Genomic DNA, 137485 nt, shown 5'->3' on the forward strand with positions numbered 1-137485 from the left:
AGCTGAACTAATGTAAGGAATGTACTTTCTACACCAATTATTCATCAAAACAAAATGACTTCTGTTTTTTGACCCATCGTCCCTACACCAGAAAAATACGGGTTGTTATTGAGGAGCCTGGAGCGTGTCAAGGAGAAGAACTTGTCGATGACCTGATGTGGCCATGTCTCCTGTCTTTGGGGACCGTGGTCGTCGTTAAGACATCTCTTATAAGCGCTATTTTCAATCTGTGTCTAGAGCAGAACACATGAGGTGAGGTACCACGGAGGAGTCTCACAGACCAACGCTGGGAACGTATACATAAATGTTGGCAGCAATCTCCAGTAAGCTGTGTATCATTACAACAGATATGAAACATAGATTTCACTTCTACAAATCGTTGGATTGATTATTCATGAAACAAATTGAAATGTTGCAAATCTAATTGGATCTAACTGATAATGCAGCTCAAAACAAGCACTTTAATATTATTAAACATCAACAAGTTACAATTTCACTGCCTGTTACGGAGATTAAAAAGCAGCTGCCTGGAAGCATAATACAACAATTCATCACCATGTTCCGATAAACTGCAATCATTGATTTTGCCCTGGGTTGGGTTCCTCCTCCTTCTTGTGTCCTTTGTTGCCGACTGAAGGATAATGAAATATCGGCAAATCTCAGAACACTGTCGGCCAGAGCAACGGCCAAAACAACAACAAAAAAGCCATCCCGCGGATCCCGGCCAGGATCGTGTCTTCGTGGTTTAAGCGGCTCTCGCAAGAGGTCGCGCATCTTCAGCCTCAGGTTTACTCACTCGGGACTTGCAAACTGAAGGGTGGGCGGGAGGCGTTTTATATACACTATTTTTTTTCCGCAGCTGAAACATTTGCGTGTATTGGCCCTCCTCTAACTGTGTAATCATTGACTTCGAGATACTGAAGATATAATCTGCAAATGTCAGCTCCCGAGGCATAAATCCTGCTGTAGTTGTCGGATTTTGATCAGTGGCAGGAGGAAACATTTACAAACAAGAACAGTTGTCGCGAAGAACTCAGCGAGTCCCGCAGCATCTGTGGAGGCAAAAGGCGCGAGTCGAGGTTTCCGATTAAGATCCCTTATCAGGACTTCTCCGGGATCAGAAGTTTACAATCCAGTTCTTCTTACAAGAAAAGGTTTCTCTCACGTCAAAGATCGACAAACGGACGGTCGTGCTTTCTTTGAACAGTAAGGTGACAGTTACATTCAGAAGTAAAAAGTAACAGGTATCTTCATTGGCAAGATTAAACGACCCCAAACGATTTATTTCAATTATATACAGGGCGGCAGAAATCCAAGGAGCACATCTTATGGGACATCTCCACACTATGAGGATCCTTCTCATTGTGATGTGCCTGGACGCTATCGCTATAGTAAGTAAACCGTTTACTTCTAGATCTAGTACAGGGGTCCCTCGGTTAATGTTTGGGGGGAGCATGGATAAAAAAGGTTAGTACCCCTTGATTTAGAAGTATGTCGAATAGAGGGTGTTCACTAACCTACTTGCATGACTAGAAGATCATGTCGGGAAAGAAAATTGATTTAGTTTCGGAGGATATATTCTTGATCTGAAAGGTTAACTGGTATTTCCTTCCACAGATGCTGCTTGGCTGGCTATTTGCTTCCAGCATTTATTCCTGCCTTTGTTAGCCTGGGCTAAGTGCGCCAAGCCGTGTTGGCGAAGTGCGCCAAGCCGTGTTGGCGAAGTGCGCCTAAGTGTGTACACAGTAATGCTTTAAGTACCGAACGAACACACGCGTGTTCATCCGTTGTGATATTCATTCCATCTGTTGCTTTAGTGCGGGCCATTTCAATTCACTTCGGTTACAACGAGTCCAGTATACGGCGTTACTGGCACAAACTTCACACGGAATTACATAGAGCTTTGCTTTATATATATATATATATATATATATATATATATATAATATTCGTTATACCAGATTAAAGGCTCTAACAGTAACTTTTATTTCCATTTGTTTAGGTGAGAAACAACCCCATACACTGTGATCTCCCGGCTATCCTACGAACAGAGAAGGAGCATTGCCTTGAAATATTGTCAGGCAACCAAATCCATTCTGAATCGCAGAAGCTTGAAGTAGGTAAGACCACATAGAGCAGATAGTATTCCTTGAGGCAGTCCAATATATATGTGTATAATGTGAAATATTTTCTAATGTTCAGAAGAACACTCAGAGACTGGGGAGCAGCTTTGCCATCCGATATCTAAATGGACCCTGCAACCATGAACACTGCCTCACTACTTTTTTATTGCTGTTTTACACTACTTATCTTAACTTAACAATTTGATATACATTTATATAAACTTACTGTTATTTACAGTTTTCCCTATATTATCATGTACTACTGCCACAAAGTTAACACATTTTAGTGACAAATGAAATGTGCAGTTTTGGTCACCGAATTACAGGAAGGATGTTAATAAGTTTGAAAGAGTGCAGAGAAGGTTTACAAGGACGTTGCCAGGACTTGAGAAACTGAGTTACAGAGAAAGGTTGAATAGGTTAGGACTTTATTCCCTGGAGCGTAGAAGAATGAGGGGAGACGATAGAGGTATATAAAATTATGATGGGTATAGATAGAGTGAATGCAAGCAGGCTTTTTCCACTGAGGCTAGGGGAAAAAAACCAGAGGACATGGGTTAAGGGTGAAGGGGGAAAAGTTTAAAGGGAACATTAAGGGGGGGCTTCTTCACACAGACTGGTGGGAGTGTGGAATGAGCTGCCAGATGAAGTGGTGAATGCGGGCTCACTTTTAACATTTAAGAAAAACTTGGACAGGTACATGGATGAGAGGGGTTTGGAGGGATATGGGCCAGGTGCAGGTCAGTGGGACTCGGCAGAAAAATGGTTCAGCACAGCCAGGAAGGGCCAAAACCCTGTTTATGTGCTGTAATGTTCTATGGTTCTAAATGCGGTGACATTAAACCTGATCCTGAATATAATTAGTCATCTTCCAAAACAACTTATCTCCTTTAACTGTGCTGGAACCAAATAACAAAAGATTCAACATACCAGTGAATATGTTCTCATTAATTTTCATTAAAATAGACATTGAAATGCTAGTGTATAAGAATGTATAGATTTGTCTGAAATTCCTCTTTACTATTTTAGTATTAGCACTAACCTGCATATTTCAACCTCTTAACAATTTCAAAGTTCAAAGTTCCAGCGAATTTATGTGCCAGTATCCTATGGCATATCTCCAGTTTTATAATTCTTCAATATTTTAAATGTCAAATAAGCAGAACATAAGATGAAAACAGTCAGTGTATTGTTCATATCTCATAGTGGTTTTGGATAGAGACACTGATCAAACAGATAACATACTTGTTCTGCTATAAATACTTCCTTTGATTTTTTTAAAGAAACAAATCTCAAATAATTAGATTAAATTATTGTTTAAATTAATGAGTATGATTTCATGAGAATTATATATTGTCAATTCCAGTATGGCTCAGGTTACCAAAGCAACATAACGCACTCTTAGAAACATAGAAACAGATAAACTACAGCACAATACAAGCCCTTTGGCTCACAATGCTGTGCCGAACATGTACTTACTTTAGAAATTACCTAGGGGTGCCCATAGCCCATTCTGGTGTTAATTAATAATTTATTATACTTTGTAAGTGGAAATGGAAATACAGATTTACTTAATTAAGTAGATGGACCAAATGGCTTGCTCCTGTGTTGTACTTTTTTATGACACTCTAGTAATAGATGCAGCCAACTTTTTATATTTCATTAATTTTATTAAAAGCATCTGTTTTACTAAAACCAGTTACAAAAAGATTCCAGGTTTCTCTGACTGTATATTATTCAGCAAGTCAGGTCAGTCAATTTCTAATAAGATATTAGACAGAAACTGAGCCAAATGAACTAACTGAAGCCTTGTAGTATAATTAAGTCAATAATTTGTTTCTGAAGTTCAGTAAATTCTGGTTAAATGTGTAAAACTGAAAGATGAATGCAAATGTAAGCGTCAGCTCAGAAACCACAGAATAAGCGAAACAATGGAAGTGCCAAACTATAAAAAATGATAGCGACTAGTGTTGTGTTTCATATAAAAGACCAATGTCAACAGTAGAAATACTCCATAAATATTGTTGGAGTAGATAGAATTGAAACAGAAAATTCATCAACAGTGATCAACATAGATAGATAGATAGATATTTTAATGATCCCAAAGGAAATTACAGTGTCACAGTCACATTACAAGTACACAGATATACAAATAAACAACTATTAGAAGAGAAGTAAGAAAGAATAAAAAATACGTTCGCTCAAACTGTCTGAAAGGAGGAGGTCATCACTTCCCTGGCTATAGGTTGACTCGTTATAGAGCCTAATGGCCGAAAGTAAGAATTACCTCATAGGTGCTCTTTGGAGCAGCACAGTTGACTGAGTCTATTACTAAAATTGTTCTTCTGTTCAGCCAAGGTGGCATGCAGAAGGTGAGAAACATTGTCCTGATGTGCTAGAATTTTCCGTAGGGTCCTTTGTTCTACCACAGCCACCAGTGTGTCCAGTTTGACTCCTATAACAGTGCGAGCCTTTCTAATCAGCCTGTTCTAATCTATTGAGCCTGTTGGCATCACCTGTGTTGATTTCATTGCCCAAGCACACCACTGCATAGAAGATTGTTCAGGCGACACAAACTGGTAGAACATGTGAAGGAGAGGCCTGCATACTCCAAAGGAGCTCAGTCTCCTCAGGAAGTAGAGGCAACTCTGGCCCTTCTTGTAAACAGCCTCTCTGTTGGTGCTCCACTTAACTCTGTCATCAGGTGCACTCCAAGGTACTTGAAGGTCCTCAACACATCCACATCCTCACTATCAATAGTAACAGGGAGCAGTGCAGGCTTCGTCTTCCTCAAGTCCATCACCATCTCCTTTGTCTTACTAATGTTGAGCTGTAGATGATTCAGCTTGCACCATTTGACGAAGTCCTCCACTAGGGCCCTGTATTCATCTCCTGACCTCCCTTTATGCATCCAACTATTGCTAATTCTTCAGATCCTTTCTGCAGATGACATGACTCAGTGTTGAATCTAAAGTCTAAGGTATACACCATCCAAGCCACTGAAAAGGGAGAGAAAAGGAAATCTACTTCAGTCCTGAAGAAGGGTCTCGGCCCAAAACATTGCCTGTTCTCTATTGATGCTGCTGAGTACCTCAAATATTTTGTGTGTGAGTTGCTTTGAATTTCTAGCATCTGCAGATTTTCTTGTGTTCCAGATATTGTTGTAGGTCAATATTCAAAGAGAAAAAAGGCCATGCTTATAAAATAATAGAATTCATTTTTATAATCCTGTTAGCAAGGGAAAATGCTATGTTGCTGCTGCCATCTAGTGGTTTATATGGATACTATTAAATATCAGTAAATACTGACTGACAGCATAGAATAAACTTCTAAAAAAACTCAATCAAACCAATTAGGTAATTTATGTTATATTGCATGTTGTATTGCCATTGAGTAGTAGGTTATGCTTGGTGATATCATCTTATAACACATATACTGCCCCCACTGCTGGCCTGCAGGTCACCCAAGGGAGAGGTTTAGCACCTGATCAGCATCTCGTGAAGCCATGGGAGCAGGTGGTGCATATCATAGGTCCTGGTTTCACAACCACTGATGCCATGCAGACAATCTCTGAAGAGTATTGATAATGGCTGGGGGCGGGGAGAAGGGAGGTCACCCACCTTCTAAGACACTGCCCAGAAGAAAGCTTCGGTAGAAAAATTTGGCAAGAACAATCATGGTCACCTACGTCATACAAAATGACCCATAATGATGATGGGTCCTAAAACAAAGTAAATTCTGAAAATCATTCAGTGTTTTCTTCAAGTGAAGATCTGTTTTGGGAGTAGAAGTGGTACGTGCATAGTTTTGTAATTTAAAAATTAATTCACAGTCATGTTTAGAAACTTGTCAACTGAACAGGATGCATGGATCATTCACTTTCATTTCATGCAATTAGTTTACTATATTGACATATTTGTGTAAAAATTTGAGTTTTGCTGCATATCCCGTTACTTACTGCCCATTACACCGCTGGTGTTTAGGGCAGCAGTGAAGGTCCTCCATCCCTGTGGTGTTCGTCATGTAGGAAACTTCCTCTCGGTTTTCACTACCGTCAGTCATGCAAGTCCCGGTGGAGACTTGGGAATACCATCACACTCAGATGTAGTGGATTCCTCATTGCTGTTTCCGTAACAATATTGATATACTAGTCAGGGCTGTTAGCCCTGAGCTGAACCCCTGAACCCAGCAGACCGGTGAACCACTCTTAGTCTGTCCACTAGCCTTTGACCTGTTTTCATGGTGACCCTTCCCAAATCCAAGGCATAAAGCTCTGACTCCAGCAAATATAGCTCTCCAGGTCATTGAGGAACACAAGCATGCGAACCTCGACAAGGCTGTGGTCTTCTTGGAGGTTGTTGCATATTTGCTAAGATTATTTTATGTGGAAATAGATATGTTACAAATGTCTTCCTTGGAATTGAAGGCACTAGCTTAGACATTCAATATTTGAAAATAACTTAAGAAGTTCTGAGAAGAAGTAAAATCAGGCAGCAGGAGTGAATTGTTAAGCTAGGTGTACAAGCAGCACACACAAAATGCTGGAGAAACTCAGCAGGCCAGGCTGCATCTATGGAAAAGAGTACAGACAATGTTTCAGGCCGAGACCCTTCAGCAGGACTGGAGAAAAACAGTTGAGGAGTAGATTTAAAAGGTGGGGTGAAGCGAGAGAGAAAGACAAGGTGATAGGTGAAACCTGAAGGGAGAGGGATGAAGTGAAGAGCTGGGAAGTTGATTGGTGAAAGAGATACAGGGCCGGAGGAAGGGGAGTCTGATAGAAGAGGGAGCACAGAAGACCATGGAAGAAAGAAAAAGGGGAGAAGCACCAGGGGGACATAATGGGCAGGCAAGAGATATGGTGAGAGAGAGCAGGAAATAGGGAATGGTGAAGGTGGGGGGGCATTACCAGAAGTTCGAGAAATCCATGTTCATGCCATCAGGTTGGAGGCTATCCAGACGGAATATAAGGCATTGTTCCTGCAACCTGAGTGTGGCCTCATATTGGAATGGGAATGGAAAGTGGAATTGAAATGGGTGACCACTGGGAGATCCTGTGTTTTCTGGCAGGTGGAGTGTAGGTGCTCGACCAAGCAGTCTCCCAATCTACGTCGGGTCTCACCAACATACAGGAGGCCACATTGGGAGCACCAAACACAGTAAATGACTCCAACAGACTCAAAGGTTAAGTGTCACCTCACCTGGAAGGACTATTTTGGACCCTGAATGGTAGTGAGGGAGGAGGTGTAGGGGCAGGTGTAACACTTGTTCCGCGTGCAAGGATAAGTGCCAGGAGAGAGATTATGGGGAGAGACGAATAGACAAGAGAATCACATAGGAAGTGATCCCTGCGGAAAGCAGAAAGTGGGGAAGTGGCGGGGGAGGGAAAGACGTGCTTCGTGGTTGGATATGGCCAAGTGTACAGATCTTTTTGGGATATATCACACCGGCATGAGAAATGTTCACTCCCGTTTTCACTGCTTCTCAGCAGGTGGCATAGGCATGTTGAGACTTGGTCACACATTTATCAGTGGTCCTACAACAGCCATCAATAATCTTGTTTTGACAGTATTTGCAGTAAAACCTTAGGGACCACCTGATTCCTTGTGTATTCTCCATTTACAGAACCCCAGTATATCTTTAGACTGATTGGGGGATCTGATTGCAATAAGATTAACTTGATCTTGAACAACTTTACGGTGTAATAGGCATAAAGTTTACCTGTAGCAGACCTTAGAGGTGCACGTGGAGTCTTATCAACATTATAAATTATTGTAGGCTGAAGAAAAATGATGCTTCTCATTCTTTCAAAATATATCATAGTCTGTGCCACTGATTGCTGAACTTAGTTAAATACACCTTTCAATGCTCACAGAATATTGGAAGTCAAGTACATATGCAAAACTTCCAATCTACATGTTAAAGTATCAATGGTGGCAAAGGTATCATTTGTATTTGTATTTTAATGTGCTACCCTGTGTGGTGGGGTGGAGATGCGTCTCTACTAAAGGGAATGTAAGGTGCTCCTTCCCTCCACTAGCCTGCAAGTCACCCTTGGGCAAGGAGTAGCACCTGCTTAGACCCCGCCCCCATTCCTCCTTCGATCAGGGTCACATGGAAGCTGGTGGTGGATGGGTGTATGAGCAACTAAGCAAATTATAAGTCCTGGTTATGTGACCACTGACGCCAGACAGACAATCTCTGACAATTATTGATAATGGCTGGGGTCACCTGTTTTGTAAAAATACTGCCCAGAAGAAGGTGATGGCCAATCACTTCCGTTGAAAAATGTTGCCAAGTTCAATCACAGTCATGGAAAGACCATGGTTACCCATGTCATATGACACAGCACATACTGATGATAATGATGGCCCAGTGTTGCATATAGGAAATGAGGATTTTGTGGACAGTGAATTCAGGGCGTGCATGGGGATGTGCAGAGTGTCTGGAGCAGCTCTTGTCAGTAGGAATTATGCTGGAAGTTTGCTGAAACATCAGAATAAGATCTAAACTATCAAGTTTGAATCCAAATATCTATTAGGTTGAAACGTCACAGCAAAATAATGCACAGAATTATAGTGTATTGATTTAACATTGATTCATCCATAAGGTTACAGCACTAAATAGTGCTCTCCACCTTTCAATACTGAAGGATAATTAGCCGATAAAATTATTTCACTTAAGGATCTGAGACTTCCATTTATATATTCACTGAACAATTTTGAATGCTAGTATTCATGTATATCAAAATTAATACTGAAAGCTTGTGGTTATTATTAACTTCTATGATTTTCAGACTTATTTAAGTTAGGTGTGTAAAATGAGCTTTTCAATAACATTAAGACATGTTTTTCACTGGACCTCAGTACATATGACAAAACTAAACCAGTTCACCAATTTCCCTGTAAAAATTTGGCACCACGGTATCTTAAATGTTGTTATTACAGTTTGGGGCATTCTGGAATTTGGAGTTCATTTCTGGCACTGTTCTGTTCTGGCAACTCCACAGAAAGTAGAGGCATTGGTGAGCTTTCTTGGTTCTGTAGGAGATGTCTGGTACTATGAGAGGTTGTGAGGGATGTGCACTTCCAGAAGTTTGAAACTATTTGTAGTTCCCACTGCAATGCCGCCGATTTGAAGAGGGGTGTGAGTGGTGACAGTTCTCCTGAAGTTCTCCATTGTCTTGCTGACATTGAGGAAGAGGTTATTTGCCTAGCGCCAGGCCTCGAGCTCTTCCATCTCCTCACTGTAAGCCATCTCATCGTTTGTTGGTGATGAATCTCACCATTGTTGCTTCATCAGTGAACTTGAATGCGATTATTCAGGTGTTTTGCCATGTGGTCATGTGTAAGTAGCACGTACAGCAATGGACTCAGCACACAGCCCTGAGGGTACCCGTGATGAGGATGATGAGAAGGGAGGAGTGGTTGACCTAAAGTCTGTTGATTAGGAAGTCCAACACCCAGTTGTACAATGTTGTACTTAGACTGAGAAGTAGGAATTTGTTCACCAAGGTCCCTGGCACAATAGTGTTGAATGCCGAACTGAAATCCAGAAACAGCATTCTGATATGTATCCTCTCTAGCCACAGGCAATGTCCTGGAAGGCTGGCAAGTAACTAATATAGTTCAATTACTCAAGAAGGGAAATAGGAATAATCTTGTGAGTCTCATGTCAGTGACAGGGAAGCCACTAGGGAGGATTCTCAGGGAATCTTTCATGAAGCATTTGGAAAACAATGGCTTAATTTCTATGTTTCGATGTTTTAATTAAGGACAGTGAACATGACTTTGTTCAGGGCAAATTGTGTCTTACTAACTTGATTGAGTTTTATGAGGAGGTGACAAAGGTGACTGATGAGTGCTGTCTGCATGCATTTTATTCAGGACCTTCTTAGGCAGCTCATCCAGAAGATTAAGATGTGTTGGATCTATGGTGAATTAATTTAGCAGAAATAGCCATTTAGTTCATCAAATCCACTCCACCAGTTCATCATGACTGGTCCATTTCCCTCTCAACCCCAATATTCTGCCTTCTCCTGATATCCCTTTATGTCCTGACTAATCAAGAATCTTTCAGCCTCTGCCTCAAATATACCCAATGATTTAGCTTCCACAGCCACCTTTGGCAATGAATTCCACAGATTTACCACTCTCTGGCTAAAGATATTCCTCCTCATCTCTGTTCTAAATGGATGCTACTCTATTCTGAGGCTGTGTTCTCTGGCCTTAGACACCACCTCTTCACATGCACCCTTTTGAGGTCCTTCACCATTTGATAGGTTTCAGTGAGATCCCCCTTCATTCTTCTGAATTCCAGTGAGTACAAGCTCAGAGTTATTCCAAGCCAAGTTGGCTGTTTGGATTCAGAATTGCTGCTGCCAAAAAAAAGAATTCATGACATATGTGGATAAACCTGATTCTGATATGGGTCTCCGTTATGGACTGAGAGTGGGAAAAGAGCAGGGAGAGGGGATTCGTGGTTGGAAAAGGGAGAAGGGAGAGGAGAGGGAGCAGGAAGCACCAGAGAGACATTCTATAATAATCAATCTGATTCTGATCCTGATTCAATAAACCAATTGTTTGGAATCAAATGACCTTGCCTGGTGTCTCAGGGCTGGGTGTGTCCAATCCCATGCCTGCCCTCCCCCACCTCCCCCCCCCCCCCCGCCCTGGCACTCCTTCTCTGCCACCTGTTCCACACCCCTCCTATGGTGATCCACACTTGCCATTCCCAGCATCCTTTGCTCCAGCCAGATTTACAAACTCGCTCTCTGCTCCACATTGATAAATACAGTACTGTGCAAAAGTCTTAGACACCCTAGCTAAATATATATATATATATATATATATATATATGTATGTATGTATATATGCCTAAGTCTTTAGTATAGTACTGTACCATGATGGTGGGCCATTTTACCTGTGATTGTACAAAATCTGTGACAGCACAAAACCCTAACTTTGTTGTTTTGGAAAGACCCCTGCTAACAGTAAATTCAACAGACATCATTCAAGATAGGTACATACATTTGCCCAGTGAAATGACTAGATCATCCACATAATGCACAATGCATTTCCTTCAGCTGATCAGAAATGAACTCAGTGCCCTGGTTGAGGATGATGAAAATGAGTATCATATCATATTATCTTGTCAAGTACACCATCTGATCTGCCTCTGCTAACTGCAATATCATCAATTATAATTCCAACCAGGGGTTCCCAACCTGGGGTCCACAGACCCATTGGTTAATGGTAGGGGTCTGTGGCATGGAAAAAGGTTGGAAGTCCAGATTCCAGCACTCTCACACAACATGCTGGCAGAAAACTTTTAAGAAATTATGGACCTCAGCTTGAACCTCAGACCTATTAAGTGATTTGGTGCAGCTGCTCATTGCCTGATCCAGCTGAGCTACCAGATATATCCCATAAAACTTATCATTACATTTTATTTACAGCTTATAGTAAGGAGCCAGATATCTGTGCTCTTTCCTTTCGGTGTTTAGTTGACATATTCTCTGATTGTCATTGCAATATCGATGATCTGTGACTTTAAAAGTTCAAAGTAAATTTATTATCAAAGTACATATATGTCACCATATACAACCCTGAGATTCATCTTCTTCCAGACATCATCAATAAATCTACAAAATAATAATCATAGCAAATTCAATGAAAGACCTCACCAACTTGTGTGTTCAACCAGTGTGCAAAAGACAGCAAACTGTGCAAATACAAAAATAAAGAAATAATACTAATAAATAAATAATCAATAACTATTGAGAACATGAGATGGCGTCCTTGAAAATGAGTCCATGGGTTCTAGGAACATTTCAATGATGGGGCAAGTGAAGTTGAGTGAAATTATCCCCTTTGGTTCAAGAGCCTGATGATTAAGGGGTAATGACTGTTCCTGGTGTGTGACTAGTGGTGTGAGCCCTGATGGGAGTAGTGAGAAGAGAGCATGTCCTGGGTGGTGGAGAGGTCCCTGATGATGGATGCTGCTTTCCTGCAACAGCATTTCATGTAGATGTGCTCAGTGGTGGGGAGGGCTTTATCTATGATGGACTGGGCCGTATCCACTACTTTTTGTAGGGCTTTCTGTTCAAGGGCATTGGTGTTTCCATACCAGGCTGTGATGCAACCAGTCAATACACTCTCCACCTGTAGAAGTTTGTCAAAGTTTTAGATGTCATGCCGAATCTCTGCAAACTCCAAAGGAGGTAGAGGTGCTGCCATGCTTTCTGCTTACTGTTAGTGATCGTGTATTTTGACTTTTCTGACACTGCCAGTGAATATCAGAAGACATATCAAAGTTCAAAGTTTAAAGTAAAATTTATTATCAGTAAAATTATATATGTCACCACATATAACCCTGAGATTCAATTTTCTGCAGAGATACTTAGCAAATCAATAGGATAGTAACTATAACAAGATCAATGAAAGATCAACTAGAGTGCAGAAGACAACAAACTGTACAATACAAATATAAATGAATGGGAATAAATAACAACAACATGAGATAATGAGATAAAGATGTTGTGGGAACATCTCAATGAATAGACAAGTGAGTGTAATTATCCCCTTCTGTTCAAGAGCCTGATGGTTGAGGGGTAGTAACTGTTGTTGAACCTGGTCATGTGAGTCCTGAGGCTCTTGTACCTTCTACCTGATGGCAACAGCGAGACAAGAGCACTGGCCTGGGTGATGAGGATCTCTGATGATGGATGCTGCTTTCCTACAACAGTGTTTAGATACGCTCAATGGTTGGGAGGGCTTTACCTATGATGTACTGGGCAGAAAGTTTATGGCACCTGGAACAGGTAGCTTTACAGATCTAAATATGTTTTAAAAAAAGTTTTAGAATAGATTAAGGATCTGCTGAGATAAAATTACCTGAGGAGTGAGAGGTTACGAGAGTACTACCCCTGTAATATCCACCCTTACTACACCACCCAAGTCTCCGGCAATAAACTGATTTGGCATTCAATACTTTAACTTTGTACGATGCTCCCCACCCCCATTCCATTAAAAAAGTGGTGCCTGAACCTTGCCTGCAGTTGGCTAAGTAATTCATAAACAGATGCTATCTAGATACTCTACAATAGCTTAACTGGGAAGATCATTTTTGCAACCACAATAAATGGAGTCAGTGAGTGCACAGAGAGTGTTTGATTGATTAACCTTTTACAACTGGCAACAATGAGTTTATATTGATTTGTGAAGCACTGAACCACATCAATAAAATGATGGAGGATTTTCATGCAAGCTTTAATATAAATGAGCATAGTTTTTTCTATGAAGATAATTTTATACATCCTTAAATCCATAGTTACCATGTTGTGGAATAATTTACTTAATTATATTGAAAAGCAAATAAGCTTTGATCATTATTGATCATATCATTGTGGAAGTGGAAAATACTTGGATTTATTATACAAAGGAGATCCAAAATACAATGTTCTCACAATAGTGGGATAACCCAGCAGAGGAAAGCCATAGTGGTCAGATCCCTGGCACTGAATCTGGCTCAGTGGCTTAGAGAGGAAGTGAGGCGAGGAGACAAACTGTAGTGATCTGGAGGTTCTGTGGGTGAGAACAAGATGGTTTGTTGCCTCCCAAGTACCATGTTTAGTGACATCTCGGATCAAGTCCACAGCATTCTTAAACCGGAGGCTGAGCAACCAGAAGCTGTGGTCTATGTAGGTAGGAAGGGTGACGAGGTCCTGCACAGTGAGTTCAGGGAGTTAGGTGCTAAGTTAAAGGAGAGGACCTCCAAGGTTGTGATCTTTGGATTGCTACCTATCCCACCTGCTAGTAAGACCAGAAAGCTTAACATATGACTAAGGAAGTGGTGCAGGAGGGAGGGCTGTACCACCCTTTGCAATTAAATCCTCAACTTCCTAACTGGAAGAGTACAATCTGCGTGGATTGGTGATAATAGTTCCTCCTCACTGGTGCACCTCTGGGGTGTGTGCTTAACCCACTGCTCTACTCTTCTATACCATGACTATGTGGCTAGATGGCTCAAATGCCATCTATAAATTTGCTGATTCTAACATTGTTGGTAAAATCTAGGATGGAGATGAGGGAGCGTACAGGAGTGAGATATACCAGCTAGTTGCGTGGTGTCGCAGCTACAACCTGGCACTCAATGTCAGTAAGACTAAAGAGCTGATTGTTGACTTTAGGAAGGATAAGATGAGTGAACACAAACCAATCCTCATAGAGGGATCAGAAGTGGAGAGAGTGAGTTATTTCAAGTTGCTGGGTGACACTCTGAGGATCTAACCTGGTTTCAACATATCGATGCAAATATAAAGAAGGCAAGACAGCGGCTATACTTCATTAGGAGTTTGAAGAGATTTGGTGTGTCAACAAATACAATCAAAATCTTCTATAGATGTACCATGGAGAGCATTCTGACAGGTTGCATCACCGTCTGGTATGGGAGGGGCCTCTGCACAGGACCGAAAGAAGGTCGTAAAATTAGTCAACTCCATCTTGAGTACTAGCCTCCATAATATCCAAGACATCTTCAAGCAGCAGTGCCTCAGAAAGGCAACGAGCATTAGAAGGGACCCCCATCTCCCAGGGCAAGCCCTCTTCTCATTGTTACTGTCAGGAAGGAGGTACAGAAGCCGGAAGGCACACACTCAGCGATTCAGGAACACCTTCTTCCCCTCTGCTATAGGATTCCTAAATGGACAGTGAACCCTTGAACACTACCACACCTTGTAAAAAAAATACTGGTTCTGTTTTTGCACTATTTTTAATGCATTCAATATATGTAGATATAATTGCAGAAATTTATTTATTTTTCCTTTCTATATTATCGTGTATTGCATTGAACTGCTGCTAATAAGTTAACAAATTTCATGACACATGCCAGTGATAATAAAACCTGACTCTGATTGTGATTCAGATTCAGATTTTTGGATTACTGGGCTCCCTTGCAGGGAACAGTTTGCACCTGAAATGGAGGGGAACTAATATCCCTGCGGGAGGCTTGGTAGTGCTACATGGGGTGGTGGGTGTTAAAATAGAGATGCAGGGAGATGGGGGCCGGAGTGCCAGAGCAAACAGAGGAGTGGTTGTGGAGAAAGATGATAAGCCTTCATGCAAAGTCAGGAATCGAAAGGTTGAGCATGGTGGGACTAATGTTTTGAGTTGTATAGATGGTGGATTTAGGTTAATTGGGCAGCCACTTATTTGGGACAACTCTGAAAGAACAAAAACTAATGAGAAAATAGTTGGGATTCCCTTTGTTTATTTGGGACACTATGTTGCTTAATTGGTACAGGAGACTGTTGCTGAACAGTTTCTAACTAGCATCAGTCGTGTGCAGTTGTGTGGCCGTTAGGCACTACACAGTGATTGGAGCAAACAGTTATTAAATAATGTCAGTTACATGTTTCTTTGTTCAAAACTCAGTGATTTCTGTTGGCAAGAAATAAGCAATAAGAGAATTCAGAACAGTTTTGCTCACTGCAGTTTCAAGCATTGAGGCTTGGACATGCCAGAAATGGCCAGAAGTGAAAATGAAATTATTTCACTGTTTCAACAAGTTAGGAACTACAAAGAATTTGAAGATATTGATAATCATCTTGAATGATATAATGAAAATGAAGATTTGGAGAATGCACTGGGTGTCAGTGATGATTTTGTTTATTTACAGTACATCGAAGACTCAACTAGAGAGAGTGCGATACTAGATTTCTCATTAGGGAATGAGACAGGGCAGGTGATAGAAGTTTGTGTAGGGGAACACTTTGCATCCAATGACCACAAAACCATATATATGCAAAGACAATGATCTGGTCAGCAGGATGAGGTTCTAAATTGGAGAAAGGCCAATTTTGGTGGTATTAGAAAGGATCTGGTATTTGTGGATTGGGGCAGGCTGTTTTCTAGCAAAGATGTACTTGGTCTTCAAAAGCCTTCAAAAGTGTAATTTTGAGAATACAGAGTTTGTATGTTCCTGTCAGAATGAAAGGCAAGGCTAATAGGTTTATGGAACCTTGGTTTTTGAGAGATATTGAGGCCTTAGTTAAGAAAAAGGAGGTGCCAAGTAGGTATAGGCAGGTAGGAACAAATGAAGCACTTGAAGAGTATAAGAAATGCAAGAGAACACTTAAGAAGGAAACTAGAAGGACTAAAAGAAGGCATGAAGCTGCCCTGGCAGACAAGAATCCTAAGGGCTCCTATAGATATATTAAGTGCAAAAGGATAGCAAGGGACAAAATTGTTCCTCTGGAAGATCACAGTGGTGATGTGTGCATGGAGCCAAATGAGATGGGGAGATATTAAATGGATTTTTTGCTTCTGTATTTACTCAGGAGATGGACACAGTCTAAAGATGTCGGGAAATGCAGCAGCAAGGTCATAGACCATATGCAGATTACACAAGAAGAGGTGTTTGGTGTCTTGAGGCAAATTAGAGTGGATAATTCCCCAGTACCTGGCAAGGTGTTCCTTTGGACACTATTGCAGAAATTACAAGGGCCCTAGCAGAATTTTTTAAAGCATCCTTTGCCACAGGTGAGATGCCGGAGGGTTGGATGATAGCTAATGTTGTTTAAGAAAGGCTCTAAGAATAAGCCAGGAAATGATAGGCTTGTGAACCTGACATCAGTAGTGAGGAAGTTATTGGAAGAATAAACTCTTCTTGGGCTTCCAGCCGGGTACAGGCAGGTTAGGTTTCCTGGATTTTTCATTGGCCCTTCTCAGGGCCCAATTCATTTCCTCCACTTTGTGGCCATTCTGTAGGAACGCCATGTGTAATCACCTTACTTCCTTGTGGAGACTCTCTGGGTCCAGCTATTGCCAATTTCTACATGGACATCTTTGAGGAGAGGGTGCTGAATTCATCATCCTTATGCCCCAAATGCTTCTACAGATAAATCATGACACCTTTGTATTGTGTCCTCATGGACTCCAAGCACTCCAACAGTTCCACGACCATCAGAACAGCATACATCCAAAGATTGCCTCCCATTCCTAGACATTCTAATACAACGTAAACCAAATGGTAGCCTCAGACATTGGAAATCCATTCAAACAAACTTAAACCTCAGCAATAACAGCCACCATCATGCCTCCCAACATAGAACAGTTCTTTCTACTTTGATTAACCCTGAGAAAACTGTTTTGGACTCGGAGAGTCTCAATGAAGAAATAAGAAGATCCTGAAGTTCCTACGTCTTATAAGGTACATGACGTTCTTACAGAATAGCTACAAGGTGAATGAAATCAATCGGACCTTTAGAAAGGGCCGACAAAAAATCCAAGAAATGTAACAAGGAGGAGGAACCTGTCATTACCGCCTGTCTTCACACTGTTTCCACAGTTTCTGGAAGGATTGCCAGGCATTCAAGATGAGGTACTAAATTGAATTAGACATTGGCTTTGTGGGAGATGCCGGACAGCGGTAGCAGATGGTTGCCTCTCTGACTGGAGGCCTGTGACTAGTGGTGTGCTGCAGTGGTTGGTGCTGTTGTTTCTCATCTATATCAATGATCTAGATAATGATATGGTAAACTGGATCAGCCAATTGGTGGATTTGGGGTATAATGGATAGCAAGGAAGACTGTAAAAGCTTGCAGCAGTATCTGGAGCACCTAGAAAAATGAAAAATGGCAAATGGAATTTAAAGCAGTGAAGTATGAGGTTTTACACTTGACAAAGGACCAACCAGGGTAGGTGTTAGAAAGTGATTGCTGGGCACTGAGGAGTGCGGTAGAACAGAGGGATCTGGGAATACAGATCCCATAATTCCCTGAAAGTGGTGTCACAGATAAATAGGGTAGTAATGAAAGCTTTTGGCATATTGTCCTTCATAGATCAGTTTATTGAGTACAGGAGATAGAATGTTATGTTGAAATTGTATAAGACATTGGTGAGGCCCAGTTTGGAGAATTATGTGTAGTTTTGGTCACCTACCTGCAGGAAAGATGTAAATAAAATTGAAGAGTACAGAGAAAATTTACAAGGATATTGCTGGGTCTGGAGGTCCTGAGTTATAAGCAAAGATTGAATAAGTTATGACTTTATTCTCTAGAATGTAGAAGATTGAGGAGAGATTTGATAGAGGTATACAAAATTATGAGGGGTGTATATATATATAAAAAACTGGCTTTTTTTCCAGAAAGGTTGGATGAGACTTGCACTAGAGATCATGGATTAAGGGTGAAAAGTGAAATGTTTAAGGGAAACATGAGAGGGAACTTCTTTACTCAAAGGGTGGAGAACTGCCGATTAAAGTGATGGATGCAGGTTTGATTTCAGCATTTAAGGGAAATTTGGATAGATACATGTATGGGAGAGATATGGAGGGTTATGGCCTGGGTTCAGGTCGATGTGACTAGGGAAAATTGTGCTGTAGTGTTCTGTAACTCTATTATGCGACATTGTGAACAACAAATACATTACAGTGGATTAGAATAAGTACAAAGGAACTGTAAATTCATGAAAAATGTTTATTCAGGTCCTGGATGGTGGGAAGTGTAAAGGTGAAAGCTCAAGTTTTGCATCTTATGGAAGTTACAAGGGATTGGGCTATAGCGTCATTGATAGAGATGGAAGAATGGATCAAGCAGTTATAAATGGAGAGATTCCTTTCAAATTCTGAAAGGACAAGGTGAAGCAATCTTGCTAGAGTTGGTGGAAAGTGAAATGATGTCCCATTGATTTCAGACACTGGTGGGTTGGAAGAAAACAGCCAGGAGATCTCTTCTTACTCTGCTCAAGAGGTGAGGAGTGAGAGCGGAGATGTGGGAAAGGGCTCCGTCCACTAGGGCAGAGGAGAAGTGGAGATCAGGAGGAAGGAAGACATTGAAAAGTAACTGGTGCAGAAAGTCCTATCATCAGAACAAATGCAGCTGGGACAGGGAAACTGGGAGAATGCAATGGGGAATATTGGGTCAGGAGAGGATTTTGATGGCACAGTGATGTGGGCCCCCTATTGTATAGGGATAGACGAATTAGGACCATAGTCATGTTCATGCACCATGGCTACATTGAGCTAAGCTGAACCATTCCACTGCTATTGTAAAGTCTATGGTACTACCTGTCTGTTAATGAGTGATAATGCGAGGGAATGAAGGTAAAATTGTGTCATTTAAAGAAATATCTAATCGTTATGATAATATTTTGAGGTTGTTATATTTGTGATTACAGTTTTAACACTGAAATCAACAACCAAAACAAATCCTTAAGAAATAACTACCTGTGTAAAACCTCTGGCAAATGTAACTTAACTCTTGGTAACTGTTGTGTATTTAATGTTTCAGTGATGTTTGGGTAATATTGTAAGTGTGTTGTTGATTAGGCATTCTTGTTCATTTAAGTTATTCATTATGGGTTATATGTAAAAATAACATGACACAACCACATGATACGTGCGCGCCCCACTTAAAGACAAAGATAGACTCACATTTCAGACTCTCGTGTCTTCCTTTGAATTAGTTTAATGTTTTGAAGCTACAAAATATAACAGTAACCAACATCAATACAAAATTGATTTAAAATTATTACAGTGTGCTGAGAGAAACTATGAGGCTCCATGATTAATTTTAAAACAAGCTTTGAACTGAAGGAAAATGTTCATATGCACATAATCAGGATGGATTTGGAATTTGACCATGGTGTACTTCTCCAAGCTCTTGCAGGGCCAACAAAAAAATCACAAAGGTGGTCGCAGCAAATGTTTTTCTGTCCACTAGCCTTTAAAGTAGGAGTCATCGGAAAAATTTCAGAATGGTGGCAAAATCACACTTTTCCCATTGAAACATTTTTGTTGCCTTAATAATATTTGGAATGAAATTTTTAAATCAATCAGTTCATGGATTTACAGCAAGCAGGCAGGAAGGAGATTGCACAACAAAGGCAGGATTGCAATTATCAAATTGTCAGTACTGTCTGATAAGGAGGACTCAGATGAAACTTAAGCAAATGCAAAAAACTATTAAAAGTACTGGTGCACTGAAAGAAATATGTTAAAATCTATCCGCAGAAGACTATAGATTTACTTCCAAGGACTCATTGTCTCATGATCTTGAACTTATTGCTTATTTATTTATTATTATTTTGTTTTCTTTTGTATTTAGACAGATTGTTGTCTTTTGCACAACAAGACTGTTTGTCCCTATTGTGCAGAAGACAACAAACTGTGCAAATGCAAAAAGAAGAAACAATAATATAAATATATAAGCAATAAAGTTGAAGAACATGAGATGAAAAATCAGTGAAAGTTGAGTCCATAGGTTGAGGGAACATTGGTTTTAAATTCAACATTTCTTGTATTTACTGTGAATGCCTGCAAGCAAGTGAATTTCAGGGTTGTATATGGTGACATGTATGTACTTTGATAGTAAATTTACTTTGAACTTTGCATAATATTTAAATTAATATACTGTTTGCAAGAGAATTGTGACAGGGTGATTGACTGAACAATTAAGGATTGATGAGATCCTTTGGACAATCACTCTGTGTGTGCTTTCAGAGAGGTTCAAAGGCGGGTGTCAAAGGTTTTAAGGTGAGGTTCAAATTGCTGGGTGTCAATATCCCTCACGATCTAACCTGGACCCAACATATTGATACAACCATAAAGAATGCAAGAAAGTGCCTATAGTTCATTAGTAATTTGAGGAGATTTGGCATGGCACCAAAAACACTCACAAATTTCTACAGATGTACCATGGAGAGCATTCTAACTGGCTGGATCACCGTCTGATATGGGGCTGGGCTACAGCACATGATTGAATTAAGCTGCAGACAGTTGTAAACTTAGTCAGCTCCAGCATGGGCACTAGACTCTGTAGCATCCAGACGTCTTCAAGGAGCAATGCCTCAAAAAGGTGGCATCCTTCATCAAGGACCCCCCATCACCCAAGACGTGCCTTGACCTCATCACTACCATCAGGAAGGAGGTGCAGAAACCTGAAGGCACACACTCAATGATTCAGGAACAGCTTCTTCCCCTCTGCCATCTGATTTCTGGATGGACATTGAACCCATGATCACTACCTCACTACTTTTTTTTTGCACTACTTATTTAATTTAACTATTTGATATATATATACTTGCTGTAATTCACATTTTTGCTCTCTATTATGTATTGCATTATACTACTGACACAAAGTTAACAAACTTCATGACATATGATGGCGATATTAAATCTGATTCTGATATGAGTCAAAGTTACAGTTATTGTGAAGAATTAAAACTGTATGATATTGTACATGGCCCCTATTAGTGTATAGAATGTAAGTACTTGAATCTTATGATTTTTGGCAGTTTCTTGTAATATCTTTTAATTTTTCAATGACTTTTCACACTGTAATTTATTTGTGACACATTTTTCAGTCTTTATAAACTTTAAACAAGAGCCTGGGTTGTCCTGCTCTGATATCTCCAATGAGTTTTTATCACATCTAGGTGGATTCAGAGGATAGGTGTGAGGGAAAACTAAATGCACTGAAAAAGATCACGGGGAAATTTCATCTTTTCAAACTCTCTGCTTGAATTATTTGGACTAATTCCTCTGACTTTCATTGTTCACTCAAACACCATAAATCCTGTTTCAGTTCCCAAACTCATTGTGTAAGTAATATCTTCTTAGGGGAAAGAATTATTTTTAATGGGTCAAGACATCAGGTGTTCATAATACAAATTAGAATAATTGGAATGGATAGAAATTTTACAAACATTAAATGTGGAAACAGTTTACTGTAAGCGGACAATCATAGGTGAACTAGATTTATTCTTTAAGATATTAATATGTTTGTAGTGGAGGATAAAAGCTTATTTTAGATGGACAAGCACTGGTGAACTATGTTTATTCTTTAAGAACACCATTTGGTCTAAGCACTTTTTCTCTGTTTCTGTTTATATTACACCAGGGTGTGATGGCATGTGGGACAACATGACATGCTGGCCCTCCTCCTCGTTGGGAAAGACTGTTGCTGTACCTTGTCCCAAGGTGATTTATCTTTTGACTCATAAAGAAGGTAAAAAAACAATGGCAAATAACTTATTTTTTAAACTAAAGTTTCATCCCAAAGTATTAAATGAGAAATCCAATTTATTTTCATATTTTCTTCTGAACAACTACTTTTTCTTTTGAGATAAAGTTTACAATATTCTTATAGTTTCTGTTTCATTACTACACATTAAAAGTGGAACAATATGATTGAATTCCAGCTGATAGTATGAATATCAATTTCTCCTTCTGGTTAAAAAATTCCCTCCCGATCTCCTCTTCTTCTGGCCCCCACTTTGGGTTTCCTCTTCTCACCTGCCTATCACCTCTCCTGGTGCCTCTCCTCCTTCTCTTTCCCCTATAATCCACTCTTCTCTCCCATCAAATTCCTTCCTCTGCAGCCCTTTACCTTTCCCACCCACCTGTCTTCACCTATCACATTCTAGCTGTCCTCCCTCTCCTCACCTACCTTTTTATCCTGATGTCTTCCCCTTTCTCTTTCAATCCTGAAAAAGGGTCTTGGCCCAAGACATTGACTGTTTCATGCTGCCTGACCTACTGAGTTCCTCCAGCATTTTGTGTGTGTTGTCCGGGATTTCCAGCGTCGGCAGAAACTCTTGTGTTTGTGATGGAATACCTCTGAAAACTGCTGTTGACAACAGGTCAAATACAGACAAGAAGTAAAATAGTCAGAAACCAGCAGATTCACTATAACTGATCGAACAACCTGTTCGAATATCTTTTGCAAATCGATCAAAGCTGGAGTCAGTGCTGTCCCTAGTGTTTGCTTGGCAGAAGGCAAGCTGTGTTGTGTTAGCAGATTTCTGCAACATTCATGGACTCAGCATCTTGGATATATTGTTTTGTGTGACTGTATTTCACTGATATATGTGCCTTGTGTTATCTGTTGGTACGTGTGTTGCACCTTGTGTTTGGAGTAACGCTGTTTTGTTTGGCTCTGTTCATGGGTATTCATGTATAGTTGAATGACAATTAAGCTTGAACTTTGAAATATATTGTGTGCTAATGGTAGAAGGAATACTCAAGCAGTCTCTTAAATGGTATTGAATTTCTTGAGGGCTGTTGGAGCTGTACTAACCATACAAATGGTGTGTATTTTATCACTCTCATGACTTGTTCCTTGGTAAACTGGTTCATTATTGCCAGAGATAAAAAAAAATAACTGCTTCTCTAATAAATGTTTATTTAGACAACAAATTTCATGATCTCATGATGATGAGTTCTCAGTCATAGTAGATGGAACCATGGTGTCATGGCAGAACTAACAGTTCCTTGGGAAGACTGGATTGAAGAGGTGTTTGAGTGTAAGAAAGCAAAGTACCAGCAGGAGTTAGAGCAATGCCAGAGACAGGGGTGGGGGTCACGATGCGAGTCTGTGGAGGTGGGGTGTAGGGGTTTTCCTGATGTTTGGTAGAACCTACCCTCTCCTTGGCATTATGGGGTCTGCAAAGAGAAGAGCCAACAGGACCATCACAGAGGCTGCTGAACGAGCCTCCAGATGGCTATGGATCAAGAGGTGTGACCCGTGGACCAATGCTGCTGGGACTCAAGCCAGGGTCTGATCAACCCTGGCTGGGACACCTGGGTGTTGAAACACCCAGTGACCCAAGGTTACATCACTGATAATATGCACCAGCACATCTTACGATGTATCTCAACATCATTAATAGTGGAGCTACTTAATAAGTTTTAGTATTTGGAAACACTTACTATTTTGGAAACATGACAGGCAGTTTGCACATTATGCCAACAAATAACAAACAAATTAATAATAAGATTGATTTTTTCAGATGTTAAATTGAGAGATGAAAGTTGACCAGAACATTGAAAGAATTGACCCTCTTTGGTTCTATTGGACTTTATGTCTATGTGACAGAACAGATGCAACTTCAGTTTAATGTTGTTTCTGAAATGCTCCACTTCCAATATAATGGCACTCCTTCAATTTTATAGTCAAATTCCAGTTTAGATTATGTGCTTGTTTCTTTCTGTGATATGAATACACATTCTGCTTATTTTCAGGCATAAATGCCTTCAACACATCAAAGCTAATTTTAATAATACTGGCAATATTTGATAGATTGTCTGGGGAACGTGGGGAATTAATACATAGAGTTATTGAAAAGTACAGCACTGAAACAGGCCCTTCAGCCCATCTAGTCTGTGCCAAGCCATTTAAACTGCCTACTTCCAACAAACTCCATCAGGACCATAGCCCTCCCATACACCTACCATCCTTGTACCTATCCAAATTTCTCTTAAACATTGAAATCGGGGTTTCCAGTGACGTCATCATCGAGAATGGCAGCTTAAGTCACTAGCTCCTCCGGAAAAACGCATATTAAGCCCCGTTAGCCCATCAAATACAGTATTTTTCAAAAAATATTTGAACTGAAAAGAGGGGCAAGAATGGGGAAAAAAAATGGAAATTAAAAAAGCGACACTGCGGAGCCTGCGGCCGAGAGGAGTGCAGCGAGCGGCTCTCCTACCCGACCGCAGGCTGACGCTGGGCCTCGTTCAGGCGAAGCGGCAAATATGATCAAAATTCTGAAAGAGGTATAGGAGTTCCAGAAAGATATAAAGCAGCAGCCACATGATATTAAGTCAGAGCTCACCAACGTCAATCAAAAAATAGCGGTGGCAGAGGCTAGAATTGAGAAGGTGGAAGATCACATTCAAAACGTGGAACGGATACTGAGTAAGATGATAAAAATATTAAATCACCAAGAAGGTAAACTGCTTGACTTGGAAAGAAGATCACGGCGGAAAAATATCAGAATATACAACGTTCCTGAAGGAGCGGCGGGCTCGTCTATGACGGAGTTTGTCAGAAAGTTGCTGCGGGTCGCGCTGGAGCTTCCCTCAACTATGGAGCTGGAAATCGAGAGAACGCATTGTGTGCTCATGTCGAAGCCTACCTGAGATAGAGCAGATAAGCCATGCTCAATAATAATTAAATTCCATCAGTACAGTACCAAAGCTGAGATTCTACGAAGGGCCTGGGGTAAGAAGAGGGTGTTTTTAGACAATAAATTAATATATTTCTACCAAGATTACACCCCCCCCCCCCGCGGTCCTGCAGAAACGTAAAGAATACTCTGAAGTAAAGCGAGTACTAAAGCAAGAAAGTATTAGATTTCAAACTCCGTACCCTGCTAAACTCGAGTGTTTTATGACGACGGGACGCAGTTGTACCAGACAGTGGAAGAGGCGACTACAGACATGAAGGCCAGAGGGTTGCCCGTCAGCGTGACCAAACCGAGGGAAAGCCTGACTGAGCAATTATCCCGCTCCACTTGGGAAACAGTGCGAGAATCGAGAAGGCAGGAGACGGGAGGAGTCCGAGAGAAGTATATCAGGAAGAGACCAGGAGTTTCCCAAAGACAGTCCTCACCCCCTTCTGAAGAGCCATAAGGTTTGGCTAACTTTAAAAATGTTGAGAAGCTAAACGGAAGCAAAAGTAGACGGTGATATACCTATCTCAAGAAATACTTATTATAATGTGGATTTTATATTACTTAGTTGTTATTCTTTATGCGCTCACTTACTCCTTCTTCCCCACCAAAATGAGAATATATATATATGTGCATATATGTGTATGTATGTAATATGTATATATATATGTGTGTGTGTGTGTGTGTGTGTGTGTGTGTGTGTGTGTATGTGTGTATATATATATATATATATATATATATATATATATAGGAGGAGTACACAGGGAAATATTTTCTGTGTAATGGATTTGTTCACTGACTTTTATGAATACTGCAATGGGGGCCCTCACCTCACAAGTAGGAGGGGTTATCCCCCACAGCTAGACATTTCCTCTAGCTCAATGCAGGGTCATCTACTAGAGACCTCAGCCTTGGAATCACACGTTCATTGTCATTTTTGTTATTATTTGCATTTCTTGGTTCTTATTTGTTCAGGGAATAGATCGATTAAGTTTTATTCTAATTTCAATGATACACTGACAGATAAATACAGATGGCTAAGGACAAAGTAAAATTCATTTCTTTTAATGTCAATATGCTATTGAATCCAATCAAACGTAATAACATTTTATCCAAAATGAAAAAAGAACAAGCCCATGTAGTATATTTACAGGAAACTCATTTAAGTGATAATGAGCATAGAAAACTAAAGAGAATGGGCTTCACTAATTTGTTTTTCTCCTCATATAAATCAGGACATAGGACAGGAGTTGCTATTCTTATCTCCAGTAAGCTAAATTTTGAAAAAGTATTCGAAATGTGAGATAAAGAGGGCAGATATATTCTGGTAAGGGGGAATATAGATGGAAATTCAGTTACCCTATTGAATATATACGCACCCCCGGGAAGTGATATTGCTTTCTTTCAGAAAATTACTGATATTATGGTAGCAGAAACAGAAGGTCTCCTGATATGTGGGGGAGACTTAAATTTACAATTACAACCAAACAGACTCTTTCAATAGAAAAACCTATGAAACAAAATCCTTACATAAGAAAGTTAATACACTTTTTGAGGATGTTGGTTTAATTGATATATGGAGGGACCTTTTCCCCGACAGAAGGGATTACACTCATTATTCTGCTCCCCATTCTGTATATACAAGAATAGACTATTTCATAACATTTGGAAAAGACAAAGACAAAATAAACACCTGTGGAATTGGGACAATAGATGTAAGTGACCATGCACCTATATATTTATCTGTTGATTTTGACCTACAAAATAGGCTGAAGGAACTAGAGAAGAAACACAAATTGAATTTGGCACAGGATACATTAGGGGAAATTAAAAGAATTAGGAATGAAATTAATAGTTTGGCTACGCAAGAAATCAGGAAAAATTTAATGTTTCTGAAACAGAGACATTATGAAAGTGGATCAAAGTCTATGAAAATACTGGCGTGGAAACTGAAAAAAAAAGATAGCAGAAAATACAATTCATAGAATTAGGGTCCCAAGAACGAAAATGATAAAAAAATAAGCTAAGTGAAATTCAAGAAGCTTCTGAAGTGTTTTACAAAACTCTATATTCCAAAGTTCCAGGGGGAACCATAACCCAAATTGACACCTTCTTAAATTCTCTAGAGTTACCCACTTTAAGCGAAGAACAAAATAGAACGATGACTGCTGACATAACTGAAGTTGAATTAAAAGCTGCAATTAGTAGGCTTAAGTTAAGCAAGTCACCAGGATCAGATGGGTATACAGAAAGTGGTACAAAGAATTTAAAAATGAGTTAATTCCTGTTTTACTCCCCACACTGAACTGGGCTCTAAAAAAGGCACAAATGCCACCCAGTTGGAAGGAAGCAATAATCTCAGCTATACCGAAAGAAGGCAAGGATAAAATGGAATGCGGGTCATTTAGACCAATATCCGTTCTTAATGTAGATTATAGATTATTTACCTCCATCATGGCCAAATGATTAGAGGAGTTTCTACCCATACTGATACATAACAATCAGACAGGTTTTATACGACAACGCTAGACACAAGACAATATACGAAAGACACTTCACATTATGGATCATATACAAAAAAATAAAATCCAAGCAATAGTGATAAGCGTGGATGCTGAAAAGGCATATGATACAGTTAATTGGAATTTTCTTTACAGAGTTTTACATAGATTTGGTTTCCAAGACACAATTATTAAAACTATACAGACACTATATGACAACCCTACTGCTAGGATTAAAATCAATGGATATTTATCAAATAGCCTTACCCTAGAAAGGGGCACGAGACAGAGTTGTGCATGGTCACCACTACTCTTCGCATTATATCTGGAACCATTAGCTCAATACATCAGACAAAATGAAGATATCAGGGGAATTACTATTAAAGGGACAGAGCATAAATTGGCTTGTTACGCCGATGACATTTTGATCTATCTAGGGCAACCAACATACTCTTTACCTAAATTGATGCAATCCTTTGAACAATATGGTCAATTATCAGGATACAAGATCAACATAGATAAAACCCAATTATATTCATATTACTATAGCCCACCAAGAGAAATTGAAAGTAGATAACCCTGGGCATGGCACACAGAGTCTTTCAAATATTTGGGCATCATTATGCCAAAAGATTTGGCAAAATCATCAGAATGTAATTATCAGCCTTTATATAAAAATTTAAGGAAGATAGGGCAAGATGGAACCTGATTCCTTTTTTCAGTCTCAGTTCAAGGATTGAGTCTATTAAAATGAATATACTGCCCAGACTGTTATATCTCTTTCAGACCCTACCAATGGAAATTATTCAAAATCAATTCAATGAATGGAACAAGATGTTATCAAGGTATATTTAGCAGGGTAAAAGGCCTAGAGTTCGTATCAAAACTTCGCAATTAGCAAAGGAAAAGGGGGATGGGGCCTACCTTCTCTTAGAGATTATTATTTTGCAGCACAGTTGAGAGCTGTGATATGTTGGTGCAACCCATCATATGACACTCAATGGAAAAACATTGAGGAGCGGGTACTTCCCATCCCCATACAAGCAATTTTGGCTGATAACAACCTGCAAAGGTACATAAATACTATTGATAACCCATAGGTGAAATTGACTCTTAAAATATGGAAAACTACTATAAAAGAATATAATCTAGAGGGAGATATTCCAATTCTTAAATGGTGTGCAAATGACTTGGATTTTACACCAAATAAATTGGATGCTAGATTTAAGGACTGGACAGCTAAAGGAATAACAGTTCTTTGCAACATAATGAAAGAAGGAACACTGTTCAGTTTTGAACTGCTTAAAGCGAAACACTTATTAGAAAAACAAGATTTCTATCGGTATTTACAGATGTGTGAATATGTTAATAAGACGCTTAAAAATGTAACCAAAGCAAGTACATGCTTGATAGAGCTATTTAGAAAAGCATATCATTCAGATAATGGTAGTAGAATCATTTCAAGCATGTATAAGGGGTTGACAAATCTTAAAACACATTTGACTTCATACATTAAAACAAAACGGGAGAAGGAAGGAGGGATAATTATATCTGAGGAAGAATGGACAATAATATGGAGGTATCAATGGAAGTGTACCAGTTCACAGAAATGGGGGGAGTTTGGATGGAAAAACTTGATAAGATATTTTATTACACCCTCTCAGAAATCCCATTATGATAGTAACCTCCCAGTTTGCTGGAGAAATTGTGGAAATTAAAATGCAAATCATTATCATATTTTTGGGGACTGCCCTGTTATCAAAAACTATTGGAGGGGGATACACAATGCCCTACAAGACATCTTTAAATGTGAAATACCCTTAGAGAGTAAGACCATATATTTTGGTTATATACCTCAAGAATGGTTGAAAAGAGATAAATATTTAATGAATATACTGTTGGTGGCTGGTAAAAAGACTCTTACTAGGAAATGGTTATCACAGGAGAGCCCAACTTTAAATGCATGGATGGAAATTACAATGGACATTTACAAAATGAAGAATTTAACAGCATCATAAGCTGGAACTATTTGATTCATACTGGGATAAATGGTTTAACTACATAACACCTCATAGGCCTGATTTTATTCTCACAAATCAATGAATATGTTGTAAAAAAAGATCATTCCCTACTTGTACATAGTTTTTCCTTTTGCTTGTTTTTTCTTTCCGCTCTTTTCTATAAGTGTATACCTCAGATAAGTACTTTGTGGAGATTTGTGATATATATGATTATATGATATATATGTACAATGTCTGAAATACATCTTATGGAAATGTTTGCTTGATGATGAACTTCAATAAAAAAATAAATTACAAAAAAAACATTGAAATCAAGTTTGAATGAACCACTCGTGCTAGTAGCTTGTTCCACACTCTCACAACCCTCTGAATGAACATATTACCCCTCACATCCCCCTTAAACTTTTCACCTTTCACCCTTAACCCATGACCTCTAGTTGTACCCAACCCCAGTGGAAAAAGCCTAGTACTATAATATCTTTCTCCCAAACATGAGGAAAATCTGTGGATGTGAGAAATCCAAAACAACACACACAAAATGCTGGAGGAACTCTGCAAGCCAAGCAGTATCTATGGAAAAGAGTAAACAGTCGATGGTTTGGGCCGAGGCCCTTCATTAGGAATTCATGAGTAAAATGGAATGACCCTTTGGGTAGCCAGTGGCAGATGGTATTTTTGAAAACTTATTTTAAACTCTTGGAAGGCTTGAACTCATAAACACTGCCTCAATTCTTTTTTTTTTGTTTTTTTGCACTACTTATTTGAATTGAACTATTTAATATGCATAGATATACTTACTGTAAATCAGTATTTTTTAATTTATCATGTATTGCATTGTATACTGCTGTAAAGTTAACAAAGCTAACAAATTTGCTGATGATATTAAATCTGATTCTGAGGCTGATTGAGTTCTGTTTACAATTTTCATCAGGCTCCCTTTACCGAAACTGTACAAGTGAAGGTTGGTCAGATACATTCCCTGGATACAAAGCAGCTTGTGGATATGATGCGAATGATACCACAAATGACATCAAGGTGAGATTGCAGAAAGACAAATGCCTGTCTTCTTGTTAGCTACATGCAACAGTCCCTGTTCCAAACCTCATCCTATACTACTCCCCAATTATTTCTCCATTACAATGGCTGCACCTTGCACCTGTACAGAACTCATCAATTTTATCACCTTTACTGCCAACCTCCACCCTGCTCTCAGATTTACGGGACCATTTCTAACACTTCTTTCCCTTTTCTACATCAGGAAACAAGCTATCCACTGATATTTATTATAAACCCACCAACTCCCACAGCTATTTAGACTGTGTCTCCTCCCATCCTTTTTCTTGTAAGACTGTCATTCTTCTCTCTCAGTTTCACCATCTCTGCCACACCTGCTCTTAAGATGAGGCTTTCTATTCCAGGATATCTGAAATGTCCTCCTTTTTCAGGAAGTATAGTTTCCCTTCTTCTGTGATTGATGGAGCCTAATCTCACAACTCTTCTGTTTTCTCATACTTCTGTTCTTACCCTGCCTCCTTCTAAATCAGAGGTTTCCAACCTGGGGTCTATGGACCTCTTGCTTAATGGTATTGGTCCATGGTATTAAAAAAGATTGGGAACCCCTGTTTGAGATAGAAAAGAGAGGTTCTTCATCACTACCGTTCACCCTATCAGTCTCCACATCCAGCATGCCATTCTTTATCATTTACACCTGCTGTAAAGTGATCCCACCACCAGTCACACCTTTCATCACCACCGCTTTCTCCTTCAGCAGGAACCACTCCCTCCATGACACCCTAGTCTATTCATCCCACCAAACCCACAACCCACCTTACCTTCTGCTCTTTTCCCCATCCTCGCGTAGGTATTACACTTGTCCTTGCACCTTCTCCCTCACCACCATTTGGGGATGTAAACAGTCTGTCCAGGTAAGACAAGGATTCACATGCATCTTCTCCAATCTTGCCTACTGCATTCAGTACTCCTGATGTGGCCTCCTCTACATCGGCGAGACCAAGCACAAAACTTGGTGCAACACACACAAAATGCTGGTGGAACGCAGCAGGCCAGGCAGCATCTATAGGGAGATACGCTGTCGACGTTTCAGGCCGAGACCCTTTGTCAGGACAAAACTTGGTGGCTGCTTTGCAGAACAATACTGTATGCTTGGTCCACCGTGGCCATTCCAAGCTCCCAATTGCAGACCATGTCAGCTTTTTTTTCTCAATCCCACATTCTCCTGTCTCCCCTGGCCCTCTCTACTGCTGAAATGAAGCCTAATGCAAACTAGAGGACCATCACGTTATATTCCCTGGGTAGTCTACAACCCAATGACAAAAATATTGAGTTTTCTAGATTTAAGTTTAACCCCACCCCCTCTTATTCCCCCTCCCACCGCACCCTTGCTTCCCTTCTGCCTGTGATCCTCCAGTTGTCCAATTTTTGTCTCTTATTCCACCCTCCTCCCAGCAACCAGGTTTGTCCCCTTCCCTCTCCTGGCTCCAACTACCAACGTCACACACAGGTTTCCCTTCAGCTTCTCCCATCCCTCAGCTGGTTCCAGTAGCAATTCACCTCTCCCTTCTCCTCTACTTTCACCTCTTCTACTTATCTAAATCCAGCTCAAGTAGTGTTTTGTGTTACTGTTTATTGCTGTCCAATAACTCTTTCATCTTCACACACTCCTCTCCTCACCTTGCTCCACCTGCTGATTCTTTCTATTTCCTCTCTCACTTTGTTTGCCTCCATCTATCATTCTCCTGCCTTAGTCTCTATCCATGCCCTGCCTGTCGTCTCCCACCTCTTCTCAGTCCATCAATCAACTCCCTGTCCTTTCTTGCAAGTCCCCTCTCTCTCTCTATGCTGGCCATATTGTGTCTCGATTCTCAGTCTCAATGCAGGGTTTCAACCCAGAGCAGAGACCGTTTCCTTCCTTTCACTGATGCTGTACAACCTGCTGAATTCCTCCAGGAGACTGTGTGTTGGTGCAGAAGAGCAAATATTCCAGAGTGAATGGTTGGAGGAGCTCAGTCAATGTTGCTGGCGTTTACATTTTATTAGTAGAGTTTAAAATTTTGCATGAGTAATGAAGTCAAATATATAGTTAGTTAAATCATTTGAAACATGAGCCAGTTACATTGAACATAAAAGATCACCTTGCACAACATCACAGTGCAGGAGCTGCTCCTTCAGCCTACAATGTCTGTGCAAACCATTATGCTACCGGCAATCCAAACTCAGGTTGGAGGAACAACACCTATATACCGGCTGGGTAGCCTCCAACTTGATGGCATGAACATTAACTTCTTAACTTCCGTTAATGCCCCTCCTCCACTTCTTACCCCATCCCTGACATATTTAGTTGTTTGCCTGTTCTCCATCTCCCTCTGGTGCTTCCCCCCCCTCCTTTCTTTCTCCCGAGGCCTCCCTTCCCATGATCCTTTCCCTTCTCCAGCTCTGTATCACTTTCGCCAATCACCTTTCCAGCTCTTAGCTTCATCCCACCCCCTCCGGTCTTCTCCTAACATTTCGCATTTCCCCCTCCCCCCCACTACTTTCAAATCTCTTACTATCTTTCCTTTCAGTTAGTCCTGATGAAGGGTCTCGGCCCGAAACATCGACAGCGCTTCTCCCTATCGATGCTGCCTGGCCTGCTGTGTTCTACCAACATTTTGTGTGTGTTGTTGCTAATTTAACCTGTACATTGACTTATACGTTGTCTGTACACCTCCATCCCCTGCCTATTCATGCATCTGTTAAATGTGTCTTAAACATTGTCATTGTATTTGCCCCTAGCACATCCCCAGGCAACACAATCTGGGCACCTACCTTTCACTGTTTAAAAAAAACTTAAACTGACTCCCCTCACCTTAAAGCTATATTCTTTAGTATTTGATACTTCTGTGCTTTGAAAAAGACACTGGTTATTACCCCTGTCTTTGTCTCTCATAATTTGATATACTTCTGCCAGGTCACCGCTCAGCCTCCAACACTCCAGAGATAACAATCCGAGTGTGTCCAAACTCTTCTTATAGCTCATAGTCTCGAATCCAGGAAACATCCTCGGTACCCTCTCCAAACGCCTGAACATCATGGCAGCCCTGCACATAATACTCCAAATGCAGCCTAACCAATCTCTTATACAACTACAGTATGACTTTTATATTCAACACCCCGAGCACTGAAGACCAGCGTACCATGGACCATCTTTACCACCCTGTCTATTTGTTTGGGGCCTTTCATGTAGCAGTGCACTTACACCACAATGTCCTTGTGAACATCAGTGTTCCTGAGGGTGCTGCCATCTACAGTATACTTTTCTCTTACATTTGACCTTCCAAATGGCAACACCTCACACCTGTCCAGGTTAAGCTCCATCTCTTTTTTGATTCGGAACAAGAAGGCAGCGGGAGAGCACCTAAGGATTTCCAGCGGGAAGACATTTTGAGTTCTCGGGGGAAGAGAGATGCCAGACTGCACAGGCGCGTGACGTCAGCCAGTTGAGTGCGAACAGTTTAAAAAGAAGGCAGCTATATCCAGCGGGCAGCGTTGGGAGCAGGCAGCAGAGTGAGAGGGCTTTGGCTCCACGGGCTTCGGTGGTAACGGGACGAGGTGAGGCACTTGCTGATTGCAAAAGGAGGTAGTATATGTGTGAGGCCAGTTTTCTGTGGTCAGTGTCAGATGTGGGAGGTCCTGGAGTCTCCCGGCGTCCCGGACGGCCACATCTGCACCCAGTGAATGGAGATGCAACTCCTAAAGGACTGTGTTAGGGAAATGGAGCTGCAGCTCGCTGACCTTCGTCTGGTCAGGGAGAGTGAGGAGGTGATAGAGAGGAGTGACAGACAGGTGGTCACAACATGGAGGGCTGAAGGCCCTGTACTGCGCTGTGGTGTTCCATGGTTCTATGGTTCTAGAATTTCTCTGCCTGCATTTCCACCTGATCTATATCCTGCTGCTTCCTTTGTTAATCTTGCTCACTATCCACTATTCCATCGATCTTTATATCATCTACAAGCTTACTGGTCAAGAAACTTTTCTGAATACAGTCTATAACTTCTGCCCAATCTAAGTTTCTGGCAACAATGGAATCCCAGTCAATCCTGGGGAAATTAAAGTTACTTGCTACAACTACCCTGTGACTTTTAAATCCTTTCATAATATGCCTTCATACCTGTTCCTCTATCTCCCACAGACTATTGTATGATCCCATCATTAGTGATTGCACCTTTCTGAGCACCTGATCTCCACCCATATTACCTCAGAGAATGAGCCCTCAGGATGTCTCCTGTGACATTTAGCCGGATCAATAATGTGACGCCCTCCCCACTTCTTTTTAATTCTCTATCTTGTCTGATGTTAAATATATTTTATAATATTATTTATTTATATTTTTACAAAGACCGCAAACTATATGAATATGAAGATCATGTATACAGTAGGATACAGTACATCCTTAGTATCCTTGTCCATTGCAGTAGCAATTATTGGATTATTGAGGTGAGTATCAATGTTCTGTGTTTACTTGTCTGCAGGAATGTATTGGTGCATGATGATGAATGAGCCAGTGGTTCTGGCTATTTCGATAGACATGAATTTTGTGACTGGTGATGGTTACCTCTCTGACAGTTACTCATGACATTTTGTGAGTTCCTCAGAACAAGGGTAGGTTAAATGGTCATTGCAAATTGTCCCATGATAAAGTTAGGGTTAATAAGGATTGTCAGGGTGCTGGGGTGTTGTTGCTCGAAGGGCCAGGAGGGCTTATTCCTCGCTGTATTTCTAAATAAACATACGAACATACGGTAGAGATATGAATATACGGTAGAGATCGTAAAGAGCACAAAATTTCTCAGTGTTCACCTGACGGAGAATCTCACCTGGTCCTTCAACACCAGCTCCGTAGCAAAGAAATCCCAGCAGCGTCTCTACTTTCTGCGAAGGCTGAGGAAAGACCATCTCCCACCCCCCATCCTCATCACATTCTACAGGGGTTGTATTGAGAGCATCCTGAGCAGCTGCATCACTGCCTGGTTCAGAAATTGCACCATCTCGGATTGCAAGACCCTGCAGCGGATAGTGAGGTCAGCTGAGAAGATCATCGGGGTCTCTTTTCCCGCCATCACGGACATTTACACTACACACTGCATCCGCAAAGAAAACAGTATTATGAAGGACTCCATGCACCCCTCATACAATCTCTTCTCTCTCCTGCCGTCTGGGAAAAGGCTCCGAAGCATTCGGACTCTCACGACCAGACTATATAACAGTTTCTTCCCCCAAGCTATCAGACTCAATACCCAAAGCCTGGACTGACACCTTGCCCTACTGTCCTGTTTATTATTTATTGTAATGCCGGCACTGTTTTTGTGCACTTTATGCAGTCCAGTGTAGGTCTGTAGTCTAGTGTAGCTTTCTCGGTGTTTTTTTTATTACATAGTTCAGTCTAGTTTTTGTACTGTGTCATGTAACACCATGGTCCTGAAAAACGTTGTCTCATTTTTACTATGCTCTGTACCAGCAGTTATGGTCGAAATGACAATAAAAGTAACTTGACTTGACATGACTTGAACCCCACTCATGCAACCTCAAAACTGACATCCAAAATTCAATAAACACAAGGAATTCTGTGGATACTGGAAATTCAGGGAGTAAAAGTCATGACAGAATCAATGAAAGATCACTCCAACTTGGGCGTTCAACCAGTGTGCAAAAGACAACAAAAGGAAATAAATAATAATAATAAATAAATAAGCAATTATTATCAAGAGCATGAGCTGAAGAATACTTGGAAATGCGTCCATATATTGTGGGAACATTTCAAAGATGGGGTTGAGTGAAGTTGAGTGAAGTTAACCTCATTGGTTCAAGACCCTGATGGTTGTGGGGTAATAACTGCTCCTGAACTTGGTGGTGTGGGTCCTGAGGCTCCTGTACCTTCTTCCTGATGGCAGCAGTGAGAAGAGAGCATGACCTGGGTGGTGAGGATCTCTGATGATGGATGCTGCTTTCCTGCGAGAATGCTCCATGTAGATGTGCCCAATGGTGGGGAGGGCTTTACCCATGATGGACTGGGCTATATGCACTACTTTTTATAGGATTTTCTGTTCAAGGGCATTGGTGTTTCTATACCAGGCTGTGCTACAGTCAGTCAATATACTCTCCACCACATATTTGGAGTGTCTTGTAAAAGTATTCAGCCCTCAACTCTTTGTTCACATAAATGAGTTTAACAACTAGGGATTTTGATCAATTTAATTGAGAAATTTTATTTGTGAATCGCATGCTCCTTTTTTCACAGTAAAGCCTAAAACCAGGGAAATTTGTAAAGCATGAAAACTAAAAATTCTAAAAATGAAATGTCAGCAATTCAAAAGAATTCGGCCCCCTTTGCTCAGTAGTTAATTGAACCACCTCTCACCACTATTACAGCCAATAATCTTTTGAATAAGTCTCTATCAGCTTTACACAATGTGATGGGGCATGATTTGCTTATGCCTCCTTGCAAAATTGCTCAAGCTATTCAAGGTTAGTGGCAATGGACAACAATCTTGAGGTCTTGCTAGAAATGTTTGATCAGGTTAAGATCAGGACTCTGACAAGGCTACTCAAGGACATCAATCTTCTTCATCTGAGGCCACTCCATGGTTGTTCGGTCAATGTACTTTGAGTCATCTTCCTGTTTATTTGTTGAGGCCAAGAAGTCCACTTTAGACTGATCTGACCATAAGACCTTCTTCCACACCTTTACAGCATCTTTAACGCTTTGCAAAGTTTTTATGAGCAAGGATATGTTTTTTTTTCTTTAGCCAGGCCTTCTTCCTTGCCGCTCTTCCATCGATACCCATTTTGTGCAAGGGCTTAGAGATTGTGGAGCCATGAACTTCATTTCCAGTTGCAGCCACTGACTTCTGCAGCTCACTGAATAAATGTTGACGTCATGGTAGCCAGTCTTTCAAGTGCATTTCTTCTCTGGCGGCTGAGACAGACTGATCTGGGCAGTGTGGCTGTGGTTTCATTTTTTTTCCCACTTTTCCATGATGGACTGCAGTGAGTTCCGAGGTATGGGATGGTTTTGTACCCTTCCACAGATTTATGCTTCTCTATTATCACTTTCTCTGACATGCTTTGAATGCTGTTTTGTCTTCATTTTGGTTTGGTCTTTTGAAAATCTACCATCCCGTTGGACCTTACAGAGAGAAGGTGTATTTGTTCTTATGAATTCATTTTAAAAAGGTAATTCTCCAGTTTTCTATATCAACAGTAGGTAAGGTATTACAGTATATTGCCCCTGAGGAAAGTTAGCATGGTAATTACAAAGGGGGTGAATACTGTTTCAGCCTCACAATTCTGGTTTTTAATTTTTGATAAATTGTTGACAGGCTTTGGAATTTTTTATTGATTTGATATAATGCACAACATTTTGTAGGTTAGCTCAAAAAATCTTACTTCATTATAGTTTAAATTTAGAAAATGAGTCAGCAAAATGTGAAAACAGTTGTGAGGAATGGATTTTTTTTTAAGGCACAGTAAAACATCCTTAGACATATGTGAAGTGCACAAGTACTGGAGGATAGCTAATGTTGTTCTGTTGTTTCAGAAAGACTCCAAGAATGAGATGGGAAACTGGATGAGCAAATTTGTGGATGATACTAAGACTGGGAGCATAGTCGACAGTGAGGAAGGCTATCAAAGCTTGCAAAGTAATCAGGACCAGCTGGGAAAGTAAGGTGAAAAATGACAGATGGAATTTAATGCAGACAAGTGTGGGGTGCACTTTGGGAGGACTAACCAGCCCTAAGTCTTATTCTGAGAATGATTGGACACTGAGGTGTGTGGTAAAACAAAGGGACCTTTGGAATACAGATCCATAACTCCTTGAAAATTGTGTCATAGGTAGGTAGGGTCATAAAGAGAGCTTTTGGCCTTTTTAAACCAGGAGTTGGTATGTTCTACTGAAGTTGTATAAGACATTGATGAGGCCAGATTTTGAGTATTGTGTGCAGTTCTGGTCAGACGCCTACAGAAAAGATATCAATAAGCTTGAAAGAATGCAGGAAAAAATTTACAAAGATGTCCTGATGAAGGGTCTCGGCCCAAAATGTCAACAGTGCTTCTCCTTATAGATGCTGCCTGGTCTGCTGTGTTCCACCAGCATTTTGTGTGTGTTGTTTGAATTTCCAACATCTGCAGATTTCCTCTTGTTTGCACTTTCGTGTTGTTGGGATTTAAGGACCTGAGTTACAGAGGTAGGTTAAACAGGTTAGGATTTTATTCCTTGGAGTGCAGGAAATTGAAAGTTGATACAAAATTATAAGGGATATGTAGTAGGTAGGGTGAATGCATGCAAGACTTTTCCCCTCAGACAGGGTGAGACTGGAACTGGAGAGTATAGGTTTAGGTTGAAAGAGAAATCTGTAGGGAGCTTCTTCATAGAAAAAAGAACAGTACTGCACAGGAACACGCTCTTTGCTCCATAGTGCTGTGTGAGCCAATTAAGTTAGTGATCAAATGTCTAACTAAGCAAATCCCTTCTGCCTACACAATGTCCATATCCTTCCATTTTCCTCACATTCATCTGTCTATCTAAACAACTCCTAATGTTTCTGCCTCTACCATCACACCGGGCAGCACATTCCAGGCATCCTCAACTCTGTGTAAAAAAACTTGCCCCTCACATCTCCTTTGAAATTACCCCCTCTCACTTTAAATGCATGCCCTCTGGTATTAGACATTTCAAACCATGGAAAAAGATATTGTCTGTCTACTTTATCCATGCCTCTCATAATTTTACAGGCCTCTATCAGATCTCTGCTCAGCTTCTGCCACTCCAGAGAAAACAACTCAAGTTTGTTCAACCTCTTCTTATAGCTCACACCCTCTAATCCAGGCAACATCCTGGTAAACCTCTTCTGCACCTTCTCCAGAGCCTCAACATCCTTCTATAATGGGGCGACCGGAACTGTATGCAATACTCCAGGTGTGGGCTCACTAGAGCTTTATAAAGCAACATAACTTCCTGACTTTTGAACTCAATGCCTCCACTAATAAAGGCAAGCATGCCATATGCCTTCTTCACCACACTATCAACCTATCACCCTTTCAGGGAGTTATGAATTACTCTACTTATCGCTACTGTTAAGAGTCTTGCTGTCAACAGCATGCCTGTACTGTCTTTACATTTGACCTACCAAGGTGTAAGGCTTCACGTTTGGCCAGGTTAAACTCCATATGCCATTTCTTCACCCATATGGGACTAGATAGGCTGAATAGATATGCTCTATACTGTATCTCCAATATTTTCTCTAGTATTTGGCATTTCTACCTTGGGGAAAAGATTCTGAATGTATATCTTGTGTACGCTTCTCAGATTATACTGACTTCAGTGGCTGGTAAAAAGTTTAAGTCCATTGTTAAAGATGAGATTTTGGAGTACTTGGAGGATAAAATAGACCAAAGCCAGCATGGCTTCCTTAAGGGGAAATCTTGCCTGACAAATCTGTTGGAATTCTTAGGAAATATTAGGCAGGATAGACAAGGGAGAGTAAGTAGATGTTGTTTACCTGGATGTTCAGAAGGCCTTTTACAAGGTGCCCCACATGAGACTGCTTAACAAGATAAGAAGAGCTCATGGTATTACAGGACAGATACAAGCATGGACAAAAGATTGACTGACTGGCAGGAGACAAAGAGTGAGACACTGGATGCCGGTGACTAACTTCTTTTCACATTATATGTTAATGATTTGGATGATGGAATTGATGGCTTTGTGGCCAAGTTTGCGGATGATACGAAGACAGGTAGAGGGGCAGATAGTGTTGAGGAAGCAGGGAGTTGCAGAAGGACTAAAACAGTTTGGGAGAATGGGTAAAGGAGTGGCAGATGGAATATGGTGTACAGAAGTGTACAGTCATGCACTTTGATAGAAGAAATAAATTACTTTCTAAACATGGAGAAAATTCAGAATTACAAGGTGCAAAGGGTACTTATCATTATCATTATACTTTATTGTCACCAAACAATTGATACTAGAGCATACAATCATCACAGTGATATTGGTTTCTGCGCTTCGCGCTCCCTGAAGTACAAATCAAAGTACATATAATAAAAATTTAAATTATAAATCATAATTAGAAAATGGAAAAGGGTAAGTACGGTAGTGCAAGTCAGGTCCAGATATTTTGAAGATATGGCCCAGATCCGGGTCAGGATCTGTTCAGCAGTCTTATCACAGTTGGAAAGAAGCTGTTCCTAAATCTGGCCGTACGAATCTTCATGCTCCTGAACCTTCTCCCGGAGGGAAGAGGGACAAAAAGTGTGTTGGCTGAATGGGTCATGTCCTTGATTATCCTGTCAGCACTGCTCCGACAGCGTGTGGTGTAAAGTGAGTCCAAGGATAGAAGATTGGTTTGTGTGATGTGCTGGGCTGTGTTCATGATCTTCTGCAGCTTCTTCTGATCTTGGACAGGACAACTTCCATACCAGGTTGTGATGCACCCTAGAAGAATGCTTTCTATGGTGCACCTATAAAAATTAGTGAGGGTTTCAGGAGACAGGCAAAATTTCTTCAGCTTTCTCAGGAAGTAAAGGTGCTGGTGGGCCTTCTTGGCAGTGGACTCTGCTTGGTTAGACCAAGTCAGGTCATTTGTGATATTCACCCCGAGGAACTTAAAGCTTTTGACCTGTTGCACCTGCGCGCCACCAATGTAGATGGGGTCGTGTGGTCCGCTACTCCTTCTGAAGTCAACAACCAATTCCTTCATCTTGCTGACGTTGAGAGATAGGTTATTGTCTTCGCACCATGCCACCAGGTTCTTAATTTCCTCTCTGTACTCAGACTCATCATTACCCAAGATATGGCCTACAATTGTGGTGTCATCAGCAAACTTATATATTGAGTTTGATGGAAACTTGGCTACACAATCATGGGTGTACAGTGAGTACAGCAGGGGGCTGAGTACACAGCCTTGTGGGGCACCGGTGCTCAGAGTGATTGTAGAGGAGAGCTTGTCCCCTATTTTTACAGCCTGGGTCCTGTCTGTGAGGAAGTTGAAGATCCAGCTGCAGATCTGAGTGCTAAGACCCAGGTTCCGGAGCTTAGGAATCAGTTTATTTGGAATGATGGTATTAAAGGCAGAGCTGTAGTCGATGAAAAGGAGCCTTACATATGCGTCTTTATTCTCCAGGTGTTCTAAGGAGGAATGTAGTGCCAGAGAGATGGCATCTGCTATTGACTTGTTGCTCTGGTAGACGAATTGCAAAGCGTCGAGGTTGACCGGTAGGTTATGGTTGATGTGTGCCATAACCAATCGCTCGAAGCACTTCATAGCAATTGATGTCAGAGCCACAGGTCGGTAGTCATTCAGGCATGCCACCTTACTCTTCTTTGGCACCGGGATTATCATTGCCTTCTTAAAACACAAGGGGATCTTAGACTGAAGCAGGGAACAGTTGAAGATGTCAGCAAATACTCCAGCTAGCTCGCTTGCACAGGCCCAGAGAACCCGTCCCGGGACGCCATCTGGGCCCGTCGCCTTCCTTGGATTTATCTTCAGGAAGGCTCTTCTAATGTCTTCCTTGGTGACGATGAATCTCGATGCCACCAGGTCCGGTTCATCCGGAGGGGGCGGGACGCTCCTCTTCTGTTCGAATCTTGCGTAGAATACGTTAAGTTTGTCGCGAAGAGAAGCGCTACGGTTATTGGGAGTCCTCATGCAGGATTCCCTAAATGTTGACAACAAGTGGAGTTGGTGGTAAGGAAAGCAAATACAATGTTAACAGTCATTTTGAGATGACCAAAATATAAAAGCAAAGGTAAAATGCTGAGGCTTTATGAGGCTTTGTAAGGCATTGGTCAGACCACACTTAAGAGTATAGTAAGCAGTTTTGGACCTGTTATCCAACAAAAGATGTGATTGCATTGAAGAGGGTCCAGGGAAGGTCTGCAAGAATAATTCCAGAAATGGAAGGGTTAACGTGTGAGGAGTGTTAGATAGCTCTGGGCCTGTACTCGTCAGAGTTTAGCAGAATGAGGGGGGGGATCTCATTGAAACTTAATGAATATTGAAAGGCGTAGATAGAGTGGATGTTACACTCGTGTTTACAAATTCATTTTCTTTGCTATCATCAGTGGGGAGTTGAAGGTTAGGTTAGGTTTTTCCCAGCTCCCTCCCTAATTCTGTATTGTGATGACCATTTCAATGTGAAGATAGTAAAAGAACACAGGCATCTCTAACAAGAATTTTGAGACTCCTAAAGAGAGCTTTGCATGTGCAAAGAATATCTCACCTGATCTAGTCCATTTAGTGAGTGCTGTCAACCTTACAGTATTCTTCATGTAACATTGGCATGGAGTGTATACAGTCAGCAAACTGTAGCCTAACCAAAAGTACAAACCCATCCATTATTTTCCTTTCAGTCTCTTCAACTGACCCAAGAAGATTTATGTGCTAGGAAACACTGATGTTCCCTGTCTGCACTCCGCAAAACCATACGTCAAACCTGTCTCTTGACTAGTTTTGAGCTTGAAGCTTTCTGTCCTAGTTCGCCTCACATTCTTTGAGTTGTGGGTACTTCCACCTCCCTCCCCACTCCTATGTGTTAGGGCTGACCAGAATCAGAATCAGATTTAAGCTTGCATATGCGATGTAAGACTTGCTCCACAGCAGCAGTACAGTGCCATAAGTTACAAAAATAAACAGTACAAAAGAAACAATGATGCTTGGTTCTTCGACCATACCGAAACCAATGGTGGGGCACCACTGAATCATTGAGGATCACTGGGGATCTTCAGACCCCTGCATCTCTTCCCTGACATTAGTAATGAAAAGAGGACAAGTGTCGGATGCTGAGAATCCTTAATGATGGATGTTGGTAATGGTATTAGTATATTTGTTTTTCATTCAGGATATTATACACACACACACACACACACACACACACACACACACACACACACACACACACACACACACACACACACACACACACACACACACACACACACCCCTCCCCCCCCCCCCCCCCAATGAAATAGGCCCTTCCAGCCCTTCTGGTCCTTTAAGCCACCCCATCCAGTAACCGTTGATTTAACTCTAACCCAATCCTCAGACAACTTACAATGACCAATTAACCTATTAACTGGTATGTCTTTGGGCTGGGGGAGGAAACCCATGCGGTTACAGGGAGACTGAACAAACTCCTTACAAACAGCGGTGGGAATTGAACCCGGGTCACTTGTACTGTAGAGCGTTATGCTGCTAGGCCCTGCTTTCTGCTGTCTGTTCCTTACTTGCAGGGTGATTTGGAACTGCTTGGGAAACGTACCATTATTTTATAAAATGTATAGAAAGACTGATGTTTAAACCATTTAATTTTGTACTCTGTTGTTTTTGGTATTTTTTTAGGAAACTTCATTGCACCAGGAATTACATTCACATGCATCTCTTTGTGTCACACATGCTCCGTGCAGTTTCCGTCTTCATAAAAGATAGCATCCTGTTTTCCAATAAGGAGGTTGATCATTGCAATGCTTACTCGGTAAATATTATGTAGCTTAACAAAAAATGACATCTCCTTGAAACCATTTGTGAAACTGCTCTCACAGGTCTCTGATGTCAGCAGAATGTCTTTTTAAATAATGAGTGAAAGCAACAAACCAGCACATTTCTACTAGTTCTGTTAATGCCATAGCTTGCAGCTTTATATCCTAGTTTGTCTCAGTAAAGTCACAAATTTCACAGAGAAATCATCTTCAATATGAGCTATTCTAAGGTGTCACAAACACGAGAAAGTCTGCAGATGCTAGAAATCCAGAGCAACACACACAAAATGCTGTAAGAGCACAGCAGGTCAGGCAGCATCTATGGAAATGAGTGAACAATTGACATTTCATCTTCCAAGATGTAACTGAACCAAAAATTGGATGCTAAGCAATCTGAGTTTAGGCCATTGTCTCCAGCATTTAAAATAGAATAGAATAGAATAGAACTTTATTGTCATTGCTCAAGTCAACGAGATTGTGGTGTTACTCCAGTCTGTGCAAAACAGATATTTACAATGCATGCAGTACAGCCTCATTGATAAATTAATAATTAAATACATAAAATCCCTATATTTACATGCAACAAGTGACATTGATAGTCCGTAACACTCAAAGGTCACTGGCAAGCTGGGGAGTGGCATTATTCAACTGCACAACAGCCCTCGGGAAGAAGGTGCATTTCAGTCTGTCTTGGTTGTAGGAATTCCCACTGAAGATCTGAGTAGAAACATGATGAGTGCCCCTGGAGGTTCCTATATCATTGTGGGGTTGGTACATGTTGCTCAATTATCCCATCTTCTAGCCCCACTTAACACAAGCATAATGTAAGGTTAATGGTAGTAGTGAATTCATGTGTTTTCATTCTAGTAGAAGCTAGAATCTTTTAGCCTTGCATCTTAAATCATACCTTCATACTCTGTGGGGCTACATCACACCTGGTGCAAAGATCAAAAAGTGTTAGACTACTTTCACTTCCTGTATGTTACGCCACTGGTGGCTATAGAGATCTTCTATCTCTGGTGTTCAGGACTTCCTTCAACGTGTCAGTATTCCTCTTGGTTTTCACTACTGTCAGTCACGCAAATTCCCAGGTAGAGACTCGGGAATACCGTCACACACAAATTTAGAAGGATTCTTCATTGCTATTTCCATAACAATTATGTTTGCCCAGTTAGCTCTGAGCTGAATCCCCAAACCTGGAGAACTGGTAGACCACACTTGGTCTGGCCACTGACCTTTGAACCATTTGGCATGGGTGACCCTACCGATATCCAAAGCATAAAGCCCTGACTACAGCCAGCTTAGCTCTCCAGGTCATTGGGGCATGCAACTCTCCAAACCACATCAAGGTTGTGGTCCTCTGGGAGGCTACTGTTTTTGCTGCATTGTATTTGGACATTAGATTACTAGTTGATACCCCAAATGTATTGTTATTCTTCCAAGACATAATCTTTTTACTGCATCTTACTTACATTAGTGGTAAAAGAATTACTTACTATGTGTCAGACGAGTGCCATTTGGCCCATAGAATCCCTGTTTGTTCCCAGCAAAACAATCCAATCAGGTTCATTCCCCTGCTCCCAACAGAGCAATCCCATCAGGTTCATTCCCCTGTTCCCAGCAGAGCAATCCCATTAGTTTCAGATTCAGTTTATTGTCATTTAGAAACCACAAATGCAATGCAGTTAAAAAATGAGACAACGTTCCCTCAGAATGATATCACAAAAGCATATGACAAAACAGACTACACCAGAAAATCCATGTAACATTTGGCAATCCCCAATCCAGAGTCCGGAGAGGCTGCTGCGTATTAATATCGCGCTAACGTCTAGCGCGTTCCCCGGAAAGGAGCTTCAAATCCACCAGACAAAACAAGACCAAGAACTAAAGCTACAAGACCTGCACAAAACCACATAATTACAACATATAGTTACAATGGTGCAAACAATAGCATAATTGATATAAAACAGACTATGGGCACAGTAAAAATAGTCCAAGATGTTAAAGGACTGTAAGTTCAAAAGAAATCACCGCAGTTTCCACAAGTCCCCAGGGTCCCGACAGACTCGTCATCCCATGCCGGCGGCAGAAGGGAATACCCCCGCTATGGACTTCAAGGCGCCGCCTGACTCAGCCTCGCAGACGCAGCACACAATGGAAGCTCCGTCGAAACCAGCCTCACAGACGCAGCACACACCGAAAGCGACCTGAGTCCGTCGAACCTCCGAGCCGACGACCATCTCCTCCAGCACAGCTTATCCGAGCACCATCCTCTGCCAAGCGTATTAAGACGGCCCCGCCAACGACCATTGGCAACTCGGCCCCGAGGACTGGGGGCCTGTTCTTCCCAGCAGAGTCATGCACCTCACAGCAGCAGCAGCAATGAAGAAGGTCTTTCTGGAATTTCCTGATGTTTCTCCATGCTTCCATGTCCGTTTTCAATCGATTATGATTGCGCATGGCACCCCACTTCACAAATAACAAATAATCAGTTCCAGAGAGGGCGCTGCAAGCTGCGTCACACCGCCATCTTGGATCAAATATCAGGTTCATTCCCCTGTTCCCAGCAGAGCAATCCCATCAGGTTCATCCATCTTCCTCCAGCAGAGCAATCCCATCAGGTTCATTCCCCTGTTCCCAGCAGAGCAATCCCATCAGGTTCATCCATCTTCCTCCAGCAGAGCAATCCCATCAGGTTCATTCCCCTGTTCCCAGCAGAGCAATCCCATCAGGTTCATCCACCTTCCTCCAGCAGAGCAATCCCATCAGGTTCATTCCCCTGTTCCCAGCAGAGCAATCCCATCAGGTTCATCCATCTTCCTCCAGCAGAGCAATCTCATCAGGTTCATCCACCTTCCTCCAGCAGAGCAATCTCATCAGGTTCATTCTCCTTATTCCCTCTTATTTCCATCTTACTTCCCTGTTTCTCTGCAATTTTTTTCCCACGTGCTCATTGACCCCTTGAATCTTTTCTGCCACTATCTGATATTTGTGGAGCAATACAGAGTAGACAGTTAACCAGAGTGGAGCCCCATGCTATCGTGGGGAGAAGGTGCAAAATCCAGTGAAACAGCACCCAGTGTCAGTATTGAGCCATGTGTCCCATCCGTGAGCCAGCAGCATCAACTACTGATCCATCATGCCGTCCAACTAAATACCGTGCCAACGTGCTGCTCAAAAAAATTAGATTCAAGATTCGAAGATTCAAAGTACATTTATTATCAAAGTATGCATGCGTATACAACCCTGAGATTCATCTTCCCACAGACAGACACGAAACAAAGCAAAACCATGGGACAACACACACAAAATGCTGGTGGAACACAGCAGGCCAGGCAGCATCTATAGGGAGAAGCGCTGTCGACGTTTCGGGCCGAGACCCTTCGTCAGGACTAACCGAAAGGAAAGATAGTAAGAGATTTGAAAGTAGTGGGGGGAGAGGGAAATGCAAAATGATAGGAGAAGACCGGAGGGGGTGGGATGAAGCTAAGAGCTGGAAAGGTGATTGGCGAAAGTGATACAGAGCTGGAGAAGGGAAAGGATCATGGGGACGGGAGGCCTCAGGAGAAAGAAAGAGGGGGAGGGGAAAGCACCAGAGGGAGATGGAGAACAGACAAACAACTAAATATGTCAGGGATGGGGTAAGAAGGGGAGGAGGGGCATTAACGGAAGTTAGAGAAGTCAATGTGCATGCCATCAGGTTGGAGGCTACCCAGCCGGTATATAAGATGTTGTTCCTCCAACCTGAGTTTGGATTCATTTTGACAGTAGAGGAGGCCATGGATAGACATATCAGAATGGGAACGGGATGTGGAATTAAAATGTGAGGCCACTGGGAGATCCTGCATCCTCTGGCGGACCGAGCGTAGGTGTTCAGCGAAACGGTCTCCCAGTCTGCGTCGGGTCTCACCAATATATAAAAGGCCACACCGGGAGCACTGAACGCAGTATACCACACCAGCCGACTCACAGGTGAAGTGTCGCCTCACCTGGAAGGACTGTCTGGGGCCCTGAATGGTGGTGAGGGAGGAAGTGTAAGGGCAGGTGTAGCACTTGTTCTGTTTACAAGGATAAGTGCCAGGAGGGAGATCGGTGGGAAGGGATGGGGGGGACGATTGGACAAGGGAGTCGCGTAGGGAGCGATCCCTGCAAAAAGCAGAAAGAGGGGGGGGCCCCTTTCTTGATCTTTCTGTCTCCATCTCTGGAGAAGGCCTATCTACTGATATCTACTATAAGCCTACAGACTCTCACAGCTACCTGGACTATTCCTCTTCCCACCCTGTCTCTTGCAAAAAGGCTATCCCCTTCTCACAGTTCCTCCATCTCCGCCGCATCTGCTCTCAGGATGAGGCTTTTCATTCCAGAACGAAGGAGATGTCTTCCTATTTTAAACAAAGGGGCTTCCCTTCTTCCACCATCAACTCTGCTCTCAAACGCATCTCTCCCATTTCCCACACATCTGCTCTCACCCCATCCTCCCGCCACCCCACTCGGGATAGGGTTCCCCTTGTCCTCACCTACCACCACACCAGCCTCCAGGTCCAACGTATAATTCTCCGTAACTTCCGCCACCTCCAACGGAATCCCACTACCAAGCACATTTCCCCCCCCTTTCTGCTTTTTGCAGGGATCACCCCTACGCGACTCCCTTGTCCACTCGTCCCCCCCATCCTTTCCCACCGATCTCCCTCCTGGCACTTATCCTTGTAAGCTGAATAAATGCTACACCTGCCCTTACACTTCCTCCCTCACCACCATTCAGGGCCCCAGACAGTCCTTCCAGGTGAGGCGACACTTCACCTGTGAGTCGGTTGGTGTGGAATACTGCGTCCGATGCTCCCGGTGTGGCCATTTATATATTGGTGAGACCGACGCAGACTGGGAGACCGTTTCGCTGAACACCTACGCTCGGTCCGCCAGAGAAAGCAGGATCTCCCAGTGGCCACACATTTTAATTCCACATCCCATTCCCATTCTGATATGTCTATCCATGGCCTCTCTATTGTCAAAATGAATCCACACTCAGGTTGGAGGAACAACAGCTTATATACGGCTGGGTAGTCTCCACCTGATGGCATGAACATTGACTTCTCTAACTTCCGTTAATGCCCCTCCTCCCCTTCTTACCCCATCCCTGACATATTTAGTTGTTTGTCTGTTCTCCATCTCCCTCTGGTGCTTCCCCCCCCCCCCCTTTTCTTTCTCCTGAGGCCTCCCGTCCCATGATCCTTTCCCTTCTCCAGCTCTGTATCACTTTCGCCAATCACCTTTCCAGCTCTTAGCTTCACCCCACCCCCCTCCGGTCTTCTCCTATCATTTTGCATTTCCCACCACTTTCAGATCTCTTACTATCTTTCCTTTCAGTTAGTCCTGACGAAGGGTCTCGGCCCGAAACGTCGACAGTGCTTCTCCCTATAGATGCTGCCTGGCCTGCTGTGTTCCACCAGCACTTTGTGTGTGTTGTTGTTTGAATTTCCAGCATCTGCAGATTTCCTCTTGTTTGATCCTATACTCAATGCTCTGATTTATAAAGGCCAACATACCAAAAGCTTTCTTCACCACCCTATCCACATGAGATTCCACCTTCAGGGAACAATGCACCATTATTCCTAGATCACTCTGTTCTACTGCATTCTTCAATGCCCTACCATTTACCATGTATGTCCTATTTGGATTATTCCTACCAAAATGTAGCACCTCACGGGGATCAGCATTAAATTCCATCTGCCAACGTTCAGCCCACTCTTCTAACTGGCCTAAATCTCTCTGCAAACTTTGAAAACCTACTTCATTATCCACAATGCCACCTACCTTAGTATCATCTGCATACTTACTAATCCAATTTACCACCCCATCATCCAGATCATTAATGTATATGACAAACAACATTGGACCCAATACAGATCCCTGAGGCACACCACTAGTCACCGGCCTCCAACCTGACAAACAGTTATCCACCACTACTCTCTGGCATCTCCCATCCAGCCACTGTTGAATCCATTTTACTACTTCAATATTAATACCTAACAATTGAACCTTCCTAACTAACCTTCCATGCGGAACCTTGTCAAAGGCCTTACTGAAGTCCATATAGACAACATCCACTGCTTTACCCTCATCAACTTTCCTCATAGCCTCTTCAAAAAATTCAATAAGATTTGTCAAACATGACCTTCCACGCACAAATCCATGTTGACTGTTCCTAATCAGACCCTGTCTATCCAGATAATTATGTAAACCATCTCTAAGAATACTTTCCATTAATTTACCCGCCACTGACATCAAACTGACAGGCCTATAATTGCTAGGTTTACTCTTAGAACCCTTTTTAAACAATGGAACCACATGAGCAATACGCCAATCCTCCGGCACCATCCCCGTTTCTAATGACATCTGAAATATTTCTGTCAGAGCCCCTGCTATTTCTACACTAACCTCCCTCAAGGTCTTGGGGAATATCCTGTCAGGACCCGGAGATTTATCCACTTTTATATTCCTGAAAAGCGCCAGTACTTCCTCCTCTTTGGTTGTGATACAAATAGATACTTTGATTATAAAGAGCAATGCAGACACTGTGCTGGAGGGGCTCAGCAGGTCAGGCAGCACCTGTGCGTGGGAATGAACAGTCGATATTTCAGGCCAAGATCCTTCATCAGGACATAATAGATGTTCTTTGAACTTTTAATTGCTCTGTGAATGAAAATCAAAAACTGAAAGCATTAACAAATCAGAAGATGCTAAAAAAAATCAGTCAAGAGGTCAGCTAGCATCCGGAGAAAGAGAAACAGGGTGAACATTTCAGGTTAAAATCCCTCATCAGGCACCAGGTTAACTCAGGAATTAACTTGCGATTTACTCTGTTTTCTGTTTGCTCCATTTCCAGGTTGAATGCAAATTTGCGATCATTTTCTTTCAATGCTGTACTATGGCTAACTTTAGCTGGTTGCTTGTGGAAGCACTGTTTCTGCACACACTCTTGGTGGTATCTGCATATCCGCAGAAGTATTTCAGGCTGTTCATTATTCTAGGATGGGGTAAGTTACCCTTTAAGAACTAAATTAAATTTTTGTGTTCACTTGCACTGTTTTTTTTTGGAATATCTTGTCCATTTTTCCTGAATCCAATGACGCTATTTGATCTGTTGATTCTTTTATCATCTCATCTTCAGGTGCCCCACCACTTTTCATTCTACCTTGGGCAATTATGAGAAGGTTTTATGAAAACATTGGGTAAGCTCTGTTTCCATGATAAATAAAAAGCTATCCTTGAAGAACAAATATTGCAGGAAATTTCAAAGCTTTTATTAGATGGCACAAATGGATGATATTGTTGTAAATATTAGACATGACTAAGAAAAAATTAGGGTAAATGATGTGTTAAACCTTCAAATGTATCAAAAGCTGTAATGTCATTTATTAATTATTAACATTATAGTTGTTGTCCGTCACGTCCTATGCAGGAGAATGTTTAAAGTGGAAAAACAGTTGCATTGGGCAGTCCCACTCTCTTGACCGTAGTAGTCCAGGTTCAGTAGTACAAAGAAGCATCATAAACCGGGGTCTTCCTTGGTTGTAGTGGATGACCATGACATCTTCTATACCTTGTCATGCCTCTCGCTCTCCGTAGAGCGTTGCAGAACCACTTCCTTAGCCATTGGACCTCACAGTAGATCTCATCCACTCAGTCCACCAGACCTGATTTCACATGCTAGGAGGAGCATGTCCCTAACTCTGTAGGATAAGAGGTCTGCTGGTCTACCCTCACCTGGTTCAGCTCGCCTGTTAACGCAGTGTAACAGGGTGTGGTCACTGTCGCAAGCAAAACAGTTACAGGTGAGAGCTGAATATCTGGTGGGGACCAAAGGTGAGTGAGCTGCCCTAGAATGAGCATGACAAGCCCCTTCACCAGAGATGCTACCCCTCCCTGGACACCCAGTACATCCCAAATATTAAGTACGTAGTGCTATATATCCACTGCCCCCACAGTGCTTATGTTCAAAGCTATGCAGTGAGTTAAACACCTTCTCAGAAATCACCCATGAAGGGCTACAGGGATAAAGCTGGGGCTGTGAGGGGAAATAGATCAGCCATGATGAAATGACGGAGCAGACTCGATGCTCAATACCCTCACTTGGAGTACTGTGCTCAGTTCTGGCCACCTCACCACAGGAAGGATGTGTAAACCATAGAAAGGGTGCAGAGGAGATTTACAAGGATGTTGCCTGGATTGGGGAGCATGCCTTATGAGAATAGGTTGAATGAACTTGGCCTTTTCTCCTTGGTGCGATGGAGGATGAGAGGTGACCTGATAGAGGTGTACAAGATGCTGAGAGGCATTGATCGTGTGGATAGTCAGAGACTTCTCCCCAGGGCTGAAATGTTTGCCACAAGAGGACACAAGTTTAGGGTGCTGGGGAGTAGGTACAGAGGAGATGTCAGGGGTAGGTTTTTTACGCAGAAAGTGGGGAGTGTGTGGAATGGTCTGCCGACGACAGTGGTGGAGGCGGATACGATAGGGTCCTTTAAGAGACTCTTAGATAGGTACATGGAGCTTAGAAAAATAGAGGGCTATGGGTAAGCCTAGTAATTTCTAAGGTAGGGACATGTTTGGCACAACTTTGTGGGCCGAAGGGCCTGTATTGTGCTGTGGGTTTTCTATGTTTCTATGTGTCAATGGGCCAAATGGCCTATTTCTGCTCCTATATCTTATGGTATATGGCGTACTCTCCAGGCCACTAGTAATGAAAATCTGCTGTTCTGGCCCATTTCGACAATTGTTCTTTAGTGCCTTCAGAAAACATAATTCTGTTTATATAATTTAGTTTTGAAAATATCTTATCCAGCTTTGTGTGTGTTGTGTGGCAATTACTAAGGAGACCAAAAGTAAAGTGAAATCTAATCATATGTAAATTTAACATGACTGTAGGTGTGGTACTTAATCCAGTAGTTTATTCTAAGTCACATACATTGTTCATCTATTTTTTTCATGAGAAGCAACACTATGTTAAAACATTTTTGCTTAATCCACAGCTGCTGGGATATTAATTCAAATGAATTCATATGGTGGATTATTAAGGGACCTATAATTTTATCTATTTTTGTAAGTATTCTCCAATTTAAAAAAAAATATTCTGAGTTGGGGTAAAATACTAGTTGAAATAACATATTTTAAACTTAAGTAACATTCAGCAATTTGCTGTCTAGTGTGGGCTGGAGCAGCTCACTTTCAAGCTCAGTTACACAGTCGAAGGGCAATTAGGGATGGGTAATGAATGCCACCTTGCCAGTGGCACCCAGACACCGGGGGAACTACAGTGGGACAGCTGGTAGAGCTGCTTCCTCGCGGTGACAGGGGCCCAGTTTCAATTCTGACCCTGGATGCAGTTCATGTGGAGTTTGCAGGTTATCCCTGTGACCACGTGAGGATGCTCCGGTTTTCTCCACACATCCTAAAGACTTGTGGGTTGATAGGTTAATTGTCAAATCAAATCAAATCAAGTTAAATTACGGATAGAGCCGAATGAAATAGGGCCAAGATGCAAAACGTACACAGCGCTTTCAAAATGGTGAACAAAAAAAAATCAAGTAAACAAAAACACATATATAGTGCAAGACCTTAAGCGATATGTTCCTCAAATTGATGGTATAGTAACCAGGTACCCAGAAGTGTGAAGGAGCACGTAACCCAGCCTGTCATTCCACCGATTGAGCACTAGAGGGCAGCACAGATGGTTTTCCACGGTGAATTGCCCTCATGTTGTATAGGTGAGTGATAGAATATGGGGGAAAAGTGGGGGGGGGGGGGGGGGGGGAGGAGATTTGATTAAATGTGGACAGAAGAAAATGGGATTACTGTAGATTTAGTGGAAATGGATGATTCATAGTCAATGCCCATTCAGTCCATGAGTGATGTTTACTTTTTTTTCCTGTCTTGCAGATCAGCTTTGTGCTCTTTGTTCACATCATTAGCATATTAATAAAAAAGCTAAAAGCACCTGAAGTTGTGAGGAATGAGTTTAACCAATACAAGTAAGCCTCTTTATGGTAAATGCAAAATTTCCCCTGTCTGTGGGAAGTCACGAATACTCCCCAACAGTGTGAGAAGATCTATACCACAGCATCGTCCTATCTCTGATTTAATATGTTACTTTGTTTCATAACCTGTATCATGGTCTCTGAAGTGATGAAATATATAGATAGATAGATAGATAGATAGATAGATAGATACTTTATTCATCCCCATGGGGAAATTCAACATTTTTTCCAATGTCCCATATAAAGATTGGGAGGTAGGGTGGAGATACATCTCTACCAAAGGAGGTGTAAGGTGCTCCTTCCCTCCGCTAGCCTGCGGGTGAGGTGTTGCATCTGTTTAGCCCTCCCCACCCCACCCCCCCCCCCACCCCCGACCCCCAGATCAGGATCATGTGAAGCCATGAGAGCAGATGGTGGATGGCCATATGTGCAGCTGGCACATATCACAAGTCCTGGTAATACCACCACTGATGCCTGGCAGACAATCTCTGAAAAGTATTGATAATGGCTGGGGTCACCCATCTTGTAAAGACACTGCCCAGAAGACAATGGCAAACCTCTTCTGTAGAAAAATTTACCAAAAAAAGTCATTGTCATGGAAAAACCACAGTCATTTCTCCAGTGCATTACAGTGGAGTAAAGGGAACTACAGAGGCATGAGAGAGGAGCTGGCCAGTTGATTGGAAGAGAACATTAGCAGAGACGATGGCAGAACATCAATGGCTGGAGTTTCTGACAGCAATTCAGAAGGTGCAGCAAAATTGATGAAATATTCTAAGAACAGGATCACAACCATAGCTGACAAGGGTAGTTAAAGGCAACATAAAAGCAAAAGAGAGGGCATATGATAAAGCAAAAATTAGTGGGAAGGAATTGGGAAACTTCTAATAAACAACACAAGGTGTCGAAAAAAGCCATAATGAGAGAAAAGTTGAAATCTGAAGGTAAGCTATCCAATAATATAAAAGAGGATACAAAATATATGAAGAGTAAAAGAGAGACTAGAGTGGGTATCGGACCACTGGAAAATGATGTTGGAGAGTAGTAATGGGGACAAAGAAATGGGGGAAGAGCTTATTGAGTGGTTTGGATCAGGATCAGGATCAGGAATATCAGAAATGTGAGAGTGTGGGGGGGCAGAAGTGAGTGCCATCACTATTACAGGGGGCAGAAGTGAGTGCCATCACTTACCGAGGAGAAGGTGCTTGGGAAGCTGAAAGATCTGAAGGTAGATAAGTCATCTGGACCAGGTGGACTACACCCCAGGGTTCTGAAAGAGGTGGGTGGAGAGATGTGTAGGTGTTAGCAATGGTCTTTCAAGAAACACTAGGTTCTGGAATGGTTGCTGAGGACTGGAACATTGCAAATGTCATTCACTCTTCAAGAAGGGAAAGAGGCAGAAGAAATGAAATTATAGGCCAGTTAGCCGGGCCTCAGAGTTGGCAAAAATATTGCAATTTATTATTAAAGGAAGAATTTTTGGGGTACTTGGAGCCATATAATAAAATAGGCTAAAGTCAGCATGGTTTTCTAAAGAGGAAATATTGCCTGATAGATCTTTTGGAATTCTTAGAGGAAATAACAGGCAGGAGAGTCAGTGGATGTTGTTTGTTTGGATTTTCAGAAGACTTTTGACAAAGTGCCACACATGAGGCTGCTTAAAAAATGTTATGGGAAAGGTACTAAAATGGGTAGAAGATTGGCTGATTGGCAGGAGGGAAAGAGTCAGAATAAAGGGGCCTTTTTGGTTAGCTGCTGCTGACTAATGTTGTGCTGCAGGTGTTGGTGATAAGACTGCTTCTTTTCTGGTTGTAAGTCGATGATGTGGAAGAAGGAACTAATGGCTCTGTGGTCAAGTTTGCAGATGGTACGAAGATAAGTGGAGGTACAGGTAGTTTTGAGGAAGTAAAAAGGATATAAAAGGACTTCAACAGATTAGAAGAATGGGCAAAGAATTGGCAGATGGATTATAGTGTAGGGAAGTGTATGATCATACACTTTGGCAGGAGTAATGGCATGGACTATTTTCTAAACAGGGAGAAAATCCAAAAATCAGAGGTACAAAAGGACTTGGGAGTCCTCGTGAAAATTTCCCTAAAGGTTAACTTGCAGGTTGAGTCAGTGCTAAGGAAAGCAAATGCAATGTTAACATTCATTTCGAGAGGACTAGAATACAAAAACAACAATGTAATGCTGAGGCTTAATAAGGCATTGGTTGGACTGCATTTGGAGTATTGTGAACAGTTTGGGATCCCTTATCCAAGAAAAGATGTGCTGGCATTGAAGAAAGTCCAGAAGACGTTCACAAGAATGATCTGAGGAAAGAAAGGATTGACATATGAGGATTGTTTGATTGCTCTGGGCTGTACGCGCTGGAGTTTAGAAGAATGGGAGGGAACTCACTGAAACCTATTGAATATTGAAAGGTCTGGATAAGAGTGGATGTGGAGAGGATGTTTCCTATAGAGGGGGACTCTAGGACCAGAGGGAACAGCCTCAGAATAGAGGGACATCCATTTAGAACAGAGATGAGGAAAATTTTCTTTAGCCTGAGGGTGGTAAATCTCTGGAATTCATTGCCACAAACAGCTGTGCAGGCCAAGTCATTGATTATACTTAAAATGGAGGTTGATAGATTCTTGATTAATTAGGATGTCAAAGGTTATGGGGAGAAGACAGGAGAATGGAGTTGGAAGGGATAATAAATCAGCCAAGATGGAATGGCATAGCAGGACTTGATGGGCTGAATGGCTCATTCTGCTCCTAGGTCCGGATCATTTTATTCATGTTTGCATTTCACTGTGAACGTGGATAATCTTTATAAAGAATGATGAAAATAATGATGTAATTAACGAAGTAATAGCAGGAAGAGACAACCAGCTCTTATCTCCTCTTCTAGATCAGTTCCCTATTGCCCTGAACCACCCCCTCCCCCGGATCTTACAAAAATCTATCTACTTCCTTTTTAAATACTATCAACAATCTAGAGTCCACTGCCCTCTGGGACAGAGGATTCCCAAAGTACATCATTGTCTGCAAGAAGTTCTTGCATGCATCAGTTTTAAATCTCTCACTTTTTCTTAAACATATCGAAAGAATTACAAAGTGCATTGAAATAAAGTTAGCACTGGGGTCATCAATAATCAGAAAGATTATTTTGCACAGAAGAGTGTCTTGTTTCACTTGCTGTTTCTATAGTGTGCTTATTAGCAGTCTTTTTCCAGAAGCATGATGTATGATGCAAAATCGATGTACTAGACATTATAGAATGGAAGAAACATTCAGGCTTCCATGCACAAACTATATTTCTATTACACTTGCAAACTTACTTCTTTTCCTATTCTCTATATTGTTGATTATTTTGACTGATGCTAAAAGTGCGGAGTAGTACACGTTTACTATATAATTATCTCCTTGTTCTTGTATCCCTTGTATTTATCTGAAAAGCAGTAATCATGTACTTCCTCTTTCAGCTTCATTAGCTTACCTACCTAAATCCCTAGATGTCTCCTCTTCTCCTTCTCAAACAGCAGAGTTAGGGTCTATCATATTACGAGCACTGTCTTCAGGGTTCCTTTACCTAACGCTTCCTAATCAAATCTGGGTCATTACATAACACCGAGTCCGGGATTACCTTTCCCCTAATGTGGTCAACCACAAGCTGCTTTAAAGCCATTTCACTGGCATTCTACACATTCACTCTCTTGAGATCCAGCACCAACCTGATTTTCCCAATCTAGCTCCATAATGAAATCCCAATGACTATCATACCATTGTCCTTTGACATGCCTTTTGTATCTCCCGTTGTAATCTGTGGTCCACATGTGGTTACTTTTGGGGGCATGAATATAACTCCCATCGGGGTCTGTTTCCTTTGTTTCTTAAAACTTTACCTGCAAGGACTCTATATCTTCAGATCCTGTGTCACCTCTTTTGTAATGATTTGATTTCATATTTTGCCAACAGAGTAATGCTGCCCCCTCTGCCTATTTGCCCGTCCTTTCGATGCACTGTGTTGCTTGGGTGTTAAACTCCCAGCTACGATCTTCTTTCAGCCAGGACTCAGAGATACCCACAACATCACACCTGCCAATCTCCAACAACACTACAAAACCAGCTACTGTAGTCCCTGGACTGCGTGCATTCAAATGGAACACCTTCAGTCCCTTTCTGACTGTAGATCTCTGTTGTACTTCACCTCATCCCACTGACTGCAGTTTCGCCTGCCCTTCCTCTCAGTCTCACTTCACATTGCAACTGCCCTATCACTCCAGTTCCTATCCCCCGCAAAATTAGTTTAAACACCCCTCAACAGCTCTAACAAACCTGTTCGCAAGGATATTCATCCCCCATGGATTCAGGTGTAAACCAACCTTCTTGTACAGGTCATACTTTCCAGAGAATAGATCCCAATGATCCAGAAACATGGGACCTGGATCCTTGCAGCAACTCTTGAACCACATCTTAATTTGCCAAACCATCCTATTCTTACCCTCACTGGCACACGGCGCAGGCAGCCATCCGGAGATTGCCAACCTGGAGGCCCTGCTTTTCAGCTTCCTACCTAACTCCTTATATTCTCTCTTTAGGACCTCCTCCCTTTTCCTGCCTACAGTATATCATTAGTACCAATCTGTACCATGATGTCCAACTGTTCACCCTCCCCCATTAGCAAGCCATGGACCTGACCTTGGCACCTGCGAGGTAGCATATCATCCGGGTTTCCCTTGCATTTCCACAGAATCTGCTTTCTGTTCCTCTAACTATGGAATCCCCCATCATTACTGAGTCACAGAGCCAGACTCAGTGCCAGAGACCTGGACACTGTGTGGCTTCCCCCTTTGTAGGTTATTCCACCCAAAAAAATTCTCCAAAGCAATATACTCATTATTGAGGGGAGCGGCCGCAGGGCTACTCTGCACTGACTGCCTATTCGCTTTTTCTTGCCTGACAATCCCCAGGAACGAGCCTCCTGTAAATAAGGGGTGACCATTTCCCTATAGCTCTTATCTATACCCTCCTCATTTTCCCACGTGAGCTGAAGGTCATTGAGCTACAGCTGTAGTTCCTTAACACAGTCTAAGGAGCTGAACTCAATGCACTTCACGTAGATATAGTTATCAGGGGGATTGGACGTGTCCCAAAGTTCCCATATCTTACACAGGGAACATAACACTACCTCCACATCCATTCTCAGCACTAACAGAAAAGAAAAACTTGCTAGAAGCTTTCTTACTTACTTACTTAGAAAGTAACCACCTGTACTTGCCTAAGTCTGTTCTCACCAAAACCAGACCACTCTAACAATGCCCCAGACGCACAACGGCTTTTTATTGACCCATGGCTGATTGCCGCCACCAAGAAAAAAGCTGAACAGCACCAAGGCTCTTTCTAAACCTCTCGCATCATCATCGACGAGTGACCTCACACGCTGATCTCCACATGCCGAGAAAATAACATCATAATCCAAGTCATTTCTGAAAATTATAGTAAGATATTCAAGTACAAATGATCAAGGTAACATTCTTTTCCCAATTCCTATTTGATGGAATTGACACCATAAGGGCTAAGTTGCCTCACAATGTTAGGAAATTAACAGAGGTGTGCAAAAAAATTACTACATCTGTTACTTGAATCATTCAGGTTTTCCACTTAGAAGTGAAAAACCATTCAGAAATATAAGAATCAGTTGTATTTTAACACATTTTGTATGTTGCATTTGTTATTTCTAGGAGACTTGCAAAGTCAACTTTCTTGTTAATCCCCTTGTTTGGAATCCACTATATAATTTTTGCGTTTTTCCCGGATAAGGAAAGCAACTTTGCAACAGATACACAAATAGGCTTCGATCTCTTTTTTGGATCATTTCAGGTATTTACTTGAATAAACCTTGGAATTAGTGGTTAATCATTTAATATATTATTATTCCAGTGGAATAATATTTTGTAACAATAATTTTTGCACACAAGCTGATGATTCTCAAAGTGCAATAACATAGAGACAGAGAGCACTACAGCTCAGAAACAGGTTCTTCAGCCCATCTAGTCCATCGTGGCTGTTATTCTGCCTAGTCCCTTCTACCCATACCTGGACCATAGCCCTCCATGCCCCTCCCATCCCTGTAATTATCCAAACTTCTCTTAAGTATTGCAGTCAAACTAGCAACCACACTTCTGCTGGCAGTTTGTTTCCCACTTTCACCACCCTCTGAGTGAAGAAACTCCCCCTCATTTCCCCTTAAATATTTTACCTATCACCCTAAACCTGTGACCCCTAGTTCTAGTCTCACCCAACCTGAGGGGAAAAGGTCTGCATAAACTTAGCCTTCATAATTTAGTGTACCTCTATCAAAACTCCCTTTATTATCCTCCCCTCCAGGGGAAAACGAGTCAGGATCAGAATCAGCTTTAATATCATCTGCATACATTGCAGCAGTACAAATGCAATACATAATAATAAAAAACACAAATTATATTAAGAAATATATAAAGAAACTAGATTAAATAGTGCAAAAGAGCAAAGAAAAGGAAAAGCAGTGAAGTAGTGTACATAGTGTCCATTCAAAAATCTGTTGGTGGTGGGGAAGAAGCTGTTGCTAAAATATTGAGTGTGTGTCTTCAGGCTCCTATGCCTCCTCCTTGATTGTAGCAATGAGAAGAGGGCATGTCCTGGGTGATGGATCTCCTTAGTAATGGATGCCACCTTTCTGAGGCATCACCTTTTGACATTGTCCTTGATCAGGAGGAGGCCAGTGTCCATGATTGAGCTGGCTGAGTTACCAACTTTTTGCAGCTTTTTCCAATCCTGTGCAGTGGACCCTCCATAACAATGATCCAACGAATTAGAATGCTCTCTACGGTATTTCTGTAAAGATTTACAAGAGTCTGGTATGGAGGGACCGCTGCACAGGATTGGAATAAGCTGCAGAAATTTATAAACTCAGTCAGCTCTATCACGAGCTCCAAGTTCAAAATTCAATGTAAATTTATTATCAAAATATATATACAGTGCCTAAAAAAAGAATTCCCCACCTTGGAAGTTTTCACGTTTTATTGTTTTACAACTTTGAATCTCAGGAGATTTAATTTGGCTTTTTTGACACTGATCAACAGAAAAAGCCCCTTCCATGTCAACATGAAAACAGATCTCTACAAAGTGATCTAAATTAATTACAAATATAAAGCACAAAATAATTGTTTGCATAAGTATTCACCCCCTTCAAGTCAGTATTCAGTAGATGCACTTTTGGTAGCAATTACAGCCTTGAGTCTGTGTGGATAGGTCTCTGATCAGCTTTGCACATCTGGACACTGCAATTTTTCCCCATTCTTCTTTACAAAACTGCTCAAGCTCTGTCAGATTGCATGGGGATCGTGTGTGAACAGCCCTTTTCAAGCCCAGCCATAAATTCTCAATTGGATTGAAGTCTGGACTCCGACTTGGCCACTGAGGACATTAACTTTGTTGTTTTTAAGCCATTCCTGTGTAGCTTTGGCTTTATGCTTGGGGATATTTTCTTGCTGGAAAACAAATCTCATAAATTTCAGTTCTCTTGCAGACTGCATCAGGTTTTCCTCCCTGTATTTTGCTGCATTCATTTTACCCTCTACCTTCACAGGCCTTCCATTGCCTGCTGCAGTGATGCACCCTCCACAGCATGATGCAGCCACCACCATACTTCACACTAGGGATGGTGTGTTTTTGATGACTTGCAGTGTTTGGCTTATGCCAAACACAGCATTTAGCCTGATGGCTAAAAAGCTTAATTTTGGTTTCATCAGACCATAGAACCTTCTTCCAGCTGACTTCAGAGTCTCCCACAAGCCTTCTGGCAAACTCTAGCTGAGATTTCATGTGAGTGTTTTTTAACAGTGACTTTCTCTTTGCCACTCTCCCATAACGCTGTGACTGGTGAAGCACCCGGGCAACAGTTGTTGTATGTGCAGTCTCTCCCATCTCAGCCACTGAAGCTTGTAACACCTCCAGAGTTGTCATAGGCTTCTTGCTGGCCTCCCTCACTAGTCCCCTTCTTGCAAAGTCACTCAGTGTTTGAGGATGGCCTGCATTAGGCAGATTTACAGCTGTGCCATATTCTTTCCATTTCTTGATGATTGACTTAACTGCACTCCAAGTGATGTTCAGTGACTTGGAAATTTTCTTGTATCAATCCCCTGACTTGTGGTTTTCAATAAGCTTTTCGTGAAGTTGCTTGGAGTGTTCTTTTGTCTTCATAGTGTAGATTTTGCCAGGCTATTCACTCACCAGCAGTTGGGCCTTCCAGATACAGGTGTATTCTTACTACAATCAATTGAAACACCTTGACTGTGCAGAGGTGTCCAAAAACACATCTCCTTGAAACTAATTATGTGACTTCTAAAACCAAATGGCTGCACTATTGATGATTTGGTGTGCCATATTAAAGGGGTGGGTGGGGAATACTTATGCAAACAATTATTTTGCGTTTTATATTTATAATTAACTTAGATCATTTTCTAGAGATCTGTTTTCACTTTGACACAAGAGTCTTTTTCTGCTGATTGGTGACAAAAAAGTCAAATTAAATCCACTGTGATTAGACGTTGTAAAACAATAAAACATGAAATCTTCCAAGGGCGGGTGAATACTTTCTATAGGCACTGTATGTCACCATATAGTGTACTACCCTGAGATTCATTTCCTTGTGACGTTCACAGTAAATAAAAAAACACAATAAAATCAATGACAAACTGCACACAACAGGACAGACAAAAAAGCCAGTGTGCAAAGAACAACAAACTGTGCAAATATAAAAAGAAAAATAAATAAATAAATTGCCACTTGACATATGAGATGGCTTTCTGGAGATCATACCAGGAGCTCGTGTATTTTACTTGGTCACCAGACCAGACTGGCCATCAAAGATTGCAGATCTCATGGTTCATACAGGGCTTCTGGTTGGGGAAAGGCTCTGAATACTGTAATATTGTGGGGACACACTCCTCTGCAGCATGTTTTTTTTTATAAAGTCCATGACAACTGTGATGTATTGGTTCAGATTCCCCGGTGAGTTTTTGGGCACAGCCCAGTCCACCAACTCAAAGCGATCCCAGAACTGCTCCTCTGCTTCCCATGACCACATCTTTGTTGTCTTTATCTCTGGAGCCTTGCCCTTTAGACACTACCTGGTTGCAGGTAGTAAGAGGACAGCCAAGTGATCAGATTTCCTGTTTCTGAAGTAGCTTCATTGACTCACATATTTTGGTCTTGCCCTTATTTGCAAAATTATTGGAAAGATATTTTCGGTATTATTTCAACAGTTCTGAATATCAAATTGCAACCGTATCCTATTACTGCAATTTTCGGTTTACCAATGGTGGATAATATTTGTTTATCCCCCTCAGCTTGACGGATGATTGCATTTGTTACATTAATGGCTAGATGATCTATCCTATTGAACTGGAAAGAAATTAATCCTCCAACTATATTTCAGTGGTTTTCTCAAACTATCTCCTGTTTGAGCTTAGAAAAAATTAGAAGTGTTGTCTTTGATTCTTCAGTTAAATTTGAAGAAACTTGGAGACCATTTATCCAACATTTTCATATCAGTTAAACTGACTTTTCCTAAACCCTGCTTATATTATCCTTAATTATGATGGAGGTGCGGAGTCATTGACGCTACTGTGAACATTCAACAGAATGCAATGGCCCATGTTGGTTAGGTTTTTTTTTTCTTTTTTGGGTTTTTTTTTCTTTTTATTTGCTCTCTTTTTTTGTAATTACTATGAGTTTGGGAGGTTATTATATATGGATTATCATTTATCTGAATGTACACTTAACCTATTAATTATGTACTTTCAAACTCTCTGTATTCATGTTTCATTTATGTTTGTTTAAAATTAATAAAAAGATTTTTTAAAAAGATTTCCCGAAATGTGGTCTAGACATAGAATGGAAGGCATTCCTTAACATAGTATTGCCAACCCTTTAACGTGGTTATTCCTTAACGTAGTATTGCAGTCCCTTTTATGTGGTCATCCTTCAGTTCTACCCATATAGCTTCAATAGACAAGCCCTCCAGTTTGTCCTGTCTGAGTACTGCCGTGACATTTTCCCTGATGAGTAATGCTTTAAAGTCCCCTCCCTATCATGTCTAAAACAACAGAACATTGATCTGCCAGTCCTGTCCATCCTATCAGATTACCTGACAAATTGATTCAGAAGTTACTTATTTATTTTCTGCCTGTTACGCCGCTGATGTTTCTTGGCAGCAGTGAAGGGTGGTTTCTGGTGGTGTTCAGTGCTTCCTTCACTGTGTCAGTAGCTTCCTCTCGGTTTTCACTGCTGACAGTCATGCGACTCTTGGGTGAAAACTCGGGAATACTCTCACACTGAGATGTAAAAGGATTCTTCATTGCTCTTTCCATAACAACTTTTCTAACCAGTGACTGTTGTTAGCCCTGAGCTGAACCCCTGAACCGGGAGGACCAGTGGACCCCACTTAGTCTGTCCTCTACCCTTTGAACTGTTAGGCATGGGTGAACCTTCCAAGAGCCAAAGCATAAAGACCTGACTCCAGCCAGCAGAGCTCTCTGGGTCATTGAGGCACTCAAGTCTCCAAACCATGACAAGGTTGTGGTCCTCTTGGAGGATTTTGGAGGTACATGAAGGAAACTTATTCCATTCCAGTTAAAAATAATTGCAGATTAAGATTATTTCAAGTATTTTGTAGATGAATATGTGTATCAATGAGAATATATCTCAAACCATTAATAAAGTTCATTTTTATCCCATAGGGCTCCACTGTTGCAGTCCTTTACTGTTTCCTTAATGGTGAAGTGAGTACCTTTAATAAACAATGCTTACTTATAAGTTACCCACAGTCAAAATCACTTCTTTCCGTAAAACAATCAACATGATTCTGCCTTCCTATCAATAAATTGTGACTATTTACACGTAGGTTCAAACTGAAATCAAAAGAAAATGGAGACGGTGGAAGCAGAAGAAATATTTTGCCACTGATTCACAAAACCGACACAGTTCCATAATGAACAGTGGAATGACTGGTGGAACACAGGTATCTCTGTTGACAAGTTCCATTTCCAAGGAACAAGAACTTGTTTTCCAGGAATCAAATGTTCTTTAAAGGAGCAAATGTGATATTGTAGTTCAAGTGATTTATTTAACTGTGAACAGTTTGAGAATAGATAATGCTACTGTTTGTAGATCTGATTCCAGGCTTGACAGTTCTACTCGGAAGTATAAACTGTCCCAAAATAGTTTATCTGGTGAGTCAGTGTTTGCGTTAAATGCTGATTAAGGATTGTTATTCTGATCAAGAAGGGCAAGACATTTCATACATGTGTGGATTATGTGTGACTATCCACATGTATATTTTGTATTCAAACAAGTTACATTCAATTTGTTCTATCCATTAGCTATACATTTAGGGAGCAAGTATTTTGTAAAGTATTGTTAAACTATTTTCCTGTCAAATTTTGTAATGTCGGAAACAGGGATTCCCAAAGTTTTTTAAGCTGTGGACCCCTACCGTTAACTGAGGGGTCCATGGACTCCAAGTTGGGAACCCTTGGTCAAAAATGTGTGTGGTTCCATGTTTTAGAAAAAGAGAGTCATAACAATAGCTCATTGATAATACCGCCTTTATCAACGTAGGGAAGCCTATGGGCTGGGATAAGTTGTGTAGACAAACAAAGCAAGAGGGAGATCCATCAGAACCAACCAGCGAGGATGAGAAAGACATGTTGGTCTGTCAACATCGAATGTAGCTGCTGCTAGTCCCCAGTGATGGTCCTCGTTCTCTGCAGTGGCTAGGACGCTGCCCTGAACCTCACATTTCAACGCCCAACACCAGACCTCACTGGCATCCTCTCCAGACTAATCCACAGCAATGTCATTTCAACCATTTCATCACTATGGGAGTCTCAAAGGAAGGGTGAGCCCTCAAGCAGGTTTCTAACATGGCTGTCCTGTTATTCTAACTATCTGTAATGCTATAGTGATATTTTTAACACTGATTTTAATACTCTCATTCTTGAAAACACTTCCTGAGTGATAAATAGTAGTAGGCCCTCTGTTGGTTGTGGTTGACCATGGATGTCCTAGCTGTCTTCACAAGCCCATGGAGAGCAGGCTCCCCTCTTCAGGCAGCTGATGGATCCAAAAGAACAGTTTGGCACCAGCAGTGTTGCAGGAGTTACCAGTCAGTGTTGAGCTCAACATCAGACTGCCTTAGGGACTCCAGCTCCGGATTTTTCCTCAGGGTTTACTCCGGAAGCCTTTCCCATGAGTGGGTATGGCCGCAAGGCAGCGGAGGCCTGAGAACAGTTTTCCTTCTCTTAGATGAACTGCCAACCACAGCTGATGAGCCCCATTTACCCAAAGCGACTGGTTTTAGGGTGCCAGTAACCTATCTTTGTCTCTTGTCCTGTCAGTAGAAATGGTTCCACTGGGCTTAGTAGCTAAGCCACACGTGAAGGTCAGGAGTTGGATATGGTTGTCAGAGGCTATTTGAGATGCTCCCCATTAGAGCATTTAATAAGTAGTAGGAGCTTGTCCACACAACCTCCCCCAGCTATGACAATCTTAAGACACTAGTAACTTGTAATTATAGATCTATCAAATATAACAGTAATTAAATGGGAGGAATCATTTTCATTTATTGATTTATTTTTCAGAATGTAGCCGTGCTGTGAAAGCCAGCATTTATTGCCTAATTCTATATTACCCTTCAGTAGGTGAGCAGCCACCTTAAATAACTGCAGTCCTTTTCACTCAGATACTCCCACACTACTTATAGGGAAGAGCGTTCCAGTAATTAGATACAGTTTTTGTGCGGGACTGGGAGGTGTACCTGCTAGTGATGGTGTTTTCATATGCGTGAAGCTCTTGTCCTTTTAGATAGTAAAAGTTATTGGTTTGGGAGTCGTTATCAGGGTTGCCTAAACAAGTATCTGCAGAAGTATTGTACACGATTATTCTTCATTAGCCAGGACATGAAAGGATATGGGAGAAGGCAGGAGAATGGGGCTGAGGGAAAAAGGGGACCAGCCATGATGAAATGGTAGTGCAGACTCGATGGGCCAAATGGTCTAATTCTGCTCCTACATCTTAGGGTCAACACAGCACCACCTGTTTGTCTTTCCCTGAGTAAAAGTGCACTCACCAACTCTATGCCATTCATGATCTTTTACACATCTACAAAGGTTCTCATACCCACCAAACTTACTCAAACAGTCCCTATAAACCAGGCCTGAGTCCTCGCGGCATTCTCGTAAAAGCCATCCAGCTGAGTCCTGGCAAGATTGTCCTTTTCCTTCACACAGTGCTAATGTGGCCATACAAACTTCCTAATGAATTATTGGTGAGGGTGTGGTTAAGGTGGGTGCTGGTAAAATTTTTGAAATTTGAATTACACAATACCAGATCTTAACTGAAATTTAATGTAGTAAAATACAGTCGCGTCCACTTTCGCCCGATGAATGTTAAATCAACATATTTTCTCCATGGTGAGAGGCAAGGAACTGGAGATAAGCAGGCAGCTTTAGCGATTAGAATCAAAAATATTTTAAAGGTCTTTTGGAATATTGGCTGTGTGATGAAGCCAGACTCTCATTGCAGTGTCAGTAATATTTCCCGTCAGAACTATTCCAAGACACTAATAGAATCAAACACACTCCAAGCACTACTTCATTTATAGGAAGAGAGTTTATAGTGGGAGCAAAGAATTTTTGAATGGAATTGACTTTATTTCTTACATCCTTCACATACATGAAGAGTATAAATCTTTACGTTATGTCTCCATCTAAATGTGCAATGTGTAATCATAGTGATTTATAATCATTTATAATAAACAAACCAGTCAGTGTAACATTGAAATACACTCAAATCAGTGAGAGTTAATCAGTCTGATGGCCTGGTGAAAGAAGCAATCCTGGAGCCTGTTGGTCCTGGCTTTTATGCTGCGGTACCGTTTCCCAGGTGGTAGCAGCTGGAATAGATTGTGGTTGGGGGTGACTCGGGTCCCCAATGATCCTTTGGGCCTTTTTTTCACATTTGTCTTTGTAAATGTCCTGAATCATGGGAAGTTCACAACCACAGATGCGCTGGGATGTCCGCAACACACTGTGCAGAATCCTGTGATTAAGGGAGGTACGGTTCCCATACCAGGCAGTGATGCAGCCAGTCAGGATGCTCCCAATTGTGCCCCTGTAGAAAGTTCTTAGGATTTGGGGGCCCATACCAAACTTCCTCAACTGTCTGAGGTGAAAGAGGCGCTGTTGTGCCTTTTTCACCACACAGCGGGTATAGACTATGTGAGGTCCTTGGTGATGTTGTTGCCGAGGAACTTAAAGCTGTTTACTCTCTCAACCCCAGATCCATTGATGTCAATAGGGGTGAGCCTGTCTCCATTCCTCCTGTAATCCACAACCAGCTCCTTTGTTTTTGCGACATTGAGGGAGAGGTTGTTTTCTTGACACCACTGTGTCAGAGAGATGACTTTCCTGTTGGCCACCTCGTTAATGTTTGAGATTAGGCCAATCAATGTAGTGCTGTCCACAAGTTTAATTAGCAGATTAGAGCTGTGGGTGGTGACATAGTCAAGGGTATACATGAAGTAAAAGAGGGGATTTCACAGCCCTGAGGGGCTCCTGTATTGAGAGCCAGAGGGGTGGAGGTGAGGGAGCCCACTCTTATCACCTGCTAGCGATCTGACAGGAGGTCCAGGAGGTGCAAATGAACAAGCTCTTTTCAAGTTATCATACGCCTTGGACCCCTATTTTAGGTAGATCTATTTCCAGTTAAAGTTTAACATAAAATATATTTTAGGTTTTTGTTTTAACACTGATGTAACATATCCTCATTGTAGCATTGGTGATGCTTAATCTATTTTTCCTTGTAGTTTCACATGATATACACAGTATGAGGTAACAGTAATTTGCAAGATATTAACTTTTTATGTCATTAACTATATTTTTATATAGTTAGTTATTCAAGATTTCCTTAAAATAATAGTCTGGAAGTCTGAGTAAAGTAACATTGAACAACAAATTTTTTCAAAAGAGTTGATTCCTCGGAATTTTCTTTTTGTTTATGATAGAATGCTTGAAGCTGAATACAAATATAATTTCAGACTACTTTTATCATGTGGGAATTTGGAGAAATAAGAAATTAACTTTTATGGCATATAATGCATTTAGTTGCATAACAGTGCTGACACCTTGCAATAGTTCAACCAAGCTAAACATGTTTTGTTGATGATTTTCATTTGTACTCAGTTTCTGAGGCTTCTCACTTAAGTGTCCAACAATAATCAGTCCACATTAATGGATTCAAGTTGCCCTGATACCATTTCTCCATGACCACAATGTCCTCGTGAAATCTTTGCACTATGCTTGTCACTGCCAGTGAGGAAGTCTAAATGGGAATACGGAAAATGAATCCTTAGTGACACGTTACACTTTATGGTTTTGTGTGCTTGAAGCATGTTGTCAACCAGCTGCACACAGTTTGGTGCTCTGTTGTTGCCAAGAATATTTTCTTCAACATCCTTGAATGCCTTCCATGTGATTTTGTCTGGACCCACCAGAAACTCTTTGAATTGTCTATCATTAATGGCCTGTTTGATCTGTGAACCAAAAAAATGCCTTTCTTAATCTTGGCATCGGTTAGTCTGACTTGAATTATGAATTGACATAACAACTATAGGCGATTTTTTTAAATGGTGCATGATAGCGAAATTTTAGGAAGATTTTCATGATCAGCAGCCCAAAATCCTTAAGGTACAAGCTGAAAGGAAGCAAAATCTTTGTTGTCCAGTGTAATCAGTATTTTCTTAATGGAAAATATGAGCACTTTGAAATGCCTGTATTAAGTGTAAACCTGTCAAGGATCCCTGTCAAGGATCTTTTGTTCAATAGCAGTTAATTGTACATTATAAGGTATATGCCAACCAACATGAATCCTTGTTATAATGTAATTATATAATGAATTGGAAAGGCATGGATTAATCAGGAACAGTCAATCTGGACATCTTAAGGGAACAGCATGTCTGATTAACTTTCTTGTTAATGAAGTCAGTGTGCTTGGATTTTAGCAAGGCTTCTGACAAGCAGGCTTGTCAAAAATGAGTAAGTAGATGGTGACCAAAGGAATGCACCAAATTAGCTCAGAAACAAGAAGTGAATGTTTATTGCTTAACCAGTGATTTTTTTTAAAAACCGGGCGTCATTCTTTACTAGAAAGGTTCCACATCTCCTTTGTGTTTTAGTGATAGATAAAGATGTTGAGAAATAATAAAAATCTTGATGAAGATACAGGATGAAAAGAAATTTGATGATGCAATACCTTGCTATGTAATTTCCAGGAATAAAATTGCAGATGATCTCATCAGCTGTAGAAAAAAAATGCAACTGGAATTTAATCCAGAGATCTGTAAGGAAGGTACTGAGTGGAAATACATTAGAGGTAAACAAAATTATGAGGAATATAGGGAAGACAAATGCAAGCAGGCTTTCTTCCACTGAGGTGCAGTGGGACTACAACCAGAGGTCATGGGTTAAGGGTGAAAGGTGAAAATTTTAAGGGGAACATGAAGGGAAACTTCTTCACTCAGAGGATCGTGAGAGTGTGGAATGAGCTGTCAGCACAAGTGAACCATGTGAGCTTGATTTCAACGTTTAAGAGAAGTTTGGATAGGTACATGGATAGTAGGGATATCAAGAAATATGGTCCCAGTGTAGGTCATTGGGAGTAGGCGGTTTACATAGTTACAGCATGGACTAGATGGGCTGAAGGGCCTGTTTCTGTGCTGTACTTATCTGTGACCCTATGACTCCAATGATAACCATAACAGAATCAATGAAAGACTGCACCAAATTAATTGTTCAATCAGCATACTAAAAACAACAATTTTTTCATATACAAAAGGAAAGAAATAATAATAATAAAAAATAAATAAGCAATAAATATCGAGAACATGAGTTGAAGAGTCCTTGGAAGTGAGTCCATAGATTGTTGGAACAATTCAATGATGGGACGAGTGAAGTTGGGTGAATTTATCCTATTTGGGTGAAGAGTCTGAGGGTTGAGGGGTAATAACTGTTCCTGACCCTGGTGGTGTGAGTCCTGAGGTAATGCACCTTCTTCCTGATGGCAGCAGTGGGAAGAGAGCATGTGCTGTGTGGTGGGGGTTCCTGACGATTGACACTGCTTTCCTGTCACTGCATTTTTTGCAGATGTGCTCACTGGCGGGGAGGACTTTACCTGTGAAGAACTGGGCCTAATCCACTACACTTTGTAGGATTTTCTGTTCAAGGGCAATGGTATTTCCATACCAGGCCATCTACTTGGCAAGCCGTAGAAGAAGTACAGGCACTGCTGCACTTACGCACGGGGGACAAGACGTGTCCTCTGAAGTAATAACTCTGAGAATTTAAGGTTAAAGAACAGAAGACCTAAGGGTATATATGCACAGACCCTTTAAGATCAAAGGGCAGACCAATAAGATAAGCAAAAAGACAAACAGAAAGATTATATTAAAACTGTATGCAACAATAAAAGAAATAACTGAAGAACTCAGTACTGTTCCAGTTATGTTACTGGAAAGATATGATTGCACTGAAATTGATGGAGGAGTTTTAACAGCATTTTGCTATGATTTGAAGATTGTAGCTGAGGAGTAGGATTTGTTTCTTAGGGAGCAAAGGAGGGTGAAGTGAGACTTTATTAATGTGTCTAATTATCAGGTGCTGACCCACTGTCAAGATCTCAGTGGTGGCAGGGTATTCATTAGTCTCACAGCCTGAGGGAAGAAGCTGTTACTGTACCCAGTCTGACTGTCCTAGTCCTGATGCTCCTGTACCTCTATCCTGATGGTAGTGGGTCAAAGAGATTGGGGAATGAGTAGCAGGGATTCTCTTCAATGCTTCAGGCCCTTTGTACACAATGCTCCTGGCCATGACAGCCTGGGGGAAGCTTCTTTCCACAGGCTGTGAGACTACTGAATTTCCTGCCACCACCCAGGTTTGATCACACATGAAGTGCCAGTAGTGTTATGCTGTTTACTTTTTAACTTGGGTCATAAATGCACCTTATTATTTGTGGTAATATTACTTTATTTGTGTGAGTTATACATGCTGTGTTGTGCACCTTGATCTGGAGGAATGCTGTTTTGTTTGGTGGCATAAGGTTGAATAATAATAAACTGAACTTGAACTTGAAATGTCACATATAAGGGGGAGGGAGACACCCGCAGTGGTCCTCTCAGTGGTTTTTATTGTCCGCTGTGGAGTCTTGCAGTCCGATGCCTTCCAGCTTCTGTACCACACACTAATGCAGCCAGCCAGGAGACTTTTAATGGTGCTCCTGCAGAGAGTTGTTAGAATGGAGTAGGTAAACTTGAACACCCCAGTCTCCTCAAGATGCTGTTGTGCCGTGTTGACTAATGAGCAGATGTTTGTGTCCAGGTTACATCATCTATTATGTGCACACCAAGCAACTTAGTGGTCTTCAGTAGTAATTTTAATGAATGCATTCTAATTCAGTGTAGATTGTAATTCATCCTAGCTAGATGGGGATGTGCAAATAACAACTTATTACAATTTCATTGTTTTTAATTAATGATAGATTTTTTTTTAACTGGTTTGCTCTTATTCAGTGTATTTGATAAAACAAGTTTGTATGACATACAGGTTTTATTAAAAGCCACTTCTTTCCTTTGCAAAAGTAATAACACTCAGGCCATTCAAACAAGAAGTTTATAAAATGCATAATATTTAAATATTTGGTTTGTGAAGATACTATACTTGCTTAATTCCCCATTTTACAAAAATCTCAATATATCCTGTGAATGATCATTTGAATCAAAAATATTTGAGTGCAGCATTATTGTAAAAGATTTAAATGTGATCTATTGCATTTAATAATCATTGTGTGAAACTGAATTTGATTATATTGAGCTGATTTGTTGTAGCTTTTCATTACTGCATAAGCTAAACTGTAATTGATGTGTCATTTTCCATTATAACCATTTCATGCTTAAAGGTTTCTTTATATCATGTATCATTAATTGTGAAATGTTTGTGATCAAATCAAGAGCATCTACGAGAATGTGAGTAACACAAAATACCTTTACTGTATAATGACAAGTTGTCTATAGTTGTCAGAGATCTTGTTAAATTTGTTCTTGCATAGGTTTCAAACTACACTATTAAACTGCTCATATTAAACCCAATGCTTCAGATTTAGCCATGAAAGAGTTTCATGTTATTCTTTCTTAAAGGACATTTCTTTTGGTGGGTGAGTCTAGGCCCAGAGAACACAGCCTTAAAATAGAGGGATGTCCACGTGGAATGGAGATGAGGAGAAACGTCCTTAGTCGGAAGGTGTGGAATCTATGGAGGCCAGGTCACTGGGCACATTTAAGATGGAAGTTGATACATTCTTAATTAGCCAGGGCATGAAAGGTTGTGGGAAGAAGGCAGGAGAATGGGGTTGAGAGGGAATGGATCAGCCATGATGAAATGTTGGAAAAAACTCCATGGGCCAAATGGCCTAATTCTACTCCTATGTCTTATGTGGTTATTTAACACCACATCACTTTACTTTGCCAAATGAACATTATTATAGCACTTTAGCAGTGCAATGAGCTGGCAGGACATTATATGGCACATCAGAATAGCAAGGCGCAAGCTGTTGACTGCAATATTGCTATCATATGGGGTAATTTCTTCAGTGCCTCCTTAGTAGACACTGCATTCACAGCACAGGATGATAAAATGTCTCTGTTCAGTATCAGCATTAAAACTTCTAGATGACAGGTATTGTTTAGTGAAATTTACAGCAAAAAAAATCTGTTCTACCCCAACGATGTGCCTCAACACAACTTCAGGGCAGCACCTGTACTGCATCAGTATCCATTTTTCTAATTCCCCCAGCCATCAGTCATTTCCAGAATTTCCCAGTGATTCAGTTAGTTTAGTGTCAACTCATGAACATTTTATGTTGTAAACCAACCCCCAAAAGGTTTGGTTTAAGGCTTTCCACATTAATTTTACTCAAGAGCTCCTGCAGTCAAAGAACAGGAAGCTTTCATCCAGAAAGTCTGTCTTCATTTCACATCCAAATCCCATGAAGGTAAAAAAGCACAATGTAGTAAACCATAGTGCTATTATTAATTCATTAAGGACTCTTGTCTTGAAATTCACTATGTAGTTGTATTGTTTTGAAGACAAAAATTTCAAAAAATATCCAAAATACTTTCTTCAGGTAAACAAATGCCCAGAATTTTCAAAACATCACAATGTTTTCTCCTCATTGCCTAGCTCTACTGCAGCACTGTTAACCAAATGGGTTCTTGTAAAAGAACAAAAATTGCCATGTTTTAGGCAAGTTTTTGACAAATCCACATACTACCCCACATCTCACCTGAAAAATATTTTTATTTTGGTCTGAATGTCTGAATTCAACTTCGCCATGGATGATCCCAAGCCCAGCTGACAAAGGAGGAGGGTTGGGCATGGGGCTAGCAACTCTATCCTGTAACAACCCAGAGCTACAGAAATGTGAACAGGAGCTGCACAGTCCTCATTGATGGGAGAGGAAGGATTCACCATGAAGGGCTCCACCTGGGTAAGTTTGAAAAATTGACTCAGAACAGAGGACTCTGGTGGCCGATATCCCAGTTGTGGTGATGTCCAGTTGTCTCAAGAAGAATAACTGTATCATATTTATTAACTCGTTGTAGAAAGGGAGAAACGCAAAAGCCCAGACTACAATATAAAATGCAGTAGGTTTTTAAATAAAGCAAAATGGTAGGTTAACAACATCACAGAGCTTACACTTGCATACACATTTCAGATATACAGACAAGGAAGCTTATTTTTACAGAACTAGGGAATTAGAACAATTATACATCCACTGAATTATCTTTAGCTGAGGGGATCATGTAAATTTGAAGACCACTAATACTGCTGAGGAAAACAAGGCAAGTGGCAATGAATTCGCACCAGAATGCTAAACTTAAACCAGTGAATGTAATATAGTTCAATAACAGAACGGCAAAGGTCAACATGCCAATAGACATCATGAAGAAAGATAGTAGAGTCAGTTTCGAGCCAAAGGTCCACTTGCCTCTGGTGTAGTCATCTTGGCAAAGCTGAGAAGTGACTAGCATCTCCAAGCCAAACATTGCCAGCACCACAGCAAGAGTGACGGTAATCCGTGTGAAAACTAGGCCGGTGTATAAACCATCAACCTTAGCAACACTGATATCAACTGTACACTGAGCCTTCTGGTCAAACTCTAAAATGCAAAAATGCCAGAGTCCAAATATCTTCCCGTCTACAAGTAGCCAGTGACCATAGCAGACAGAAATGGAAGATAGAACAACTCCAATTGCTGTGCAGAGAATTATAAGAGTCTTGATGAGTGTATCTTGTATTGATCTTTCAGTCTTCCTGTGCAGAAGGCTCTGAACCTGTAATGAAATGTACACATTATTAAAGGAGTGCAGGTTTTTACAAATAAAATGACAGAGGCATTTTACGTTTCAGAAAAGCTGTAGCAACTCATTTAGTGAGCAGCAGAAAACTGAACACAAAGCAAGCTAAAAGTCCTCTACACAATTCCCTCATCATGTCAGACCCACCTCTCAATGTGAACACTAACCCAATGTCAGTGGTTATGAATTCTGTACTTTTCCACCGATTACATTACCCTACAGCAGGATACATTTTCAGAATCCACATTCGATAAAATTTTACTTTTCACTTTCATGATGAGAAGAGTTTGTGCAGCTTTCCACATGGATCTTTACTTTCAATGACCGTAATTAGGAGAATTTTTATTGTATTGGTGGTCCCAGACTGCATGGTGGTAATTCACTCCCTAACCAGTTACAGAAGCAGCTCTTATGATAATCAATACAATTAAGCAGTTCATGTTGAACCTTGATGGTAAAACAAAGGGAAAACATGATCTTTTACATGTATTTACATATTTAAAAGATAAAATCTGGACTTCAAGCCATTCAAGTTTCCTTGAACTGCCAATATTAAGCAGGGAATATTGACACATTTTGTGCTCACTTGGATAATGGATATTAGTGTTAGTGAGTTAAACTCTTTTTTTAAAATTTCAGACTCCCAGTTAATTCATAGAGGAGAAAATGGGCTACCCACAAGATGGCCCATCTGGAATGAATAGCTAAAAGTCTGAGATAAAGTTAAAAGTAAATGTATTATCAAACTGCATGGCACCTTATACAACCCTGAGATTTATTTTCTTGTGGTCATACTCAGTAAATCCAATGACCACAATAGAACTAATGAACACCAACTTGGGCATTCCATCAGTGTGCAAAAGACAACAAGCTGTGCAAATACAAAAAGAAAAAAAAGAAAATTAGTAATAAACAAGCAAGCAATAAATATTGAGAAGATGAGATGAGTCCTTGAAAGTGTGTTTATAGGATATGGGAACAGTTCAGTGATGGGACAAGTGATGAGTGAAGTTCAAAGATTCCAAGTACATTTACTATCAAAGTTATCCCCTTTGGTTCAAGAGGCTGTTGGCTGAGGGGCAATAGGTTTTCTTGAACTTGGTGGTGTGAGGCTCCTGTACCAAGGCAGCATTGAAAAGAGAGCATGTCCTGGGTGGTGAAGTTCCCTGATTATAGGTGCTGCTTTCCTGTGATACCATTTCATGTAGATGTGTTCATTGGTGGGGAGGGCATTACACGTGATGGACTGGGCCATATGACTGACTTTAAAAGAAAATCCATTCTGTGATTTTAGATATCCATTCAAAGTCATCTTCAATGACAAAATGTTGAATGAACCAAAGGACTGGGCCACTCAGCAAACAGCAGTCAGAGAAGTCAAGGATGGATTACAATTAGAGGAAGCTAGGCCTGAGGTACATGAAAGCAGCATTAGGAATGAAAGAACATAGCCTTTTTTTAAATGGGTATGTCCTGGTCTCGATTTTGGTTTGGCTTGTGCGTTTCCTGGAGAAGTCTGAGGAAACCTGAATTGCATACTTAAATAAGGGTTATAGTTTGTACCACATTCAAGTGTGTTATAGCACACTAGTGATACACACAAAATGCTGGAGGAATTCAGCAAGCCAGGCAGCATCTATGGCGATGTGTAAACCATCAACGTTTTGGGCCAAAACCTTCATCAGGACTGGAAAAAGAAACGAGATGTCAGAAGGTGATGGGGGAGTGGAGGCAGAGGTACAAGGTAGTAGGTGATAGTTGAAACCAGGGGAGGGGGAGAGGTGAAATTACAAGCTGGGAAGTCAATTGGAGAAAGAGATAAAGGGCTGGAGAAGGGGGAATTTGATAGGAGAGGACAGAAGGCCATGGATTAAAGGGAAGGGGGAGGAGCACCAGAGGGAGGTGATGAGCAGATGAAGAGATAAGGTGAGAGAGGGAAATGAGAATTGGGAATGGGGAACAATTACCAGAAATTTGTGAAATCAATGTTCTCGCACCTGTAAAGACTGATCTAATTTGTTATAACACGCTGCACAATAGCAGGTCATATTAATTCCTTGAATTTCTTCCACAAGCACATACACACAGCTCAGTTTATTCTGTTGGGAAAAGAGCTTCCTGTTAACACCTTTTATCTAGAAACCTTTGTTATAGTGATTATTGCTGAAAAATAAACTTAAAAGTATGTGCATTTTCAAATTCTTTCTATGAAAAATACGGCTTTCTGAAATTTTGCAGTATGATTTGAGACATCAAGAACATTGTGTAAATTAGTAAATTGGTAAGCTGGTAAGTTACATTGAGAACAACGGCAGAGGAAATATTGCTTAAGGAACCAGGTTTAGAAGCATGGTCCCACATTGCTGAAAATGATATTATACCCAAGAATGAATTTGAACCTCTAGCTGGTTTGAGGGATGTGGAACTGACATAAATGAATTATTTTACAGGCTCATTGCTACATTCCTTTGAAAAATAAAGCTGTATGAATCCATACTGCAGCTAAACTTGCTGTCTTTTAGATAATGATCACACTTTGTTAGAAGAAGATGACAGGTTTTTGGCTCTGAAAATATTCAGGATTCTGAAGAGATTAAATATGAAGTTTAAAGGTTTTGAAGATGTAAACAAGGTTGAAAGAATGCAGAGAAATTTACAAGGATGTTGCCGAGTCTGGAGACCTGAATTATGTGAAAAGGTTGAATAGGTTAGGACTTTATTCCTTGGAACATAGAAGGTCCGGACAAGATTTGATAGAGACATACAAAGTTATGAGGGTACAGATATGGTAAATGCAAGCAGGCTTTAGCCACTGTGGTTGTGTGGGACTACAATCAGAGGTCATGGGTTAAGGGTAAAATGTCAAATGCTTAAAGGGAACATGAGGGGAAACTTCAGAGGGTGGTGAGAGTGTGAAACGAACTGCTGGCATAAGTGGAGCATGTGAGCTCAATTTCAACATTCAAGAGAAGTTTGGGTAGGTACATGAATGGTAGGGGTATGGAGGGCTATGGTCCTGGTGCAGGTAAATAGGAGTAGGCAGCTTAACTGGTTAAGTATGGACTAGATGGACTAAAATACTTATTTCTGTGCTGCACGTTTCTATGACGCTATGCTATGGTTCTCCGTATATTGAAATACCTTCTGAATTCTTTCTTGAATGAAAACAATAAAACAGTACTGGGAACCTAGAAAAAAAAATAAATCCAAGGTACTCGATTCTTTGGAAATGGAAAACTTTCCTCATTTTTGTCCCAAATACTTGCTATCTATTCTGAGTCTGTGATTCGTAGATCTGCACAAGATGGTCAAGTGAGGCATAAAGTGTTTCAGATAGATGAAGTGTAAAAGTAGTGAGAGCGGATATCGGACCACTGGAAAACAATGCTGGAGAAGTAGTAATGGGGGACAACGAATTAGCTGAGGAACTGAATAAGTATTTAGCATCAGTCTTTACGTTGGAAGACACTAACACTATGGCGGAAGTTCCAGTTGTCAGGGGTCATGAAGTGTGTGAAGTTACCATTAGTTGGGAGACAGTTCTGGGGAAACTAAAAGATCTGAAGGTAGATAAGTCACTTGGACTAGGTGGTGTACACCCTTAGTTATGAAAGGGGCCACTGAAGAGATCATGGAAGCATTAGTAATGATCTTTCAAGAATCACTAGATTCTGGAATGGTTCTGGAAGATTGGAAAAGTGCAAATGTCACTTCACTCTTCAAGGAGGAAGAAAGGAAACTATAGGCCAGTTAGTCTGACTTCAGTGGTTGGGAAGATGTTGAAGTCGATTATTAAGTTTGAGGTCTCAGGGTACTTGAAGGCACACAAGCTATAGTCAGCATGGTTTCCTCGAGGAAAAATCTTGCCTGACAAATCTGTTGGAATTCTTTGAAGTAGTAACTAGCAAGTTAGATAATGGAGAATCAATTGATGTTGTGCACTTGGATTTTCAGAAGGCCTTTGACAAGGTGCCACGCATGAGGCTGCTTGCAAGCTACAAGCCCATGGTATTAAAGAAACAATTCATTTATGGATAAAGCAGTGGCTGATCGGCAGGAGGCAAAGTGTGGGAATGAAGGGAGTCTTTTCTGGCTGGCTGCCGATGACTAGTGTTGTTCCAAAGGGATTTATGTTAGGATCAACTCTTTTACAATATATATCAATGATTTGGATGATGAAGTTGATGGCTTTGTTGCAAAGTTTGCAGACAATATGAAGATAAGTGGAGGAGCAGGTTGTTTGAGGGAGTAGAAAGGCTACTGAAGAACTTAGATTGAAAGATGGAGAAGTGGCAGATGGAATACGGTGTTGGGAAGTGTATTGTCATACACTTTGTAGAAGAAACGAAAAAGCTGACTACTAAGTGGAGAGAAAATACAAAAAACTGAGGTGCAAAGGGACGTTGGAAGTCCTTGTGCAGGATTCTCTTAAGATCAATTTGCAGGTTGAGTCTGTGGTGAGGAAGGCAAATGCAATGTTAGCATTCATTTCAAGAGGACTAGAATATAAAAGCAAGGATATAATGTTGAGACTTTATAAAGCACTGGTGAGGCCTCACTTGGAGTATTGTGAGCAGTTCTAAGCCCCTTATCTTTGAAAGGATGTGCTGAAACTGGAGAGGGTTCTGAGGAGGTTCACGAAAATGATTCCGGGATTGAGTGGCTTGTCATATGAAGAGTGGTTAATGGCTCTGGGCCTGTATTGACTGGAATTCAGAAGAATGAGGGATGACCTCATTCAAACCTATTGAATGGTGAAAGAAGAAGTTTCCTATGGTGAGCGAGTCTAAGATCAGAGGACACAGCCTCCGAATAGAGGGGCATCCTTTTAGAAAGGAGATGAGGAGGAATATCTTTAGCCAGAGAATGGCAAATCTGTGGAATTCTTTGTCACAGATAGTTGTTGAGGCCAAATCTTTATGTATATTTGATTCGATAGATTCTTGATTGGTCAGGGAATGAAGGGATACGAAGAGACGTCAAGAGATTGGGGCTGAGGAGAAAACTGGATCAGCTGTAATGAAATGATAGAGCAGACTAAATGGGCCAAATGGCCGAATTCTGCTCCTATATCTTATGGTCTTATGATACACCGCTTAACAGCCAGCTCTGAGAACATACTACATAGCAATTTAAATGGTTTTGGCATAGAGTAGATGGGCTGAAGGGCCTGTTTGTGTGCTGTACTTCTCTTTGACTGTGACATATTTCAATGAGATTATGTCTCAGTCTTCCATCTGAACTCCAAGAAATATGGGCCTGAACAACTCAATCTCTGCTCATTTGAAAATCCCGTGAAATTCTTCTAAAATTCAGGTCAACTTTCTGCTTAAGAGCAGATGGGAAATAAAAATGAGACCAAGATGTAATAGGCATTAGGGAAACAGGTGCATCGAGAGTAGTCAGGCTTTTAAACATCAAGCTCCAGAAAAATATCAGACAAGCTCAGCAAGTCCAACAGTTGGGTGATAAACCTTATCGAATCTCTGTCTAGATTTGCACAATGCATTTCTTTTATGGCAGTCTCACTTCAAACTTTTCTAAATGGATACAACCCAAAAGCTATTAATTATTGACCAGGTCAATGCTGTGGTTATACCTTTCTCTCAAATGGTCTGTAAACAAATACTCAGGCAACCAGAAACAGTGTTCATTTCACAATACAAATGAGTCTTGGTGCTGACAGAAGGGGAGTGATTGGCAGAAATGCATGTTCTGCTTCCATGTTGCACCGTATGTAATGTGGACACCTACAGCTTTAAAGTAAATTGTCAGCAGTGCACAAGGAGATCGCTATCACACCTGGGCCACATCATAAGATTAAAACACGGAAAAAAGGAATTTCAAGTAAAGGAAAATATCTGATGCTGACATCTGTGACAAGCTGACAGTTCTGTTCGCCTAGAAGCTGAGTAATTTGAACAGGGGATTACGAGAGGCCAGGGTTTTAACATCTTGTGGCCTGCTGTGTTAGTCAGGGTTTGAATGTGCAGTTTCACACTTTTAGAAGACAGACAAGTGATCTGAGAGGTGTGAACTGTGACGGAATAGCAAGAAAACTGTGGTATCTGGAAGTCGGGGTGCTGTGACCAACAGTGTAAGGTGAGCGGCTCAAAAGAATAGAAGTCAGGGAAGGCCGAGGGAGAGGTTGACTGACAGATGAAAAGCCAGGAAGGGGGAATGGAAGGAGGGAGGGTGTTTTTTGCTAGACACAGAACTGGAATCAGAATCAGGTTTATTATTATTGCTTTATATGACGTGAAATTTGTTTTGTGCCGGCTGTGCAGTGGAAAAACAAAATTACTATAAATTATGAGATAAATAAATAGAGCTAAAATGGAACAATGAGATAGTGTTCATGGTGCACCTGTATCCCTGTGTGGGGTGTACTTTCATGTATTACTAGAGAGTTTTGCAGATCTCAATCTCCAAGTGCTTTGTATCTCCTTGATATATGATCTAACCTCACCATGGAGGGTCCCAGACCTGGCAATGAAAGGAGGAGGGTAGGGCCAGCAACTCTATCCTCTCCATACCTGGAGCTACAGAAACATCAACACAAGCTTCGAAGGCCTCATCCCTGGGAGAGGAAGGATACTGCAAGATGAGGGACTGCACCTGAAAACAATGTGAAAGAATGGCCCGGTACCGAGGACTTTGGCTGGCTGCTGTTGGCGGCCTATGCCCCAGCAGGAGTGATAGGCTTAAAGAAGATGATAATAATGACCAAAATATTGCTTTTTCAAGATAAAGCGGTGGTCAAGCAGCTACCCTGCAAATAATTCACCGTTGCACATCTCATCACTAGTAAAGGATCAAATGATCTTTGATCACTACATGGCTGGCTAAAAGAATACCTGTGCATTGGAAATCCCAGATCGTTAGTTTATTGCCAATAAACTATATACATGTATACTGCCAAACAAATCAATGGTCCTCCAGCCGAAGGTGCATAAAACAGTTCATATAACTCACAACAAAGTACCACAAATAAATTAACAAATAAAATATATTCCAAAAGATTGACATTTAACATAGTGCATTTATGACACATTTAAACAGCACAGTATAACACTACTGGCACTTAATACGTGACAAGACCTGGGTGGTGGCAGGAAGTTCAGTAGTCTCACAGCTTGGGGAAAGAAGCTGCTGTGGTGAACTAGATATACCTGTCTGGACTCCTCCTGCTGACTCCTCCCACAGACCCCTGCTGACTGCTCCTGTGGCTCCTCCCACAGACCCCTGCTGACTCCTCCTGTGGCTCCTCCCACAGACCCCTGCTGACTCCTCCTGTGGCTCCTCCCACAGACCCACTGCTCCTATGGCTCCTCCCACAGACCCCTGCTGACTCCTCCTGTGGCTCCTCCCACAGACCCACTGCTCCTGTGGCTCCTCCCACAGACCCACTGCTCCTGTGGCTCCTCCCACAGACCCACTGCTCCTATGGCTCCTCCCACAGACCCCTGCTGACTCCTCCTGTGGCTCCTCCCACAGACCCACTGCTCCTGTGGCTCCTCCCACAGACCCACTGCTCCTGTGGCTCCTCCCACAGACCCCTGCTGACTGCTCCTGTGGCTCCTCCCACAGACCCCCGCTGACTCCTCCCACAGACCCCCGCTGACTGCTCCTGTGGCCCCTCCCACAGACCCCCTGCTGACTGCTCCTGTGGCTCCTCCCACAGACCCCCTGCTGACTGCTCCTGTGGCTCCTCCCACAGACCCCCTGCTGACTGCTCCTGTGGCTCCTCCCACAGACCCACTGCTCCTATGGCTCCTCCCACAGACCCCTGCTGACTCCTCCTGTGGCTCCTCCCACAGACCCACTGCTCCTGTGGCTCCTCCCACAGACCCACTGCTCCTGTGGCTCCTCCCACAGACCCCTGCTGACTGCTCCTGTGGCTCCTCCCACAGACCCCCGCTGACTCCTCCCACAGACCCCCGCTGACTGCTCCTGTGGCTCCTCCCACAGACCCCCCCTGCTGACTGCTCCTGTGGCTCCTCCCACAGACCCCTGCTGACTGCTCCTGTGGCTCCTCCCACAGACCCCTGCTGACTGTTCCTGTGGCTCCTCCCACAGACCCCCTGCTGACTGCTCCTGTGGCTCCTCCCACAGACCCCCGCTGACTGCTCCTGTGGCTCCTCCCACAGACCCCCTGCTGACTGCTCCTGTGGCTCCTCCCACAGACCCCCTGCTGACTGCTCCTGTGGCTCCTCCCACTGACCCTGCTGACTGCTCCTGTGGCTCCTCCCACAGACCCCCTGCTGACTGCTCCTGTGGCTCCTCCCACAGACCCCCTGCTGACTGCTCCTGTGGCTCCTCCCACAGACCCCCTGCTGACTGCTCCTGTGGCTCCTCCCACAGACCCCCTGCTGACTGCCCCTGTGGCTCCTCCCACAGACCCCCTGCTGACTGCTCCTGTGGCTCCTCCCACAGACCCCCTGCTGACTGCTCCTGTGGCTCCTCCCACAGACCCCCTGCTGACTGCCCCTGTGGCTCCTCCCACAGACCCCTGCTGACTGCTCCTGTGGCCCCTCCCACAGACCCCTGCTGACTGCTCCTGTGGCTCCTCCCACAGACCCCCTGCTGACTGCCCCTGTGGCTCCTCCCACAGACCCCTGCTGACTGCTCCTGTGGCTCCTCCCACAGACCCACTGCTCCTGTGGCTCCTCCCACAGACCCACTGCTCCTGTGGCTCCTCCCACAGACCCCCTGCTGACTGCTCCTGTGGCTCCTCCCACAGACCCCCTGCTGACTGCTCCTGTGGCTCCTCCCACAGACCCCCTGCTGACTGCCCCTGTGGCTCCTCCCACAGACCCCTGCTGACTGCTCCTGTGGCCCCTCCCACAGACCCCTGCTGACTGCTCCTGTGGCTCCTCCCACAGACCCCCTGCTGACTGCCCCTGTGGCTCCTCCCACAGACCCCTGCTGACTGCTCCTGTGGCTCCTCCCACAGACCCACTGCTCCTGTGGCTCCTCCCACAGACCCCCTGCTGACTGCTCCTGTGGCTCCTCCCACAGACCCCTGCTGACTGCTCCTGTGGCTCCTCCCACAGACCCCCTGCTGACTGCTCCTGTGGCTCCTCCCACTGACCCCTGCTGACTGCTCCTGTGGCTCCTCCCACAGACCCCCTGCTGACAGCTCCAGTGGCTCCTCCCACAGACCCCCGCTGACTGCTCCTGTGGCTCCTCCCACTGACCCTGCTGACTGCTCCTGTGGCCCCTCCCACAGACCCCCTGCTGACTCCTCCTGTGGCTCCTCCCACAGACCCCCTGCTGACTGCTCCTGTGGCTCCTCCCACAGACCCCCTGCTGACTGCTCCCACAGACCCCTGCTGACTGCTCCTGTGGCCCCTCCCACAGACCCCCTGCTGACTGCTCCTGTGGCTCCTCCCACAGACCCCCTGCTGACTGCTCCCACAGACCCCTGCTGACTGCTCCTGTGGCCCCTCCCACAGACCCCCTGCTGACTGCTCCTGTGGCTCCTCCCACAGACCCCTGCTGACTGCTCCAGTGGCCCCTCCCACAGACCCCCTGCTGACTGCTCCTGTGGCTCCTCCCACAGACCATGGCTCCTGTGGCTCCTCCCACAGACCCCCTGCTGACTGCTCCTGTGGCTCCTCCCACAGACCATGGCTCCTGTGGCTCCTCCCACAGACCATGGCTCCTGTGGCTCCTCCCACAGACCCCCTGCTGACAGCTCCTGTGGCTCCTCCCACAGACCCCCTGCTGACTGCTCCTGTGGCTCCTTCCACAGACCCCTGCTGACTGCTCCTGTGGCTCCTCCCACAGACCCCTGCTGACTGCTCCTGTGGCTCCTCCCACAGACCCACTGCTGACTGCTCCTGTGGCTCCTCCCACAGACCCCCGCTGACTCCTCCCACAGACCCCTGCTGACTCCTCCCACAGACCCCTGCTGACTGCTCCTGTGGCTCCTCCCACAGACCCCCTGCTGACTGCTCCTGTGGCTCCTTCCACAGACCCCCTGCTGACTGCTCCTGTGGCTCCTCCCACAGACCCCTGCTGACAGCTCCTGTGGCTCCTCCCACAGACCCCTGCTGACTGCTCCTGTGGCTCCTTCCACAGACCCCTGCTGACTCCTCCTGTGGCTCCTCCCACAGACCCCTGCTGACTCCTCCTGTGGCTCCTCCCACAGACCCCTGCTGACTCCTCCTGTGGCTCCTTCCACAGACCCCTGCTGACTCCTCCTGTGGCTCCTCCCACAGACCCCTGCTGACTCCTCCTGTGGCTCCTTCCACAGACCCCTGCTGACTCCTCCTGTGGCTCCTCCCACAGACCCCTGCTGACTGCTCCTGTGGCTCCTCCCACAGACCCCCTGCTGACAGCTCCTGTGGCTCCTTCCACAGACCCCCTGCTGACTCCTCCTGTGGCTCCTCCCACAGACCCCCTGCTGACTGCTCCTGTGGCTCCTCCCACAGACCCCCGCTGACTGCTCCTGAGGCTCCTCCCACAGACCCCTGCTGACAGCTCCTGTGGCTCCTCCCACAGACCCCTGCTGACTCCTCCTGTGGCTCCTCCCACAGACCCCCTGCTGACTGCTCCTGTGGCTCCTCCCACAGACCCTCCTGCTGACTCCTCCCACAGACCCTGCTGACCGCTCCTGTGGCTCCTTCCACAGACCCCCTGCTGACTCCTCCTGTGGCTCCTCCCACAGACCCCCTGCTGACTGCTCCTGTGGCTCCTCCCACAGACCCCCGCTGACTGCTCCTGTGGCTCCTCCCACAGACCCCCGCTGACAGCTCCTGTGGCTCCTCCCACAGACCCCTGCTGACAGCTCCTGTGGCTCCTCCCACAGACCCCTGCTGACAGCTCCTGTGGCTCCTCCCACAGACCCCCTGCTGACAGCTCCTGTGGCTCCTCCCACAGACCCCCGCTGACTGCTCCTGTGGCTCCTCCCACAGACCCCTGCTGACTGCTCCTGTGGCTCCTCCCACAGACCGCTGCTGACTCCTCCTGTGGCTCCTCCCACAGACCCTCCTGCTGACTCCTCCCACAGACCCTGCTGACCGCTCCTGTGGCTCCTTCCACAGACCCCCTGCTGACTCCTCCTGTGGCTCCTCCCACAGACCATGGCTCCTGTGGCTCCTCCCACAGACCCCCTGCTGACTGCTCCTGTGGCTCCTCCCACAGACCATGGCTCCTGTGGCTCCTCCCACAGACCCCCTGCTGACAGCTCCTGTGGCTCCTCCCACAGACCCCCTGCTGACTGCTCCTGTGGCTCCTTCCACAGACCCCTGCTGACTGCTCCTGTGGCTCCTCCCACAGACCCCTGCTGACTGCTCCTGTGGCTCCTCCCACAGACCCACTGCTGACTGCTCCTGTGGCTCCTCCCACAGACCCCCGCTGACTCCTCCCACAGACCCCTGCTGACAGCTCCTGTGGCTCCTCCCACAGACCCCTGCTGACTGCTCCTGTGGCTCCTTCCACAGACCCCTGCTGACTCCTCCTGTGGCTCCTCCCACAGACCCCTGCTGACTCCTCCTGTGGCTCCTCCCACAGACCCCTGCTGACTCCTCCTGTGGCTCCTTCCACAGACCCCTGCTGACTCCTCCTGTGGCTCCTCCCACAGACCCCTGCTGACTCCTCCTGTGGCTCCTTCCACAGACCCCTGCTGACTCCTCCTGTGGCTCCTCCCACAGACCCCTGCTGACTGCTCCTGTGGCTCCTCCCACAGACCCCCTGCTGACAGCTCCTGTGGCTCCTTCCACAGACCCCCTGCTGACTCCTCCTGTGGCTCCTCCCACAGACCCCCTGCTGACTGCTCCTGTGGCTCCTCCCACAGACCCCCGCTGACTGCTCCTGAGGCTCCTCCCACAGACCCCTGCTGACAGCTCCTGTGGCTCCTCCCACAGACCCCTGCTGACTGCTCCTGTGGCTCCTCCCACAGACCCTCCTGCTGACTCCTCCCACAGACCCTGCTGACCGCTCCTGTGGCTCCTTCCACAGACCCCCTGCTGACTCCTCCTGTGGCTCCTCCCACAGACCCCCTGCTGACTGCTCCTGTGGCTCCTCCCACAGACCCCCGCTGACTGCTCCTGTGGCTCCTCCCACAGACCCCCGCTGACAGCTCCTGTGGCTCCTCCCACAGACCCCTGCTGACTGCTCCTGTGGCTCCTCCCACAGACCCCTGCTGACTGCTCCTGTGGCTCCTCCCACAGACCCCCTGCTGACAGCTCCTGTGGCTCCTCCCACAGACCCCCGCTGACTGCTCCTGTGGCTCCTCCCACATACCCCTGCTGACTGCTCCTGTGGCTCCTCCCACAGACCCCTGCTGACTCCTCCTGTGGCTCCTCCCACAGACCCTCCTGCTGACTCCTCCCACAGACCCTGCTGACCGCTCCTGTGGCTCCTTCCACAGACCCCCTGCTGACTCCTCCTGTGGCTCCTCCCACAGACCCCCTGCTGACTCCTCCTGTGGCTCCTCCCACAGACCCCCGCTGACTGCTCCTGTGGCTCCTCCCACAGACCCCCGCTGACAGCTCCTGTGGCTCCTCCCACAGACCCCTGCTGACTGCTCCTGTGGCTCCTCCCACAGACCCCTGTATAAAGGCGATTGAGGCCTGAGCCCGGCTTCATTCCCCAGGATGTAGTGTTGTTCATTCTTCCAGTCAATAAAAGCCAATACCTCGCTTCCTACGTCTCTGCGTGAGTTATTGATGGTGCATCAGCTGCTTCCCATCCTAACTTGTCTTGTGCTAATGCTATGGTACCTTCTGTCTAATGGTAAAGGGTCAAAGAAATTGTGGGACAGATGGGCGAGATCCTTGACACTCAAGTGCCCTGCTTACGGAGCTCTCCTGAAAAAAGCTCCGATGGGTGAAAGAGACCCTGATGATCCACTCAGCAGTCCTCCCAATCCTTTGTATGGTCGCAGTCACATGCCTTGCGATTCCCAGGCCAGACAGTGATGGAGCTGGTCAGAGGGGGTACACAACATTTTTTTTTAATGCCATGACCAATTCTATAAGCATGGGGCCTGTGGACCCGAGGTTAGGAAGCCCTAGCCTAAAAGGTGTTTCTGTCAATGAACGGACTTCAGATTTTCCAATGGCATCTCAAATATTCCTTGTTCATTTGGAACAGTCAAGGTCAGGGAACCTCATGAGCTGGCAGGGACGGTACACGTATTCTAAGATTCTTGAATCATTTTACCTGACATTCACTGGAAGGAGAATCTTAAAGAATTCCCCACCTTGTCAATGAGTGCCCTTGACACCATAACAAAACAAATTAGACTATTCAGCCTATTGAGACTACCTCATCAATCCATCAAGGCTGATTTATTACCCCTCTTAACCTCATTCTCTTCCCTTTGATTGGGTGAGTCCTAGACTCACCCAATATAGGAAACATCCTCCCCACGTCCACTCCATCCAGACCATTCAATATTCAATAGGTTCAATGAGATCCCCCTTATTCTTCTGAACTCCAGCGAGTACACACCCAGAGCCATCAAACGCTCCTCATAAATTAACCCTTTCATGAACTTCCTGTGGGTCCTTTCCAATGCCAGTTCATCTTTTCTGAGATTTGGAGCCCAAAACTGCTCACAATCTCCAAATGTGGTCTGACCAAAACTTCATAAAGCCTGAAATTCTAAACCTTGGCAGAAACAAAGTTCACACAGAAATTCACAACTTTACCCCCAACTTTGTAAGAAAATGGAAATACAAAGTGACCACTAAGCTCTCCTCTACAATCACTCTGAGCACTGGTGCCCCACAAGGCTGTGTACTCAGCCCCCTGCTGTACTCACTGTACACCCATGATTGATTGTGTAGCCAAGTTTCTATCAAAATCAATATACAAGTTTGCTGATGACACCACAATTATATGCCATATCTTGAGTAATGATGAGTTTGAGTACAGAGAGGAATTTAAGAACATGGTGACATAGTGCAAAGACAATAACCTATCCCTCAACGTCAGCAAGACGAAGGAATTGGTTGTTGACTTCAGAAGGAGTAGCGGACCGCACGACCCCATCTACATCGGTGGTGTGCAGGTGAAACAGGTCAAAAGCTTTAAGTTCCCCGGTGTGAATATCAAATAGACCTGACTTGGTCTAACCAAGCAGAGTCCACTGCCAAGAAGGCCCACCAGCACCTTTACTTCCTGAGAAAGCTGAAGAAATTTGGCCTGTTCCCTAAAACCCTCACTGATTTTTATAGATGCACCGTAGAAAGCATTCTTCTAGGGTGCATCACAACCTGGTATGGAAGTTGTCCTGTCCAAGACCAGAAGAAGCTGCAGAAGATCATGAATATAGCCCAGCACATCACACAAATCAATCTTCCATCCTTGGACTCACTTTACACCACACGCTGTCGGAGCAGTGCTGCCAGGGTAATCAAGGACATGACCCACCCAGCCAACACACTTTTTGTCCCTCTTCCCTCCGGGAGAAGGTTCAGAAGCTTGAAGACTCATGCGGCCAGATTTGGGAACAGCTTCTTCCTAACTGTGATAAGACTGCTGAACGGATCCTGACCCAGATCTGGGCCGTACCTTCCAAATATCCAGACCTGTCTCTTGTTTTTTTTTTTGCACTACCTTACTTCCTCTTTTCTATTTATGATTTATAATTTAAATTTTTTGTTATATTTACTATTGATTTGTACTCTAGGGAGCGCGAAGCGCAGAATCAGATATTGCTGTGATGATTGTACGCTCTAGTATCAATTGCTTGGCGACAATAAAGTAAAGTTTGAAGTAAAGTAATATGGTGGGAAAAAAAGCAAGGCATCATGGACAGAACATTAACATGAACTGACACTCCACATTAATTTTATTGACAAGGCAGTTAATAAAATAATCTGTAAACTTTCACACCAGCTGGAGTTTTATTTTCATAATCTTACCCAAAATGTTGGGTGATGGGGTGGAGATGCATCTCTACTAAAGGAGGTGTAATGTGCTCCTTGCCTCCACTAGCCTGCAGGTCACCCTTGGGCAAGGTGTAGCACCAGCTTAGCTCCCTGACCACAGTCACGTGAAGCCATGGAAGCAGGTAGTGGATGGTTATATGAGCAGCTGGTGCATATCACAAGACTTGGTTATGCAACCACTGACACCAGGCAGACAATCTCTGAAGAGTATTGTTAATGGCTGGAGTCGCCCGTCTTGTAAAGACACTGTCCAGAAGGCGGCAATAGTAAACCACTTTTGTAGAAAAATTTACTAAGAACGATCACAGAGAACAATCAAGGGGACCACGATTGCTTACATCACACAACAAGACATATAATGATGATGATGACCTAAAATGTATGTTTCCTGTTCACGATTCCAGGAAATTGAATAATTGATTATGACTACTGCAGTCAAAATTAGTGTTTAAATGCCATTAAGTTTAAAGGGAAAGAAGTTAATCAAAATGTTACAATGCTTAAATACTATCTGTAGCTGTCAGGATGAAGTATTTTAAAGACAAAAGCTGAAAGCAGAAATTGCTTGCTTGTTTTGCGCATGTAATGTAGAGGATTTTCAGTAAATCAGTGCTGTTTAATGGCAACCGTAACAGTCATAGTGGCCTCTAGGTTAAGCTTCTCTCTTCCTAAACAGTGTGTGATGAATGAGGGAAATGGGAATAATAAAACATAAAACCAAGAGATTCTGCAGATGCTAGAAATCTAGAGTAACACACACAAAATGCTGGAGAAACTCAGCAGTTCAGGCAGCATCTATGGAAATGAATAAACGTTGTCATTTCAGGCCAAGACTCTTCCTCAGGTTTGAAAAAGGGGAAGATGCCAGAATAAAAAAAGGTAGGGGGAGGGGAATAGGAATAATGAAGACTTGTTAAGTCATCACCCCAAATGTGTACAGAAAGCACCATTGATAAATCAGGAAATTACTTCCAGTAGAGAAAAAAATGAAAGATAACTGAAACAGAAAAGGTCACACTACCAGGAAATTTCCTCTGGTTTCGAAGATAACTGGAATGGCTGGTATACATGAAATTAATTTCTGGTCAGATAGCTTACATAAAGTAGCCTAATTTCTGAATTAATCCTTACCTGACTGTTTAAGCCAAAATTAATACTTTTTATAACAGATTGCTCTAATAATTTGTAATTTAGCCATAAAGACAGAACTAATTAAATTGTTTCAAGAGTGATGTTATGATAGCTTTTTTATGACAGTGTTATTTAAACTTCTTTATATAAAAACTCATTAGCAAGGAATAATACCCAAAGGATTCCTTCACACAGTTTGTAATTAGCCTGATAGTTTGGTAATGATATTGTTTTGTTGGTTAATAATTAAGAAATTACAGCCAGCAATCACTGACTTTCCCCAACCACCTCCATGCTGTAACCCCCCTGGCCTTGCAAATCATCAAGCCCCAATGCAAGTTCAATGATTCTCCATCATAATCACTGACCTCTTCCCAAAGAGCTTCTGTGTAATATTCCATTCACTGATGATCCGTTCAGATTATTGAAATCTGGCCTCCTGACCATCTGCAAAAATCAAAAACCTGCTCTCCTCCCTTGCAGTTACAAAAGGCTCCACCAAAACCATCAGGTTGCAGCAAGAGCAGCAATTCCAGACCATAACCATGATTTTTCCTTCTCACTTAACTCCACTTAAAGTGGTCAGCTCAATGCTATTACAGCCCGGGGCCATTTCAATTCTTTAAGGAGTTTCTCTATGATCTCCCTGTGGAATGTGTGGGTATTCTCCGGGTGCTCCGGTTTTCTGCCACAGTCCAAAGATGCACGGGTTAAATGGTCATTGTAAATTGTCCTATGATTGGGACAGGTGAGTTTGTCGAGGTTTGAGGGGTGGGTCGAAGGCACGCTGTATTACTAAACAAGTAAAATAAATTCATCTCGATGCCAACCCATTGATTATCCAAATTTCAGTGTCCTTGACCTCTCACCTCACACTCCATCCACTAGCCTTCTCAATCTCCATTACAACAGCCCCTAATCTTACCCACTTCTCCTACCCCATTCTCTAATTAAAATAATATTATTCTTTCAGATTTCCTCTTCTACACATCTTGAAGCATTTTTCATTTCTAATTTTTCTGGTTCTTATCAAACAACGACTCAAACCTGAAACCTGATCACTCCGAGTACTTCACCTTTAATTCCCATTTTTAAAAAAAGGCTTGCATGCCCCAGATAGAATCGTCAGAAACCCTCATTCTTGGAAATCGAACACCATTAAATATCCTGGTCATTGTTCTACTAAACGAGTTGGGGGAGATAAATAGCACAGCGGTTAGCACGACACAATTACAGCTCGGGGCATTGCAGAGTTCAATTCCGGCACCGTTCTGTAAGGAGTCTCTGTATGTGCTCCCCACCGAATGCACAGGTTTCCCTGGATGCTGCTGAATCCCCCCACTGTCTAAGGATTAACTGGTCATTGTAAATTGTTCTGTGATTAGTTGGGGGTTAATTGGGGTAGTTGGGACGGAATGGCTCAAAGGGGCAGATGGGCCTACTCTGCGCTGTATCACCAAGTAATTAAGTTACAGAATGCCAAGTACAAGCAAATCCACACTCAATCCATATCAAGTTCCATTTAATCATGGACATCACATAAATACTTAAGGATTAATTTTACACCGTCTGATATTAAAATGCCTCACCTGACACGGACGCTTGCGTAAATGTCATTTGCTTGGGTAGTTTCAGAAACATCTGTACTTATTTTTGCATAATTAAAGCAGAAAGTGTTGAATACATTTCACTTGCTACTAATGTATTAAATATTCCAATATCTTCTGCCTTACTTATTAATTTATTGTTTTTTTGAGATGCAGCAACGAATAAGCCCTTCCAGCCCTTCGAGCCACGCCACCCAGCAATCCCGATTTAACCCTAGCCTAATCACAGACAATTTACAATGACCAATTAACCTGCCAATCGGTATCCATGGGACTGTTGGAGCAGCCGGAGGAAACCCACTGGGTCACGGGGAGAACATACAAACTCCTTACAGGCAGCAGCGGGAATTGAACCCGAGTAGCTGGACTGTAAAGCATTGTGCTAACTACTACGCTGCCGTTCTGCTCCAGAATCCTTTCCCCCAGACCTACAGCATTAGAAGTTATTTTTTGTTTTCGTATTTTGTAATTTGTGTGTAAACATGTCTGAAATGGAAAAGCACTGTCTGAGCCATGGGAAAATACTTTGTTTTGCCAAAGGCCTTGTGTCATAAGCTTCCTATTTACAAAACAGGAAATGTAATGTTGAACAATAATCTCTTTCTGGGTAAGAAAGGATACATTCAGATAAGTTATTGATGGCAGTAAACTGAAACCTACATTGTGTTTCTAAGATGGTGCTTCCAGTAGGTGGCACAATTTGATTCGGTAAAACAACATTCTCAATAGCAAGAGTAACACGTACAGAGACTTGAAAATTATAAATAAATACAGTACTTCGAAGTAAATTTATTATCAAATGCATACTTGTCACCATATACAACCCTGAGGTTAGTTTTCTTGTGGGCATTCACAGTAAAAGAACCATAACAGAATCAATGAAAGATCACATCCAACAAGACAATCAGTGTGCAAGACACAACAAACCGTGCAAATTCAAAAAAAGTAATAGCAATAAATAAATAACCATTAAATACTGAGGACATGAGACGAAGAGTCCTTGAAAGTGAGTCTATAGGTTATGTGAATTACATGTCCTCATCATCACGTGCCATGTCATATGAAATGGGTGATCATGGTCTCACGACCATCGTCGCTCTTGGCAATTTTTTCCCTACAGGAGTGGCTTGCCATTGCTTTCATCTGGACGGTCCCTTTACAAGGCGGATGACCCCAGACATTATCTATAATTCTATACTCTTCAGAAATTGTCTGCCTCGTGCCAGTGGTCACATAACCAGGACTTGTGATATGCACCAGCTGCTCATATGACCGTCCACCAGCTGCTCCCATGGTTTCACGTGACCCTGATCATTGGGGGACTAAGCTGGTGCTTCACTTTGCCCAAGGGTGACTTGCAGACTAGTGATGGGAAGGAGCACCTTACACCTCCTCTAGTCAAGACGTATCCCCACTGCACCTCAAAAGTGTTTATTTTTATCAGTTGGAATTTCCAAACAGTATTTCTACATCAATTATAACAGGGAAATTGGGATCGCAAGACACATCCATGGTGCAGTTACTGTAGTCTTGTTATCTCTCTAAATACGACATCCAGTTGTTCCCCATTATTCATATCTATCAAACCAGAAGATATAGCAGCAATATTAGGTCATTTGGCCCATTGAGTCTGTCCACCATCACATCATAGCTGATTCATTTTCCCCTGTCAGCCCCATTCTCCTGCCTTCTCCCTGTATCCCCCTTCATGCCCTGACTAACCAACAACCTATCAACCTCCACCTTAAATATTCTCAATGACTTGGCTTCCACAGCCGTCAGTGTCAACAAATTATACAGATTCACCACTCTCTGGCCAAAGAAATTCCTCCTCATTGTTCAAAATGGATGCTCCTCTATTCTGAGGCTATGTCCTCTGGTCTTAGAGGCCACCACATGGAAAACACATGCTCCCGTCATGAGCGGGGTGCATTAAGTGATTTGGTAATCTGTGCCTTTTTCCATAAAAGTTTTTGAGCAAATCCAGTTTAAAAACTCACCTTAAGCAAGCATTCATTTTGTTTATTGATGAACATTTTCACCTTTGTTAGTATGTGCGTGTCACATTTTCCATCGTCAATCTGCAAAGGTATAAATGTGAAGAATACTTTTTTAGTTCATTATTTTATTTCTTATGCTGCAAGATGCCTCTTTTAATCCACAATTTTTATTCAAGTTTCAAGCTCTGTAAAGCCTACACAAGCTTCATAGAACAGTACAGCACAGGAACAGGCCCTTCAGCCCACAATGTTGTGCCAAACCTGCTTAAAAGTAAATTTTAAACACACCCAAACATTAATCCCTCCTACCTACACTATGTCCATATCGTTCCAGCTTCCTCAGATTCATGTACTTATCTGAAAGTCTCTGAAAAGCCTCTAATGTATTCAACAGAAGAATTTCAGAATCAGAATCAAGTTTAATATCACCAGCACATATGGTGAAATTTGTTAACTTAATGGCAGTAGTACAATGAAATATGTGATAAATAAATGTAAGGAAATAAGGCTGAATTTCAGTAAGTGTATACATGTCTTTTAAATAGTTGAGTTAAAAATAAGTAGTGCAAAAACCAGAAATAAACTTGCAATGCTCAGTGGAGTACATCTTATTAGACAATTCATTATTTCAGATTATGCAACAGGTTTGAAACAAGAAATTGTATAGAATAATTTTCAAATGATGTATTGATCGCTATTATCCATTGACTTGCAAATTCTGAAACTGACATTCACCATGTGCTGTGTCGTATGACCATGACTGTTCTTGGCAAAGTGTTTCTACAGAAGTGGTTTGCATTGCCTTCTTCTGGGCAGTGTCTTTACAAGACGGGTGACCCCAGTCATTATCAATATTCTTCAGAGATCGTCTGCCTGGCGTCAATGGTTGCATAGCCAGGACTTGTGATATGCTCCAGCTGTTCATACGACCATCCACCACCTGCTCCCATGGCTTCACATAAGCCTGACATTAACACACACAATGCTAGAGGAACTTGGCAGGCCAGGCAGCATCTACAGAAAAAAGTATCCATAGATGCTGCCTGGCCTGCTGAGTTCCTCCAGCATTTTGTGTGTGTTGAATAGGTTTACTAAATTTCCTTTAGCTCCAGTTGCAGAGTGCTTGATCACTTTCAACTAGGTCCTATGACACCTTCAAAGCTTTCAAGGTAAAAAAAAAGTTGCCTAAATCATCAGTAATATTTTTGCTTCAATAAATTTGAACATCAATGCTGCAGTCAGCATTTTGGCTCCAGTCAAGGATACATAACATGATTGTGTTCAACTTTTCACTATCTATTTGTGCAAAAAATATTAATTCCTTTATTATAATATTTTACCTTATATGCACACATTTTAAATCCTTTCAGATGGAATGATTCACTTGAGTAATGATCTACATTAACTCTGGTGCTGGTGTGATAAAAATAATTATACTAATATATGAACTTTTAAAACTAACTACAACTTAATCAAAGGGGTAGCAATTAGTATAACACTATTACCGTACCAGTAACACGGATTTAACTCCACCACTGTCTCTAAGGAGTCTGTACATTCTTCCAGTGACTGTGTGCATTGCTCCCAGGAACTCTGATTTCCTTCCACATTCCAAAGACGTACAAGTCAGTAGGTGAATTGGTCACATGGGTGTAATGGGGGTGGGGGGAGAGCAGGCTCACTGTGCCAGAAGGGCCTGTTACCATCTGTATGTCTAAATAAATAGTACATTCAATTGATCTGTTTGAAACATCATTCCAAAATTTAATTTGCTTTTTTGGTAAGTAATTGTGGATAACTAATTAATGTTAGTACCTATATGCAAATCACGTAAATTACTATTTGATTAGTAAAGACAGTTGTGCTATATTACCTGAAACATTGGTTAACACAAGTAGTTAAACTTTAAGCCTTTATTTTACCATAGGCTCTTTCAATATTCACTTTCTCCAAGTTGCAATCCCTTTTGTTCAATATCCAATCTCAGACGAGCAAGAAATTTATTTAAATAAAAGTTAACAATTTATCACGATGGAAAAGAGCACATAATTAATTCACCCAAACATTAATGATTTGTTATAAATTATTGAAGCATCCATTTCTTGCACTCCTTGTACATATTAACTTATAACACATCACCTTGAGTTTCTGACACACTGAAATCAGAAACAAACATGGCAGGCATCCATCAATTTCACTCCATTCTCCAGCCACGTGCCTTTTCACTGGAGAAGTAATGAAGTGCTTGGGCTTATGTTGATGGACAATGAAGAGCATGGGTTGCTGTACATGATCCAGAAGCCACTGCCATTGGCCACTTGAGCCTACTGCTGAAGAAAAGTTGCATCATGACAGTGCCAGACTCTATCCACAGGAACTTAGGGCAAGCAGATGTATTGAGAGCAAGAAGCCAGAAGGAAGAGATACAGGTGAGTTGCCCAGTTCAGGGAAGGATGATGGAATCAAGCACAAGATTTCCTGACAAATCTGTTGGAAGTATCTGAAGAAACAACAAGCAATATAGACAAAGGAGAATCGGTTGATGTTGTATACTTGGATTTTCAGAAGGCCTTTGACAAGGTGCCACACGAGGCTGCTTAACAAGCTGAAAGACCATGGTATTGCAGGAAAAAATCTAGAATGGATAAAACTTGGCTGATTTGCAGGAGGCAAAGAGTGGGAATTAAGGTAGCCTTTTCTGGTTGGCTGCTGCTGATTAGTGTGTGCCGTGAGGGTCTGGGTTGGGACCAATTCTTTTTACATTATACGTCAATGATTTGGGTGATGGAATTCATGGCTTTGTTGCAAAGTTTGTAGACTATATTAAGATAGGTGAAGAGGCAGGTAGTTTTGAGAAAGACTTGGATAAATTAGGAGAATAAGCAAAGAAATGGCAGATGGAATTGAGCATCAGGAAGTGTATGGTTATACATTTTGGTAGAAAAAAAATGAATGGTTTTACTATTAGACCTCAGTATGTGCGGTTGGGAGACTGTAGGTCTGACACGGTGGTCAGCAGCACAGGAGCGCCGCAGGGAACCGTACTCTCTCCGGTCCTGTTCACCCTGTACACATCAGACTTCCAATATAACTCGGAGTCCTGCCATGTGCAGAAGTTCGCTGATGACACGGCCATAGTGGGGTGTGTCAGGAATGGACAGGAGGAGGAGTATAGGAAACTGATACAGGACTTTGTGATATGGTGCAACTCAAACTACCTGCGTCTCAATATCACCAAGACCAAGGAGATGGTGGTGGACTTTAGGAGATCTAGGCCTCATATGGAGCCAGTGATCATTAATGGAGAATGTGTGGAGCAGGTTAAGACCTACAAGTATCTGGGAGTACAGTTAGACGAGAAGCTAGACTGGACTGCCAACACAGATGCCTTGTGCAGGAAGGCACAGAGTCGACTGTACTTCCTTAGAAGGTTGGCGTCATTCAATGTCTGTAGTGAGATGCTGAAGATGTTCTATATGTCAGTTGTGGAGAGCGCCCTCTTCTTTGTGGTGGCGTGTTGGGGAGGAAGCATTAAGAAGAGGGACGCCTCACGTCTTAATAAGCTGGTAAGGAAGGCAGGCTCCGTCGTGGGCAAAGTACTGGAGAGTTTAACATCGGTAGCTGAGCGAAGGGCGCTGAGTAGGCTACAGTCAATTATGGATAACTCTGAACATCCTCTACATAGCACCATCCAGAGACAGAGAAGCAGTTTCAGCGACAGGTTACTATCGATGCAATGCTCCTCAGACAGGATGAAGAGGTCAATACTCCCCAATGCCATTAGGCTTTACAATTCTACCGCCAGGACTTAAGAACTTTTTAAAAGCTATTATTAATGCTTCTTGAGATAGTGATTTAGATGCATATCATATTTTTTACTGAGTTAAGTATTGTATGTAATTAGTTTTGCTACAACAAGTGTATGGGACATTGGAAAAAAGTTGAATTTCCCCATGGGGATGAATAAAGTATCTATCTATCTATCTATTTTCTAAATGGAGAGAAAATACAAAAAAAACTGAGGTGCTAAGGGACTTTGGAGTCCTTGTGCAGGATTCTCTAAAGGTTAACTTGCAGGTTGAGTCTGTGGTGAGGAAGGTAATGCAATGTTAGTATTCATTTCCAGACTAGAATATAAAAGCAAGGATGTAATGTCAAGGCTTTATGAAGCACTAGTTAGGCCTCACTTGGAGTATTGTGAGCAGTTCTGAGCCCCTTATCAGGAGAAGGTTCAAAAGAGGTTCATGAAAATGATTCCAGGATTGAATGGCTTGTCATATGAAGAGCATTTGATGGCTCTGGACGTGTAGTCACTGGAATTCAGAAGAATGAGGGGTGACCTCATTGAAACCTATCAAATGCTGAAAGGCCTTGATAGAGTGGATGTGGAGAGCATGTTTCCTATGGTGAGAGAGTCTGAGACCAGAGGATACAGCCTCAGAATAGAGGGGTGTCCTTTCAGAACAGAGATGAGGACAAATTTCTTTAGACAGAGTGGTGAATCTGTGGAATTTTTCACCACAGGCAGCTGTGGAGGCCAAGTCTGTATGTACATTTAAGGCAGAGATTGATAGATTCTTGATTGGTCAGGGCATGATGGGATACAGGGAGAAGACAGGAGATTGGGGCTAAGAAGAAAATTGGATCAGCCATGAGAAAATGGCAGAACAGACTCAATGGACCAAATGGCCTAATTCTTCTCCTATATCTTATGTTCTTATGTAGAAGAAGGAGCTCAATCTGCGGAAGGGCCAAGACTAAAGAAGTAATTGAGGGACAGGAAGGATGGAGATTGAATTGGGTCAGAAGAATGAATAGAGTCAGCATGTGCATGGCATACGTGCTTAAGACCTTTGTACAGTCCTGTATTTCCCAGCATAGAGTGGAGAGCGAGTTTGTAAAACTGGCGGGAGCAATGATGCTGGGAATGGCAAGGGTAGAGCACCATGGGAAGGATGTGAGATAGGTGACAGAGAACAAGTGCCACAGTAGGGGGTGGTGCCCTGCAACACCAGTCAAGGTAATTTGATTCCACACCATTGGTTTATTGATCATTACAGAATGTCTCTCTGGTGCTTCCCGCTCCCTCCCCTCTTCCCAACCATGATTTCCCTTCTCCCTGCCACCTTCCCACTCCCCGTCCACAATAGAGACCCAAGTCAGAATTAGGCTTATCATCATTCACCTAAGTATTTGGGTAGACACGGACTCATTAAGGATAGTCAGCATGGCTTTGTGTTTGGTAGGTCATATCAAACCAATCAGAGTTTTGATGAAGTTACCAGACAAGGCAGTGGATGTTGTTTGTGTATTTTAGTTAAGCATTTGACCAGGTCCAACATGGGAGGTTCCTCAGTAAGGGGGTCCATCTCTGTCCACTTATTGGTATTCATGTTCGTGTACCACAACCTGGTTACCAGTTATTCTGATCTGCTTGCCACTGGATTAGTTCCTCCCTCTGAAAATCTATGTGGTCACTGGTATGCAGCTACTGTCCCATGATAAGTAAAAGGTTCACAAAGACAATGTCCAGTCTTCAGTAAGAAGATCAGGACCAAGAATGTCAAGACTCATATACAGTCCCAACAATGGAATCTCTGCCCTGAGTAAGACATCATGGCCAGGAAACTGTTAACTCAGAAACTAGGCAGAGAGTGCACCTTCTTCCCGATAGGCAAACAGGACAAAACGTACTATCTTCAATGAGTGAGCTTTGCCATGGGAAAGGGGTCAGGAGGAAACATGTCAAGAGTATATTTCCCTGAGGAGTTCAGAATTAGAAATCAAAGTCTCAAAAAAAAAAGGCTAGGTCATTTGGCCCAAGATGAGGAGGAATTTCTTTGCACAATGGGTGGTGAATCTGTGAAGTTCTCTAGCTCAGATTGCTGAAAGGCAGGAGGTCCCAACCTGGGCTACACGGACCCCTCGGTTAATGGCAGGAGTCCATGGCATAAAAAAGGTTGGGAGCCCCTGCTGCAAGGGATCAGGCATTATCAATCACTGCTTTGATGGCAATTTTGATTTCAAGTTACTGAATTTGAAATACACCTTGAACACCCAAGTTGGTGCTGTTATAGTAATTATTCTATACTGTAGATTTATTGAGTATGCCTGCAAGAAAATGTTTCTCCGGGTTGTTTATGGTGACATATATGTACTTTGATAATAAATTCACTTTCAACTTTGAAGGAATCAAGGAATGGTGATAAGGTGGGAACTTTTATTAGGATAGATTAGCAGCCAAAACTTATTGCTTGCCAGTGCAGGCTCAAGAGATTGATTAGCTTATCCATATTGCTAGCTTGCTTTTATCAGTATATCATCATCATGATGTGCTGTGTCGTATGACATGGGCGATCATGGTCTTCCCATGACCACGATTGCTTTAACAAATGTTTCTGCAGAAGTGGTTTGCTATTGCCGTCTTATGGGCAGTAACTTTACAAGACGGGTGACCCCAGCCATTAGCAATACTCTTCAGAGCCTGTCTGTCAGGCAACAGTGGTGGCATAACCAGGACTTAAGATATGCACCAACTGCTTATACTACCATCCACCAGCTGCTTACATGGCTTCGTGTGACCCCCGATCCGGGGCCAAGCAAGTCTTACACATTGCCCAAGAGTGATCTGCAGGCTAGTGGAGTGAAGGACTGCCTCACACGTCCTTTGGTAGAGATACATCTCCACTTCAATGGCAATCCACATCTGCAGAACAATTTGCCAGTAACAATCATGGTCATGGAAAGACCTTGCTCACCTAAGTCATATGACACGGCACATAACAAGTGATTTTAAGTAAGCAATATTTTGCTCGAGACAGTTCAGAAGAACCCACAATATGCTAGTTTTGATTTTTGAATACATCTTTCTTTACTGTTCTTCTCCCAGATCACATTACTAACTCTCTCTTATAACAGCAGGAAATTTTGTCTATTCTTTAATGAAGAGTTCTCCCAATGGTTCTCAAACCTAGTAAGTCAAACATTCACAAACAGAATTCACATCCTACAGAATCCATAATTCCTCTTCAAAGAAATTGAAAATACTTCAGTAGGAATATTTTAAACAGACAACAAAAGAATGAACTGGACAATTAATTACTAAATCTGGTATAATTGTCTAGGTAGACTCCAGAGTCCTCCTTGTGTTGGGTTGGAAGCTTACATGCCTCATTATCCTGGAGAGCTATACTGGCTGGAGTCAGGGCTTTATGATCTGGCTTTTGGCAAGGTCACCCACACCGAAAAAAGTTTAGAGGGTAGAGGCCAGACTAAGAGTGGTCCACTGGTCCTCCAGGCTTGGGGGTTTAGCTTATGGCTAACAACCCTGACTGGTAAAACAAAATTGTTATGGAAACAGCAATGAAGAATCCTTCTACATCGTGAGTGATGGTATTCCCAAGTTGCCACCTGGGACATGCATGACTGACAGTAAACAGAAGGGAAGCCATGAACACCAGCAGAGTTGGAAGACCTTCATTGCTGCCCTAAATGCCAGTGGCATAATGGGCAAAAGAAGACTCCAATATAACTTTTTTAACTGAATTTTAGTCCACCTGAAAACACATTCCTAATTTGGATTACATCAGCTATACCAACATATGGGGCTCAGACTTTTCAACATTGCATCCAAAATGAAACAAGCTAACACCAATTTATTTTGCAAATTTAAAAACATGATATAATATGGCATTTGACTTTTGACATCTTTGAACTGCTTTGAAACTGTAACGCACATGGCAAAGGACATTACTGGAAGTGTTTTGCTTGCAAAATAAGGTCGGCATTCAACTTTTTAAGAATAGGATTAGTGTGTTAAATGTGAGCAACAAAAGCAAATTTTGTCTTCTGTAATAGTTAATTAAAAATGTTTATCCAAATGCATGAGATCAAGCAGAGAAGTGAGAAGGGAAGCAGATGTGTAGTGTGTGGATAGTGATTAAATCCTGCAGTTTTCCCTCTGAGTCCAATGGAAAAGCAAACAGTTTTACATGAAGTCACATTTGTGTCTGAGCATAATAAAAGGGAAATTTTGAAGCATCAGCACAACATTAATAGCCGGTGGAAACATGGCTCCAACTTTTATTTAACCTTGTCATCAACAAGCCTCACGAGTTGCTAGGACAAAGAGTAGCCTTCACTTTTCCACATCAATAACATTTACTAACATTATACCACTTACCTTAGATGCGCCCAGAAATTAACTGCCATTTAGGAATAAATGCTTTTTGAAATAATAGAATAATAAAAATAATAATTTTTGTCTTTCTAATTTCAGTCATCATAATCAGTATGTGCCATTTCATATGAAATAGCCGGTGATGGTCTTGACCACCATTGTTCTTTGCAAATTTTTCTACAGAAGTAGTTTACCATTGCCTTCTTCAGGGCAGGGTATTTACAAGACGGGTGACCACAGCCATTATCAATACTCTTCAGAGATTGTCTGCCTGGTGTCAGTGGTTGCATAACCAGGACTTGCAATATACACCAGCTGCTCATACGACTGTCCACTGCCTTTTCCCATTGTTTGATGGGACCCTGATCGGGGTTGGGGTGGGTTTGAGCAGGTGCTATACCCTGCCTAAGGGTGACCCACAGGCTAGCAGGAGCAGGAGTGTCGTACTCCTCCTTTGGTAGAGACATATCTCCACCCTGACACCCACCATTTAGTAAACCTGTTTAAGTGGTTATAAGTATGGTTGCCTTCACTATATGATCTAGTAAAGCGGCTCAAAGCTTTCCTTGCCTTTACATATTATTAGGTGAAGCCAAGTTCCCCATTCTAAAATTTATTGTTGATGTATAGTTGCAGCTTAGCTCTGTGATATCCCAGGACCATTCCTTTCAAAGGTACCAACTCCCTTCCCTCTCCCCGCAGCCCAAAGGTTCATCTATTTTAGATTTTATATCTAGTTTATCAAAGTTCTCTGACTCATAACATCCTTCATACCAGTTTAAAAGTGGTAAATGATTCTTTTTGCCCCCATTTACTAATAGCCTGTAACTTCCCTTTCAGAAGTGTGCTTTCGAACTGTCTGTACAACCTGGCATTTCTGTGGTACGAACTGAAGTCTTGAAGATGCGGGATGGTTGCAGCATGGCATCAAGTGTGGGTTGAATCGAGATGGTGGGATCTGGGCCTGAGAGCAGAGAACGTGTTAATGTTCAGCTACTGCTGGAGCTGACCTGGAGTCGATCAGAACCAAGGCAAGGGTTGAGGTGCAGCCTTGGCCCAGGAGTGAGGAAAGACCTGTTTGAGCTCCAGGCCACATTGAAAAGATCTGGTACGTGCTGAATCGAAGCAGCGAACACCGGGCCTGTGACCGTGACCTCATCGGAGTGGCAAGAGCCCAGATCTGAATGCAAGGAATGACCAGAGGTTTGGGCGATTTCAGTGCCAGGCCAGATTGAAAAGTTTGGGGTGTCAGGGCCGGAAGTGAAGGATAGGCTGGTTCAGCTCACTGCTCAGTGAGGTTTACACGTCTTTGTGCTGAAATGAGGCTGTGGCCTGCAGCTCATGGGCTCCTAAATTGGCTGCAATGATGCCTGGCTTTATGTCTGTGGACATGCTGTCGTGGACTTCAATTCCAAATGCCATTCACTTACTTTTATTCTTTCATTGGTTGCACAATTGGTCTTTTCCCCTGCACATTGGGTGCTTGACAGTCTTTTTTTTAAAAAATGGGTTCTATTGGGTTTCTTTGTTTTGTGGCTGCTGGTAAGAGGATGAATCTCAGGGCTGTATATAGTAAACATACTTTTGAAACTAAAGGTACTTTGAATAACATAAGTGGGAGCTTAATTCTAAAAATATCTGTGAGTAAGAAGGTGGCATAGCAGTAATCTAGGTGTTTGAAATAACAATAAAGATATCCTACCCCTGCTGTCCTACCCCCCCCCCACCCCATTCCTCTCCAGTCCTGAAGAAAAGTCTCAGCCCAAAATGTCGACTACTTACTTAACTCCATAAATGCGGCCTGACCTAATGATTTGCTCGCCAGCATTTTGTGTGTGTTTTTAAATCCAAGCATGGTAGCTGTGGAATTTAAATTCAGATTAATTATTTAAGATTTACAAGAAATACCAGTCCATGCTGAAACATGCTGAATCGGCCTATTCCCATCAACCTGCAGTGGGACCATAACCCTGCTACCATGAGCCCTGTGGTATGCCATTGAGTGTTGAGCTTCCAGTGTACTTGCGCACCTGCATTTACTAATCAATATTTGAACTAGAGTTGTGTTTTTGGTTTAATCATGTTAAGTTGATTGTGGCTGGCACACATTGCCCACATTCTATGAATATTTAAAGAGGTCTCCCATTCAGTGCCTTTGTGGGGTCATTGTGTCAGAAAGGATGAATTGTCTTGTGCTGTTGCTCAGAGGGGCTCAAACTCTGATGTATAACCTCATTTCTTTCTCTTCCTGGGGGTTCCACCATGCCTCTGGACCGGGATCCAGTCTTTCATGAGTGCACTATGACACCTCCTATCCATGTACCTATCCAAATGTCTCTTAAATGTTGAAATCAAACTCACATGCACCATCCATGCTGTCAGCTCATTCCACACTCACTTGGCCCTCTGAGTGAAAAAGTTTCCCCTCATGTTCCTTTAAACCTCTCAACCTTCATCCTTAAGCCATGACCTCTGGTTGTAGTCCCACCCAACCTCAGTGGAGTATGGATGGTCCTACTGAAGTGCAAAACCTTGCATTTGTCTGCATTAAATTTCATCTACCATTTATCAGCCTATTTTTCCAGCTGATGCAGATTCCTCTTCAAGCCATCATAGCCTTCCTCTCTGTCCACTACACCCCCAATCTTGGTGTCATCTGCAAATTTACTGATCCAGTTAACCATACTATCATCCAGATCATTGATATAAATGACAAACAACAATGGACCCAGCACTGATCCCTGCAGCACTCCACTAGTCACAGCCCTCCAGTCAGAGAGACAAATATCTACACTCACTCTGGCTTCTCCCACAAAGCTGATGTCAAATCCAATTTACTGCCTCATCCTGACTACCTAATGACTGAACCTTTTTGACCAGTCTGCCGTGCAGGATCTTGTCAAAGGCCTTACTAAAGTCTATGTAGACAACAATGCCTTCATCCACTTTCCTGGTAACTTTCTGTAAAAACTCAGTAAGATTGGTTAGACATTAGCTACCACACACAAAGCCATGCTGACTATCCTAAATCAGTCCACGTCTATCCAAATATGTATATATCCAGTCCCTTAGAATACCTTCCAATAACTTTCCCACAACCAATGTCAGATTCACTGGCCTATAATTTCCTGGTTTCTGTTTATGGCCTTTTTTAAACAGCGGAACAAAATTGGGTACGTTCCAAACCATCTGGTACCTCTCCTGTCTCTAACGCTGTTTAAAATATCTTTGCGAGGGTACAGGCAATTTTTGCATTTGCCTTCCACATGGAACACCTTGTCAGGCCCTGGGGATTTATCCCCCCTCTACTTCTATTCCCCATTCAGGCCTCATATCTCTTCTCACCTGCCTATCACCTCCACCACCCGTGTTCCCTCTTCCTTCCCTTTCTTTCATGGTCCACTCTCCTCTCCTATCAGATTTCTTCTTCTCCTCCAGCCCTTCATCATTCCTACCCACTTGGCTTCACCTATCGCCTTCAAGCTAGCCTCCTTCCTCTCCACCCACCTTTTTATTGTGGCTTCTTTCACCCCTCCCCCTTCCTTTCCAGTCCTGAAAAAGGGTCTTGGCCCAAAACTTTGACTGTTTATTCATTTCTGGTGATGCTGCCTGACCTGCAGAATTCCAGAAAGTCCACAAATTTGACAAAGTCCCCCATGAGAGACTCATCCAGGAAGTCATGAGGCATAGGATCAGTGGAACCTTGGCTGTTTGGATAAAAAATTGGCTTACAAGAAAGAAGTAGAGGGTAGTAGTGGAAGGAAAGTATTCTGCCTAGAGGTCGGAACTAGTGGAGTGCCACAAGGATCTGTCCTGGGATCCCCTGCTCTGTGGTTTTTATAAATGACCTGGATGAAGAGGCGGAAGGATGGGTGAGTAAGTTTGCAGATGACACGAAGATTGGAGGAGTTGTGGATGGAGCTGTAGGTTTTCGAAGTTTACAAGAGGATATAGACAGGATGCAGAGTTGAGCAGAAAAGTGGCAGATGGAGTTCAATCCGGATAAGTGTGAGGTGATGCATTTTGGAAGGACAAACCAGCAGGCTGAGTACAGGGTTAATGGTCTGTTACTTACAAGTGTGGATGAACAGAGGGACCTTGGGGTTCAAATCCATACATCCATCAAGGTCGCTGCACAAGTTGATAGGATGATTAAGACGGCTTATGGGATGCTAGGCTTCATTATTAGGGGGATTAAATTCAAGAGTAGAGAGGTCATGTTGCAACTCTACAAATCTCTGGTGAGACTGCACTTAGAGTATTGCGTTCAATTCTGGTCACCTCATTATAGGAAGGATGTGGAAGCTATGGAGAGAGTGCAGAGAAGATTTACCAGGATGTTGCCTGGATTGGAAAACAAGTCTTATGAGGCAAGGTTAGCAGAGCTGGGACTTTTCTCTTTGGAGCGTAGAATGACAGGGGACTTGATAGAGGTCTACAAGATTATGAGAGGCATAGATAGCCAGTACCTGTTTCCCAGGGCACAAATAGCAAACACCAGAGGGCATATGTACAAAGTAAAGGGAGAGAAGTTTAGGGGAGTTTTGTTGTTAGATAGATAGATAGATAGATAGATAGATAGATAGATACTTTATTCATCCCCATGGGGAAATTCAACATTTTTTCCAATGTCCCATACACTTATTGTAGCAAAACTAATTACATACAATACTTAACTCAGTAAAAATATGATATGCATCTAAAATCACCCTCTCAAAAAGCATTAATAATAGCTTTTAAAAAGTTCTTAAGTAGTTTACTTAAATACATTGAGTCCTAACCCCGGCACTTTAACATATCTTACTCCTGGCGGTTGAATTGTAAAGCCGAATGGCATTGGGGAGTATTGATCTCTTCATCCTGTCTGAGGAGCATTGCATCGATAGCAACCTGTCACTGAAACTGCTTCTCTGTCTCTGGATGGTGCTATGCAGAGGTTGTTCAGGGTTTTCCATGATTGACCGTAGCCTACTCAGCACCCTTCGCTCTGTTACCGATGTTATACTCTCCAGTACTTTGCCCACGACAGAGCCCACCTTCCTTACCAGCTTATTAAGACGTGAGGCATCCCTCTTCTTAATGCTGCCTCCCCAACACGCCACCACAAAGAAGAGGGCGCTCTCCACAACTGGTTGTGGGTGCCTGGGATGGTGGTGGAGGCTAAAACATTAGGGGGATTTAAGAGCCTCTTGGACAAGCACATGGATGAAAGAAAAATGGAGGGTTATGGGGTAGTGTGGGTTTAGTACTTTTTTTTTTAAGGATTATATGGGTCGACACAACATGGAGGGCTGAAGGGCCTGTACTGTGCTGTAGTATTCAAGTGTTCTAGTGTTCCCTAGCAATTAGTGTATGTTGCTCTGGATTTCCAGTGTCTGCAAAATTTATCGCGTTTACGTTTTCCTTTTATTCACATGAGCAAGGCCAAAGAAAGTGTTACATTCCCTAATAGTTCATGGAAAAATACAACTTGTCGGTCTTGAAGAAAACACAAAACGTGCCATCAATAATTGAAAGTAGTAAATTTATAAGATTATGGATTCTGCCTCTAGTACATTTTCTTGTATTCTTTCAAAGTTTTAGTTGCAATTTGAAGCAATTTATCACACACACAGCAGACACAATCTTGCTCTTGCAACTATTCAACACCTTTAATTTAGCAAAGATTCATGAAGACATTCGACATTCGCCGAAACAGAGCCAGCAGAAATTACCCACGACTATGTAACAACTTCAATTTAGCAAAGTTTAAAAATAAGATGATTCATGAAGACATCTGACATTCACAGAAGCAGAATTGGAGCCAGCAGAGATTACCAAAAGTTGTATAATATATCATTTCATGAATTATTAAAACTGTAAAAATTGTATGATAATTTATCACTTGAAAGCAAGTTTCCCTTTAAACTTCATATTTTTTCTCTTTTGGGTGAACAACTCAAGCTGTAAACCTTAAATCAGTAATAGGCATTTTAAAAGTAATTATACATTGCAATACCAAGAGGTTAATGATCCATCCTCACTGTAAGCAATCAATGGGACCAAGGTTTAAAAGCTAGATACAGAAGACAAAAGCTAACAGAGGACAATTTTCTCAGTAAGGGCATTAACCTTCTTTAAGATCAATCTGTTAGTTTCACAAATTCTTTACTGATCAATCAGTTAAGAGTTTAATAACATAATGGGCTTCAAACAAACATTGGTGATTATTGCACACAGTGTAAAGCTGAAACCAGTAACAGGGTGCAAAGCAAAATACACAAGTTGAAGTGTATTGTGACATTAGAGAGTTACATAAGGGCATAGAGAAATTGTTTGTGATTTATCTTACAGGAGACTGTAGGAACACTTCTAGAGAACTCAGACTTACTTCTAATAAATTGAGGATTTCTAAAATAAGATTAACAGTGTCAAGTCAATGGCTGCTGGTTCAGATTACTACTGACTACTGAGTCAGGGTTCTGATGAATCCATTGAGGATCATTTGGCTAATATTACAAAATCCTTTTGACAATAATATTCCCAACTCACCTTTATTATTGTCATTTAGTCTCAGATATTACAACTCGGGCTGTTCTGGAGTTCGGAGTTCAATTATGGTGTCTCTGTCCATTCCCCCCCCCCCCCCGGAATGCATGGGTTTATGGGTTTCCCCGGGTGCTCCAGTTTTCTCCCGCAGCCCAAAGCCCTACCGGTTATTTGGTCACTACAAGTTGTCCCATGACTAGGTTAGAGTTAATCAGGTTTGTCGGGGCAAAGGGCCGACTTCGTGCCGTATCGCCAAATAAATCTCAGGGCTCTACACTGCATCCACACTTGAAATCTGATACACGGGAGAATGTAAACAAATGAGCAGTCCGCTGGAGAAAGATTCAATAGATCCAGCAACGTCTGGGGGTTTAGGAGAGGGTCCAAACTCTGCATCAAATGTCCACAGTTCCTCTTACAGATACAACTACCCTACCTCTGCTAAATTCCTCCAGCAGATTGTTTATTGCTAAAGATAGGGTGTCGGAAAAGCAAACTGATTTTATTCTTGTTAGTAAAGTTCAAACAGCACTTCTAAACACGAAAGGCTATTACTTAGTGTTTTGATAGATAACAGCCTAAGGACTTTATTCACTTTCTTACTTTTCTCTCCGCTTCCACTGCTTGTCTTGCAAGGAATGCTCGAATACTACCCCAAAATACTGTTAGAGTACTAGATTTCTACATCAGCACTTATAATACCCTTCACTGTTTTGCGAGTATGTAGAAACAAGATTTAGTATACCTGTACCAGGAGGCCAGTCTTCATCATTGGCGCGGAGAGACTGCTGAGGACGGAGGAGGCGAACTTCACCACGCAACAGTCCAACAGTCTGTCGAGTTTTATGATTAACGAGCTGTGGTCGAGAAAGGAAGGAATGTTTTGTTTTGAAGGCTCCTTTTTGCTGACGACTGAAAAAAAAACACAGGCGGTCCCGAGCTCTTTGCGAAAACTACCGTTAGTAATAGCTCTAGGCTGTCTGCTTGGAAACGACATGGGGTGGGGGGGGGGGGGGGGGAATGAACGAAATTCAGACACAGAAACAAAAACTGCTGCAGGAACTCAGTGAATCAAGTAGCTGTGGAAAGTCGACTTATCTTCTGACAAAACATACGTGCTTTCGTGCGTGGTTTATATATGTGAGTCAGCGATTAGCTTCCAGTCACAAGATGCAAAGTCCCGAGTAAAGTCTCTCCTCCCGGCCGCCCGGAAGAAATGCACTTGGTAAACAAGGGTTGATGTAATGCACGAGAAGGGGGCAGTTACGTCTGGGACGTTTAACACAGCTGTTGGTCAGCCGAGTTAGAGTTGCTCAATGTCGGCAAGTACAGAGGCTGCAAATAACTTAAAGTATTACTCCACCCTCTGACTATGAACTAATGTTTTTTGGGGGATGGCGGGATAGTCCTCGCCATTGACTTGATAAAGATGTAGGAGACTCGGACTGTGTCATGTCATGTACCGGTTTGACACTTACCTGGTACGGTGATGATGTGAACAGCACGTAAGGCGAAAGAGCATGGAAGCGAGAGTGAAAAATAAAAATGATAAATGTATTTACTGTATGTCAGTGAGACCCGAGCGGGAGACCGCTTCGCCGAACACCGTCCGCCAGAAGAACTGGGATCTCCCACTGACCACCGCTTTTAATTCCACTTCCCATTCCCATCCCGCCATGTCAGTCCATGGTCTCCTCCACTGTCGCGATGAGGTCACACCCAGCCGGAGGAACAACACCTTCTATTCTATCTGGGTAGCCTCCAACCTGATGGCATGGACATCAATTTCTCGAACTTTCCATAATGCCCCCCTTCACCATTCACTGCCTGCCCATCGTGTCCCTCCTGTGCTCTTTCTTCCTTCCATGGCCTTCTGTCCTCTCCTATCAGACTCACCCTTCTCCAGCCCTGAATCCTTCACCAATAAAATTCCCAGCTCTTTACTTCACCCCTCCACCCCTCCTGGTTTCACCTATCATCTTATGTTTCTTTGTCCACCACCACCCCCCCCCCCCCAACTCTGCCTTCTGGTCTTTTTCCTCCAGTCCTGATGAAGAGTTTCGGCAGGAAATGTTGACTGTATCCTTTTCCACAGACACTGCCTGGCCTGCTGAGATCTTCCAGCATTTTGTGTGAGTTGCTTGGATTTCCAGCATCTGCAGATTTTCTTTTGCATGAGTAATAAAAGCAGGTTGCATGAGGTGGCATGTCACAATATATGCACTATCTAATTAAGTACTAAGATTGGTTACAAAGACACAACAGTAGCATTGAGGGTAGGGATGTTGTTCCCTGGGTCGATACAATGTTTGCTCAGCAGCATTTTCATCAGCTGGTCCAAAAACAAGATGAGACAGTTCAAGAGTTTTCTACTTGACACAGACAACTAAATCCGGGATGCCATAGTGGGAAAATATAACTCAGTCTATGTGCGGAGAAAATTACTGGAGAACATGCTGGACCTAACGCCTTCCCGCAAAAGTGGAAATAGCACAATGTGAAAAAGAAAAGGAAAAATTGTCAGCCATGTCACTCCAAGGGAACCAGCCATAGTCTGCGCGCCATGTTTCATACCGTGAGGACACAACACATGGCAAAAAGACTGAGGGAAAAAGAAAGTCTACTTATCAAACTGGGAGGCATATCCTCAAGATTCGGGGGAGTAGATTTAGGACAGAGATGAGGAGGAACTGCTTTTCCCAGAGGGTGGTGAATCTGTGGAATTCTCTGCCCAATGAAGCAGTGGAGGCTACCTCAGTAAATATATTTAAGACAAGGTTGGATAGATTTTTGCATAGTAGGGGAATTGAGGGTTATGGGGTAAAGGCAGGTCGGTGGAGATCAGTCCATGGCCAGATCAGCCGTGATCTTATTGAATGGCGGAGCAGGCTCGATGGGCCAGATGGCCGACTCCTGCTCCTATTTCTTATGAAAGGAAATGCTACAGATGTGGAAACACAGATCACCTAGTTAGAGACCCAAAGTGGACAGACTTGTAGAAAATGCACTGGAAAGGACCACTTTGCAAAAATGTATTGGGCAAAAGAATTAAAGACACAAGAAGTGAACAATGTTGAGGACGAACAGAAAGAATTTGCATTTGGTGTTTATAAGACAGAGTCATCTGAAAAAAATTACTTTGTGTAGGAGGTGTAAATCTGTGCATCTTCATAGATTTAGGAGCCAAAAGTGGTGTACTGGGTGGAAAGTGTGGGAAAAACTTAAAGTTCGAGAAGGTAAAGTGCCATTCATGTATTATTAAGCAGAAGAGAAAACTGAACCCATATTTATCTGGCATATCATTGGAGGTTCAGGGGATGTTTGAGTGTGAAATCAGTATTGGAAACAGACCAGACCAGACAGAGTTCATCCTGATAAAAGGCAGTGGTGAGACACTCCTAGGTAGAGAAACAGCTACAACATTGGGTGTGCTAAAGACTGGAGAAAGCGTCAGTAGTGACAGATGTTAAAGAGTCACTTCAGCTGCAGTACCCAAAAGTGTTTGAAGGGGGAGGACAGCTGAACACTAAACAGATCAGTCTGTACATTGAAACAAAGGTAAAGCTTGTGGCCCATACACTCAGACACATATCTTACAGCTTAAGGGTGGCTGTTGAAAAAAATTTGAACAGCTAATGAACATGGACATTATTGAAAAAGTTGCAGGCCCCAACTCCTTTATTTACCCGGTAGTAATTTTACCAAAACTCGACAAGGACATCAGAAAGTCTCTAGACATGAGAAGGGCAAATGAAGCAATTGTGGGGGAGAGATGTCCTATTCCAACTGTAGGTGAGACGCCACAGGGTATGAACGGGGCTATCACCAGCTGGAACTAACTCCAGAATCTAGAGGGATAACCACATTTGCTGTGCATAATGGAGTGTATAGGTACAAGAGACTTATATTTGGTGTGCCATCAGCCAGTGAGCAGTACCAGCATGAGATAGCAAATGCTTTAGCTGGAATTAAAGGAGTTGAGAACATCCTAGATGATGTGATTGTACATCCGTCTAACCAGAAACTGCAAGATGAGAGACTGCATGCTGTCTTAAAGAGACTTGCAGAGTGTGGACTGACACTGAACCCAGAGAGATGTCAGTTCAACATGGACAGACTAGTTTTCATGGGAATTCTCTAGTCACAGAAAGGCATTGGACCAACTGGGGAGAGAGTGCAAGAGGTAATGAAGGCTTGTGAACCACGAAATGCCACAGAAGTGAGAAGTGTTGGTTACAGTAGCAGATTCATACCAGAGTTTGTGACTTTGTCAGAACCACTGAGACAATTGACCAGGAAGGACACCCAGTTCAAGTTCAGAAAAGAACAGAGACAGATATTCAAAACCCTAAAAGAGGAGCTAGCAAGAACAGGTACACTGGCCTAGTTTAATAAAGATGGGCCAACTAGAGTAATAGCAGATGTCTGCCCAATCAGACTGGGGGCAGTACTCATACAAAAACAAAATGAAGAAATGGTACCTGTCTGCTGTGTGAGCCGCAGTCCCATAGACGGTGAACAGAAATACCCACCAAAGTGAGAAGCATTAGCACTAGTATGGGCCTGTGGAAAAACTTCATCCTTATTTACATGGGAGAAAATTTGACCTGATCACAGATCACAAACCTTTGGTGATGATTTACAGCTCGAGGTCTAAAACATGTACAAGTATAGAGTGGCGGGTCTTAAGTTTGCAACCATATGACTACAGAGTCACACACATTCCAGGAAAACAGAATGTTGCAGACCCAATGTGGAGGCTACAGGGAGAGACTGCTCAAAAAGAGAGACACAAGCGTGATTCAGAGGAATATGTCGGGTTCATAGCTGTGAATGCTATGCCCAAATCCCTGACAACACGAGAGGTAAAGAAAGCCTTAGTTCCAGAGCTGCAGGAGATGTACAAAGCTGTCATGAATAGACAATTTGAGAACTGTAAGGCATATGTACCCTTTGTAGATGAGTTGTGTGTAGTGGGTCATCTTATCCTCAGAGGGACATGGATTATGCTACCTAAAACCTTGCACACATGGGCACTCACCCTGGCTCATGAAGGACATTTGGGAATTGCTGGTACAAAATAGCATCTCACAACCAAGGTTAGGTGACCTGGTATGGATAAAGTAGCTGAGAAAGACTGCAAAACTTGTCACGGCTGTCAAACCTTATCTAGATCCATCCCTCCAGAACCACTAAAACTGACACCATTACCGGATGATCTTTGGCAGGAAGTAGCTGTTGATTTGCTTGGACCATTACCAATAAACCATTCATTCATTCTAGTAGTAGTTGATTACCACAGCCAATTTTATGAATATTACATTTTGACCTCTACAATGGCTGAAAGGGTTATCGATGGTCTGGAGAACATTTTCAGTAGACATGGACTGCCCGTATCTATCAAATCAGATAATGGACCTCCACTCAGATCTGAACAATTCAAGGAATATTGTGAGAGTAATGGAATCAAACTCCTGTAAACAGCACCAAAGTGGGCTCAGGCAAATGGTGAAGTGGAGCGCCAAAATGCATCACTGATGAAAAGGATTAGGATTGCTCAGGCAGAAGACTTGACTGGAAACATAAACTGAGAAAGTATGTGACTGTGTACAGATGTGTGGAACATGCCACTACAGGGGAAATCCTGCTGAACTTCTCTACAACTACAAAATGAGGGGGAAAGTTACCAGACATCAAGGAGATACACACAGCAGAACTGGGAGTATGAGATCGGGATGCAGAACAAAAAGGAAACCACTATCTGTATGCAGAGGATCAAAGAGGAGCATAAAAGTCTACTGTAAAAGTTGGGGACACTGTGCTTATCCAGCAAGAAAAAGTGGACAAATTCAACACATGTTTCAACTCACCACCTCACAGGGTGGTGGGGCAAACAGGGTATCAAGTGGAGGTTGAATCTCCAGCTGGTGTGCAGTATTCAAGGAACACCACACATGTAAAAAAGTTCAACACAAGAGCCTTCTGACAAACAGGAGGAAATTCATGGATTTGACAATGAGGTACTGGGACAGGAGGACAATATGATGGACAGTTATAGATAAGCTGAAGGTTCACAGTGAGCAAAAGCCATTACCAGACATTGAAAGCAAAGAGAAACTGGTAGAGAGACCTCAAAGGGTTAGAAAACAACCACTGAAGTTTAACAATTTTGTATTGAAGTAGAGCTTTAAGTTCATTTCAAAGCAATGAAAACTGTTGTAAATTGAAAATGAAGTTTTCAGTTTCAGAGTTATCATTAAGTTGAAACAGAAAATGTGTTGGTTATAGCCATGCACATCAGAGAGTATGTGTTGAATTCAAATGGTTAAATCTGTGAGTCGAATGTATGCTGAAACATTGAAGTTTATTTCTCAGGAAAGGAGAGATGTCATGCATTGAAATGGTAAGGTCAGTCAATGTAGTTTGACACTTGTCAGGTATGGTGATGATGTCATCATGTGATGTGAGGGAGCATGGAAGTGAGAATGAGAAATAAAGGCACATTCAGAGCATGAAGTGTGGGGTCATGGTATATGCACTATCTAATTAAATACTGAGATGGGCTGCAAATACACAACTGACTATAACTCCCTTTACTCCCAAGTGGCATTTCCTTGACAGTGGTGTTATCATACTTCAGTATTACCTAAAAAAAGGAGTAAATGAGGAAGCAAAAGATAATAATTCTAAAGAAGTCAAGATAAAGAAAGGGAAGTGTAGATGGATGTTTTTATTCGGTTACCTGAAGTAGGTTTCAGTGGCAAAGTCAGCTTTTATTTCCAAACAATTATTGCCCTTAAAGCGATTGTGGTGAAACTTCAGGGTGAGGTGTTCCTGTGTGTAGCCCTTCTCCCCTGGCCAGTACAGTATGGGATTGTGATGGGTTAAGGGGTAGTAACTGTTCTTGAGGCAAGTCCTGGAGTGTACCCTCAACCTAATGGCAGCAGTGTGGGTGGTGGTGTCATGATGGACTCTCAAAGGAATGGACCCAGGTGTGGTGGAACAGCTGGATCCTTAGGAAGAGACGGAAGCAAGAAGTTAGAAGTTGGAATCAGAGTCTCGGATGAGCAACACCACGAGACAAATCACCCCCTCGGACACAATGAAGAACTAAGGCACTGAGTGAGAGTCCTCTTTAAATAATCATAGACAGTGGGGAACATGTGCCAGCCACAATGAACTTGACAAGATTAAACCTGAGAACACAAGGGCTTAACAACTGTGGTTAAGATATTGATTAGAAAACACAGGTGCTCAAGAACCTTAGGAGTTCAATGCTCTGTGGCAAGCCACAGGGCTCATGACAGGTGGGGATCTCTGAAGATGGATGCTGCTTCCCTACGGCAGCATTTCACGTAGGAGTGCTCAATGGTTGGGAGGACTTTACGCTTGATGTACTGGGCCAAATCATCCTACAAACCGTTTGTCGGATTTTACGTTCAATGGCATCGGTGTTTCCATACCAGGCCATGATGCAGCCAGTCAATACTCTCTCCACCACACATCTATAGAAGTTTGTCAAATTTTTAGATGTTGTGCCAGATCTCCACAGACTCCGAAGAAAGTAGAGATGCTGCTAGGTTTCCTTCACAATTGTACTTATGTACTGGGTCCAGGACAGTTCCTCCGAAAGAGAAACCCACAGGAATTTAAAGATGCTAACCCTCTCATCTCCTCTGGTTGATGGACCTCTGGTTTCCCTCTCCTGAAGTTTACAATCAGTTCTTTGGTCTTGGTGACATTGAGTGAGAGGTTGTTGTTATGACACTGCTCAGCCTAATTTTCAGACTCCCTGCTGTATGCTGATTTATCATCATAATTAATTTGACCTGTTATGTACGAGCAGCAATAGATTACAAATTGAGTCAGGTTTTAATGTTAAAACCACTATATTTATTAGTATCTACTCAAAAATATAGAAAATTAAATGAAATAAACAGAAGTTAACAGTGTTATGTGTGTGTGGCTCCCAAACTGTCAAGTTTAGGAACAGTTCTCAAAGTCTTAAAATGACAAACTAGAAGGGTCCAGTAATCCACGGAATAAGTGAGGGGAGGGACTGGTACATCCATGTTAAAATGTAGCGAGGAGGCGATCACGAAGAATTCCACAGGTTTCATGCTGGGAAAACGCAGTAACAGCCGTCAAACATCTTGTCCGTCGAGTCGTCCTGAAAGCCACGTAGAAATACCACAAGGGGACAGTCACACATCCAATATGCACTGTGTGCTGTTAATCAACCCAATCCTTTGGGCTTGGGAAAGTATCAGACTTTACCCATTGTCGCAGCAAGCTCTGGTCAGCAGCTTGCGGTCCAAAACTTGCTCTCTCTTTCTCTCTCTCTCTCTCTCTCTCTCTCTCTCTCTCTCTCTCTCTCTCTCTCTCTCTCTCCCGCCTCTCCCCCTCTCTCCGAAAGTCCCAACGACCTGTTGCAGCTTGTTATATTGATGTCATAGTCCCGCCTCATCCAGGTGTTTTAAAGTGACACCCACAGTAAACGAAACCGTGGTGTCTTTAGCAAACTTGAATATAGTGTTGGAGCTGTGCTGAGACACACAGTCGTAAGTGTAAAATGAGTAGAGTGGGGGGGGGGGGGGAGCTAAGCACACAGCCTTGTGGTGCTCCTGTGCTAATGGAGATCATGGAGGTCATGTTGTGCTAATCCAAAGTAACTGGGGTCTACAAGTGAGGAAGTCCAGGATCCAAACACAGAAGGAGGTATCGAGGCCAGGGTCTTGGAGCTTATTGATTAGTTTATAGGGGATGATGGTATTGAATGGTGTTGAGCTTTAGCTGATAAAGAGCATCCTGGTGTTAGCACCTTTGCTGTCCAGATGCTCCAGGATGGAGTGATGAGCCAATGAGATGGCACCTGATGTGGACCTGTTGCTCTTGTAGGCAAATTGGAGTGGATCGAAATCAAACCAGCCTCTCAAAACACTTCATGACTGTTGATGTAAGTGCAACTGGGCAATTCCAGTGAGACTAGATTTGACATAGTCTGTATTGAAGGCGGAGGGAACAGATAGCAAGAATACTGCCAGTCAAGTGAGCTGCTATGTCCTAGATGGAGATAATTGTGTTGAAGCTATCGACACTCAAGTATGTGGACAATATCCAGTGCCTTGCTTGATGCTGGAAAAGCTTCGTGGTTTCGGGAAGCAAGTCACTTGGTTCAGAATGATCAGCTTCTGACCTGCTCTTGTACTTGCAACAAAAGTATTTACGTAAACAGAAGAAATTCCATAATGCTGGAAGCCCAGAGCACCACGCACAAAGTGCTGGAAGAACTCAGCAGGTCAGGCAGCATCAATGGAAATGTATAAATAGTCAATGTTTCAGGCTGAGACCATTCATCAGGACTGGAAAGGAAGGGTGAAGATGCCAGAATAAAAAGGAGAGAGAAGAGGACAAGGTGAAGCCAGGTGGGTGGGAAAGGTAAAGGGCTGGAGAGGAATGAATCTGATTGGAGAGGAGAATGGACTATAGGAGAAAGCGAAGGAGGAGGGAAACTAAGGGGGATGATAGGTAGGTAACAAGGGGTAAGAGGCCAGAGCAGGGGTAAGGGGAGGGTTATTTTTTTTTACCAGAAGGAGAAATATTCATGCCATCAGGTTGGAGACTACCCAGACAGAATATAAAATATTGCTTCTCCAACCTGAAGGTGGCCTCATCGTAGCACAAGAGGAGGCCATGGGCCGACATATTGGAAGGAGAATGGGAATTGGAATTACAATCTTTGTCCAGCTGTAAGTTCTGCTTTTGGCAGATGGAGTGCAGGTGCTCAGTGAAGCAGTCCCCCAATTTATGTGACTGGTCCGAATGAGATTCAAGTTCATGATGCTGTGTATCCAAATTCACCGCCCACGCCCCCCCCCCCCCCAATAAAAAGTGAGCATTAATGATAGGGACTCAGCGACATTAAATGTCAAGATTAGGTAGGTCGGCCTTCCTGTTGGAGATAGTCATTGCCTGACACTAATAGGACACAAATGTTAATTGCCTGAAAGTTGCCTGGGTCTTGTTATGTGAGGGTGGTGACTGCTTAAAGTTCTTGGGAGTTATTAAAGCATGTAGAACTAGTTTCCTCTTAATAGCTGCCTCCAGGACAGAGTCACAGTTAGCTTATACAGAAATGTACTTCAATACAAATTCAAGTTCAAAGTACATTTATTATTATCAAAGTAGATATTTAGTATATAACCCTGAAATTCGTCTTCCTCACAGACAGTACTGGAACGAAGAGCCATGGAACCAAACCGTTCAGAAAAAAACAGCAAACATCAAATCCTCTCCCACCGGGAGCAAAAAAATCACACAAACTGTTGTGTCTGCGCACAACTACATATCAGTTAAATAAAAGCACACACACAGGAGATGGTTTTAACTGGTGTATTCGTGTTGCAGTAAGAGAGAGAAAACAATATGCATGCACAGACAACAGATCGATACACAGTGCTGGGTGGATGTCATCACTTTAAAAGAAATAGAGCTATACATTACACTTCCTCCCCCTTTAGATTAATGCACATAATGTGCAGATTAATGCACATACTGTATGTGTACAAAACATTCAATTTCAAACCCATATTCCAAATAAACATGCATTCACAATAACAGTCCATAACTAACTTCACAGTTCTAAAGGTTGAGTCTTTTGGGTGGCGCTCTGTTTCTTTCAGGATAGTGACTCTGGGCCTGTGGAGTGGAATTGGGTTTGATAGGAGTCTTGTCTAAGACAACGCTCTCGGTTTCTAGTGTCATATTGCCGTCAGCGACATCATCACGGAGAGGTTAAGCCCAGTGATTGTAATGTATCTGGTTGTTGGATGCAGTCGACTCAGGTGTGTTCTTTGGCTGAGCTTTCAGTACCTCCTCAGTATTTCAGCCTCTGAAATTATAGACAAAACTGACCCTGTGTCCAGTTCCATTTTCAGTTTTACACCAGACGCATCTATTGTGATCCATATGATTTTGGGGTCTGCTTCAGTAATACTGTGCCATTCTAGGCATGATGGCTCACCTTCATCAGACTGTGTTGTCTATTTCACATTCAGTCACTTTATGCATTGCTTAGTTTTGTGTGTGAAACTCTTCACTTGGTGTGGGTTTACTGCATCCTTTGCTGCAGTCTCTAACAATATTGCAATTAGCACAAAGGTCAATGTCCATTCTAAGGTGAAATCTCTTTCAGACGGTAGCCTCTTTTGAGTGCTTTAAGTATGTATGGCAAATGCAAGCCTATTCCTTAATGCATCAGAAAGTCCATCTCTAAAGTCACAGTGCTGGAAATGTTCGTGCAGTTCTGCGATGTATTCAGAAATGCTTTCATCTTTTGGCTGGTTCCTTTTGTAAAACCTGGATCTCTCCACTATTACTAGCTGTTTAAGGCTCAAGTCATCTTGTAAAATTGCAACAATTTTGTCAAGTGTCTTGTTTGCTGGATTTTCAGGGATTTCCTGGTTGCGTAAGAGAATGTATGTTCTTGCACCCATTAAGGTAAGAAGTGTGGGGGTTTACCTTTGTTCTCCCATGTTGTTCGTGTTACAGACCAGTTCAACTCTCTTTATATATGACTCACAGCCTTCATTAGCACTATCAAAGCCGTGTCCTTCACTATGTACCATGCTGTACTCATGCCCTTGTTAGTGTCCATGACAGCTTTCTCGTGGTGTTTAACTCTCGCTGTTCTGTCCCATAACTTTCGGTGCAGTTCATGATATTTTTTACTATTCAGGTTTGTACTTTTCATCAATTTGTTATGTCTGCGCACAACTTCATATTAATTAAGAGAAAGCACGCACATGGGTGATGACCTTAACTGATGCATTCACATTGCATAGAGGGAGAAATAGCTTTAGCTAGTGTCCAAAAATGTAGGGATCCACACATTACACAAACAGCAACAAAAAAAAATTAGCAAAATTACAGAACATAAAACACAAAATCAAAAGGCATTTTTCTGTTCAGCTCAACTCAGTGTTCATTATCTATAGGCCTCCCTGATGTAAAAATCGTCCAAAAGTGTTAACAAAATTCTAAGAGCAACCAGAACTAGAACTAGTAACTAGAACACATCATATAATTAAATTAGTCCAAATCTACAATTCACATTGATTAATCCTTAGGAGTTTGTGAAGATTCAGCAAAACATCTATAACTTCGACGAACTTCTGTAGATGTGTGGTGGAGAGTATGTTGACTGGCTGCATCACAGCCTCGTATGGAAACACCATTGTCTTTGAATGAAAAATCCTACAAAAAGTAATGGACATGGCCCAGTCCATCAAAATGTTCAAAGTTTAAAATATATTTATTATCAAATTACATATATGGTCACCAGTACAACTCTGAGATTCATTTTATTGTGGGCATAGTCAGTAAATCTAAGAAACACACAACAGAATCAATGAAAGACTGCACCCAACAAGGTTGAAAAACAATCAATGTGTAAAAGGCAACAAACTGTGGAAATAATAGATACATAAGCAATAAATCTTGAATACATGTGATGAAGAGTCCTTGAAAGTGAGTTCATAGGTTGTGGGAACATTTTAGTGATGGGGCAAATGAAGTTGAGTGAAGTTATCCCCACTGGTTCAGGGGTAATAACTGTTCCTGAACCTGTTGGTGCAAGTCCTGAGGCTCCTGTACCTTCTTCCTGGTGGCAGCAGTGAGAAGAGAGCATGACCTGGGTGGTGAGGGTCCCTGATGATGGATGCTGCTTTCCTGCGACAGAGCTCTGTGTCAATGTGCTCGATGGCGACGAGGCCTTATCTGTGATGGATTGGGCTGTATCCACTACTTTTTGCAGGATTGGTGTTTCCATACCAGGCTGTGATGCAGGCAGTCAATATAATCACACTGCACATCTATAGAAGTTTTTCAAAGTTTTAGATGCCATGCATAATCTTTGCAAACTTCTAAGGAAATAGAGGCACTGCTGTTCTTGCTTTGTAATTGCCCTATGTGCTGGGCCCAGGACAAGTCCTCTGAAATGATAACACTGAGGGATTTAAAGCTGCTATCTCTCGCTACCACTGAACCCCCAATGAGGAAGGGCTCACGGACCTCTAGTTTCCTTCTTCTGAAGTCAATAATCATCTCCTTGGTTTTGCTGACATTGAGTCAGAGGTTGGTGCTATTGCGCCACTCAGCCAGATTTTCAAGCTTCCTCCTCCATGCTGATTCATCACCACCTTTGATTCAGCATAGGATTGTGGTACTGTCAGCACTGTGTGTGCTGTGGTGTGTACCTGTAAATATGGCATTGGAGCCGTGCTGAGCCACACAAGTGTAAAATGAGTAGAGGAGGGGGCTAAGCACGCAGCCTTGTGGAGCACCTGTGCTGATGGACTTCGTGGAGGATATGTTTTTGCCAATCTGAACTGACTGGGATGAAATTGAGGATCCAATTGCAAAAGGAGATATTGAGGCCAAGGTCTTGAAGCCTATTGATCAGTTTTGAGGGGAAGGTAGTATTGAATGCTGAGCTGGAGTAGATAAAAACCATCCTGATGTATGCACTTTTGCAGTCCAGATGTTCCAGGGTTGAGTGAAGAGCCAATGAGATGGCATCTGCTGTGGACCTGTTGTGCCAGTTGACAAATTGGAGTGGATTCAAGTTGTTTCTCAGGGAGGAGTTGATAGGTTTCATCACCAACCTCTCAAACCACTTCACCACAATGGATGTAAGTGCTATTGTATGCTAGATGTTGAGGCAGGTTACCATGTTCTTCTTGGGCACCAGTATAACTGAAGCATGCTTGAAGCAGGTGGGTAACCTCAGACTGCCGAAGTGCAAGGTTAAAGATATCAGTGAACACTCCAGCCAGTTAATCAGCACAGGTCTCTAGTACACAGCCAGGTTCCCCATCAGGACCACATGCTGTCCAGGGGTTCACACTTCTGAAGGATGCTCTAACTTCGGACTCAGAGACTGAAACAACAGGGTCATTGGGGGCTATAGGATTTTTTGAAGGTTCCTCAATGTTTTGATGATCAAAGCGAACATAGATGGCATTGAGCTCATCTGGAAGATAAGCCCTATTGTCACCCATGTCGCTTGGTATCATTTTGTAGGAGGTGATAGCATTCAAGCCCAGCTACAGCCGTTGAGCAACCTTCATTGATTCAAGTTTTGTCCAGAATTGACATTTTGCCGGTGAGATGACTTCACAGAGATCATACCTGGACCTTTTGTATCTTACTTGGTCACCAGACCTGAATGCCTCTGGTCTGGCCCTCTGCAGATTGCATATCTCATAGTTCATCAAAGGCTTCTGGTCTGGTGGGGGACACATTCATCCATGGCTGTCGTTATAAAGTCCATGACAACCGTGTTGTATTCATTCAGATCCACAGATGAGCCCATGAATGCAGCCCAGTCTGCTGGATCAAAGCAATACCATAGCCACTCCTCTGCCTCCTTTGAACATCTCTTTGTTGTTCTAATCTCTAGATCTATACTCTTTAGCCTCAGCCTATACGCAGGAAGGAGTAGGACAGCCAAGTGATCAGAATTACCGAAATGCAGTTGGGCATGGTACAGTAGGCATTTCTTACCATAGTATAGCAGTGGTCTAGAGTGTTGGGAGTTCTGGTGCCACAGGTTATATCCTGATGGTAATTAGCAGAAATTTCTTAAAACAAGTCTGACCGAAGTGCCTCTTGTTTGGTGACAGTGGCATGCAGTATTTCAAGTGCTTGTTTAGAGTCAGCTGATACAGTCAGGAACACTGAGGAGAGCTCTCTTTGTAATAGAACAGCCAGCACTTGATCGTTAAGTGTTGCAGGTCGGGGGAACACAAGAATGACAAAACTGCCATATCAGAGCACCACAGAAAATGCACACGCCCCACCTTTTGCCTTTGGCTATGTTTTGTACCACCTGTTCTCAGCTGGTTGGAAATCTGCAATTAATTTTGCAGATAATTCATAGAGACCATGAAGCACATGAACTTACTTTGCAGATTCAGTCAGTGGTGAGGAAGGCAAATGCAATGTTAACACTCACTTCAAGAAAAATAGAATACAAAAGCAAGGATGTAATATTGAGGCTTTGTAAGGTACTGGTGAAGCCTCATTTGGAGTATTGTGAGCAGTTTTGGGCCCCTAGCTAAGAAAGGATGTGCTGATATTGGGGAGGGTTCAAAGGAGGTTCACGAAAATGATTCCTGCGTTCAAGGCAAGACACACAAAATGATGGAGGGATGTCGACCGTACTTTTGTTCCATAGATGCTGCCTGGCCTGTTGAGTTCCTCCAGCATTTTGTATGTGTTGCTTGGATTTCCAGCGTCTGCAGACTTTCTGTTGTTTATGTCTGGATGCAAAGACTTATGCAGAGCATTTGATGACTCTGGGCCTGTACTCAGTGGAATACAGAAGAGTGGGGGGGGTGGGGGGGGAATCTCACTGAAACCTAACGAATGTTGAATGGCCACAAGAGAGTGGATGTGGAGGAGATGTTTCCTGAGGGTGGGGGAGTCTAAGACCGGAGGACACAGCCTCAGAATAGAGGGGCTTCCTTTTAGAAAGGAGATAAGGAGGGATTTCTTTAGCCAAAGAGTGGTGAATCTATACAATTGGTTGCCACTGGTGACTGTGAAGGACATTATTGGATATATTTAAGGCAGAGATTGATAGATTCTTGATCAGTCGGGGGCATGAAGGGATATGGGGAGAAGGCAGGAGATGGGGCTAAGTGGGAAAATGGATTGGCCATGATGAAATGGCTGAGCATGCTTGATGGGCCAGCTGGTCTATTCCTGCGATATTTTGTGGTCTTATGGTCTTAATATGAAATGCAAATTTTGTAAGATGATTTTTATTAAATAGGTACACTAGCTCCACCTAGTGATTATTTACAGTTATTTAACTAACTCATTTCTTCAGAATCAATAGGAAACCGAGGGAGGTAATAGGGTAATAGGATTATTCTAGGATTGCCCCAGCAAAAGGTTGCATAGGTAAAACCTTCAGATAGCCTCTTATTGTGCTGCAGATATTCACTGTCCTTGGTAGCATCTTGATATGAAAAATCATCTTCAGTTAACTGCATAAGAATGCATAATGAAACATTCCTTATACACACAAAAACATATGAATATTTCCAATAGGTGAAAAGGATCTTGTTTTCCTTGTTGTCCACTTTTGTTCAACGGCTTTGCCGTCACCAAGGACCCCGTTATTAATCAACATTATTGGGAGTCAAGAGAAGGAGAGAAAGTGAGAATGATGAGAAGCCAAAATATACCAAGCCTCTCTCCAAGTCCTGTGCTGATAAAAGTAGACTGGACTTGGATATTCAAAACTAAATTTCTCTCTTACTCAGAAATCCACTACCTACTCTGCAAAAATCAGGAACGTGATGGGCCATAGCTTCTCCTAATTCAGAGTCAGAATCAGGTTTAATATCACCGGTATACGCCATGAAGTTTGTTTTTATTGCAGCAGTACAATGCAATGCATAATAATAGAGAAAAAATTACACTGTGAATTACAGTAAGTATATCTAGATAGTTAAATTAAATAAGTAGTGCAAACATGAACATAAAAAAGTAGTGAGGTGGAGTTCATGGTTCAACGTCCATTGAAAAATCAGATGGCAGAGGGGAAGAAGCTGTCCCTGAAACATTGAGTGTGTGCCTTTATGTAACTCCAGTGATGTATTGTTCAAATGCCTTTCAATTAACACCATAATCATTCAGTCTGTCCATCAACAGATTCAGGATGCAAACTCCTATTCAAAGTAAGGATAGTAAGTGGTGGCTTTACCAAGGATATCCATATGCTGTTGCTATAAATCAAGGATTCCCAACCTGGGGCCCATGGACCCCTAGGTTAATGGTAGGTGTCCATGGCATAAAAAAGGTTGGGAATCCCGGTTATAAATTAATAAATTAATAAAAAAGTGTTTGTTCTAGTATACTGTATAATAATTAATTGTAATGCACTTTGTATTATTTGAGGTTCGAAGGAGTGGTGATCTTATCAAAATATGTAAGAACCTAAGGTGTATGACAGGGCATTTGCTGACAGTATCGTTTTCCACCAGAAGGAAAATTATCATAATTACAGATTAGGGAATTGTTATTAAAAGCTGAGGTGCATTGGAATTTCTTCTTACAGAGGCCGTAAAGCTCTGGAAATCTCTACCCTGGAGAGTGGTGGAGACTAGATTGCTGGAGGTATTTAAAAAGAAGGTAGGTGACTTAATATAGATTGAGAACTTAAGATTATGGGCAACTGCCAAAGAAAAGCAAAAGAGGCCTAGAGAAAATCAGTTGTAGTCTTTAGAATGGTAGGGCCAAATGGCCTTCCCTGGTCCTATTTTCTTGTGTCTCGTGCTTGCTTGTTTCCAGCCATCGTTATGTTGGCAAATCCAGTGAAAAGACTGCAAAAATAATGTTGGCAGATGAAATAAAATGTTATCCGAGATACAGCTGTTTTAAATTATGCATAACTTGTGTAATGCTAGTTTGGGAATTCATCGGGAAAAGCATTTGATGATTCAAGCCTCGTGATAACAATGAAGGAGCGAACTGCCAAAGGAAAAAAATAAACAATGGAAAAGCCACTGTTCTGAAAAAAGACAAAAATAATCTTGCTGATAGAATGGATGAGGTGCAAGAAATGGAGACTGAGGTCAAAATGCCAAATTGTCACATTTATTAAAACAACTTGAAATGGCAGTAGACAGAATCTTAGAGTAGATGTTAACAAATTCGAGGGAGGATGACAGCAGTCTTTCTGATTTTCAGCTCAAGAAATTTCAATCTTTTTATGTCAGACAATTCAAGAACGTAACCCCAGTGCCTCCTTTGGTCCAATAAGAAGTGTTACGAATGTGCCACAGCTCTGAGGGGCTGAAGGGTGCGGGGTAGCCCCCTCCTTTGTGAGAATCGCAAGATCACTATTAAGTCAGTTCAGGGGACACAGGAAATGAGAGAAAGACATGCAGAATCCACAAAAGGGTTGGAATGTGTCCTGGCCTCCGAAAGGCGGACCCATTGATGCCGGCTATTGTCTCTTGGAGACGGACTTGTGTATTGCATCCTGTACTATGCATCGAAGCCCCAGGCAATGAACCGAGGGGGAGGTTGGTGGAGGGATTGCATCATCCCAACCTGATTGACACCTGAGACCCTGTGAGTCAGGATAAAAAGAGGGTCTGGGGGAACAGCCCCTCAGACGCACCAGAAGAAACGCTAGCAATCCCGTAATAGCGAAAGCCGGTGGAAGGCCACGTGCGTCCGCTTCCATTTGCCCCGGAATCGGTGGCCCTTGCCACGGAAAAATGGTTTTTAGCTAACAACGGGGAAATCAACGGGGAATCCCAACGACTCTCGAAGGATTGACATCATAAAAGGAATGGGCAAGTTTTAACCCGTCTCTCTCTCCAACCAAAGGCTGCAGCCTGCAGCTTGAATGAACTTGAGTGACTTTTATATTTCCATCGGACAATACATTATCCCCTAGACAACGATAGAGCTATTTCTTATTGATTATTATTATACCTGCGCTTTTAGATTTAGTATTGATGACGTATATTATCTGTGTGTTTGCATTGATATTATTTTTGTGTATTTCTATCAATAAATACTGTTAAAAATAGTACCATCAGACTTCAAAGGACCTCTCTATCTTTGCTGGTAAGTGACTCAGTTACGGAGTACGTAACAACTTGGGGTTCTCGTCTCAGGATTTGACACCAAATTGGAGGGCCAGTGAATCGGGCTTGTAAGTCCAAACTTGGATCTGGTTACGCGGGTAGCCAGACGGGAAACCAGCAAAGATGGACATGGGTGAATTTATAGAAAACCTGACTCTGGAGGCACTAGAGGCGGCCACCAAATCAGACTTGATAAATTTGGCGAAGGGGTTAAACCTCGCAGAGGTGAGGTTGTCAATGAAAAAGCAGGAGGTGCGAAGGGCAATAACTCAGTATTATATTGGGAAGAATGTGTTTGTAGCTGAGGTATTGGAAAATATCCCTGAAAAGGTACCAGCTAGTGGGACGGCTCAGTTAGAGTTGGAGAAATTAAGGTTGGAACATGCAATTAAGTTAAAGCAGCTGGAAGCAGCTGAGAAGGAGAATGAAAGAGCCGACAAAGAAAGGGAGCATGCGCTCCAGCTAAAGGAATTAGAGCAGGACAGAGCTGAGAAGCAAAGAGAGCATGAACTTCAGTTAAAACAGCTGGAAGCAGCTGAGAAGGAGAAAGACAGAGCCGAGAAGGAGAGGGAGGCAGAGAAACAGAGGAAACATGACTTGGAGATGGAGAAGTTAAGGCAAGAGCAACGAGTTCAGGGGTCAGACCGAGAGGAGCGGTTTAATGTTAGTCGGGAGTTGAGGTTAGTACCTCCGTTCGAGGAGACGGATGTTGATAGTTATTTCTTGCTTTTTGAAAAGGTGGTAGTGAGTCAGAAGTGGCCCAGAGATCAGTGGGTGGCGTTGTTACAAAGTGTGTTAAAAGGGAAGGCACAACGGGCATATGCGGCGTTGTCCATGGAGGAGGAAGAGGAGGAGAGTTATGACAAAGTAAAGGCGGCCATTCTCCGGAGTTATGAGCTAGTACTTGAAGCCTATAGACAAAAGTTCAGAAATCTAAAGAAAGGGTGGAATCAGACGTATACTGAGTTTGCCTATGAGAAGGGTGTGCTCTTGGACCGTTGGTGCACAGCAGAGATAGTGTAAGAGGATTATTGGCATCTCAGGGAGTTAATTCTGATTGAGGAATTTAAAGGTTGTGTTTCGGAGGATATCCGGATGTATTTGAATGAGAAGCCGGATAAGTCCATCTCAGAATTTGCTAGGTTCGCAGATGAATATGCCCTAACCCACAAGACAAAGTTTTCCTCGAATAAAAGTTCCCAGAGAGACCGTGGGAACGATCGAGAAAGCCCGCCGGCTGAGGCAGAGGTCCCGCCGGGAGCTAGTGGTAAGGTTGGGGAGGAGAGGCAGGACGGCCAGAGATTTCCGGGCTTGACCTGTTTTAATTGTGGAAAGGGGGGGCATATTGCATCTAGGTGCTTTGCTCCGAGGAAAGAGACAGGAAAAGGGAAAGCAGCAGTCCCTATCGGATGTGCCGTGGTAATCAGTAAATCGACAAGAGAGCCCCGGGTAGACAGAGTACGAGAAGGGTCTGAGACTTGTATGTCAAACGGAACCGTGTCTGTGAGGGAGGGAGGCACCCCAGTTCCAGTACGGATCTGGAGAGACACGGGAGCTGAACTATCATTGATCAGCAGTAAGGTACTAGATTTTGGTCGCAAGACGGGAATGGTAGCTGTGAAAGGGATAGGAAAAGGGACGGAAATGGTGCCCTTGCATAGGGTCATTATGAATTGTGAGCTAGTCTCTGGACCAGTTGAAACGGGGGTGCGATCAGAATTCCCAAGAACTGACACGGACGTCCTTCTGGGTAACGATTTAGCCGGTGGTAAGGTTTGGTCAGCAATGACGCTGCCGAGCCGGCCGGTGAGCGTTGCAGCCCCGCCCCTAGTGTCCAAGATCTATCCCGCATGCGCGGTTACTCGCAGCATGTCGAGAAAGACAGCTGAGAACGAGAGCAGTTTAAATCTGGCCAGTGTCGATTTGGCCGAGACGTTTTTACCAACCCTGTACCACGAGGGTTTAGAGGGTGGTAAAATGAAGAGTAGTAAAGTGAAAGAGAGTAAGGGAGAGGAGGTAGACCTTCCCTTAGCGAGGAGAAAAGTTCTAGAGGCAGGAGATAAAGATGAGAAACAGATAGAGCTGTTAGAAGGTCCAGAGTTGGACATGGATGATCTGTCTGGTTTGGCAGAACTGTTTGAAGAAGTTGAAAATTCTAAAGGTGTTCCCGATAATGAAATGAGGGCAGTCCTAGATGAAAAGGATGTCATTACCTTGAAGAAGTCTGCTGGGTTGGCAGATGAGGTTGTTTCAGCCTGCGGGGTTGAGTTTACTCCGGAAGGGAGTTGCCCAGAGAGTGGCTGGGAGAATCAGGGGAATTTAGAGTTTGGACCGGGTACGGGTATTGAAAACCTGGAAGAGGCAAATGTCCCGTTGGAGTGTGTCCAAGATGTGGATGCACGTGGTACTGAACCTAGTAATGAAGCTCAGAAAAAGTCTGAGGTATTTGATTCAGTTGACAAGGAAGGCAGTCCTTGTGGGTCAGATAGACTTGGTTCAGCGAAGAAAGGGTTAACCTTGGTAACAGTGGGAAGTGAGAGTTCCCAGGTGTTTGTGCTCGAAGGTGTGTTAAAAGTTAATGCGGAGATCAAAAGTGGGGAGATGAATATTATCATTGAAGAAAACGGGAAATATGTAGTTCCCAAATCGAATGAAGAAAATTTAAAACCTGTGGATCACTTACAGGTTGAGTTGGAAGATGATGGGGCCCCCCATGCTATTGTTATTCCACAGTGTGGTGTGAAAAGGCAGAATTTGAAATGCTGCTTGAACAAAGAGTTTGAATTGAAAACTAATAGCCTAAAGGGCCCTGAAGAGAAAACTAGCAACTTACGTAAAATTAAAGAATTGTGTGGAAATCCAGAAGATGGTCTAAGTTTGGGACACAGTGTTGATAAAATAACTCCTATGAAAGAAGCGGGCAAAAGCCTATTTCGCCAGGGTACCCAAGCTCCCCACGTGGGAACTAACTGGAAAAGAGGCGAGGGTTAATGGGGACGCCATTTTTAAATAGCAGAAACCGGTTTTAAGGGATTTCGACAAAGTCTGTGAATAATAAAAGACAACCCCCATGGAAGCCTGCTTGTTGAGTTTGAAAGCAACATAAAGATTAGTATTTGCGTGAACTGTTGTATATCCGTAAGCTAAGATCACAACTCTTTAGTTTTGTTGGCTAAAGAAAAATATGAAAAATAAAAACAGAAGGTTATTGAGTTGGAGTCTGATGCTGCAAGAGTTCGATATTAAGTTACAGCATATTAAAGGAAGTGATAATGTGCTCGCGGACTGTTTATCTAGATGCTGAATTGAATGTATAACTGTATTACTCTGTAGTGAAAAGAAAAGCTTTTGTATTGTGTTAGATTCTAAAATCCTGTAAGACTCTGTACTACTTCGTTTTCACCGCTGGTGAAAACGCTTTGAAGAAAGGGGGTGTTACGAATGTGCCACAGCTCTGAGGGGCCGAAGGGTGCAGGGGTAGCCCCCTCCTTTGTGAGAATCGCAAGATCACTATTAAGTCAGTTCAGGGGACACAGGAAATGAGAGAAAGACATGCAGAATCCACAAAAGGGTTGGAATGTGTCCTGGCCTCCGAAAGGCGGACCCATTGATACCGGCTATTGTCTCTTGGAGACGGACTTGTGTATTGCATCCTGTACGATGCATCGAAGCCCCAGGCAATGAACCGAGGGGGAGGTTGGTGGAGGGATTGCATCATCCCAACCTGATTGACACCTGAGACCCTGTGAGTCAGGATAAAAAGAGGGTCTGTGGGAACCGCCCCTCAGACGCACCAGAAGAAACGCTAGCGATCCCGTAACAGCGAAAGCCGGTGGAAGGCCACGTGCGTCCACTTCCATTTGCCCCGGAATCAGTGGCCCTTGCCACGGAAAAACGGTTTTTAGCTAACAACGGGGAAATCAACGGGGAATCCCAACGACTCTCGAAGGATTGACATCATAAAAGGAATGGGCAAGTTTTAACCCGTCTTTCTCTCCAACCAAAGGCTGCAGCTTGCAGCTTGACTGAACTAAAGTGACTTTTATATTTCCATCGGACAATACATTATCCCCTAGACAACGATAGAGCTATTTCTTATTGATTATTATTATACCCGCACTTTTAGATTTAGTATTGACGACATATATTATCTGTGTGTTTGCATTGATATTATTTTTGTGTATTTCTATCAATAAATACTGTTAAAAATAGTACCATCAGACTTCAACGGACCTCTCTATCTTTGCTGGTAAGTGACCCAGTTACGGGGTACGTAACAGAAGAAGCAGCATCTTCAAAGTTCAAAGTACATTATATGTCACATATGTAATTTTGAGATTCATTTCCTTATGGGCATACTCAATAAATTTATAGAATAGTAACTATAACAGGATCAGTGAAAGATTAATCAGAGTGCAAAAGACACCAAACTGTGTAAATGCAAATATAAATAAATAGCAATAAATAACGAGAACATGAGATAAAGAGATACAGTGTTTGAAAGTGAGGTTATTAGTTCTGGGAACATTTAAATGATGGGGCAAGGGAACTTGAGTGTAGTTATCCCCTTTTGTTCAAGACCCTGATGGATGAGGGCTAGTAACTGTTCCTAAACCTGGTGGTGCGAGTCCTCAGGCTCTTGTACCTTCTACCTGATGGCAGCAGCAAGAAGAGAACATATCCTGGGCGGTGGGCATCCCTGATGATGGATGCTGCTTTTCTACAACGGCATTTCATGTAGAAGTGCTCAATAGTTGGGAGGGCTTTACTCATGATGTACTTAGGCCGAACCACTTCCTTTTGTAGAATTTTCCTTTGATATGCATTGGTGTTTCCACACCAGGCTGTGATGCAGCCAGTTAATACACTCTCCACTACACGTCTATAGAAGTTTGTCAAAGTTTTAGATGTCGTGCCAGATCTCCGCTAACTCCAAAGGAAGTAGAGGTGCTGCTGTGCTTTCTTTGTAACTGCGCTTATGTGCTGGGCCCAGGACAGGACTTCTGAAATAGTAACACCTAGGAATTTAAAGTTGCTAAGGTTGTTGTTATGACACCACTCACCCTCATCTCCTTCCTGTGTGCTGACTTATCACCGCCTTTGATTCAGCCCACAACATATGTCTGCATTTCACAGTTTGTTTACAGTTTATACTTCCTGATGTTTACTGTTTACAGTTACTGTTCTGTAAATTTGCTAAGTATGCCCACAGAAAAAAAAACTCAGGGTTGTATGTGGTGACATGTATGTACTCTGATCATAAATTTTACTTCGAACAAAAATGTCATCATCAGCAAACTTGAATATGGCTTAGGAGCTGTGCTTAACCACACAGTCATAAGTGTAAAACGAGTAGAGTGTGGGGTTATACACACAGCCTTCTGGTGTACCTGTGTTGATGGAGATCATGGAGGAGATGTTGCTGCCAATCTGAACTGACTGGGGTCTGCAGGTGAGTAAATAGAGGATCCAGCTGCACAAGGAGGTATTGAAGCCAAAGTCTTGGAGCTTATTGATTACTTTTGAGGGGATGATGGTATTGAATGCTGAATTGTAGTTAATAATGATAATCCTGATGAATGCATATTTGCTGTCCAGATATTCCAGGGTTGAGTGAAGAATCAGTGAGAAGTCATCTGCTGTAGACCATTGTTCTAATAAGCAAACTTTGTAGGATACAAGTCACCTCTGAGGCAGAATCTGATATGTTTCATCATCAATCTCTTAAAAATATTGTTGCTGGGATTAAAAGTAACAGATGATCCAATGCTTCCAAATAACGTATTGTTTTCTTACAAGTAGCAGTGTCAACTCCCTTGCTAAACTTCCTGCTGGTTGGTCCTGGCGGAAAGTTCACTTTACAAGTTCCTTCCTGTCCTTACCCTACTTTTTGCTTCTTGTCTTCAGTGGATGAACAATATCCAGCCAAAGCCAAGTGCATTTCATCTCTACAGACAGGAGATAATCTTGTTCCACAGGGACACAAACATTGTTAATTAGCCACTGTAGTTCAGCCTTGGGATGTGATGAGCTTGTGGTAAGAATGAAACATAGGTTTCTTGCAGGGGTTCACAACATCTTTTATGCCACAGACAGCTACAGTTAACTGAGAGTTCTGTGGAGCTCAGGTTGGGACCCCTTGGTTTAGTGTAATGTGTAAAATGGGTGCTTGATGTCAGTGTGGGCTTGGTGGACTGAAGAGTGTGCTGCATATCTCTGTGATTTAATAAAACTGTTAAATGGAGCTGTGGATACTCGATGCAGACAGAAGAGAACTTTTGAAGGAAAAATAGGAAATCTCCAGAGTTTTGGAAGGATTGATACTTACCCAGTCAATGCAGTTGCTGCAGTTCCACTTTCCTCTCAAGTAAAATCTGGTCCAACATCATCAGGCAACAACCCTTTCAGGACTTAGCTGATAATAACAGTCAGTGGTATATGTGGCCTGCAAAGATAGAATAGACACTTTGGAAGAAACAAAATTCAATTTCCATTGATCCTTGGGTTCTCAGTGTGGGTTGCACTAAATTTGCCCCATATTATGTCCAGTCTAAATTCTGCACCCTAAGTCATTGCAATGTTCTGTTTCAGGTCCGAATGAAATACTCGGGTGCTGTTCTCGATTCTGGTGAAAGCAACAAGACTGATAGGTAAAATATGCCTTAGTAATAAAGAAAAAAATCATAGCACTTGGGCTTCAGTGTGAAGGCCTCACATAGGTATGAACTTAAAAGGTAAGTAACAAGAACAAATGGAAGTTTTAGATTAAATTGTTAAAAGGAGACATGGTTTCAAACAGTAGATGTGTAACTGAAATCAAGGTATGCTTTCCCACTGATGAGCACAGAATGGAATTTCTAAAATAATTGATTGTCCCTGAAGTGTTGGGTGTGTGCCTGCTGGGCTGCCAAATAAAGTAAAATTGGTTAACTGGTACTTTTTTAGTAATAATTTTATCATCTTGTTGCATGTAAGCATATTAAAACATAATAAACAAATTTCAGATTTCAAATTTCAAATGGTTTAATGTATACAGTAGAGAATCTGAAACTGTTACTCTTCACGGACATCCACAACACAAGAACCGCCAGAAAACATATGATCGAAACATCAGAACCCCGAAGATGCCCTCCCCCCATCACACAAGCATCGACCCTCCAACCCTTGTGCCAGCAAGGGTTGTGCCTTGTGCCACTTGTGCCAGCAGCAGCAAACACCCCCTCCCCAACCACTTAGGCAATAGCAAAAGCAAAAATACCTCACAAGGAAAATAAGCTTCCATTAATAATTAGGACAGGTGAATGATTCAGCTTTGCAGGAGGAATCTGTGCATCTGAACACAGAAAGGAAAAGATATTCTTTTATGCACATAAAAATATCAAAATGTTCATCTCTCACATTGAACAATTTTTGTTGTTTGTGATTTTGAACAATTATGCAGTAATCATACTGTTTTAATCTATCTCCAGAGATCATTTTTCTATATAAGTTTATGATCCCATCGGCACTAAGCATTTAATGGTAAGATCATGACATTTACTGCTGCAGATCTGAAGTTATTAAACAACCATAACATGTGCATCACTGGGTCCATAGAGTTTATAGTGATTGACAAGTCCAGTCAATCAGGATCACTGCCTGAGGAATAGTTCTTTAAATAGGGAGAAGACAATTATTTGAGACCTGGAACTTCCTTTCCTCATGGTAGATAGGTATTTTTTTTCTCAAGGGGAATTGCCTCCTACAGCATTTACGGAGCTACTTATACAAATTCTTTGCGGCTCACAGATCAACTGGAAGTTTTATAAATACAGGTACCTATATCGATTTAATAACATTTTTATTTGGCTTAAGAACAATATCACTTTTATCATTTTATTATTTTACTGTGATTGCACAGTAGTATAGTCATTCGCACAATGCTTTACAGTACATAAGAAAATAAAAAATAGGAGCAGGAGTCGGCCATCGAGCCTGCTCCGCCATTCAATAAGATCATGGCTGATCTGGCCATGGACTCATCTTCACCTACCTGCCTTTTTCCCATAACCCTTAATTCACCTGCTATACAAAAATCTATCCAACCTTGTCTGAAATATATTTACTGAGGGAGCCTCCACTGCTTCATTGGACAGAGAGTTCCACAGATTCACCACCCTCTGGGAAAAGCAGTTCCTCCTCATCTCCGTCCTACATCTACTCCCCCAGATCTTGAGGATATGCCCCCTAGTTCAGGTCTCACCCACCAGTTGAAACAACTTTCTTGCCTCTACCTTATCTATCCCTTTCAGAATTTTATATGTTTCTATAAGATCTCCTCTCATTCTTCTGAATTCCAGTGAGTAGAGTCAATGACTGGGGTTCAGTTCCTGCCACTGTCCTGAAGGAAGTTTGTACATTTCCCCCATGACCATGTGGGTTTCCTATGGGTGCTCCGGTTACCTCCCACAGTCCAAAGCTGCACTGGTTAATAGGTCATTGTAAATTGTCCTGTGATTAAGTCAGGGTTAAATTGGGGGTTGATGGGTCAGAAGGGCCTATTCTGTACTATATCTCAATAAACAAAAGAATACATTTAAAGAAAATTACCTCCTATGATGCACTGCTGGAAAAAAATTGGTATATCTGTCATTTTAATTTATATTCATTAAAACTATAAAAATAAAAACAAGGACAAAAGAAATTAAGCTTAAAATTGGATTCTATGTTTTGTATTTTTGGCTTTGCATGTATTATTTTTGGAACCAAGATGCTGGTTGTTGTTAATGGAGGTGGTTGTACCTATACTACA

At 42.5% G+C, this 137485-nt stretch overlaps 2 protein-coding genes across 2 annotated transcripts; one reads left to right on the forward strand and one right to left on the reverse strand.

Moving 5' to 3' along the window:
- Positions 1–953: 953 nt before the first annotated feature.
- On the forward strand, positions 954–65289 carry LOC140727262 (secretin receptor-like). Its single transcript, XM_073044524.1, has 14 exons — positions 954–1206; positions 1301–1391; positions 2003–2120; positions 22021–22128; positions 30529–30632; positions 34993–35090; positions 43997–44129; positions 51017–51167; positions 51302–51362; positions 53163–53232; positions 54070–54161; positions 59900–60038; positions 64940–64981; positions 65104–65289. Exons 2-14 carry the CDS (start codon positions 1329–1331, stop codon positions 65287–65289), a joined length of 1365 nt encoding a protein of 454 aa, XP_072900625.1. The 5' UTR covers positions 954–1206; positions 1301–1328.
- Positions 65290–72840: 7551 nt separating this feature from the next.
- Positions 72841–111256, reverse strand: tmem37 (transmembrane protein 37). Its single transcript, XM_073047565.1, has 3 exons — positions 110766–111256; positions 95314–95394; positions 72841–75642 (listed from the first exon to the last, which is right to left on the reverse strand). Exons 1-3 carry the CDS (start codon positions 111015–111017, stop codon positions 75073–75075), a joined length of 903 nt encoding a protein of 300 aa, XP_072903666.1. The 5' UTR covers positions 111018–111256; the 3' UTR covers positions 72841–75072.
- Positions 111257–137485: the final 26229 nt, after the last annotated feature.

This window comes from Hemitrygon akajei, chromosome 5 (assembly GCF_048418815.1).
Source record: "Hemitrygon akajei chromosome 5, sHemAka1.3, whole genome shotgun sequence".
In the NCBI taxonomy this organism is placed as follows: domain Eukaryota; kingdom Metazoa; phylum Chordata; class Chondrichthyes; order Myliobatiformes; family Dasyatidae; genus Hemitrygon; species Hemitrygon akajei.

Bases quoted from the DNA above. Each gene is read 5' to 3' on its own strand.
- LOC140727262 (XM_073044524.1), top strand. From the start codon at position 1,329: ATGGGACATCTCCACACTATGAGGATCCTTCTCATTGTGATGTGCCTG. The intron at 2,121-22,020 runs GTAAGACCACAT...ATATTACACCAG, and splicing joins ATCGCAGAAGCTTGAAGTAG to GGTGTGATGGCATGTGGGAC. The intron at 30,633-34,992 runs GTGAGATTGCAG...ATTTTTACAAAG, and splicing joins ATACCACAAATGACATCAAG to ACCGCAAACTATATGAATAT.
- tmem37 (XM_073047565.1), bottom strand. From the start codon at position 111,017: ATGTCGTTTCCAAGCAGACAGCCTAGAGCTATTACTAACGGTAGTTTT. The intron at 95,395-110,765 runs GTATACTAAATC...ATACCTTTGCAG, and splicing joins AGACTGGCCTCCTGGTACAG to ATTGACGATGGAAAATGTGA. The intron at 75,643-95,313 runs GTGAGTTTTTAA...ATTTCATTACAG, and splicing joins AAAATGAATGCTTGCTTAAG to GTTCAGAGCCTTCTGCACAG.